Source organism: Urocampus carinirostris, chromosome 15, assembly GCF_059441175.1.
Source record: "Urocampus carinirostris isolate Australia breed hairy pipefish chromosome 15, RoL_Ucar_1.0, whole genome shotgun sequence".
Taxonomy (NCBI): domain Eukaryota; kingdom Metazoa; phylum Chordata; class Actinopteri; order Syngnathiformes; family Syngnathidae; genus Urocampus; species Urocampus carinirostris.
Window position 1 is genome coordinate 27,433,920 of NC_142363.1, and position 144,179 is coordinate 27,578,098.

At 39.1% G+C, this 144,179-nt stretch overlaps 1 protein-coding gene across 5 annotated transcripts; it reads left to right on the forward strand.

Moving 5' to 3' along the window:
- Positions 1-3,484: 3,484 nt before the first annotated feature.
- qkia (QKI, KH domain containing, RNA binding a) lies at positions 3,485-113,188 on the forward strand. Of its 5 annotated transcripts, none has more exons than XM_088353835.1 (8): positions 3,486-3,928; positions 33,952-34,094; positions 50,373-50,489; positions 62,225-62,368; positions 95,660-95,747; positions 99,594-100,016; positions 104,954-105,028; positions 108,911-113,188. In XM_088353835.1, the coding sequence occupies exons 1-8, from the start codon at positions 3,784-3,786 to the stop codon at positions 108,925-108,927; spliced, it is 1,152 nt and encodes a 383-aa protein (XP_088209961.1). In that variant the 5' UTR covers positions 3,486-3,783; the 3' UTR covers positions 108,928-113,188. The 5 variants fall into 5 exon arrangements, with proteins under 5 accessions (XP_088209958.1, XP_088209959.1, XP_088209961.1 ...); XM_088353836.1 differs by having other exon boundaries at positions 99,594-99,896; XM_088353832.1 differs by lacking the exon at positions 108,911-113,188 and having other exon boundaries at positions 3,485-3,928; positions 104,954-105,718.
- Positions 113,189-144,179: the final 30,991 nt, after the last annotated feature.

Genomic DNA, 144,179 nt, shown 5'->3' on the forward strand with positions numbered 1-144,179 from the left:
TAAAGTTGACTTTATTACATTTCTTAGAAGAATTGGAGGCTAAAAATAGCTCAGATAAGATCCTGTTAGCTAACAGTTTTTCCCTTCCTTGTTGCATAGTTAAGTAATTTGTAATCAAATGTTTCTGTGTGAATTTTGCTTTTGACAGGGTCTATCTCGCTAGCTAAAGCTTCATTTAATATATAATGTATTTTTTTCAAACGACTGAATTTATTTGTTTTTTTTTTTAGATAAATTGAAGGTTAAACGATAACACTGGCTAATTGATATTTCCCTGATATGTAACCCACTTAAAGTCATTTTAAATCTAATGTTTCTATATAAAATGTGCCAAGAAACACGTAGTTAGCCAACTAAAGCTCCATTTAAGATAAAAAAAAAACTTTCTTGGAAGAGTTGAAGGCTAAAAGTAGAACGGATAAGATAATGCTAGCTAATTTCCGTTTCCCTAGTGTAAAGCCAACTTCTACTAGTAGTGATTTTTTGTTTACATATGAATTCTTTCTAGCGTCATGTTGCTAGTTTGATAGGTACAGCTTCATTTAAGATATTTTAATGACCTGTTTAGATAGATAGGTAGATAGATAGATAGATAGATAGATAGATAGATAGATAGATAGATAGATAGATAGATAGATAGATAGATAGATAGATAGATAGATAGATAGATAGATAGATAGATAGATAGATAGATAGATAGATAGATAGATAGATAGATAGATAGATGGATGGATGGATGGATGGATGGATGGATGGATGGATGGATGGATGGATGGATGGATGGATGGATAGATAGATAGATAGATAGATAGATAGATAGATAGATAGATAGATAGATAGATAGATAGATAGATAGATAGATAGATAGATAGATAGATAGATAGATAGATAGATAGATAGATGGATGGATGGATGGATGGATGGATGGATGGATGGATGGATGGATGGATGGATGGATGGATGGATGGATGGATGGATGGATGGATGGATGGATAGATAGATAGATAGATAGATAGATAGATAGATAGATAGATAGATAGATAGATAGATAGATAGATAGATAGATAGATAGATAGATAGATAGATAGATAGATAGATAGATAGATAGATAGATAGATGGATGGATGGATGGATGGATGGATGGATGGATGGATGGATGGATGGATGGATGGATGGATGGATGGATGGATGGATGGATGGATGGATAGATAGATAGATAGATAGATAGATAGATAGATAGATAGATAGATAGATAGATAGATAGATAGATAGATAGATAGATAGATAGATAGATAGATAGATAGATAGATAGATAGATAGATAGATAGATAGATAGATAGATAGATAGATACTTTATTCATCCCCGCAGTGAAATTCACATTTCCAGCAGCATCCCTCCGCTGAGAACATTACAATAATAAAGCAAAAAGAATACAATATACAAATACCCAATGTGACGTGCTAATACCCACTGTAGCGTGTTGTATAGAGTATTTTAATAGTGCTACATAGAATACACACTGCAATAAAAATACGGTAATATGCAATGTAGGGGGTGTGGTTTAATGTGGGCCTTTACTCCGCTGGGTGGGGTTAAAGAGCCTCATGGCATGAGGAAGAAAAGATCTCTTCAGTCTGTCCGTGGTACAAGACAGTGACAGCAGTTTATTACATTTCCTCAGAAGATGAATCTGCCATTTAAAAATAGCACAGATAAGATAACGCTAGCTAACAGCTGTTTTCCTGGCGTGTAGCCCACTTAAGTGATAAGAAAAGCCTGATTACAAGAGATCATGAGTGTTTTATACCCAACACTTAGCCATTGTGAAGCCGCAATTGTTTATAATTTAACAATAGATGCTCGCCGGTGCTCAAACTTTGCTAGCAGCAAAGACGAGTGACATGAACATGGCGACGTCAACCTCAGCCGATGAAAAGAAACTTGCAATTTGTCTTCTTTCTTCTGTCGCCGCTTCAAAGTACAAAGAGTCTTTGAAAAGTTGATTTTGTTTGCTTGTAATGATCTTTCGTGTTGTTTTGTCAGGTTTTGGAGATAATGTCAGTGAATTTGTGTATTTTTCTCTCATAATATGCATTGGAAATGTTTTAAAACCTTAATTCTAAACCCTAACTCCATGTCTGGCTCAAAGACACTGTAGCTGTGTTTTTTTCTCTCCTTTACCTTCCTTTTCTTCTTGTTTTCTTTCTCTTTCTACCTCTTTCTCTTTTACATTTCTCTCTTTTTCTCTCACTCTTTCTCTTGTCCCTTCTTCTCTCTTTTCACTATTTTTAAACATGTCTCTCTTTCTCTTTATCTTCTCTCTTGCTTTTTATTTCTGTCTTTTTCCCTTTGTTTCCTCATTCTTCATCTATTTCTTTCTTTCTTTCGTTTTTACTGTCTTTCTCTCTCTCTTTCCCATGTGTCTCTCTCTCTTTTGTGTCTTCTCTCTATTTCTGCCTTTTTTCTCTTTTCTGTCATCTTTTTTTCCTTCTTCATCTTTTTCTTCTCTCTCTTTTTTGCTTTCTTTCTTGTAATGTCTTTATTTTCTCTTTTTCTGCCTTTTCCCCTTTCTTTTTCTCCTTCCATGTCTTTTTTTCTCACATTTTTTTGGTTTATCATTCCTTTCTTAATTTCAGTCATTTCTCATTCTCTCTATTCTTCTCTCTTTCTTCATTTCTTTCTCTTTTTTTCTTTCTCTTTTTTCTGTGTTTCACACTGTGTCTCTTTATATCTATCTTCCTACTTTCTCTTATTAGTTTCTCTTTCTGTTAGTGATTCTTTCTCTTTGTTCCTCTTATTCTGTTTTCTTCTCTCTCTGTGACTCTCTTTTTCTTCCTGTTTTTGCTTTCTCTATTTTTCTCTTTCTTCCTTTTCCTCCATTTGTTTCGCGCTGTCTTTCTTTCTTTCACTTTCTTTTTTCTTTCTTCCCATCATTCTTACAAACTCTTTTTTTCTCTTTCTATCTCTCACTTTCTCCGCATCCATTTTTATCCCTCTTTCTCTTTCTTTTTTTCTCCTTAATCTACTATTCTGGGCCCCATGCAAGTTTTTTTCCCTACCATGTGATCTTTGGGCTCTCATAAATTGGACACCCGGGATCTGCTTTTTTTTTTTTAATTAATTGACAAAAGGACATTTATGAATAAGCCTCTCACGTTATTGACGTGAAACATTGACGAGGTTAGACCTTGCACTCCAGGGTATATATGTAATGAAGACTTTAAAAAGCAAAATAAGATCAAATCCGATTTCACTACTGTTAACATTTATTCCAAATCGAATTTCTCCCTTGTGTTGACACTAGCACGTTGTGCATTCCTGCGCAGCGGGCGCCATTGGCTCTCGTACACGTCAATCTTTCATCTAACCCCGCCTCCGTAGAACCGAGTTCCGAACGCTTATTGGCCGTCCCATTAGGACTGAAAGTACAGCGACCAATCAACGTCGAGGAAGGACTGCCCCGTTTCGACAGAATAGTCCCTCGCGCCTCCAGTGGAGGAATCGAACGTCCCCGAGCGCACACGGTCTCCGCTAGCGAAAGGAAATAAGGCTTTCTTCCTTTTTTTTAATTCCTCCGCCGCCGCTAAGACCACACGAACCGGCAACAATTCGGGACGCGGGCGGGCATACTACTCTATTGTTCTCAAGAGGAGAGGAGGGAAAGCGAAGGATTTGGAGCCTTAAGTTTTTTTTCTTTTCCCCCCTTTTCTCTATTTTTTTCTCCCCCCCAACCGAAGGATCGTGCGTTCGGCGGCGCGTTCCGCTTCCCCCCCGCCGCAAAGATGATGGTCGGAGAGGTCGAAGTGAAGGAGCGACCGAGGCCGAGTCCCGACTATTTGATGCAATTGTTGAACGAGAAGAAGCTCATGACCAGTTTGCCCAATCTCTGCGGCATCTTCACGCATCTCGAGCGGCTCCTCGACGAAGGTGAGCGGGCGTTAAAATCAACGCGACCACCCGCTGGTGGAACTTTTCTGCACCCCCCCTCGTCTCTATCGAATACGTTGCGGGAAGTGTCGCGAGATTAGGAATGTTGACTTGGTGGCGAAACTTTTTTTTTTCTTCAAAATTTTGAAACTCTTTTAAATAGTTTCGGAACACGTTTAAAAGTTCATCCAAGGCGAAGTTTGGGTCGTTAAAGGGGCTTGTGGAATTAATTAAAACCATTGGGGTGTTGGGGGGGTATCCACATGTTCGGTAGCTTAGCTACATTTTCGGCTAGCTAGTCACTCGGGAGAAACTTAGCTAGTTTTATTTTTCTTGACATGTAAAATGTCAAGAAAGGCACAAGAAATGGCATATTATGTATTTATTTTAGGAGTGGGGATTGTCCATTTTTTCTTTCTATTTAACGGCGGTCGTGAGTGCAGTTGCCCAGCGAGCGAGCTCCGACCGCGGAGGAATGTTGCGTGCGTCTCGGCCAAACAATGGCCAGTTGAGGCATGGAGATTCCGAAACTTCCTCCTCGTCTCCGTTCAAAAACACACACTAAAAATATAACTATTTTACTCCATGAAATGAAAATCTAACATATTTTTACTTCTGGTTTAATTTGATCTTGCAGAAGAAAAACATTGTTGTTTTGTGCCACGTGCTGACACACGCAATCTGTCTACTATGGGTACGTTTAATATTATTATATATTATTAATTGTCAATAATGTTTTCCCAAATTTTAAAAAATCATCAATAATCTTAAATAATATGCGTTTATATCATCCAGCTTGGGTCACTAGAGTGCGCCACAATCACCATTGATTGACGTTTGGAATTAAACACATTACATTGCAAATACAGTGCACCCCGCTACAAGACGGTTTATTTTTCGCTGTCTTGTTAGTAAGCATTGTGCATTTTGTTTTAATTGATAAATGGTGCTTGAAACAATATTTTGTTATTATAGTCGTGCGTCATTGTCGCTATTTCCAAATCATGTGTATTTTGGTTATAGGGATTCTGATTTTTCTTCTCAGATTTGCACTTTTTAAATTGTAAATATTCTATGCATCCTAAAAATAAAGTGACAAAATGTGGAGATAAGTCTTTTTAACAAAGGAAGTATTGATTTTCTTGTTTGTTTTACAGTACAGTAGTTATTTGTGAAGAAATGTTTGAGACTACGATTTTATTCTTTCTTTTTTTCTCATTTACTGTAATTGTACAATAATTGTAAAAAAAGATTACAGGTTTCAACTTCATAGATCTGCATGCCACAGTTTTTTTCTAAATGTAAACCCGGCGATTAACAAGGGTTGACTTCACAAAATAATCCCTTTATCTTTCATGCATTTTATTACTTTTCGCCACACGCCAATTCATATTTTTAGTAGTTTCGGTGTTGCGTAGGCGCCCGAGTATGCGGCAGCCTTAACCGGTCGGCACAGATTTTTCTCCTCCCACAAAGACGAATGAGAAAAACAAAAGTTACTCAAGTAGACGTGTCCTCCAATTTGCTGGTGTAACGTGCAATGAAGCAAAATTCAGTCAGGTTTACTTTACTCTCTATTTTTAGATGAGTGAGACCGTTTGTGCACAATATTCACCACTGCTCCACTAAATTACGTCGTTTTTTTTTTTTTAATGCGTGACTTTGTGCAACAGCAGGATTTTTGGTCAGTGCTAGGGGTCAATGATGGGTAACTAATTTAGCTTTGTAAAACACAGAACTGTTATTATAGTTTGTCAGATGCGAGATAATCGATCCGTAAATCAACAACGTTTGAACCTGGTGTGTTATTTTTTCCATATTTTCTTTTTAGGCGTGTAGCAACAAACGTTCCTGAACAAAATTAGTTCAGCGCTTCATTTATTCCTCAGTTCAGTCTTTCCATAGCGGAATTTACTCAGTCCCTATCGGTTTCCTTCCTTTCGACATTTTCCGTTGTTTGTTGGTTGATGTTTAAGTTTGTTGGGAAAAAAACAAAACAAAGTGATGGCACAAAAGAGGCTGGAGGAAATCCACAGAGCAAGTGTGACAAGCTTTCTCTTGTTATTAGACTCTTGAAGTGAAGTGTGTTTTTTGTTTGATTCATATCCTGAAGAATGACTTGACTAAATAGTTTATAAGTTGACAATTTAAAATTTTGTTGGGGAAAACCACCTTTGCTACTGGAACCAAGAACATTAATAGTGATCCTGATTATGGAAGTATAGACTTGAATTGTCTTTTATTGTCATGAACTGTAACCTGGTCTATGTTGTTTACAAGGAGGTATGGCGTTGCGCTATACAAGAAAGAATATTGGGATAAAAAATATTTTCATGATATTGGTTAGGGACTGTCCTTAAATGTATGTAGAGAAAAACATAACTGCCCGTACTCGGCTTTTAAAGCTCCACTTTGTTTCCACTATTGTCTCAAAACCTTTTGCTGTTTCCAGACAGAAGTACCCAAAAAGTACGGGGACATACCCAACCTGTAAGCGCACAGTGGGGGTGTGGACCTCCCACATCCCATTTCCTGAGAAACAGATGTCCAGATGTTCCTTGTCATTTCCTATAGTCTGCCTTTAACCCAGAATCCAAATCCCTGTATTAGCTAGAATGTGTGGATAGCTCTTTTTAGGTCCTGACCTTTTCTGCTTGAGGTATTTATTGTGTTTCTTTTGTGCTGAATCACCTAAGCATTCATTAGAATTTGAATTGTCGGTTTTGTCATTTATTATAACGTAGTGGGCATTGTTTACCAGATTAGATGTAGTGCTCTGGGCAAAACATGTTATTGAGGACTAAAAGGGGGAAAAATATTATTAGAAAGGAGGGGCAATTTTCTTTAAATTATGTACCATAGCACACTGGGGTAAAACACCTCTTTGGTGCATTTGTCTATGAATCAGACATGAAATAAATACAGATCATTATTTTTTACAGATTTTTGATTAAACAGGGGTGCACATTATACATGAAGATGCACAAATAGTTATTATATTTCTCTTCAACATTCTTTAAGAAATGTGACGCCACATTTGAATTGTCTGAAGCCTCAGCCTTCGTCCCCCCTCAAGCCGTGTCGTGGTTTACGAGGGGTTTCCACAGCGCCATGCCAAATATTACCCCAGCGCCAGAAATGGCGTGTGCACGCTATGAAAGTCACCCTTGTGCCGTGGAGGGTCCGCAACGTCTGGAACCCGTTAGGCGCTGTTTGCTTTTCTTGCCCCCGCCGTCCAGGGTTTTGCCGTCCCAGTGTGACTTTGGGAGCTAGGCTTGCAAAGCCAGCGCTCAGATGTCAGTGAGGCCCCCACCTACAATGTTTTTGGCAAAAATGTTACCGTATATTCCGCACTCAAGGGCACACCAAAAATATTTGTAATTTTTTTTTTAACAAATGGGGCGCATGGTATTAAAACTACTGTAACAAGGGTTGCATAAATAATAACTTGCGCTTTATTTTAGTAGGAGCATATCACTGATCTCAATTGCATCCAATGTTATGCAGTTGGATGCAACAAGAATCGAAAGCGGATCACGGCGCGGAGTGCACCACATCCTAGGAATACAGACGACTCATGAAAAGGCATTGGAACTTATCTCATCATTACACTGTTCAGGTCACAGTGCAAAATTGTTGATGTTTTGATTGTTCTGGTAATAAGAATATTGTCGTGCATTAAACTGGTCCGTTGCATTGGCGTCTCGCAAAGTCTTGACAAAATGCATTGGGATTCTGAACTGGATAAGAGAATGGCATTGTGGGAAGTAACTCGTAATTCCTGAAAGATATAAATGTGTGGCCGCATATTTTCAAAAAGTATTCATAACCTACCTGGTACCGTGACTAAAAATAGTGTGATGGTTAGGTCTTAATGCCTTTTTTGTCTGTATCCCCAGTTATATAGTGGATAGGGTCTGGCACTCTCCCTGCCGCAGTCCAGGTTCAATACCTGTTGCGTCCAATGTTTCGCATTTGTGAACAACCACTTGTGTTCCTAGTGGCCTGGTGATTAGGATTCAGTGCTCTTACCACTGCTATGCAGTTCGATCCCCATCGTTGTCATGCAATTGGGTTTAGCAAAACAATTTGTCGACCGGTCAACATTTGCATGAATACGGTAACACATTTCCAATTTTGCCTGGGTATTAATTACACTGGATTGTTTGAATTGGTTCAAATTTCTGAAAAATTTGGGGTTTGCTTTGTAGTCTGGAGAATACGGTAAGCATACATGGGTTAAAGCTGAAACCTAAGAATATTTTCTTTCTGGAAGTGTCGGTATGCGCGGCTGACAGCTGCGTGAATTCCCCTGCCCCGCCTGGCCAATCTTTTTGCGCATGCCTCCACAGCTGCTACCATGGCAAATAAGGAGGGGTTAGGGGACTATGTGGACAGACCCCACCCTCTATTGCTCCAGTGGACGCCTGTCCATGCGCACCCATTTTGTTGCTGACATGTATGTGGCGCCTCAAGGTCATTGTATAAGATTGACAAGCCCCCCTCCTCTTCTGTATTTCCAGTTGTTCATCCCCCGAGGTGACACCTGCTTTGGACTTTTGAATTTATTTTTACAGCCTGCCAGCCAAAACACAGCTTTTTCCACTTGGCAGTAAGTTAGCAGAGCATAAGGCGGAAAATCTTTATTTTTTTATTTTTGTGGCTTTTAACTCTCATTTATAGACTCGTATTGATTCCAAATTGTTTAATCAAACAAAAGCCCTCCCGTGGCGTCTGTTTTGGATGAGCTTGTTTTATAGATTTTACATCCAACTGTCGACTGGCACAGCATGCGGCGACATGCGTGGTGGCGCCTGTTAGCTTATCCATAGCCACTTTTCTGTGTTTTTAAGGGATTCACCGAATTTTCGTCGCCAACGTTTTTGTCTGCCAAAATTACAAAAAGTGATTTTCTATCGGTGTTAGTTAAAAATAAAAATTAATATGAGTTTCAAAATAACGATGTGCTGATGTCATGTACAAGGTGGCGTGAACCCTCCGAAGCTGGCTTTCACTCGCGGGTGGGTGAATGCTCGATGCAACTGCTCATTTTTTATTTTTCTCATGAGAAGGATAGAGATGGATGACACTGCCAAAACGGCGCCGCCAAACTTTTACAGAAATACATTCCGTCAAATGTTTGCGTCCTTCTGCTTTCACGTTTTTTAGCTGCTTTCCAGACTTTGGCAAAGACTACAGAGCAAACTTAATATTGTTGAACCGTTTGATTTTGTGTACATCATTTTACACATGTACTTTGTATGTGACATACAGTCCGTTGGTACCCAATGTCGATTGGCCGGTTTCAAATTTTCATATCAGTATACCCTTGCATTCCCAGGGGCTGCCATCGCTAATTGAAGCATACCCCATACTTGAATCTGTTCCTTAAGGAAAACTTCTTCATTGGGTTTGTTAAACGGGCCAATCTCGTACATCTTCCCAGTTATTTTTCTTTTAGATTTTTTTTTTTGCCTCCTGTTTTTTTTGCTAACCTCTAGCTCCGCCCTTCGTCATTGTTTTCAACATCCCGACGGAGTGAGCAAGTTTTCTTGAGTTAACAGTGTGTATTTGCCACTAGAAGAGACCCGCTCTAACCTCTGACACACAATCAATGGCGTATCTATCAGGATGGAGCACCGTGCTGCTTAGTGCACCAACAGGCTGACAGAACAAGTCAATCCGGGGGCTGCCGTCGCAAGTTGAAACCTGTTTTATCCTCCATCAAAACCTCTTCCTCCCCTCCCTCTTCTGCATCCTTTCCCCAAGCACCACTTTATAAGCTGGGATTTAATTAACGAGCACCATTCTGTGCACCGGTTTACTGAGCCGTAGCTGCCATTGTTGAAGTCGACACAGGCTTTGTGCCGGTCTTGTTCGTATTGCTTGTGTTGCCCTGAGAGAAATATTTTGAAATGGCTTGTAACATCCACAAGAAAACTGAATTGGTTCTTGTGATCCTTGTTTTGGCATTTTGTAACATTCTAGCATACAAGTGCGTTTGTCTGTTGGAAAGCTTTGGGGAGATGTATTTGAGCTAAAGTACTTTTCAGAATTCTTCCGACTAAGTACAATTATACGCAAAAGAATAAAGCCAGTATTTGTTCAAAGGGGGTACATTAAATGATAAATCTGCAAAATGTTTTGAGAACATATTTCAAACAGGTTTTGATGTAATCCTACTAGTTGATTGCCAATTTGTTTAATTGTTTGCAAAAATCAATGCCAGTGTTTGTTTAAAGAAGGGTTTATGAAATGATATGTCTTCGTGTGGTCCTTCTTATTAATTATAAGTTTATTCCAACTTTTGTAAAAAGTAAAGTCCTGAAAACCAATTCAGTTTCAATGTAAAAAGAAAATCGGCACCATCTTTCAGAAAACGTTTAACTTGTTGATTTTTTTTTTCAAATTAGGAATAGGTTGAATTGAACAGTTTATTGCCAAGCCCTTCAGTGACTTCAGCTTTGTTCCCTTTTCAATTCATTTATGCATTTCTGTTTTTTTCTTTTTCGCTTATCAGTGTTTCCCTTTTCAAAGGGTGTGTGCGCAGACAAAAAGTCAATTGTGGCATGAGAATACTTGCTGAAGGACAGAAATGCAGCTGGCTTTTCTTGGGTTATGGACTTTAGTCCTCCCTTTTCGGTCTATTTTGCTTGGAATTTCAGACCAATTTCTTGCTTTGTTGAATTGATAAACCTTTGCATATTTTTAAAACAAAAGCAAAGGTTACTTCACCTGAAACCGTTTAAACTATCAGTCACAGTTGCTACATTGTGTTGTGATAAAACTAACGTGGGTCTTGCGGTAAAATCAAGGCCTCGCTTTGCCTTTGGCGGATAAAGCGCCACCCCATGGCCCGGTTGAGCTTTGGTCCTAAGGTCCCTGGCTCCTTTTGCACCTCTGAGTTTTCGGCATCAGCCCTAGCACCTCCCAGCGGGTTCTGCGAGATAAAGCCATTCGACATCAGCTCCGGGCTCTTATCACGGCCTTCAATCCTATGAGAGCCAGGGCCTCCTTATCGCCACAGTCCCTGCTCGACCGCCTCCTGCCTCCGAGCGTCATTCAGGCTGCCTGGCTTCCTATCTCGCTTTGCCGCTGTCTAAATGCTGTTACGTTTTAAGCCCGACAACAATCAGGCCACCTCTACGTCAGAATTTAAAGGAAATTTGAAGTTGGACTCATCTAGTGAAGTCGTCAAATGAGGTGTTCAGAATTTAGAACTGTGTTGGTCTCTGCTGCCACCTCCTGGCTTGTGTCATCAATGCAGCCTCTGTCAGCTCATTCATGATGCGCCTGCAAGTACATGCATTTCTTAGACATGCTTGAAGAAACTTTTTTTTTTTTTATAGTGGACGCGCATGACGTCACTCTACAGCATTACCCCCGGCATGTATTCCGTGCCAAACAGCACTTCTTAGGACTCAGCTGCCCATTGTTAATCGAGACAGATTAAGATCAGTGGTTGGTGTAATTGTACCCTAGGCAGTCCCTTGAGACATTTTGTGACTAAGGGCTATACTCTTTATGGGCACCTCGGACGACGCACCCCACCTTTAAGTTTTCAGGAAATTTGACCCCAAGGAGAAGTTAGTTTTTTTTCCCGTGTTGGGAGACTGGTAGCTGTGTGACATGACTGCTGTTTTGTAAAACCCCATCTGCTTAGGCAGAACTATCACAACCATTTTGGTTTGAGATTGCATAATTTATCAGGCTGATTGTCTCGGCTTTCGGGTATTGGAGCAATATTTGTTCAAGGGACTATTTGGAGCACCAGACCACATTTGTTTCATATTTATCATTCCCCCCCCCCCCCATTTCCTCTACAGAATGTTTTTTTTTCCAGCATATCCCTCCTACTCTTGCATGTTTTTCCTGTGTTATTTAAGTTACAAAGAGACTGCAGTGTATAACATTCTGGTAAAGCATGAATCACACAATTTGGCATTACTCTGTGTCTCCTCCCTTTTTTTATTCAGAAACAAGGCAGACATGAGGAGGGGTGGGGGATTGAATGCTTTACTCTGTCTTCTTGTTACCCGCCCACCCCTTGTTGCATTAATTTTCCCCGAGTCTTTTCAGTAGAGGACGAGGAAACAGGATTTGGCAAGCAGCTAAAGAATTTCCGCTTAACCTCCTGCATTTTTGTTTGTTTTGCACATCTGCGCTCTCTTCTGTGGCAGGTTTCGCTTTAGATGTCTTGCGTCCAACGAGACGTTGGGCGTCTCATTTCCTCGAATCTGCTGGTAACTCAAAAAGTCTGTTAATGTTTGTCTAAATTTCCCACTTAGCAGATGTTAATCTCACTTCATCCCTTTTGAGAGCCTTCGCGGATTTGGCCTCCCTGCGGCCCGGAAGCCTCTGCTACCGCGTCTTACTCGCTTTCAGCAGGCCGATAAATCAAAGATGAATTATTTACCTGTCCTCCGCCAGTTGTATTGTTTCTGTGAGGCCCCGGCGAGAGAACGCCGGGGCTGAAGTCATTGGCATCTTTGGGGGCCGCCGAGGAAAGCGCGTCAGTTTGAGTCCTCGGTAGCTTGCTGTCAACTCAATGTGAAGCGCCTCACACTCTAACCTTGCTGTCAGACGAGGGTTTCAAATTTGTGAAATTGTGTTTCATGTTTCCCCCCCTCCTGCTTTTTTGCTTGACTTTCATTGGAATTGCTAATACAGTCGGTTCAGTTTTGACATCAATCAAGTTTAGACAAGAGTCAATACTGTTTTTTTCTATCAATGTCTGAGACTGTCTGAGACTTTTGGTCTTTGGTTTAAGGGACCTGTAGTTTGGGCCAGAGGGTGGCAAGTCAGAGAGGTCATGGGAGTGATATAAACATGTTCTTGGCAATGTCCTACAGACTGGATAGAGAGCAGCTGGTGATTTTCTGGCCTGTGTTGATGACCTTCCGTTAGGTTCTCCTGTCTGCTAGCGTGCAACCATTATACCACACTTAGGTGTAATTAAACTAAAATATAGGATCCCTACTGTAATACTGCCTTGCAGACATCTCTAAATGTTCAAATTCCAACTCCACCTCTGTTTTTGTAGGTGTTTTCCACAGACTGCAAACATTTAACAAGATTTAAGTCTACAATAACCCTATTTCGGCATTGTCCGTTTCTATTTCCTTCAGTGTTGCTTTGAATGAAATTAACATAGTGTGAAGTTTTCTGGCGTGACTGCCACCTTGGAAATAGCTTCTCATCAAAGGAGTGAATGACTGACTCCTCGCAGTTCTTACGAAGCCCATTGTTTGAATCTGCGTACCGGATTGCGATGGTTTATTTATTTATTTTTCCTTAACATTTCTTTCAATAATGGGAATTGGACGAGGTTAAACTGGTTCACTTTTGGTATTGCCCATCTTTTATTCGTTGACAATCTAAAGTGTCTGACTTTTTTTAGACTGATTTTGTCGATCAAAATGTTTGTCCATCCTGGTGTAATAATTTCTATAATTGTACGTCTTCATCTTTCCAATCTTGTTTAATCTTAATTGAACAATGTCTGCAGTTGCCCAAATGAAGGAAATCAGGGCAATTAAATCTGCTTACTGGTATGTTTGTGTACCCTATACTCTCCTTTAGGTGTAATGGTTTACTCACCCCCGATGTTTTTGGCCCATGTCAACCTTGGTAACAGTGCAGTACAGCATTCCTTTATAGATTTTTATTGGTGTTACCTACACCGCCACGCTCTGCTTACAGCGGTATCCAGAGAAAATCCCCTGCACATTTCCCCCATCACACACACTTGTTTCATGCAGGTCATTAATCCACTGTCCCACCCCAACACTACTTAGTCAGCAATGTTTCAGCGGGAGCAACAGGGTCTTTGCTTGGTGAAGCAATCACTAAGCACAGACAGTTGTGTTTTACAGCCGAGTCTCTGTTCCTACAGCCTTGTGGTTGAATGCCAAATGCGATATGCAGCAGCAAGTAATAACATTAATTTATGATGTTTTAAAAAAACTAACCATCCTAAGGTATGTTTTGACTTTCATTTACTAAATGAACCGCCAACATGTGCATATCAAAAGCACTTTTTTGCAAAGACTGATTTCCAAAATGGTCATTTTAATCAGCATATCAGAAAACAAAAATGATCCATTTCATTTTTTTCCTCACTAAAATAAGGAGGATATGTTGGGAGAATTAGGAGAAGTGAGTACTGTCAAGAACAGTGAGTGAGATGGGGGAAAGACTTCCTATGTGATGTGAATGAGGTCACTTTGTTAGCTAGGGGGGAAATTATTGACCCCTTGTTCAGCACCTCACGCCTGTGCTGGCCCCCTGCGCCCAAACAAATGTTGGAGACACAAAAGGCTTTTTTGTGCACTATTGGGCCAGACAGGACTGCTGGGTCAGTACAAACAAGTGATTCCTATCTACGAGAGCTTGGCATCCAACCCCGCATCTCAATTGACCGAAGTTCCTGCACAGGGGATGGGTGACCTAGTCCTCGAAGGCCGTATGTCCTGCATGTTTTTGCGTATTTCTCTGCTTTAACACGCGTTGCAAGTAGGCTTTTCGGGAGCTGGTAATTGTAATCGCCTGTACTGAAATGGGTAACGTTGCAGGCTGGACATTCGGCACTCGAGGACAGGGTTTGCCGACCCCTGATCTACACAGTGGTGGACACCTAACGGTTGTCATTTGGTAAATATGTGCAACAATGCTAGAATCAGAGATGCTTAGAATAAAAAAACAGGTCGAAGCACAAGTAGGTCTGGATTTGGAGAACTTAGGTTAACTGATGTTCAGTATCAACTGGCAACTTAAGTCTTGGCGTGTTCTGTGTGTTTACCATGCTCGGTAGGTAGGAGACGTATGAAGGCTTCAGAAAAACAACTGGAGTAAGATTATATCGGCTCCAGACTGTCTGGTGTGAACATTTCCTTGGAGATGCATGTCTGGACATGTTACAGATGGAGAGGTTTTGTCAGAAATGGATATATGTTGACTATTTAGGTAAACTGAAGTACAGTAGACCACCAGGATACAATATTAATCTGTTCTGAAGTTGCGATCGCAAAGGGAAATGCCTCCTATATAATTAAAATACAAAATGTATGTAAAGGAAAAAATAAGTTGATTTTTGGTAAAAAGTCATGTGCTGGTCAAGTGGAAGACCAGGTGGATGCAAAGCCTGGGAGGAGACGATGAGTGATTAAAAATGTTACATATTTTAAAACTCGTCATGCCCTTAGAAGATTTCCTTAGTTTATTCACCTTATGTTTTTCATAATAATCCTGATAGATGGTTGGCTTCTGACATGCGACTTAACGAAAGTAAGGGGTTTATGTGCCTTCCTCTTTTTTGAAGATTCCACTGTCGTATTTTTGCTTCTCTCGTTGACATCACTAAAGGTCTTGACACCAGGGTGAATAGATACTGTATTAAAATACAGTATCGGATTGCCCACTCTTCTTTTAGAACTCAAGATTCTGAACTAAATGATAAACATTGTGGGACCAACCAATAGCATATTAGCATTTTTATGATGCGGTGATGCAAACCAATGACAGACCAGAATTTTATACGACTACGAGCAATAACAGACACGAATCTTCGAGACGTAACCCTAAATACGCTTATAGAAAATAAAATAAAATCAAGAAATGTTTAAGATGGGTGAAATTCTGTAACAAAGGGCCGGAAATGCCACTTACATCGTAACGTGAAGTCATCATAAGATATGGATGCAGAAATCTGGGAATCTGCTGTTTTCTGTAAGTTCACCACTTAAGTCGTCCACTTACTTCGTTTGGGAGAAACTACATGTGGACAGGTAGACATTGACGCTAGCTGCCAGATGCGGTCGACACCTCGAGGTGTTAGTCTTTCCGGAGATGGACTTGTCTCTTAGTCCCGCTGTCACCTCCAATTCGTCTTTCTCACTCATCACCTGCCCCTACATCGTGTTTACCACGTTGTGTTCACCCAACCTCAACGTCTTTACTTTCTCGAAGCCATGCAAGCTTTCCGCCAGCTGGTAGGCAACCATTCTACATCTGACGAGTTTCGTCCTTGTCAACTCGTTTTCCAAAAAAGACAATCAACGTTGCAAAAGACTGACTCATTTTCCTGGCTTTGTTTTACGTTCAACACTCATACGCTGACCGGAAAAAAAGTCATCAGTTTTTCCCCTCATCATCTCTGACTGTCTTTCATTTTGCCCTCTTCCTTCCATATGTTTTCTTTTTGCAGCCCTCTTTCTCCACTTGTGTGGGAAATATTCAGCCCGGAGGCGCCTTGGCCTCGTCCATGTGAAGACCAGTGGTGACGTTAAAGGCCCGCAACGTGGCCTGTCACTTCGCATCAGTTAGAGCGCCTTGCCCGACCGGGCTCGCGCATGCCAGCGACGCGCGTGGCTCTTGACACAATCACTCGCAGGCTTAAATATTGCTCGAGAACAACACACTGTTGGATTTGCAAAGCTCTCGTGCCCAGATGCTCTGCAAAACCTTGAGAGGGGGAAGTGGTTCTTGTGTTTTCTTTGGTAGTGTTGACCTATATCAGAAGAAACTGATGCACCAGACATAGACCACGAAGTTCTGTTAAGGTTTAGCACAAGGGTGCGCAAACATTTTGAATCCGTACAGGTTTTTGAAATCCTTAAATGCTTGAATTTTCACGTTGTGTTTTCATGGATTGAAAAGCGCTTGAACTTTGGGTGAAGTGCTTGTAAATGCCTGAAACGGTTGACATGTGTCTCAACATACTACACAACAACACCTGGGAAGTTTATTTTTTATGGTGAGACTGGGGCGCTTGGGACAAAACTACAATATTTTATCAGTAGTACTTCATAAACAATTATATATAATCTCATTGTATTATTTGCAATTTCCGTCTGAATAAAGAGCCTAAAAAGACACTAACCCAGCCTCAAAACAATGTTAAGCCAGGGGTGGGCAAACTACGGCACACCTTTAAGTTCGAACTGGGGTATTAAACATGCGGACCGTCAACCCGATTAGGCCCGTCGATTAGGCCCGCTCATGAGTCAACGCAAAGAGAGGCACAAGCTTCGTTTTTAAATATATTCACTTGATGTTGCCATAGCCGGGCAACAATCACAGACACTGGACCTGTATTTCTCCTATTTCTTTCATTCTTCTTTCTCTTTTTTTTTTGTTCTTCTCTGTCTCAGTTTATTTTTCTCTTCTCTAATTCTCTTTCTCCATCTCTCCAACTCTCTCTTTAATCTTCTTGACCGGCCCCTGTGAGAATGATTTTACTACCTTGTGGCCCCTGAGCTAAAATGAGTTTGCCATCCCGGGGTTAGAATCTTTGTCAAATTATAGACTAAAATAAAGGAACTGCAGGCTTCAACAAGCCTTGAGTAGGGGGAGGGCGGTGGTAAGCATCTCTAGCCCACACTTATTCTCGTGATGTAACTTGTTTGTCTTCTGTCTCAGGCCAACAAGACGTAAGCAACGAAGCATCCTTACACTTGTCCGTGGGCGGTGCTTGACACGCTATCGAGCTATTCCGCAGCAAACGTCTGTCAACCCTCGCTTCCGAGATGAAGGCGGGACTTTAAAAGAATTACAAAAAGGTGCAGACAACCTCTGCTCGCTTTTTGTCTCCGTTTTCTGGCTTCAAAGCCTTCCTGTAGTAATCGAGTGACCTCATTCCCTCGTAATGAGAGGGGATGAAGGGAATGCGCTCGTTCCTCATTCCGTCACGTTCGCTCACATTCTCTGCACTTTTTGGAAGGGCGGCGGCGGTATTTGTCCGCACTTTAAAATTAAATGTTGTCTGATTGAGAACACAAATGAAAAGGAATTGGGCTTTTAAAGACTGAAATATTTCTGGTCCTTGTGTAGCATTCCTCAGGAAATTGACCAATTTTCTTTTTGGCAAAAAGTATGCTATATTTAAGTATCTTTGCTTTCTTTCCGTGATTAGTTGAATTACTGTCATCTTCATCCAGATGCGCGGATAAAATAAGGCTTGAACTAGCGAATGGACATGTCATTGCCTATTGATTATTCGAATGATTGGTTAATCATTTTTTTACTAATATTAGGATAAAGTTAATTTAATTAATTAGTGAATCATAGATGCAAGAAAACTAAGCACAATAAATAATACGTCTTTTATTGAATATCCTGATGCCAACTAGGCATAGTCCTTGGTCAGTAGAGACATAAATCCATAAAAAAAAATCTAAATTTTTAGGGATCCGGAAATAAATGTTAAATTAAAATCGAGTGAACATGTATCTTTGTAAACCAATAACGGGCTCGTTAGCACCAGAAGAACAGTAAATAAAACAAATATGTGCATTTTTATAGTACATTCAGTGGTCAACTACAAAGTCCGAAACAACAAAAGTACTTACTGATTACTAACAGTTGGAAATCAAACGCTTTAATAACTGCCGTTTGTTATCCGGACTGCATGCATTTCATTTCTTATATGTTCATCATGCACAGTCTGGCATAACGCTCAAGCTCTCCTTAATAGCAAAGTGTACACATACAAAATGTGCTAACCCATATTAGCTTAAATGTTGCTTGAATCTTACCAAGGCTAGTCAGACTTAATTGTTTTCAACTGTCTGACTGTTCTCTCTAAATGTTCACCAAGATACTGACATAATACTTTGCAAGTAGTTTTATTTGCTATATCCAGGCTAAAATCCTCCCAAACTTTAGAAGTTATGATATTCATGTAGAGATGCCTCACTCTATTGCAAAGATGTATTTCGCAACCAAAGTTGACAAAGGAAATCATTGTCTACTATTTCTACTGGCGATTTTTTTACATTGTTGCAACTGTGAGCAAGATTATTTGTTTCTTTCTATTGACCAATTAAATGCTCATAAGGTAGGACAGATAACTCCTTTTGTCAGACAAACATTCTCCTGATTGTACTTTCCTTGTGTTTGTAGTCATCGTTGGGGTGCAGACGGGAAGTTGTTATCTTGGCCACCTGCATCCACATTCTGGGCTTTTCCGTCCTCCCTCCCGTCCCCCCTTCCTTTTCACCTCCTGGAACTTTCCGGCCATTGTTGTTTCAGACGCGGGTGTAACCATCTTGATAGCTGGGACGTTTTTTGTTTTTTTACCTTGGCATTACAATCACACGACATGCCAGACTAAATAGTCCAAGTCGGTTATATGCACAGCCTTTAATCACTGAGGGTTGTTAGTTACAAATTTCAAACTGAAATGAGGACAAGGGGGAAAAAACAGCATGGGGAAAAGGGAGAAAGGGGCCATATATGAGGTAATACCCCTTCCAAGGTTTTTTTATTTCCTCATGCTGATGTTTTTGAGTTTTTTTTTTTTGCCCTCATGTAGGTTTTAGATCAGGGGTGATGTAATAGTCCTTAGTCTGCACAGCCCTTCTTGTGACTTCTTGTGATTAAGGGTTATACATCTAAACATGACTAGTCTTCCAGAACAACCAGGGTGCAATGGATTATGCGTGGGCACCAATAGACAAAAAACGGTCAACATCAACACTCATGATGGCTAAAATTGTGCAGAATAGACTATTCCCTCAATGTTTCCTGTAAATTTGTTTCATTACCACCCGTATCAAGTGATTTTCGGAGAAGTAGGAACTCTGTAACACAAATCGGTTTGCTAAAACACACTTCTCTCATCCTGGATATTTTGATGCTGCAAAACACTGTGGACCTGTTGAACAGAGACAACTTGTATTTTCTGCCACAATGGGGGAAATGCCCCTTTTGTATCCATTAATATATACTGTATATTTATACTCCTGGCAAGCAACGTATGAGCACACCTTGTAAACAGAGTGAATGCAGCAATGGAGCTCAGTTTTGGTGTGAACTAGCATGATATTTAGTTGATTTTGGTGAGCGCCATGACTAAAGTCACCTTTTATTCAATGTTAAATGCGGAAACCGCATCTATTTCCTTGGTCATGTTTTTTGTGGTTTGGGGTTAAACGGGGTTCTTAATTTGTCACCAAGCATGTAAACGATTTAATTTGGATTGTTCTAACCGGGTTCAAAGAAACAAGGCAGTCCTCTGATTGGTTTGAGTGTACTGGCCCTTGTAAAGTGACCCCGTAAATCTGTGTAATATCTATTCATCCGCAGACCCTATCAATACAATAAAATCCAAAAGTCAAACTGTGAATGAGTGAGGGAATATTGGATTCTTGTCAATGTTTTACAGCCCACGAATGGTTTTTCAACCTCTGGCCGAAAGTGTCCATGTACCACGTTTTGCTTCCCTTATCCCATTGTTGTGCATCCTGAACCATCATCCTGTTGTTCTTCCTCTTCTTTATCACACATTGTCACATCCTGTGCTTTATTTAACATAGCCATTGTTATTTGCTTTGGCCGTGGTGGTCTTTCTGCAAAAGAACGCCCAAGGCTGCACGTTTGTTTCCAGTCGCTTGTGCTTTGTGTCTACATCAACAACGGGGCTGACAACCTCTGCTCAGCGCAATTCGTTGGTTCAAATAGGAAAACTGAGTCGCGCTTCTCAACTTTAGCCTCCCTTTTCTTCGCTTTCTCCATTCAACTGGCAGCTACTGTTTGTAAACACGGCGTAGTAGTGACACTACAAAGATGTGATGATTTTACACATGACTGTTTTAGGTTAAATGACGGTCGCCGCGGTTATAAGACGCTACGTACAATTCCCTCTGCAGCCGACTGGCGCCGCAACAAATTATCTGTATGGGATTGATTTATCTATGTATTTTGCAGAATTACGCCTGAGTTAGCAGTTCTGGCGCATTACCGTTTGAGCTGAGCTCCACGTTTTGGCAACTGATAAAGGTGCACCGAGGAGATATGTGCTGCATTCGCTGAACACGTCAGCTCGGAGTGAATATGTTTTTGCACACATTTACTCTATATTTCTTTATAATGAATGGGCTCGGATAATCAAGAAATGTAAAGGTCCGATTGTCTTGAGTAATAAGAATAAATATTAATACATTGGCTAGTATTAAGTCTGTTTGATAAATGCTTTTGCTGTAGACAAGACGGGGAAAAATATATTAAGTCTGTCATCTCAATTATGTTGCCATTTTTGTATTTTTTAAAATTTTTTTCGACTGGCAACGTGGTGGCACTAGTTTGCAGAAGAACTGAGCAAAGGCTTCTTTTTAATTTTTGTAAAAAACAAAACAAATAAATCCGTATTTTTTCATTGTCTAGAATAACTTTGTGTGTTAAGCTTATCCTAAACCAAAAATAGTAAATACAATATTTATGGGCCAAATGCGACCTTTTAATCTGACCCGCTGACCCAAAATTAAAAAAAAAATACTATAAATTTAAAAATTAATGTTTTAGTGCCACCCATATCCCAAGTGGCCCTTGATTGCCCTGTCCTCATTAAAAATATTATTTTAATAAAACGTTAACATTCAAACAATTTAAACATAATATTTGATATAAGTGTTTTAATTGTTCATTTTTCTGTATTTTGTTGCTGTGTGTTTTATTTATGAAATGTAATATAAAACATTTTGTAATGCATATAAATACATTTACTACTCGACGCCCATTGAGAAGGTTGCGCATCATCAAATGTCATGAGTACTAATTTTAGCGTTGTCTATTAAAGGCAAGGCACTTGTATTGCTGCTGAGAACACAGAGAGTGTTCCTGTTTATTCCCGAAAACCTTGAATAAACCAGACACGCACTTATTTCCAATAAAGGCTAATTTGGTGCAGCTTCTTGAGTGCGATGCTTCCTTTTTTCAGTTTCCGCCTCTCTTGAATGTCTTTGTTCAGCCCGGTCTTTGCTGCATTTCACCATGTCGTGTTTCTTTCATCATCTTTGCTTCCCTTCGCACGCTCGGTTTAATCAGCACTGCCGTGCTTTAGCGCATAGTCATTGGCGCCCCAAAAAAACGCTAGTTGCTGTTTCACCTCATCATCACGCGTGGAACTTGCACCGAGACCCACAGAAATTGTGCCTTTACTACAGGTTATGATTAATGACTTAGAAGATTGCTCTTCAAGGCCTGGCCATCACACCCACGCAATAGGCTGCTTTTTGAAGACCAGTCACAGGCCAGTAAATTGTCCATGGCTGATATCTTGACGTTTACAATTACGATTACTATTTATTCCATTTTCCTAGACGTTGATGGATGATGATTTCAACTCTGCTTTGTTTTTAGTTTCTCGTTGGAAATTGTAGCTAACCAAAAAGCTTTCAGTTACTTGGTGGATGATGGAATCAATGGTTGCAGTTAGGGATGCACAGACTTTTCGGCACCCAAAAAAAATCTGTGACCTAAAGTGAAGTTTTTTGTTTTCTCTCTGAGTAAATGCTTCTGAAAAAACGGTGTTGTTGTGTCTAGAGAGGCAACCTGTGTGAAGCTGGCTTTCATCAGGGTGCGAGTTGATGGCACAGCAAAACATCTTAGTTTGTTTTTACACAAAAAAAGAAAGATAACGGTCAAAATAAGAGGTCATATACCTTTCTGCTTGAACGTCTTAGTTTGCCACAGGTACTGTACATGGCAAATGTTTACATGATAACAAAACAGAGCTAACTACAGTTGTGCAGTTAATTCCTGAGAGCATACTTGGTGTGTGAAGAAAAAAATTCAATTCTCAAAGTACAACTAAATTGTTTCTGTTGTTTTGATTTTAGATCTCTCAATAGTTTTACTTCTTCTATGACTTTTTTGTCTGACAGGTCTTTTTTTAATGAGTATTTGATCAAATAAGTACTTAAAATTAGCATCTACTAATATGTTTAGCTAGTATGTGCAAAATAAGTATTTAGTTTATATCCTTTTTTTTCCCCAGGTGTTAATTTTCAGCCATGCTTTTTATATATTCAGTTTTTGATTTTTGCCCCTAATTTAATGGTTTATTTTTCACCGGATTATTTTGGTTTTGAAAATTGTCCGCTTTTTAATTTTTATATGTAAGGAAATAACAGGTTAATTTTTGACAGATACGGATCCCCAGAAAGAGAGGATTACAATTTTGAAAATATTTACATATGTGTATGTGTAGACCAAAATCCAGACTTTGAAATTGACTTGTAACCATGCTTTATGCTCTGTTTTTATCCAATGCATACATGACAAGATTGCGTTTGATTGTGTTTTGTTTCATCACCACCGGTTTTCAGTTTGAGAGAGCTACAATTATGAAGCTGAATGAAGTGTCAGCAGGTCTCTGACGTTCATGACACCAACGTCAATAATGCACACATGCCACCACAGCAACATTTTGTTCTCAGTTGGCCTTGAAAACACATACTAGTGTTAATTCATCAAAGTCTAATTTCTCTGAAGTCTCTGAATGAGGCTAATTTTGGAAATCACACATCTAATTACATGATCGTGGGATACCCTGGCGCTAGGTTCTGTGTAAAAGTCAAAGCCCCCTCTTGTGAGTTTAGCTGGATCGCTGCTATAATAGAAATCAGCTGGCTGTGCTTAATCTGTTTTTTTTTTTTCCTTCAGTTTCCATGTCACCAGACTCACAATGATGCCTGGGTTAGTGAGCTGGAGTAAGAAATGAGGTGTGACTCTATTTCCAGACAGTTTCCTGCAATATTTGTTTTACAGATATTTCTCTTCTGCGCTTTTTTTCATTGGCCTGGTTCTCGAGGGATTCCAGCCTTCAAATGCAACAGCTCATTAGTTGAGATATGTGGGTGTTTTAGTGTTAAGCTGGGTGTTTGCTATTATATATATTACATTTAGTTAAGTTGGAACCAGGGCACAGATTCCAGGGCTGTGCTTGAACTGTAGCTGAACTAAAGTTTTGTTTTTGTGTGTGTGTTTTAAGTCTACTTCGGCCTCATTATTGATGATCACGGAGCCGTTACATTGCTGCTATATGCATGCACACACCTGCTTTGTATACGCTCGATGCAAATAGGCATTATAGAGTCAAATCATCGTGATGTTACGCCTGATTATCATTGACAATAAATGCGTTTTTGTAATCGCCAAACACTGCTTTTTTTCTCAAAAATTTATAGTTCCATGTTTGCGAGTGATGAAGTGTTTGGCAAACCAGAATTGTTACATTTGGGGTTTCGACAAGCCTGCCAATTAGAGGCAAGTTTTAACGGCACTGGCCAATAAACGAGAGGCACAGTTTGCAAGCAGCAGACTTTGCCACACAAAGCTCTCCAAATGAGGTCGCTGTTTTTACGGGTAAAACACTTCAAGGACCATTTTTGTACTTTTTTTATGGAGCTTAAATGGAAATTTGAGTAAAACATTTAATTGTCGAATGTTGGGACAATCTCGGTGTCCTGACATTTAAAGTTAAATAAAATGTAATTCGAAGAGATTTTTCTGGCTTTTTAACACCGTGCCAGGTCATTTGGACCAGAGGTTATGATTAAAGTTCTCACAAAAAACAAATATAGTCGAAAATGGTATAGAACTTGCAATACTGGTCTGAAGACTCGAAATTAGTTTTGTTTGTTTGTTTTTATTGTGCAGTCCTACTAGGTGGTATTTATTCTTTAAACGGAGGGGCAACCCTTCAGTTTCCAATCAACAGTGATATGTCAGAACGGTGAATGACTCTGTTGAGATAATGAATGTAATTGTAGTTGCTTTTAACAGCACACACATTGCTCTTATTTTAAGTAGAATTATGCCGGATCATATCTGAGCTCACTTCTTTCTGATTTAACATGCTCTTTGGTTCATCAATGGTATTCTACAAGGCAGTCAATACGGTCTTTGAGATTTTAGTGTAATCAACTGGCATTGAATGTTGCACTTTGTCTTTTTGTGTTCTGCAGTTGACATTGCAGAATACAAACTACTTCAACACTTTTATGTTACAATCAGAAACATTTGATATATTTTAATTATTATCAATCCATTCATATTTGTTCACGTCTGATTCATTTAAGTATCTAAATTTCCCCCCAAAAAGCATTCATTTCTTACCGCGGAAGGCCAGAAGAGACTGCTTCCTCTTTGTCTTGTTTGCCGCGTGCCCACCCACGTTATTACTTTCTTCACCTTGCTCCCAGAGGAGCGCATCCAGAGACCTTGTTACACGGCTCTTATTTAGTGGCCTATGTACTTAAAGACCTGACGCTGGGGCTTTTCAGCCGATATGCCTTTAGAGGATTCAGGACGCGCTATAAATCTTTCCCTTCGCACGACAACATACTGCTCTGTCATTTCTGTCTAGAGCCTTTTTAGACCTTTCTGACTAAAGCGGGGGTAGCACATTTATCCCCATCACGTCTGGATTCATGAAATTTCTGGATGAGTCACAGCGTAGCAGTCGTTATTTCATACATCCGAATATTTCAAGTCAAAGCAACGTTTAAAAGGGTAAAGCTGTCTGAGGAAATTTGTTTTGGTCAAAATCAATTTTGTTAGACTCCTAATCTTTGAAGTTATTTTTGCTAGGACCCCTAAAATGCTTTAAATACTTCAAGACAGCTGCATAAATTAAGGACTGGGATTGTTAAATGTTTACATATAAGATAACGGATATTAAGTTGAGTTTTCACTCGAAGATAACACACATTTATCTTATGTGTCCAACAAGCTTACTAAGATTATTATTTATTATTATTCGGATGAGTTTTTGCTTGCAGGAACACTGTATAATAGGTTTGCAATGAAGACTGAAACTTTTTTTTATTTCCTGGCACCAGAAAACCTTACGAAGAGAAGCTGAGAGTCAAAAAGCTGCTGTGAATTGATGATAAGCTCCAGAAATGCATACGTTTTCATGGCTCAGTCACCTTTACCAGTGCACAAACTACCACTTCTGCTCTTTGCATTAAATAAAGCAAACTTCTTTCATTCACACGCCCGGCCCGCCAAAAGCCTCCAAAATTGTTCAAGTGGAGTGTTGTCAGGGATAAAGTTGTCTTTGCCGCGAATAACTGCGCCGCACTGCATTAAACATCCCTATCCTCTCGTAGCCGGACTAAGTGAAAAGACTTGTTCTTAGGCGGTGTCTGTGATTGACCAGTATGTTTTTTTTGTTTTTGCTTTTACAATTTTAATGTTTCAAACATTTCCACCTCTGAACAACGCAGACATAGAGTAGTGAGTATTATGGGTTTGATGTAGGGGTGGTGATTTAACGATATTCGATTGTGAATAAGTAAAACAAGGTCGGGTACTCCAAAAATTGCAAGATTTTAAGATTGTCTCAGGGCATTTGGTGGCTAAGTCTGCTTAGCATTATTTCAGGATTTAATGCGAAGTAATTTAGAAGCTAACTGCAGTAGGGTGGAAAATATAAATGTATTGGTGTAAAGTGGATAAAGACGGTTTGTGGATTGTCAATGGGCAATACATCCATTTGGTAGCTAGTTCTGCTTTAGCATCACTTGAGAATCTAATGCCAAATAATCTGGCAACCAATGGCAGTAGGGCGGGCAAAATTATATTAGATCATGAAGTACTTATACAAGATCTGGATTTCCAAACATTTCAAAATTGTCAGATCGTATGGCATCTCTTGAGTGGCTAGCTTTGCTTTCATTTCATAGTCAATGCAAAATATTTTACCAGCTAATAGCAATGGGGTTAGGGATATAATGATATTAGATCATGGGTTACTTGAACAACTTCTGAAAATGTCAAGATTGTTAGATCGTCTCTGGATATAGAATTGCTTTGTTCACGAGCTTTGCCTTTGCTTCACTTGAGAACTTAATGTAAATGTTCTAGCAGCTAATGGCAGTAAGGTAGGCAATATAACAATATGGGATCATGGAGTACTTTAACAAAATCGTGATTTCAGAAAAATGCATGAATGTCTGTGGTCATAGCATTGTGTTGGTGACATTAGCGCTTCAGCATCACTTGTGAAGTAAATGCAAAATAATTTAACTGCTAATGGCTGTACGGTGGGCAGAATAATATTAGATCGTGTAGTTTTTAAACAAGATCTAGATTTCTGAAAATTTCAAGAAGTAATGCGAAATAATTCATTAGCTAATGGCAGCAGTGTGGGGGAATATAACGATATTAAATGAAGTACCTCAACAGCATTGAGATTCTCAAGCAGTGCCAGAGTGTTAGATTTTCTCATGCCTTCGCATCGTTCTGTTGACTGGCTCTATTTTAAAATAACTGAGAGGTTAATGCTAATTATTTAGCAGCTAATGACATTTTCTATCTATCAATGCTAGCTTTATGGGCACGACTGCAGGCATTATTACCCGGCTTTGAACCATGCACGTTTCAATGAAATGAAATTATCTCTGTCCATAGAATGAATACATTTTCTGAAATATCCGTTTTGGTTTGTTTGTTTGTTTTGTGATTTAGCTTTTTCCAATCTCAGCATCTGACCCTCAACTCACCATCAAAGGATGCTGCACGATTTTATTGTGCTTCAACAAATACCTGCCGGTTTTATTGTATTCACTCTCAAAGAATGCCTTTCTTTAAATGCAAATGTAAATGGTCAAATCACGTAGGATTTATTCAAGCGTAATTGATTTAATTTGTTTACCTTAGTCAGGTTCCCCCCAAATGATCACTTGCACATTCGTTGATCCCTGCCGAGTTTATCCTATCGACGTGTTTACTTTCATTAGATCAACCCATTTTCTCGTTATCCACACCACTTTCTTCCATCCCAAATTAAAGCCTATTTATTTTTTCTTCCGGATCGCATTTCTGGCAGAATACACCCAAAATCTTCCTACTCACCGCCAAAAAAATCACCCTACAATAGCATTTAATGATTCGCTTTTGAAAACCCTCCAGGAAAAAAAAAAACGATTTCCACTGCTTTAAAGATCCAATCCGAAAGACTGGCGTGTCCTTTTTGTTACTGCAGATTGGATGCGATAGGGCGGTAATTGAGAGAAACAAAAAGATAAGAATAAAAGGGGCAGTTTTAGCAGGACTTTAAGGGTGACGGCGTAAAGTGTGAATACAGCTGCAGTCCGCTTGCTCAGCAGTTCTTTTCTTCTCCCCTCCAACCAATCTCAAGGGCAATTTTTATTGCTCCCCTCACTCTCCTTTTGTCTAAGGGAAAATGGACAATTAGAATGACTTTGAATGCTCCTTTTTAGCTAAGCAAGAAAGCAATGTGTTTTGTAAATATATGCACAGTCAGCTTGTGGAAGTCATGGTGGCACACTGCTAAGTGGAATAACAGGTCAGTCACATAACAGAAATTCCAAATGACATTGACGGGATTAAGAACTGCATAACGCATATAAATTAGGTCGAAAGAAAAATAGCCAAAGAGAAGGCTTTATTCACTATTTAGTTGAACCAAAATAATGATCATACGGAAAACATATGTCACAATACCGTCAAAAGAATTGCGATCGAAGATTCTTCAAAAGCAATTAGCAATTGACTGATTAGCACATTTCTGTACATTGTTTTCCTTTCCTTTTCTACTAAAAGGAACAAATCTGAAAGAAAACTTACTTTCTGGAAAGTGATTAATTTGAATGGTGCAAATTTTCATGAATAAACTCGAGTTATTAATGCAAAGGGACTAGCATTAGCGGCTAGTTGCTTGTCCCCAATGCTAGCATTTGTGGTCACTGTAATATTTAATGATTTATTGTCACTGTACCGTGTAGTGCAACTGAAAACAAGTGCGACAAAGCACAAGTAAGAAATACAAACCACAGAGACTCAAACTGTGCAGTTTGGCAAGTTTTTCCTATTATTTTTGCTCAGCCTTTCTCGAGGTTTTTGTTTTTTGGGGGTACTTATAGCAGCAAGATGGCAGACAATGATGTCAGCTTCCTATAGGTGAGCCTCATGTTCTGTAAAATAAATAAGCATTTCTTTACCTCAGTGTATTAAGCGTTCCCCGGACTGTTGAAAACAAATATGTGTTTCTACCATGTCCCCAGGCACTGAAATGTGTCATGCCTAATATCATTGGAAAGCGTAAAACATCCCCATCAGTCTGAAACAAAACCTGGAAACTATAAAGCTGGCGTAATTCTCCCAATTTGGTCCCCTGGCAAAAACCTGGCCAAAGGCTGGGCAAAAAAACGAAAGGATAAATGGTGTTTGTTCATATATAGTGTCCGTATTTTGTATACTTGTGATTTTTGAGCATTCGTTTTTGTTTGCACATGACAGAACACACTGAGATCTATTGGTGAAATAAATACACTATCACTTTAATTTTCATATTACGACAGGGGGGTCAAACTATTATTCTGATGGCTGCAATTTCTCCCTGTACTGCAAGTTTGAGAACTCCTGTTTAAGAATATTTTTACACCCTTGTTGGAAAGAGCTGTGACTAATTTTTACCACCAACATTTCAAGAACTCGGGTCAGTCTTTTAATATTCCTTTTGTCTCTTCTCCTCCCAAGAACTTTGGGTCCTCCCCTCCCATGTCTCTCTGGCACAATCAGCCTTTCCCCGCTACGCCGGACAGCTAGACAAATGATTTTGTCACTCCGGTGCAGAGCGGGGTAATTTTTCGGTGAGTGCGGCGCTTCAGAAAAGACTCCCTGCATTGAAATTAGAGGTTGTCAAATGCTACACGTCTCTGCTGATAGCCTAGCACGGCCCCTTATGTTAATGTGGCATTTCAGCAAGAGGAAATAGAAATGGAAGGCGGAGGGAAGGAGGTATTTTTGCACTTTTCGTTCTTTATTAAGAACCATTTTGGGATGCTCCCGTCCGGGGTCAATTTTACCGATTACTTTCTTGCCGCAGTCGGGTTTGCAAATCTTTCGGAGCGGTTTCATTCAGGAAGAAGCAATGCAACGGCAGCGCAGAGTGAACATATGTCCCATCGTGTGCACAGTGGCGATCAATCATAGGGGCCACCGAAAATAGCTTTGTCATTTTCGCCACTCTGCACTCGGCTCTTTTATGGAAAGGCTTGTCGTAAATCTGTTCAACAAGGACGTACATAATATTGCAAATCCTCCTTGGACCGCCATCAAATTGCATACCTTTGCATTGTTTCCTTGTTGTACATTATATACTGTTAAGAGTATAATTGACCCACCGTTTTATCTTAGCATTATTTTGCCATGGCATAGGCCTGCAGACCACTGAAAACGGGCCCACGACCCACTTTTTGGTCCCGACCCACCAGTTGAGAAACTTTGCTCTAAAAATACGTTCATGCAACTAAAAAAAGAAACACGATCCAAATATATGCACTGTATTTTCAGCACTAAAAGGCACACCGGAGCTTAAAATATCGGAGTCTTTAAAAAAAAAACAAGTGGGTCAAAAAACTACATTTCCTGTTGACTACAAAACCTGCCAAGTGATGGCTCCGTGCCACTACATGGTAGAGTTTCTATATAAATGCCAATGATTAAATTTAAGAAATTATCCCCAAAATGTCCAGGATAATTTTGTAATTTTGTTGTGTTTAGTGAAGTCGTAACATTATTTACCTTTGTGAGTAGCTACTTTCTTTTTTCAATGTAACTGTAATTTCTTGTGAACTAAATAACTAATGTGTCCACAACATGAAGAAATGTGCCATTGATTCTTTACGCTCCAAGCCTTTACCGATCAAATATGTTTTGGATCAATTATTTAACACTATCACATTGATTGAGTAGTCAGATAAGAATTGATTAAACAACACTTCCACTTAAAAAAAAAAAAAAAAAAAAACTCACGCCACAGTGACTTTGACTGTGTACGGCTTTAAAGGAGCGTGGCATGCACAATAACTTTTTTACTACCAATACCAATAACCAATTAAATCCATGCATTCATGTACAAACATACAGCTTTGCGACAAAAAATAATCTAGAACATAAAATGTATTCCAATGAGGAATGTAATTCTTGGGTCATATTTTTCTTTTGGCCTGATAACTGTGATGCCGTATTTTCAGGGTTCGCACAGGTGCTTCAAGTCCTTAAAAATGTTTAAATTTTAAATTGCCGTGAGGATTAAAAAAGATCTTGAATTTTGGATGAAGTGCCTGTGAATGCTTGTAATTGTTGCAATGTTTTTCAACAAGTCTGCTTAAACATTATGCCGACACTGCTCTGTGTTCGCTTCGCTTTTCCACTGCATTTTTTCTTCCCGCGTGATTAACTGCAGCTGACCTTAGTTGTATGGCATTGTCCTATAAAGCCTCATCGCCCCCTATTGGTCGTGCCTAAGAGGTACATGCTCCACCTAAACAAGGCAATACGAAATGTGTAGTAGGGCAAGGATTATCTATCAATTATAGACATTTGTTATGGGCCATGCATAAAAATAAGGTGGCGTTTCCTAGTGGAAGTTTGTAATGAGAAAAACCTTCTGCATCTTAATATGCGATCTACGTATTACTGTCACTTTACCCATCACCTATTTGGGGAAAGATTTTATCTCAAAAACAAATATATTTGCGGTTTTACTCAAGTTCTAAAGATCACATGTCTTGATAATTGCACAAGATAACAAGATACACCGATGTAAATTGCAGATATATTTATGGATCTGATTCACACTGGGTTTTCTTTTAATGTACAGGAGAAATCGGAAAATTGGCTTTGAAGGTCTTAAAGTGCTTGAATTTAGACATGGAAAAGGTGTGCAAACCCTGTATTTTGCTTTTATCAGTCATAACTATCAGCCTGTAAACCTAAAAATGAGGCTAGTTAATGTGAATTTTGATTCAAATTGTTTTATAACAAACCCGTGTAATACTTTCGTCCCTGCACAAGAGGAATGAAATTAATCCCTTCCATGTATGACTCAATTACAACTATAAAACTGGAATGAAACTAAACCACTTATCCAGTGATATAACTAATCGCTAGTGCATTTGCGTGCATTATGTGTTCTCTTACATATGAAAAAATTAATCGTTCAAAGCTTAATGGAAAACTTCTTTACTGGCAGTACAATAATACGTATTTTTTGAAATACTTTGAAACAATGTATAAATGATGGTTGAGTAGTGATTTCATACAGGGAGGGGCCCTGTCACAGGAAACAAATACGTCCCTAAGGTTTTGTCTCCTAAAACTCCAAGCCAGATGTTCACGCCCATCAATCGAAGCAGGAATTCCCCATAAAGTAACTCACTGGGTGATTCCATTAGTTTTCAGCGGATATTTAGCTATATCTATCATTCTAATGGCTTTCTAGATCAGTTTTTCTCATTCTTTTTTGATCCAAGGCACGTTTTTTTTCTTACACAAAAACATGAGGCTTAACGTCTGTCGAAAATGTTAAAACATTAATTGCCGGCACCGGTTTCATGTTTTTTTAAAAGACTTAAATGTTCCTGTTTCCCAAGTTGATGGTATAAAGTTTTTTAAATCATTTGTGGTCACCGTGGCTCATGAAGTAATAGAGGATATTCATTTCGGTGAATAGTTTTGCCGTGATTTGACGTTGTACTGTATTTTTTGCCTGTTTTTCTTGTTTTGCAAAATCAATGTTTTTTTTTTTTAAAAAATGAGCAAATTACAGTGTATCCAGGCTGTTCACTTTTGACTGTCTCTGCTTCACTTTTTCCATCGTGCATTGTTTTCTGCATTCCTATAGGCTAAACAGTGAGTCAGCTTCATTTTACATCATCCATCCATTACCTGCACTGCTTATCCTCAGTAGGGTTGCGGGGGTGCTGGAGCCCATCCCAGCCATCCTCTGGCAGTGGGCAGGGGACACCCTGAACTGGTAGCCAGCAAGTCGCAAGGCACACATGGATAGACGATTCGCTCGCTCATTCACATCCAGGGAGAATTTGGACCGGCCAATTAACCTGACATGCATGTTTTTGGAATGTGGGAGGAAACCGGAGTGCCCGGGGGAAACCCAAGCAAGCACGGGGAGAACATGCAAACTCCACACAGGAGGTTCGATTTTATCACCTCAGAACTGTGCCCACACGTGCTAACCACTGCCCCGCCGTGCTGCCCTTGATTTTACATTAATGATTAAAATTTTTATTGGACAATGCCGTATTTGTAAAAGACCTTATTATACAATAATTTTTCGGTCGTATTAGGCAAAGCCATCCAGTGGTCAAATATTACACACTGTTTTATAGGATGAGAGTTTATTTTGACTATGTACTTTCTACATAATTGTTAATATCCGCCAATAATGTTGCTGTTCTTTTATATCCACGATCTTTAAGGCAGATCTTTTGTTATTTACATTTCATAAAAATAAAGTGCTCACGGGGAGGGCTTTTAGGACAGGTTGAAATTTCTTATCTGAGGTTGGTGTGCTCTCCTGTTCTCCTTGCAAGTTCAAAATCTATTATTGTTTCTCTCCTTATTTTGAATTTATACTGTTTATAAACTTTCCAATAGGCAACACATTGTCTTTTCAATTTTGTGTGCTTGTTTAGGAAGGAAATTGCCCTGCAAACTAAACTATTTCTGAGCCCATTAGTTTTTCTTTTAAGGGACCTGTAGCTTTTTCCATAGAACATCAAGTCAAAGAGGTAGTGGATAGGGAGAGAGGAGTCCTCAATAACGCTGCTAGCAATGTCCTCCAGACTAGGATGAGAGCACTGCTGATTTTTGGGCACACTATTTGAAAAACTCAGTTGTAGACAGTCCCCCTGTGCATGGTACAATTAGAAACATCTGACCGACCTGCCTAATGAGTTCCAGGCAAGGTTAAGACCTGGAGGCCACCCTTAGGTACTTTAAGCTCCAGTATCTATCGCCGAGTGTCATGTTCCCCTGCTGGTTTTCTAATATAACCGTCCCAAGGTCATTTCAGTTCAAGTATATGTGAAATCTTCTATGTATGGTTTAGCCCCAAACGACTTCTAGGGTGGCAAAGCAAGCATGTGACCGGAAATGTGGGTCACTCAGTGATGGGTGTCGCCCCTCCACCCCACCTCTCAACCCCGCAGATTACTATTGGACTCCATGGCCTTTTTAGCCTGCCATTACGCAGCAGGCTTGTCTCTTGTGTTCGGCTGCTGCTCTGAATAATTGCAAGTCGTCAAAATCAAGTCAACTCAGGGTATTCCCTTGTCAAACTGTTTTTTTTTTGTTTCAACAAGCTTCACCCTAAGCCCAAAATAAATCCGTAAGACTCGTGAAATGGCTACACATTATTCTCTCACCTGACCAGTATTTTTGTGTGTTTTTCTTCTTCTTTATAGAAATCAACAGAGTGCGCAAGCACATGTACAGCGACACAGTCAATGGCCTTGTGGAAAGACATCCCTTGGAGCTACCCGAGCCAATGGGACCTGTGGTCTACCTGCAGGAAAAACTGTTTGTGCCTGTCAAAGCGTACCCAGACGTGAGTACAGACTTTTTACTTTTTTCGTTACGCGGTTTGTCAATGTAATGTTAAAGGTGGGCAGACATAATTGCAAAAATCTTCCGATTTTTTTAGAAGCAGGAGTCACTTAATGCTTGTCATTGCAGTTTTTTTACTGCAGCTTGAAAATGTTAGAAGTAAGAAAAGGCCTGTTTCAATTACAGTCCGGACGGCAATCCAAACCCTCAAAAATATGAATAAAAGTTTAATCGAGTGCACCTAAGCCATGCACGTTTTCAAAGAATGAACTAACTGAGGCTGAGATCACGACCTGAAGCCAGGGGATGGAGGCAGAGAGTAACAAAATTTCAAATTCCGAACAGTACCTTTAAGACTAGCGTATACTTTTTTCATTTATGATATTTTAAAATTAGAAGTACCTACTACCTACTGTCCAGGTTTTATTTAAAATTGATCAACTAATAAAACAAACTAAACTTGCATGGATTTACATTTGTCATTATTGCAAAGATTCTAAAATAGCGACTGTGTTAAAAAATTTGCCTTAGTATTTACTGTTAATGAAACTGACATTAGCCAGAAAATAATTTAGCAGTAACTTCTCAAGTGGTGAGAAAAGGTAGCAACCATCTAGCACATTTCTTTGTAAACGAGAAACAATTGATGTTAGTTGACTATTTATCGGAAGTCGCAACTGACTTAATTATTTTTCATGGCCACCACGGTCTTGCCTCTTATATTTTTATCTTCATATTTAACTCGGTCAGTTAAGATAAGCTAATCCAGTTGTGGTAATTACCATTATTCGTGAGACGAGAAGTAAACCACTTTTTAATTGAAATGGCTAAGAGTCTATATTCTTGTCAAAATCAACTAGGTACTGTACATATTATCATTAAAATTATAAAAATATGGCACAATGGCAACAAATTGGGAGAAAAAGCATGTAAAAGACTGTTTTGAATATAATTTGATGAAATGAACAGTGTTTTACAACTTTGGGTGGGCAATATCGCTAAAATATTATTTCATGGTTTTTAAAAACCAAACCTTTTGCAACAATGGCATTTCTGACCCTTTTCCTCATGTTGTCCCAAAATAAAAAAAAAAGACATGCTTGAATATATATCTGATTTCTCAACATGGTTTAATTCAATTACTCATCTACATATCTTATCTTTTTAATTCATACTAGTTTAACATTCAGCATTGAAGCAAAGAGGCTGGCATTAGAGGCTTAATGGGCATGCCCACAATGCTGAGATCAGAGTTAGTAGTTGAGGTCAGTGAAACTTGCTGTTAAATTATTTAGCATTAACTGCTAAAGTGATGCTAAAGCTAGCCACCATCAAGGTGCTATTTGCTGTTCAAAAATTATCTAAAGATCTTTCAATGTTTTTCAATTTATTGTCTTCCTTCACAATCTAATTTTGATTTATCGGCCATCCCTATCGGATGAGGACAGTTGGTGGTTTGCACGTCGACTGTCGCTGATCAGGAATCTCCACAGTGCATATCCATCACATTTTGGTTACGGGCACGAAAAGTTGGTGCCAGGCTTTTCTTTGTAATCCGCCAGGAAATGAATAAACGCAGAGGAGGTGCAGAAGGATGATGAGCATTGAGGAGGAAAGTGCATGACCTCAGCCAGGCACGGCAAGCATTCTCCTCCTGAGAGTTGATAAGGGCGTGCATAGCTGAGGATCGGTTGACTTAGCTGAGGTTTAGTCCCGCCCATGAGCCTTTCACAACACGCGCTTAAGAAATTTAAAGGTCGTTCATGCCAGAAGTTATTCCCGCAGGAAACTTTGCAATATTAAAGTTATTTCAAACTCAAGTCCCAGGCAGGAACACATTTCCTGATCTGAAAAATATTACCTCCCAAATCCATGATCCTATTTGAACCGTGACGTTTGATTTGTTCAGAAACTCCAATTTCTTCGCAGCTTGGCTTACTTTAAGTCACAGGTATGTGATTATTTATTTGGGAACCGATCCTTTGTTATTTGATGGAAATCCCACCTGCTCCCAGGCCTAAAAAAATATTCTTTTGGTGCTATTTGAGGACGAAGCAACAATGTGAATGTTAAGGTAGAAGTTTCATTTATTTAGGACTTAAAATAAACACCAAAGCACAAAAAATGTATGATATTTAGATCTTTTACTGAGATTTAAAAAAAATGATTTATTTACAGAATAATCTGTATTGGATAATGTAAAGAAACGGAGCAAAGAAGTTTACCGGTATCTTCAGAATTCGGGAAAAAACCCCATCAAAGCTCGACCACCCCTGCTGTACAATCTTGATACACTAACTAGATCTAAATGAACAAAACATGAAAGTAGGAAGTCACGGGATATAATGGAATACCAAATGAGTCTACCTGATCAAAACACACAAGAGGACTCAGGGAACATGCTCACGCGAGAAACTACATAAAACTACTTAATGTTGTGACACGACCAACTCTAACAGAACAAAACTTGAAAGGAGAGGACATAAGGAGCATCCCCACACGTGCCATAAAATGTATTGCTGGTACACTACCTAGCTTTAACTGGACAAAAACATGAAAACTAATAACGCTGGCTTTGTCAGGACACACTAACCACCTATAATTGAACAAAAGTACGAAAGAAAGACTACGTCGAATTTGTTGGGACGCTAACTAGCTCAAACCAAACAAAACCTGTAATGAATAAAACATTAAATCTATTGGAACACAAACCCTAAATGAACATAACATTAAAGGAATCAAACACAGATTATGTTTAGACGCTAATTAGCCTTGACTTATACAACATAAAAGTAGACACCACTGGACATATACCCAAACTTTGATATAACAATAATGCAAGTGCCATTTTTGGCGAGACCATAAACCAACAAATTTACCAGACGACAGGCAGGATGTCTGAGTATTCAGTGTCATTGTGTCCCTGGGGAAATTCAGTACAGAGAAAAATAATAATTTCCTAAAACACAGAACAGGACAGGAATGGATCAGGAAATTCAAATACGTGTTGATTGTCTTTTCTCTCAGAACAACTATACTTTCTTTCCTTTGCTTTTCTGCACAGCACATTCAGTCAGCGTTGTGTTTACAATCTGCCAGGACAGCTACTAAATTAATTAGCCTCCCCGCCTCCCTCCTAGTGGCTGAGATGATTCAGTGATGACCTTAGCAGACATGCACATTTATTCAAATGGACAGACTACACAGCAGAGACGGCACACGTATCGCTCGGATACTTTGTCGACGTCATTTTTACTTCGCACGTGCACGTCCCCAAGAAAAAATGAAATGCCACAAAGCTAGGTTATAAATGGGCGCGGTGATTGCAACCAGGGGAAATCAGCAGTAATGGAATTATGGGCTCTATTCTTGGAGAATATACCTTCGTGGTCATTTTTTTCAGCCAGCGTCTCTTTTAATCAAGGTGAAACTGAGAGGCAAGAAACAGTGGGGATAATTCCAGAAAATTCTTATCTCAATTCACCATCTGGTGTGTACGTAAGGTAACAAAAATGATGATTGGGGCCTGAAACGGAGAATGTTTTTTTTCCACTTCTCAAATTTCCAGTGGATTCACCAGATTTCCCATCCTCCTGTTTGGGAGGATACACATAAGGGAACGGTGATGCAATTTGATGTTTCTTACTCCTTGTATGTCTGTGGTTTTTCAATCCTCAGGGCGAGAGCCATTTGAGTCCAGCATCTTTTCGTGGTCCATTGCGTATGCAAAAAAAAAAAAAACATGCTCTAAAATGCTAAAGCAAGTGTGTCACTTCCTATATTTAGGTATGATCTTATAACTTCTTCATTTATTTAGTCATGGTTTTATAACTTCTTCATTACAGTAATCCCTCGCTACAATCTGATTTATTTTTTACTATTTCGATACATCACAGATTTGCATTGAGCATTGTATTCTGGCTAAACAGTCTCCCTGCTTAATATTATTTGATGGTGCATTATTTATTTGTTTAAAAACAAAACTTTATATAGTACCGTAAATTCCGGACTATAAGCCGCTACTTTTTTCCCAAACGTTCAACCCTGCGGCTTATTCAGTGATGCGGCCAATTTATGTAATTTCTCTAACGGCCGCCAGCGGCGCTCGAGTACAAAAGGTAAGATTTATACCGCTGGAATATATGCGCCGAGGAAGACTGCAACTTCTTAGCTTGTTCACAAATTAAAATAGCGTAAAAATACCCTCATCATGCAAATAGCAAAAAGAAAGGCACATGACGCAGATTTCAAGCTAAAATAAATCGAGCAATCTGATAAAGAAGGAAACAGAGCTATTGCACGTAAACTTTACTTTGCGAGCGTGTTGCTAGCGTGTTTTGGAATATGTTTGTGTTACTTTTGTGATTGTGTTACATGTTTTAATGTGGGTGCATGCGGCTTATATACTGGTGCGGCTTGTGTAAGTACAAAAGTGGTTATGCTCTTAAAAATGTGGTGGGTGCTGCTTATAATCAGGTGCGCTCTATAGTCCAGGATTTTCGGTAGTTTTAAAACAGAAAGTCGTCTTGAAAGATACAAATAAACGTGTGATTGCTACACCATTGCACTAGGAGTAATAAGAATTCTACTGTATACGACACTTGAAAATTGCCCTCTCCACGCTCACATGATAATATTTGTACATAATTTAAATGACCGAGGATTTCTGTTTGCGTCTAGTCACGTACTTCTCATCTGCCCGGTGTAAAAAGCCACACTGAGCTCGATGGAGCGTTGCCGTGGCGACCGCCTCTTGACTGACAGCCCAGTCACAGGCTATCTGATAGCGTCCACCTTCAATTAAATGCTATCTGCCGCTCGCGAGCGTACACACGGGCTAGCCGGATGACGGATCGCAACGTCATTTGTGTTGACCTTCAGGCATCTGATAGGACGGCCGTCTTGAAATACGCCGACCGTTTATTCCCTTTGTGCGTGTATTAGCTGTCGCTTGGGATCGAGGGCGGATGGCGGCGGGTTCAAAACACTTACGTGCGGAATATGCCGGCATTTGCTCCTCCGAAGATACGGGTCACAATTTAAAAACAAGGCGTTCATCCAAATAGTGAAAACGTATTCCTCGATTGGTTGGCCATATCTTAAGAATGATATCATGCCCCTAAAAGCTTTGAAATATAAGGCCACAAATAGAGTAACGGGGGATTTGTTTTTATAACGATTCGATTTCTTTCTACACGAAAAAGGGTTCTAGTGTCACAATTACAGTGAACATTAGTCCTGCATTTTTGGAGGGAAAATATGCAAAATAAATTACTGAAATTCTTGTTTTAGTGGTAGATAATTTTGCTTATCTATCATTTTTTAAAATGTATATTACATATTTTAAAATGCTGACTTGTTTCGGACTGAAAATTTGAGCTGGAGTATTTACTAAAGTAAGAATAATAATGCATAAAATGAACAAAATTATCTGTGATGACCGGACCGTCCATCATTTTGTTCAATATTATTTTAACTTACGAATAATTTCTGGATTTATAAGAGTATTTAAAATGAGTCCAATGATATGAAATAGAAGACCTTGGATCATTTAGGTAATTTCAAATACTATTTCTTTCTTTCCAATTACTATTTCTTTATTTACAAATATTTTAGATAAATGATAATACCTAAATTGAGCAGAAATATCTCAAATGCCAGACTGTATGTAATTTTGCTCATTTTAAGTATTTTTCCTTATTTACAAATAATTTAAAGTAGAATCGGTGTACCTAAAAAAAGAGCGAAATGATCCTAAAAAGCAGAAAATAGATATATTGCCACATTGAGTGTTCTTACTCAATTAAAAAATGCCTGTAAATTAAGAAAAAATATATTTTAAATGGGCAAAAAGATCTCAAATGGCAGATCATACACCACCACCAGTTTTGGTGGGTAAAAAGAGTAAAATGATCTGACATGGCAGAATGTAGTAACATTTTGTCCATTTTGAGTATTTAATAAATTAGGAAAATTAATACTTGAAATTAGCAAAACGATATTAAATGAGACTCTTATTCTTTTGCATCAATTTAAGTATTGCGTTTCTAAAATTCTGAATATTTATTTGTTAACCTGAAATAGGAACATTTTTTTCGAAATGAGAGAATTGAGATATTTTTGGTTGTATTTATGTAATCATAATTGCAAAAAAAGCAGCGTTATTTTAAGAAGACTGGATATTTCATTGCAGCTGCAAAATTACTTGGCCCCATCCCAGTTAAGAGAAAGTCATTAAGCCTGCTCCCATGGGGGGTGTCATCACTTATCAAACTGGCTCCTGGTATCCTTTTGACCTCCCTTAAGTTATTACCAGGCCTCCAAATGTGCTCTCCCTTTTACCTGCTGCAGAATTTCCATCGTTGGCTCTTGGCAGTTGTGCAGCAGTGAGAGAAGATAACAATCCCGATAAATTAAGTCACACTATGATCAGGGGAGGGTTTTATTTGTTGTTGGTCTGTAATCACCTAAACGAGATCAGTGGAATTAATAATATAACTTGAACACGTATGTGTAACTGTTATGTTGAGGTTTGAAAAAATTGGGAGTTTTGATTGAATCATGTTTTTAGTGTTAGCTTATCTTAAAGCATCCAGGCTGTTATTTACCCCTAATAGTATAAAAAATAAATCATTCATTTCAATAAATTACTGTTGATTCAAAAAAATGAGCAACAACAAATTTACTGTTTCATTTTAGGTTCAGCAATTTGTAATTGTAATGCACAACTCAGGACACGGTTTGAAGACGCTGACATGTTTGGACGCCATTTTACTCATACGAAACACCGAATGACCATTAGGTTACTTGTCCCTGTGATTCTTTTAGCACTTAACAGCCACTTCCCTACAAAAGCAATAGTCATAGTTGCTGTCAGTTTGTCATCTTGCACTTTTTTCCCACAGTTTTCTTTTCTAGCCACTCATGTTGGCCACTTGCCTGTAGGCAATGACTTGCAGCTAGCCGTCATTGTTAGCTGCTCTGTTCTGATAAAGCTTGTTTTTGTACGGTGTCACGCTAGCTGCTAAGGGTAGCCTCTTACACCAGCTCTGACGTACTCAAGCTATTGGCCCTTTCAGTCAATCCGGGACTATACAGTTCACCCAGTCTTTTGTTGTTGCTATCGAGGATTAATAGCAGCTCTTTTGTCTTGTTGATGGTTTAATGCATCCTTGCTCATGCAAGAAAAAAATAAAAATGGGCTTTCGGGCTTCCATAGTGTGTCCTTTTAAGCTGCATCCCTCGGCTTCATTTTAGGCTACAAGCAGCTTCTTGTGGGGGATTTTTAAACACTCACTTTTAAAGGTGAACAGCTGATGAGCTAAAGAATATTTGACTTACAAGAAAGGGTTCAACATTCGTTCTTTAGCTTGATTTCATTTGTTTTTTTTCACTCATAAATTAAATATTAGTTTGGCAAATTCTGCAAATTTTATTTCCTCCCCAACTTGACCTGATGTCAATCTTAAACACTTTTGATTCCTTCCTTCCTTAGTTTTTACTATGCCTGCAACCTTGCAATAAATCCAAACAGAATTATCAAAGGAGGCCACGGATTAGGTGCTAAATGCTGGATGTGCTAAAAAGAGAGCTTTGAAGTCTACAGAGCTTTCAGGCAGAAATGCCACCGCTGGAATGGAAGCGGAATTCACCTTCAGCCTTCGGTGCTGCAGTTTTTTTTTTTTTTTTCCTTGTCTTGTGAATGGTCCTCGCTGACTTGTTACAATGTGAATAAAAGATCAATGTGCGAGTGGTGTCGGACAGCCAGCAGGTGGCGTTTGAGCTTCTGTGCTGGGAGTGACCGGGTGACTCCAGGTACTGATCCTCACTTGCTGCAGGCAAGAATAGAATAGGGAAGAGAAAAGGGAGAAACGTACTGAGAAGAGATTCTTTTGAATTATTGGTCATCGGTTTGAAGTTAAAAATGGCTAGAAAGTGGTAATATAGTTTGTTTAATGAACTACTCTGAAGGATATTAGTTGGCCTTGTAAAATGTCTACAAAATAATTTAGCTATTTTTTTTTCTACCAATTGCTGGTAATCTCCTTTACTTTGAGATCAATACAGATATCAGTTAGCTTTTTTTTTTGTTTGAACTAAAAGCTATATTTGATTTTATTTTTAATTCATAAACGGAAACAAAATCCAATTATGCGTCTTTATATTTGTGTACAACATTGATGTCAAACTCTGTTTGGCTCTAGGTCCGGATCTAGCTTTCTGTTCTCAGGTGGGGTGTGTCAGTAAGGAAATGTCAACTCCAAAATTTTAGCTTTGATTTTAAGTATTAAGCTTTGTCATTCAGCCTCCATTACTAACTTACACTACATACAGGGAGTGCAGAATTATTAGGCAAGTTGTATTTTTGAGGATTAATTTTATTATTGAACAACAACCATGTTCTTAATGAACCCAAAAGTCTCATTAATATCAAAGCTGAATATTTTGGAAGTTGGAGTGGGGCTTTTTTAGTTTTAGCTATTTTAGGAGGATATCTGTGTGTGCAGGTGACTATTACTGTGCATAATTATTAGGCAACTTAACAAAAAACAAATGTATACCCATTTCAATTATTTATTTTCATCAGGGAAGCCAATATAACAGCTCAACATTCACAAATATACATTTCTGACATTCAAAAACAAAACAAAAACAAATCAGTGACCAATATAGCCACCTTTCTTTGCAAGGACACTCAAAAGCCTGCCATCCATGGATTCTGTCAGTGCTTTGATCTGTTCACGATCAACATTGCGTGCAGCAGCAACCACAGCCTCCCAGACACTGTTCAGAGAGGTGTACTGTTTTCCCTCCTTGTAAATCTCACATTTGATGAGGGACCACAGGTTCTCTATGGGGTTCAGATCAGGTGAACAAGGAGGCCATGTCATTAGTTTTTCTTCTTTTAGACCCTTTCTTGCCAGCCACGCTGTGGAGTACTTGGATGCGTGTGATGGAGCGTTGTCCTGCATGAAAATCATGTTTTTCTTGAAGGATGCGGACTTCTTCCTGTACCACTGCTTGAAGAAGGTGTCTTCCAGAAACTGGCAGTAGGACTGGGAGTTGAGCTTGAGTCCATCCTCAACCCGAAAAGGCCCCACAAGCTCATCTTTGATGATACCAGCCCATACCAGTACCCCACCTCCACCTTGCTGGCGTCTGAGGCGGACTGGAGCTCTCTGCCCTTTACCGATCCAGCCACGGGCCCATCCATCTGGCCCATCAAGACTCACTCTCATTTCATCAGTCCATAAAACCTTAGAAAAATCCGTCTTGAGATTTTTCTTGGCCCAGTCTTGACGTTTCAGCTTGTGTGTCTTGTTCAGTGGTGGTCGTTTTTCAGCCTTTCTTACCTTGGCCATGTCTCTGAGTATTGCACACCTTGTGCTTTTGGGCACTCCAGTGATGTTGCAGCTCTGAAATATGGCAAAACTGGTGGCAAGTGGCATCTTGGCAGCTGTACGCTTGACTTTTCTCAGTTCACGGGCAGTTATTTTGCGCCTTGGTTTTTCTACACGCTTCTTGCGACCCTGTTGACTATTTTGAATGTAACGCTTGATTGTTCGATGATCACGCTTCAGAAGCTTGGCAATTTTAAGAGTGCTGCATCCCTCTGCAAGATATCTCACTATTTTTGACTTTTCAGAGCCTGTCAAGTCCCTCTTCTGACCCATTTTGCCAAAGGAAAGGAAGTTGCCTAATAATTATGCACACCTGATATAGGGTGTTGATGTCATTAGACCACACCCCTTCTCATTACAGAGATGCACATCACCTGATATGCTTAATTGGTAGTAGGCTTTCGAGCCTATACAGCTTGGAGTAAGACAACATGCATAAAGAGGATGATGTGGTCAAAATACTCATTTGCCTAATAATTCTGCACTCCCTGTATAGTCACGGATGGCGAGGTATCTTTTCTAAACACAACATTAACATACCTGCCAACAACACCACTTAACGTGTTTAAAAATACCTAAACGTTTTTTTTTTGTTTTTTTTTTTTAAATCTACCAATTTTTAAAACGTAAACAACAAAATTTTGACCTGAGACTAGTATTATAGTCTATGGCTGCTTTATTTTAAAGCAAGACTAAGTCCTTATTCATCCAACGATAATTGAAGATTTGTTTTGGTAAATGTTTGCCGCTTCCAGATTAAATAAGCACAGGTTATTTATTGATTGATTTTTTTGAATATTATGGAGAAGGATTGTTTCGCACGCAAAAATAGAATGCACAATAAAATATACCGCTTTTTAATTACAAAAAGCTGGTATGAACGCATTTATTTACAAAAAATGGGGACAAGATGTTTGGCATTGAATGCGTGAACTGCTTTAATTTAACAAATGAGTGAATACAGTTTTACACCTGAACAAACTCACCACACCATTCAAACTCAACACTGCCTTCAGGAGGTCGGAGAGAGCATTTGGTTTGCATTTATTTATTGAGAAAAAAAAAACGACTTTTGAAAGAAATTACCTAGAGACTAGCGAACCATATGTTTGGCATGCCTGGTTTACAATAGCAGTTCAGAGGAACTAGCGCTTAACTAGATCAATTGATCAGTATGTTATTAGTTCCTCAGTAATAACTATGATGAAATATAACTGTATTAGCACCATAACACCGACATATAGATATTGTAGAAAGTGCATATGCGTATGGGTGTATTAGTAATGATAAAATGTGTCACTTCTAAACATTATGCAAGTGCTCCAGTACTGAATGTCACACATGCCCTGACTAAAAAATACTCTTTCTCATCAAGTGGCATTATCTTAGGTGTACACATTAGTAGGTACAATAAATCACAAGAAATATACAAATGCTGATTCAGTGACATCAGGCAGACGTTTGGCCAATTACAGCTGTTGAGGTTACTTATAGCAGCACATGAGAGAAATTGAAATGTAAACACTATGCTTTGTTTATGTATAGTACAGAAATGTAATTATTTTTTAATTAAGTCACTTGCAAAAATGGCCACCCGAGCAATGCTATTAACAATCCAGAGACTATCTGACCGAGAATCTTTCATTTCTTTGGATTACGATTTTAGTTAATCTCTTCAGGTTCAAATACCGCCCAACCCTAATCACAACAGAATTAATTAAAACGATTAGCATTTTTACTCCCTTTGCAAGTTAGAATGGAGGTGTAGACTATTTTTTTACTCTCATTGTCATTTTCGCACCCGTTTTGTAGAGCCATATATCCACTCAAATATTCTAAAAACAATGAAAATGGTGGTATAGATATCCAATTGATTGATGGCATAATCGGTAGAATACCTCACTGTAAAACAAAGCCTAATTCAGACATCAGACGGACAGGAAGCGAGACGGCATTGTCTGGACTAAGTGTCGATTCCACCTTGCTCTGATCCATTGACGAAGCCTCCCTCATTTCCATAAGCTCACAAGACCCGCTAATATGTCATTGGTATTCTCTGTGCAACCCCTTTAAGCCCTCCGCCTGATCTCATTTCCTGTCCCCACAGCGCTACAAACAAACGCAACAATTGTCCCGCTTCGTCGTTTGTGGAAGCACTATTGTTTCACGGCACGCCGGCGTGACAATCGGCTCGGGGTGCCTGCAAGAGTTCAAGCCGCATTGTGGTTTCATATACAAACACACCGAGGCTCCTGTATAGATATGCACACAACATAACCCGCCTGTGGTGTCGCGATAACCGGGTTCCCCCCCTCCTTCCAAAAAGTCCCTTTAATGTCATTGTAAGCCCTCGTCCTGAAGGGGGCTTTGTATGCTGCGGTTTGTTTGTTTGACACACTCAAAAATACACACTATATCCAGCGGGGCACTTTTTGCATGTTTGCATGTTTTGGAAAACCAGCAAAAACTTTCAAGTTGTGAAAGCGAGAATAGGGGCAGCTTTAGTCCGATAAGATCCAAGTACTGAAACCTGAAAATTATACTACTAAGTTCATGCATTTTAAAAATGTCAGCAGTTCTTTAAAAATATTTTAATGTGTATTAAACATACTTTCTTATTGTTTTTATTACAAAAGTTGACTGCATGTGACTATTGGTAAAAACAATTTTCTTGTCTGAAAATAATATCCATTCTGAAATATGATTTTCAATATTTGGCATCTCTGGGTTGGTTTAAAAAATCTAAGTAAATTGACATAAATCAAGAACATTTCTTCCCCGGACGTAGCCTGCTAAAAGGAAGGAAGGGAGACGACTCAAAGTACAAAGCCCAAATAAATTAACTACTTATCTAAATCACAAGCCACAATATGGACATATGACGTGTTTATAATACTATAAACTGGAAACACTCCGAGAGATTCATGTTCCAAACCTCGCCGTAACAGCCAAAGAGCAATTTAATATTTTATTACGGCGGCTCCTCTGACAGTCTCCATTCTATGAGGACAAGGATATGTTGACGACAATTGTACTTGACGGAAAGCCCGTCGCTCACATTAACATATTCATCACAAATTAAAGCCCAGACAAATAGAGTGAAAAGGTTAAGTAGTGGACAGCGTGCAAGCACAAGGGTAAAAAAAAAACACTAATACGTATCTCGGTACGTCACAACCTGTTACAAAAAAGACTGAAACACAAAGGACAAATCCTCTTCTGAATCGATTTTGTTTGACCAGACGGGCGTTGTTTTTTTTCTTAATAGAAAGTGGCCAGACTGATAAATGGACAAACCCCTTAAATGACAAGTCGAGACGTCTGACTACAAATTTAAGCATACTCTGCATCAATCCTTGTCACGGACTAAATCGTAATGCTTTTTCCATAAATTATGACTCTTCGACTAAAAGCATTTATCCTTTGCATTTAAAAGGGTGCTTTTTACTTCGAAGCAATCAATAGACACTGGAGCGATCATTGCCACACATTCTACACGCTCCCTCTTGTAGAAATATAATGGGCACAGCTGTTTGATTCATACTTATTTCGACATAAATCAGGGTCTTCTTGTACAGCGATACTTTGTTACTCCATCACAATGCGCTCGGAATGGGTTTTCTACAGCGAATTATTCAAGTAGTAATATCATCCCCCATACAAAATAATTGTAAGGTACTCCACCGTAATCTTTTTGGGATGTTTGAACACCAAATTTTTTCAGTCTTGAAACGTTTTTCCCATTGGAAGTAGTGTTGATACATATCCACAATTTGAATATGCTTATTTAGGGTGGTGATGGCCCTGGGGTATGAGCCTGTTCAATTTTCCAATGAATTTTGATTAAGAAAATGTGCAATGGCATGGCTATCAAAGTCAAATCTTTGAATTATTAGCTAGTCTTCTACTGCTTTGTTTTAAAAGCAGTGGTCAGCAACCACTGGGCGATGGCAGCATTGCCTTATAATTATTATCACTATTACTTGCTTAAACTGTATTTAGTAGTTCATACACCATATTTTCTACCCCACGAAATGTGCATGTGTTGTACCGAGAGTTTGGGGGAGTATATCTCCATACTTGAGCAATGATTGATAAGTCGAAAAGTATCGCTGACCACGTTAGCTAAGTATTGGATACAACTGGAATTGATCCCGGATTTTGGTGGTGAGAATGCCAACTACGAACTACTAGACCACACATATTGTAGATGAAATGGGAAAAGGCATTTAGTGCGATCTCATCACACCCTTTTTACTCACAGTGCCACGCTGTACAAGGTTGTACTTGAGAGTTATGGGAAATATTTCAGTCAAAGCAACTTTGTATTTGAGTAAAATAGTGTGAATGCCTTTCCCATGTCATCTAGATCCCTAATAGGATAATGATTTCACTGTGGGTTTAGCCTTATTATTATTATTGTTGTTGTTGTTATTAATATTATTGTTATTACTAATACTAAAGTGCTGGCCTGTGAAAATGTAGTCCAGGAGTCTGCAACGTGATGCCCGGACCTGTTCTGTCCTGGTCTTTGTGATTTTTCTCGTAAAAAAGTTTTTTTAGAGGTTGACTGAGTCTAACCCTTACTTTTAATAATTAACCTGGTAATAACATACTAAAGTGTTATTTTAGATATGCATGTCAAACTGGGTGCCCTTTGCGTTAATTAAAAACAAAAAGTAGCTCTTAGCTTGAAATGGACCTCTGTTTTAGTCAGACATTAAACCGGTTTGTGGTACAGAAAAGGTTGCGGATCACAGTTTGAAGGGACTTGTAGCATTTGCCAGAGAGCAGCAAGTGGTGGCCGGGCCAAAAGGAGTCCTTAATCATGCCGCTATAGCGCTAGGTGGCACAGTTGGTTACTTTCTGGGCTGTGTTGAAGAGACTCTGTCAGGTTTACCTGTCTGCAGCCCTGCACCCAGAATACCACATCATGATGCCACATCCCCAGTACAACAAAGTCACATTTGCATTCGTAATTTTGCATTTGTGTGTCGGTCATGGTAAGATCACCTCTCGGGATTGTTCCTTGCACCACGGCAGGGTGTGTCATCTCTCGAAGTTCCCGACTGTCCCCTGTCCTTGTGTTTGTTTACACGGCGCTTTAAATGTGTAATCCCCGTGTAATTAAACGTGACTACATTGATGGCCCACTCGTACTCCGTAGAGGCGCCTGTGCAGCCGAGTGAGTAAGCGCATGCGACTTGTGTTTTACGAATTTAATGCGCCCGTGTCAAGGCTCATCGCGGTAGCTCGAGAGACGAACGGCGTCGTCTTTGTCGCCATTGTGCGCACACCAAAAGCAATATTGTCATGTGTGTATCACAACGGCGAGTTTTAATCTTATCTCGACGCTCGGCTGCCTGCGCTCTCCGCTTCTTTCTTTTGCGTTTTAATTTTGGGAACCAACCCAGTTGGATTATTGCACCACGTTTTCCTTTTATCCCATCGGAAGGCCGTTCCAAGTGGAGGGGATTACCTCCGTTTATCCCTTTTCCTTTTAGTACAAAGTCACAAAGCAATTCAAAAAACAAAAGGAGCTCTCGATAAGACATTTTATTTGCACGCAGGCTCACCTAACCTCCGAACCTGTCTTCTGAAGCTACAATCCCAGCGCTGTCTTTTTGTCAAATGCTCTCTTAGAAAATGTCAGCTTTTACACCCAGTTCAATCGGAATGGGGGCAATGTAGCTGTTGAATGTTGGCTGAGCTAGGGGAATTCTATGATGCCTGTACCTACCCCACATTCGTTGGTCGATATTTTTTAGTCCTCGGTTCCCGGCTGGAATCCGTTTCTACAGAAATTGTTACACAAATTTGAGTGGTGAACACTCGCTAAGTCTGAATATTTTATATAATTCTAATATTCATTTATATGAAATCAGTTAAACTTTTGCACACTTGTTGCATTACATATTATTATTCATATTTCCCAAGGATAAATACATACTTTTCAGAATTACAGCCTCCCATTACCAGACTTTACATTCAAACCAATCATAACTGTGTTCTGTTTTCTGGGCGCCGATTGTAAGAAGCGGAATAAATCGTTTTAAAAACGAGTGACAAATGATTGTATGCCGTATATTCACGAATATAGGGCGCACCGTGTGAAAAGGTGCAGTCTCCGTAGCTGGTTCTATTTCAGAATTCAACACTACTGTAGGCACACCCGCATGATAAGACATTCCCCCCGCTCATACAAGATGCAAATGCTCAGTGTTTTACTGTTCCCCCAAAAATCAGATAAGACGTTTTGAGTAACAATTGCGCTGCAAGGGGGAACATTTTCATGCAAGATGGGGGTTGGTTCATTTTTCGTCACAACACACCCAAGCATACAAGTGTGTGGATTTTAAAATACAGCGGTAGTGGTTTATTTAACTATTGATTACAAAGTAAAACACACGGATTTTCAGCTTTCTCCAACTTGCGAACTGTCGATTTATTAACCGTCAATTCTTTTGCGGTGGCTGCTTGGTTTTCATGTTCGTCAGCGTAGCGTAGGAATCCACACACAACAGCCGCCGAAAACACAAAGCATTCAATGGAGCGAATGTAAGGTTTTGTAAATAACTCTCTTCAACTTATGGTGCCACAATACCTTTCAAATTTTTGGATACGCTACGGCGTTAGCATCCGTTACCTCCGCTAACAATGCATTGCATGTGACTTCACGCAGCTTTTTCCGTGATGGCAATCAAAAGTCACAGTAGGAAATGTGTTTTATTTATTTATCCATGATTGTATCGATCTATTATTACTCAACACTAGTTGTTTTAATATATAGCTAGATTTACCTCAAGTGTCTCAATATCCTACTCTTTAGTCAAATCATTTTGCTTATTTTGTTTTCTCTGTCTCTCTTTTGTTCCCAGTATAACTTTGTGGGTAGGATCCTTGGCCCGCGGGGACTCACGGCCAAACAGTTGGAAGCAGAAACGGGATGTAAAATCATGGTGCGAGGCAAGAGCTCCATGAGGGACAAAAAGAAGGTAAGCACGTACGGTGTACTTTACCCCTCATCATTTTTTCATGGCATCTGAAACGACAGAAGAGGGAGAAGATAAAGTTTTGATCTTGCATTAATTATTGTGCCGCGCGGGCCTTTGAGGTCAGGATTCCGTGAGGTATGACGCAATGGTTTCATGGTCGCACTCTCTCACGAAAGCATCCCGGTTGCCGGCCGGAAACTCGGAACCCGGATGCCCGATGGCTTTATGCCGACGTGGAATGTTTGCGAAAAGGAGAGGCAAGTAGTAGTAAAGAAAGAAAGCAAGCGAGCAGACGGCCAAAGCCAGGGGCGGCCTCTATTTCTGGAGCCACTGAACTGAGGTTAGGCATAAAAGGCTCGTGCCATGTGTGTTTGTGCTCTGACATTGCAGAGCTGGACATGATGCTTGTTTTGGGTTTGATGATCTACAATGTGGCCATGCAAGATGTCGCATTTATGCATTGTTTTAGTCACTACCATATAGAATTGCATGTTCCCTGATGATAACTGATATATTTCGGCTTATGGAGACCGATACCAATAAATGATAGATTTTATTATTTTTTAACTGCACAATATACTTAAAAATTAGTGTTGTAGACTATAATGTTTGACGTGATCCATTGCTCGATCGATCGATCGATTAATACCTACTTTGTTTTTCAGCGATAACTGATGAGAAGATTGTTATGAGCGCCACAACATTAACATCGATATTGCAGAAAGAGTTCATTATGTGAAAATACGTCACTTCTAAACGATTTACAAGTTTTCCATTACTGAAAGGTGGGATGCATTGCTCGGGGGCTCTCTAAAAAGTTGAAAGCAGATATTTTATTTCAAGCATGTGTTAACAATTCCCAATTGAGTTCAAAGAGCTCTTATGCTTTTTTTCCCACAGTGCCCATCTGCTTTTAACTTACTTTTAGCACAGCTGTTAGGGGTGTAACCCATTAGGTAGGATAAAATGCTGGAGAGTGATGTCATGCCCCCGCATTTTTTTTTGTTAGTGTAGCATGAAAATTGTGAAAGTAAGAAAAAGCCTGTTTTAAGTACAGTCCAAACACCAACCCAAACCCCAAGTAAGATGTAAAAAGTTTCTTTTTTTAGTTGTGCACAAGAGTATCAATAATAAATACAAATAAATGCACACATGCTAATACTTAGATAGCGAAACTACATACGGGAACGTGTATCGTTTGTCCAATTACAGCTATAGTGGTCTCTCATTGCGGCAGTCGTGAAACAAATATATGACTGCGATCATTGGCTTAAGTGGAAAAAAAAAACAGCCTTCGCTTTGTTTATGTCTAGTACCAAAAGTTATACATTGTGTGGCATTGAGACAATTGTCCAATTGTCTGTCCACCAATGGAATGCTAAATGCTATTCAGACAATCTAACAATCCTTTTGATCATTGGTGTTTTGGTTCTGAGAATATATCAATTAGATAAGGGCTCCACTACTGAATGGGATACATGCCTTGGCTAAGAAAAATAGACAACTCATTCCTATAAAATAGCAAACAGCTGTCTATCTTGATTAAAACCGAATTTACGCCTGATAGAAACTGGGAAAATAAACACTTTAAAAAAACCTTAATTTAATCACAAACGTTCAGATGCCTGTAAAATCACAACATCCCAAGTCATGCATTTGATAAAGACTGAGCTCTGTTTCCTTGAGCACATTATGTAGGGGTAGAGAAAAGACACGTCCAAGATGTGGTACTACTTTTATTGAAAATCAATATATGTTGTAATAAAGAACATACATGCGTAGAATCGTTTTAATCAGAGGTTCGATTCCCGGCTCCTCCGTGTTATATGTGAAGTGTCCTTGGGCAAGACACTGAATCCCTAATGCCCCCAATAAGCAGGTAGGCGCCTTGCATGGCCGACTTCCTATTGGTGTGTGTGTGAGTGTGTGTGTGAACGGGTAGGTCTTCATTGACTTGAAAAGCGCTATAATAATGCAGACCATTTATCATTTTACCATTTACTATCGGGTCTTTTATTTCTGACATCATATTTGGCTGATGTTGGTTCTCTAACTGTTGGCCTGATTATTATGTTGCATTCCCACAAATAAACACAAATAGGATGAGCTTGCCAACTTAAAAATCTGCCAAATATTTAGTTTTTGGGGGGTTTGAAAAGCACCCTCCTAATTCAGTCATTTATTTGCCACAATTGAATGCTCTAACAATACCTTACTGAAAATACTGTAGAGTCAACATCCATTCATTTGGTTATTTGTGATGAGAAATCTCTCCTCGGGGATTAGTAAACGGCCTGCTCCGATCCTAGACTTCTCTACCATCTTATCTGTCTTTGTTCAAGTCACTAGCTGTCAGCTAAGGATGCTTTATTGTATTACATTTACATAAGCAACTGTATTTTATCCCTTTTTATCGTGGGAATGCAACGTATCCGCACATACAAAGTCCACGGCTCTTCCTGAGACAAACATTTCATGCTTGGAGACGACGAGCACATTTCAGGCTGAGTCATAATATTCTAAGCTTGCGGCAAACCTTTTTTTTTTTTTGGTTCGTTCCCCTGTTCTTTTTTTTTTATGGAAACCCCCCTATTCTTATTTTAATTTGGCTCTGTGCTCATTTCCCTCAGAGTGTGTTCATTAGAGGAGGAGACAATAAGGGCACTCTGCTCTCTCGTCACAATTAGATCCACAAGTAGTTGAGAGCTGCAAACGCGTACACAATTCCCATTGCACGCCACATTCCTGGATTCGGATATAATTACACAAAATTCTCATTGCCCTTTGCCATCTTAGTTTACGCTGTAACTGTTCAGATTTTAGAGGAAAATTAATGTAGATCAAGAATACTACCCCAAAAATAACTGCACAATTTTCTGCTCCGTTTTCACACTGTAAAAGCCATAAGAGTTAGTGTGTTTAATGTTTGATTTGGTCTCATTTAATTTATGATATATATACTGTATACACGGTGCCAACAAAGACTGCAACTCTTAAGATTGCTACGTCAGTTCATAGCAATTTACGGAATACAGTATAATTTTTCTATGGAAAATACGAAAATCGAGAGAGGAAAAATTGAGCATTGCTCATTTTTTACAATGTCGATTGTTTTTTCGTTATTTATGGTACATTACTGCCATTGGCTGGACATTTGCAGTATTAGCAGGTTTGCTGTTTCGTTTCTTTTTATCTAAGAACCGCTTTCGATTTAAAGATGGAGCTCTTAAATTCTTCTATAAAAAATTGTAAATCTGAAAAGTCTAATTCTACATTCTGAAATATGATTTTCAATGTCTGGCATTTGTATTATTAGCTTATTGGCGTAATTATTTGTAAAAAACATATAGTATTGTCAAGTATATGTTGTCTTCCAGTGCTCAGCAGAGGAGAAATACCAATATTATTAATGCATATCGTAAAAACGAAATTTACTTGAAAACTAATTTTTGCTCAAAAATTATTTTTAAACAATATTGGCTACCAAAAATAATGCACAATTTCTAGAAACTGATGACAACCATATACAGGGATCAGAATTTTCCGCGGATCCGCGGATTTCCGCTGTTTTTGAACCCCAAAGGCATTCCGACTTTTTCACTTTTTCTCTTGCGTAGCAAACAAATTCAAAATCCGACTGTCTCACTCTTTCCTTTATTGCTCTGGCGCACCCTGGCGGCCGTTAGAAAAATTGGCCGCATTGTTGCTCAAGCTGCAGGGACTGAACTGCATTTGAACTTATCTTGCAGTATTTACAAAAAAATCAGTTATGTGGGCAAATTATTTTAATCTTCTAAAAATGTTACTTAAATGATAAATATAAGCATGGTTTTGGACAAGTAAATTGCCTAAAACCCAGGAGCTTGGGGGGGGGGGGGGGGGGGTAATTATTAAATTAAACTGACATCAACTGCACCGTTATCTTTTGCATTGCTTTTTGTAATTGTTTTATCATTATATAATCACGTTCGTATTGTTAGATCCCATTGTAGCTGTGCTGTGTAGAATTACTAATTACGAGGTAGTGCTTTTTTCTTGCCATGTCACCAACCAGGCATGGTGTACTAGCTTGAAAAGTGGTGGTAGAATATTGCCAGAACAAGCTGTGATTAGTCAAAAACTTGCTGTTCTCCATTTGTATTTACTAAAACTTTTTCATTTAAATCTCAAACACTGTATTGAATGACTGAATTAATGAACGGTATTTATTTGGATTATAAAATAGTACTGTAAAACGAAATTGGAGTACTCCTCCTTTCAGTACAAGAAGCGATGTAGAGAGCAGCCCCGTGATAAGTAAAATACAACAGTCGCAGATGTAGCGTTTTCCCAAGTACTTGTAGCTCCATGTCAATCTTTCCATGGGTAATGGATGTGGCGTTGGTGAGATGCAGTCTGGGCAGGTGGCTTGTGTAAGTTGTTACGTTAGAGCCCCGCTTTTGCGTCCTCTCCCGATGCCACCTCATCTTACTCGGACCTGATAACAATCCACAGAGCACCCAGTGTTGATCAGCATTTTTTCCGCTCTTTTGATTTTCGTCAGAGTCCAATTTAAGTAATGAATTTATTTTCAATGTAACTAGCCACTAAAATATAAACCGTCGCCGTGCTTTGCAGTTTGTTTTCTAGGTGGACACATTGACTTGTGAGCCCCCCTACTGCAGAACTTAATCCACAATGGTTATTGTGAAAAGTAAACCGTGACAAACAGCGAGGGGGGTATTTTAGTCTGAACATCATAATGCAAATGATCAATTATCGTTTATAGTCTGTATCTCACTTTTAGGCTAAACCATTTTTAATCTGGTGCCTTACAACCCAAAACGGACAGATATATTGTTCCCAAGGTTTCCCCGAAGAGTTTGGTCGGTAAAACCACAAGAGTCTTTGAAGGCGTTGCTTAATCAAAGCTCAGTCTGGGATGAAACAGCGACCCGCGGTCACCTCGTATATCCGCCACCCTCCCGTATTGTTCCCCTTCATGCCCGGTGGCAGCCCAGGAAGCCGCGGCAGCAGCTTTAGCCGGCGTGTTTATTCAGGATCCATTAGCGGCAGCATTTTTATGCTCTCAATAATTCAGCCGCTTGCTCCTGGGCTGCGACGGCTGACGGCAGGCGAGTTCACTGAAGCAGTTCTGCCACAAAAAGAGCTTGAGTGAATCACGGGCCGATGGAGAACAATGGCGGGAGGGGGGGGGGCAAGTGCAGCTTGTCTAGAAAATGGGGATGAAGGTGAAGGGCGGAATGTGTACCAAGTATGCAGGGATTGCCTTTTTCCGTTTTTTTCTCCCTCGTTTTTTCTCCCTCGTTTTTCTTTGGGTTGAGAATGGAAGTCATTAAATGGGATCGAACTTTCATCACTTTATTTCTCAGACAAACAAGTGTTGATATATTACACCTCTCCCAGATTTTATGTTAAAGGTGGGGTGCATCGTTTGAGGTTTCCTTAAAAGTTGAAGGTTTATTTTCCATTGCTTTATTTTCCATTGTTTCTGTGTGCTTCTATCTTTTTTATTTGAGCAGAGCTGTTCAGGCTCAAACTCATTAGGTTCCAGGAATGGGGGCTTGGGGGAGTGCTGGAGAGTGAATTCATGGCACCCCCCATTTTTTTAAATTTGTTAATGTAGCATGTGTTTTGTGTTTTGATGCCCTTTCACTATCCATTGCAGCCTGGTCATCCTGGAAGGAGGATTACCTCATGTGTGGTCCCTTCTCAAGGTTTCTTCATTTTCCTCTTGCTGAGGTTTTGAGTTTTTCCTTGCGCTCAGGTTTTAGATCAGGGGATAGTTTTATAATAGTCTAGTCTGTATAAGTCTGCGGTCCGTGCAGGTTTCTGAGACTTCTTGTGATTAGCGGCATAAACATGACTTGACATGAAAATGCAGTCTAAACACCAACCCAAACTCCAAAAGGATGAAATAAAGGAGAGTTTATTCGAGTTTGTTTAAGAAATGCACGTACAGTGGTTTCTCTATCTTCAACCATAATGCGTTCCTGGTTGTTGGTTAAGTACCGATTTGGTTGAGTACCGATTTTTTTTTATTCCCATAGGAAACAATGGTAAGTGTTTTATTCTGTTCCTCCCATAAAAAAATATCTAAAATATTAAGAAAACGTGTATCAAAACAACCGTTTAGAAATTGTCGACTTTGCAATGCCAAATTGCAAGGTGAGATCTGACACTCGAAAACCATTTTCATACTTTGCGATTAATTCCTTTTTCAGTCCAATAGTTTGCCTCACTGTTTTCCTCTTATCCTTCCCTTTATATTTTGTTCTTGGGACCCATGTTCAAAAGCAACGCAAAAGCACAAACTAGGAAAAAAATAACTTTGAAAATGACGCACCCCTTCACTCATTGACGGTCCGGATAGAAGTGGTGCTGAAGCTAGGCTAACTGGCGCCGCCGAGTGCATCTCTGCTCCACTTGGCTCCACTCGTTACACACCAAATCTCATTCGATTTGACTATTTTCGACTATTTCCGACCATTTTGATTTCTGCCCTTTTCGGTTGGGCACCGAATACCGTGTCGAGCATCCGAACATTTTTTGCGCACACATTTTTTGGTCGAACACCGATTTGGTTGAGCATTGAGGCGGCTGAGGACCGGGGTACCATGGTTCTTGCCCGCGCATCATAAATGAGCTGACTGAGGCTGCAAATGTGACATGAGCCAGGAGATGGTGGCAGAGAGTAACAAAGTTCCAAAATTCTGTACTGTCCTTTAAGCTATGCCGTTGGGTTTCCAAATCATCCCTTCCAAATGAAAATAAATCAATCAATAAGTGTAAAAATGTAAACGGATACGAAATATTTAGAATTTAAATGGAAATAAAAATAATATATAAATATTGAAAAAAATCTTTATTAAAATACTGATATTTATATGTAAATGTCATATTTTGTCTAAGAAACACATTCAACCTTAAACAAGCACTCTTAAATGTTACCAGGGTTTTTTTTTCTAAATCTGAAAATTTTCTATCTATTCTGAAAGACTATTTTTGATATCAACTGAAAACTTCCGGTGGACCGCAGTCGAAGGGCATTATACGGCATCCATTCCGGAGGCAGTGTGCACTGGCCTGTGAACAATAATGCTTTCTAATTGTCGCGGCGTCTATACGGATGCAACTACTTGGCCTCAAAAAAGTACCAAAGGATCAACCAAGGCATTTATTTAGTGCCACGGTGTTTGGAATCCACTGAGGGACTAACCTTCGCTCTTCACACAAGTACTTGTCTGCAAAGTCTGGTGTGTTTACATCACAAGGATTACCAATTCAAATCAGACCCAAAGACACGTCAAGTGTGAAGCATTTTCCTCCGGGAAGACAAAACTGTGCCTTGAACTGACCACCGTTGTATTTGTTTTGTTCTGTCAGAAGTACGCAGTGACTTCACCTTGGTTGATACGAAGTTAAAAAAACCTGTAAAAACACTCAAGATCTTTCTTTACTTTTGCATGTAAAGAAGAGTAGTTACCGTACGTACGTTCATGCGTGTTTATATCTTTTTAACCACGTCCTGTTGTGCATATTCAGACTTTCTTTTAAGTTTGTGTCCGTTAATGGCCCATAAACCAAACAACCCTGGTGGAATAATGGCCAGGCTTAGTAATTGGGTCCCTCCCCCCTTGAGGGAAAAGGAAAAACGAGAGTCCAATATTGAACACACATGCTTAAAGATATTCCCAAATTCATAAATGTGTAAAATATTCATCGGTATATTCCACTAATTTTCCGAGGGGATACATTTTGAAGACGGCATGAGTTGTTGTCATCTAAGCTTTGATATCATCAAAGGGTCCCCATCACCCTATCAAGTCAGTTGCCAAATTTGTTTTACGTGTCAGTTAGTCCAAGAGGGTACGAGTTTTTTAAGCAAAATTGTGGAGAATGCCTCGGTGTTGCAACGCAGGTGTTTGCAGTAATGGTACAATAAAGGGCGAGCAGACAAACTAACAAAAAGACAAAAAATGGAGAGATACCAAGCGGCCGTAGCCTATGCGAGGATCAAAGACTATTGCAAACTATTACGGGCTATTAACCTGCACGAGGGCAAATGATACACATATTTTCAACATAAAGTATAGGTTGTTCATATGCTATAGAGTAGAAGTGTGTTTTAAGCTTAGATTTAAACATTTGCACTGAGGTTGCAGATCGAATCTCAGGGGGAAGAGCATTCCACAGCACCGGGGCCCGAATGGAGAACACTCTCCAACCTGCAGATCGCTTCTTGGCTCCTGGGATCACTAGTAGACCAGAGCGAAGGCTCTGGACCAGAACATAGGGGGAAATTAAATCTGAAAGATATGAGGGAGCAAGTCCATGTTTGATTTTGTATAATACCAAGAGAACCTTAAAATCACATCTTAAGCTAACAGGGAGCCAATGCAGGTTAGCTAAAATAGGGGTAATGTGATCAAACTTTCTTGTCTTAGTTAAAAGCCTCGCTGCAGCATTTTGTACTAGCTGAAGGCTCTTGATTTTGGACTTCGGGAGACCGGAGAGTAGTGCATTACAGTACTCGAGACTGGAAGTAAGAAACGCGTGAATTATAATCCCCGCATCTGACTGAGACGGCATAGGACGAATTTTAGCAATGTTGCGAAGATGGAAGAAAGCTGTTCTCGTAATATTCTTCACGTGTGTTTGAAAGGACAACAGAACAGTAAAGCCCTCGGCAACCCAAACGCTAATAGTGAGCTAGCTGGACAAAATTACACAAACCGCGACACATTCATATTCGCACATCCCTTAACCACCTCAGTCGGAGGGGCACCACCTTCCGTTGTGTGTGTTGGGCAGGTACAGCCTCATGATGCCCATCCCTCTACGGGCCATTTTTGGGGTAAGGGTTTGCACATGAAAGGGCGAGTACTGGTTTCAATGGTTACCAGTTGCAGGAAAATCCTAAACTGACAAGACTGCAACTTGATCAATTGGTTGGTGTCATTTTTGTTGTTGTAAAGCTTTAGATTTCTGTAGAAGCATATTTGTAATATTACTGTAGTTTTATTTTTCATATTTTTATTGTAATATTTCTGTATTGTAGTAGTATTTTGTATGATTTATGTAGTAGTATTTCTGTAGTCATCCTGTTGTAATATTCCTGTAATAGTATTTTAGTAGTTAAGTCACATTTATTTATATAGCCCTTAATCACAAAAATGTCTCAAAGGACTGCAGAGGATTAAAATTACACAATTACCTAATCTTCAACCAACATAGTTTGTTATTACTGTAGTATTGTGTGGTCGTTCCTGTAGGACTATTTTAGAAGTATTTCCATAGTATTTCTGTAGTATATCCATAGTAGTATTTCTGTTATATTACTTTGGTAGTATCTTTGTAGTATTTCTGTCATAATATTTATGTTCTATTATTTTTGTAGTATTTCTATTGTAACATTTCTGCAGTAGTATGTTTGTATTATTGTTTTTGTATTTTTATGGATTTTTTGGGCCATATTTTTTGTGTGTATTTTTTAGGTTATTAGCAGTAGAATTTGTGTAGTATTGATGTAGAAATTTTGTACTACTTTCTATTTTGTTGCCTTGGAGAGGGGTGGTCAGCACCTGGTACTTGCTCAAGACACCCCACAGGAAATGGTGCCCCTACAAACCCGTGCGGTTAAGGGATTCAACCAACCAACATTTGTTGTATTATTGAAGTATTATCTTTTCGTTTTTTCCGAGGTAAATGAAAAAGCCTAAATGGCGGCATGTTGCCCGCGGGCCGTAGTTTCCCCACCCACGCCTTTAATGGTCCATCCCTGGTGGGATAATGGCCCGGCCGCAGTACTTAGGCGCCTCCCCCCTTGTGGAAAAAGGCTAAACGAGAGTGGAATATTGAACTTTTCTGAACGCACGTGTTAAAGATCAGCACCATGGCAACAGCCCTCCGGAGTCCAATGCAGGTGGCACTCGGCGCAGAGCATCTCCCCAATTGACAGGGTGCCTCTCACCCATTGCATTGTGGGACGCACAATGGTGCAAAATGGCTGTGATCGCCGCATGATTGATCGGGGCGATAATTGTGACAATTAGAGGCTGAGTGGGGGGAGATGTGCCTATTCTTGACAGTGCAAAGAATTTACACAGGCGCTCGGTAACCCCATGTGTTGTGCTTCACAGTTTCTATAGTTACGTTATCGCAGATAGTTATCCTTTTTTTTTTTTGTCGATTTGGCACATTTCCCTATGTTGAATCTGTGATTACTGGCAACGGAGGTACGCACCAGACTATTAAATTAAATAGAGTAAGCGTCACTTTTAACTTCAATTAAAAAAAAAGTTTTCAATAATTCTGCTTTTAAAGAACTGTTTGTATGTAAGAATTTTCTACCAAATTTTCTGTAATTTCACACCAGTGACCTTTTTATCCCCCCTGGATTTTTTTTTTCATTCAAAATTTTGTTCCCCTCGTTTGGAAAAGTAACTTTATAGTTTATTAGAGCAGTACAGAATGTTTTTACTTTTAGAAAAGCTCTTTGTGACGCCAATCCAATCTAAGAGTACAATGATAAAAACAAAATATGTTTTTTAAAATGATTTAAAAAAAAAATAGAATAATATAATAAACTTCGGGGATTTTTTTGGTGCCGTTATCTGTTGTTATATTGTAAGGCTTGCTTCTTCTCACACTGATCCAATCTAATAATACAATGATTAAAATAGTTTTAAATATAATTACATATTAAATGAAACAATTAAAATAAATTGGATATTATAACATAAAATGGTTTAATAAGATGAGACTTTAAGGTATCAGAACCACATATGCTATAGGATTATTCTAAATATCTGAACTGACTTTTAAGGCTTTTTTTAACAATCAAATTCAGTAGCACAGTGATTTGTTTTCTAGTTAATAAAGAATGAAATTAATAAAACTGTATGATAGTCATCTTTGAAAATATTACATATACTAAAGGTTTTTTTAATCATTATTCGATCATTCTTGAATGTTATTCCCATGTTTTTTCTAACACCTATGCAAGCCTATGATACAATTATAAAAAATGTTTTTAACGCTACAAGAAAATGATATATACACACATATAAAAATGGTTTAATATGATATTACAAATACTATAGGATTTTTATTTTTCAATCTGATTATTATATCAAACCATAATTTAAGATTGTTTTGCCATTTCTTAAGACACTTTCTGAAATCAATTTAACAGTGCAAAGATTAATATATGTGTATTTAATAAAATAAATACATTGAATTTAAATTAAATAATACAATAAACGATTAAAATAGAAATGGTATAAAATACTTCTATAGATCTGACGTCAAGAATTCATGAGGTGTTGATGGGTCTGATAACTGTAACAGTATTATACTATCCACAAGGCCAACAAAATAGTAAATTGTTATTTGCCGGATATCGTAGTCTGCAACACCATATTACACAACTTTCCATAAATAATGGCTGCATCCTCAACTTGTTACTTCAAAATCAAGGTTTCACCTGTCTTCCACACTTATACCTGTTCGTGTTTCACGGTTAATAATTGCTTCAGGCCACGGCTTTATTTTTTCCCCGTTAAGTGAGTGTTCTACTAAAGAAGGGTGTCACTTGAAAGCAAACGCTTAATGGCTGACTAAAGGAGCTCTCCTGTCATCTCGCCTCTTCGTGGTCCTGTGATGCGTTCGTGGCGCTCCAGCACACCCGAGTTGTCACATCCACTCACCCGAGCGTCTATGTCTCTTTCCAGGAAGAGCAGAACAGAGGAAAGCCAAACTGGGAGCACCTCAACGAAGAACTTCATGTCCTGATCACAGTGGAAGACACGCAGACCAGAGCAGAGATCAAGATGAAGAGAGCCGTGGAGGAGGTGAAGAAGCTCCTCGTACCAGCTGTAAGTACTCGTGAATTTTTTGGGCCTGTCGGGTTCAGTAAAGAGGGCGACACGATGCCAAGTTTTTTTCTGGATAATAAAAGTAGAAACAGTGGAAAGACTCTGTATTAGAACAAACTGGAATTGGACCCAAAAATGTCTGCATTGGTATTTACACAAAAATCTACAACTCTGAACCCAGCTCAGGGTTCTTATGGGTGCTTGAAAACCTCAAAAATGCTTGAATTATAATGTTATGTTTTCATGGATTGAAAAGTGCTTGAATCTTGGGTAAAGTACTTATAAATATTTGAAATTTTGGTCATGTTTCTCAAATCTGCTTAAACATTGCACTATGGTGGCTTCGCCTTGCCATTGCATTTTTCCCCTCTTAAGTTTTAACAAGGTGCTGTAAGACAGAACCAGAGTGGATGATGGTTTACTTTCCAGAGTTTGAATTTTCTTTGTCATTCATGAGAACATTTTGTACATTGTTCACAATGAGATTTGATGTGGTACCCCAAAAACATCCAGTAAAAGAAAAAAAATAGAACATTACTAGTAGTGCTTGTGGACTCGACCGGGTTGTAAATGCAAAATAGTGAAAATACTGAAATGACATTTAGCAGCAACGTTTGTTTTAAATGGAACCGTAGTGTCTACCAGAGGGCAGCTGGTCAAAGAAGTGGTGGCCTGGGTGAGAAAGTCCTTAATAATGCTTCGGTAGCATTAGCCGGCAATGTCTTCCAGTTTGGGAAGAGACCAATTGATGATTTTCTGGGCAGTGTTGATGACCTTCTATAAGGTTCTGCTGCCTTGCAGCGTATGGTCCACCGCTCACTGTTTGCATCCTGTTTACAAGCACATATTGACCACGGGAACAGCTCGGCCAAGCGCTGCCTAGCGAGATTCGCCCACTGTGACTGCCACGTTCCATCTCCGCTTCCCCCCCGATCGCATTCTGGCGAGTGGCGAGTTTTCCGTGGCGAGTGTGGCGAACAGGTGGACAGAACAGCTGAAAGACCGGATTTCTCAAAAGGTGGCCGTATATAGGGGGCTTGGTGGTCTTTAGGCAAAGAAGTGTTGGGATTATTTGGTCAATGTGGCCAAACAATTTTGGTTTGTGGGAGTTTATATTTTTTATAAAGGCAAAGGCATTACATTTTTACCCTATTAACGACTAAAGCGCACAGGATATCTTTTTGGACTCACCCACCAAAACCATGAATTGGAAATTGAACTATATCGTCAACACTCAATCATTGTTATCTCAGCCACTGAAGCGCAGAAAACTATCGGATTTTGTGAAAGCCAATTTTATTATGCCAAACCCACCATATTTTTATATTTAGATTCAAGTGTTTCCGTAGTGCAGTGGTTGGCACATTTGCCTAACACACGAAAGGTCCCCAGTTCAAAAAACATTTGTTGGCCTGGTCGGGTGCCATTAGGCTGTACTTGCCCAAGAGACACCACAGGAAATGGTGCCCCTACGACCTTAGTGGATAAGTGATCTAGCTATCATCCAGCTTCCAGATTCAACAATTCAAACACAAGGAAAACAAATAATACCAAATATCCTGCGAACAATTGACTCAAAATGTATTTTTCATATTATCGTAAATGCTTTTTACTTGTTAATTTCTGTAAAGTTTAATTGCATAAGAGCTATGTAATATATAAAATATCTCTGTAGAATTTAAAATTAATTATTGTAACTATTTCGAAATCTAAATTTATATGTTATCCCTTATATATTAACAGAATGATCACATTACATTATTGAATATTCTTGTACTTCCTTCTATGAAGTTTGGCAAATTAATATGTATTTATATATTTCTTGCATTTATTTTGTTTATACATTTTAGGGATGTATAGTTCAATTGACTATATGCATATTTTTTCCTTCTGCGAAGTTTCACAATAGAATAAAATGTATAGTTACGCGTGCCCCAGCTATGGGCCCCTTCAATCAGTATCAATTGTGGTTTCGAAGCTAAATTTGTCGGTAAAATGTGATATAATACTGCAACTAAGTCAAATACACATGCATTATCTTCAGCTACGACCCTCATCCTTGTATTTGAAATACAATTTTACAAATCACTCCTTGCTCTTTAAAAGTTTGCAATGACTTTGTTGATTTATTTTCATATCTCACGCCTAAATAAGCTAATGTCAGAAATGTGTCCAATATATACATACAGCGATCCTCCGCTATAATGCACTTTACTTTTCTCTCTCTCGCTACTCGGCAGTTTTGTATCATACAATGTGGTCTGCATTCTGATTGGCTAAACCATCTGCCCACTTATTATTTGACAGTAGTCAAGTCATGTTTATTTGTATAGCCCCTAATCACAAAGAGTCTCAAAGGGCTGCACAGACGGATTATTGCAAACCACAGACTGTTATGACACCATCCCCTGATCTAAAACCTACGCGAGGGCAACGAAAAACTCAAAAACCTCAACACAGTACAATAGTCATTTGTTAAAAAAAGTTATATAAGGTACTTTAATTGAGCCTGTAAAAGAGGTTTTCCTTCGGTTTCAGTGTACAATAAAGTATTTAATCGTTGTAAAAAAGTTTTTACCCCCATAAATTTTTGCTTATCACGGCGGGTTCTTTTCCCACTTAGCAGAGATTCACTTAATACGGGTGGTTATGGAACGGAATAACCACAGAGTTCACGGGAATACCTAATACATTAAATCATTTTTTAGAATAATAAATAATAAGAAAACGGACCAACCTGCAAATAAATAATGTAAACTATTGTCACACCACATTCTGATGACCCTCAGCGTTCTCGAGCTGTCATCGACGTACGGGGTCATGAGTGTGCGCTGTGCAGTCTGTGTGTGTTTGCAGTGACTCATACAGTAGTCAACTGTCAGCACCAAGGACGGCTTCATTCACGCAAGCACGTATTTTGATAGTGTGCGCGCACGACAATGTTCAACTGTGTCAACATCTTGTGCCAGCACACACGCCGAGGAAACAAAACAAGTGCCTAAAGAAATAAGTGGCGGATGGGATGCAGACAAGGAGTGTTTCACAAGGGAAAGCACACGAGGTGACTTCCCTGCTGTCAGGGCGGAGGCGAGGGGGATAAACTGACATTGTGTACAGGAAGCTGCACCGGGTGGATTTATTGTTTGTAAACGGTGATGATTAATTGCAGTGGTCTCTGCTAAATAAAGGTTTCATCATTTTTTTTTCTTTCTTTCATAATATAGGTAACATGGAGGTTTTGGCGTTTTAATAATTTACATCCACGTCTACTATAGTTTACTCTCTTAAAAAACTTCTTTTGTGGAAATGTTTAAATCTAAGCTTAAAACACACTTCTACTTTATAGCATATGAATAAACTATATTTTTTGTTTACAATATCTGTGTATTATTTGTTATTCCAACATCCATTGCAGCCTGGTCATCCTGGAAGGGGGATTACCACATGTGCGGTACCTTCTCAAGGTTTCTTCATTTTTCTCATGTTGAGGTTTTTGAGTTTTTCCTTGCCCTCATGTAGGTTTTAGATCAGGGGATGGTGTAATAATAGTCTGTGGTTTGCAATAACCTTTGCAGCCCTTTGAGACTCTTTGTGATTAAGGTCTATACAAATAAAAATGACTTGAGTTGACTTGTGTTTGGGTTGATTCCTCTGAACTTTCAGTTTTTTTGTAATGCCACAGTTGAATTCATCCATAAATAGTGTAAGTCTAGGCTTCTGGCGAGCCACAAACACATCTTTTAAGTCATGCTTTTTTGTGACGCCCTTTATCACAAGGAGTCTCAAAAGACTGCACAGGCCACAGATTATTGCAAACCACAGACTATTACACCATCCCCTGATCTAGAACCTACATAAGGGCATTAGAACTCAAAAACCTCAGCATGAAGAAAATGAGGAAACCATGGGACGATGGGATGCAGCAATGAACCACACATTTAAGGCAAACAAGCACAGAGTGACATGAATATTGAACTGTACCGAATTTTGAACTTTTGTACTCGCAGCCGCCAGTTCCTGGCTTTTGTCATCATTGCAGCCTCCATCAGCTCGTTCATGATGCGCATGCAAGTATGGGCTTTTCTTACACGATTGGGTTGGCGTTTGGACTCTATTTTAACAGGTCTTTACTTGCTTTCACAATTTTCATGGTACCCAAAAACATTGGAATCAGCCTGAAGTAACTCCCTACCCCGCAATTCCCCCCATTTCTCCTACCTAATGTGTTCCTCCCCGACCAGCTTTGCTCAAAGTAAGATATAAGCATATACAGTAGGTGTGGTGGAAAATGAAGCATATAAGGGCTCTGTGAACTCGGTTGTTAGTCATCGTTGGCACATACTTAAAATGTTTCAATTTAAACTTTTTTAAGGACACCCCGGAACGCATGTCAAAAGTTAAATGCAGAAACGTCTATTTTGCATATTAAAGTCCCTTGGGTTTGTTATGTTTTGTAATTTGTAATGTAATTTAGCGTATATATACCCATAACCGATTGGTAGGATATAAATCAGTGATTCACTAAGGACAGAACCGTGAAATGGCGAGGGAATACTTAACAACTATTGATTTAATATGTAATTCCATTGCATGCTTGTATTCTGTGACTAATGCATTCATATCAATGTTCAATGATCGGCTTTTAATACCGCTAACCACATATGACATTCTGTCAATTGCTCCTTTATTAAACAAGAATAAGCATCAACCGTTAGTGTGTAACGGCTCTCCATGTCCGCCTGGCATGTTTTATCTTTGCCGGAAACCCCCAGGGGCTGAGCGCATTTTTGTCGTGTCAGTTCACACCCATCACGAGTGGGTGGGTGGGCTGTCGTGCTGGCTGGCACCGAACTGTGAATGGGATTTAAGTGCACGGGTATTGTACTAATGAAGGGCATCTTCCCCACATCTGGCAGTGCAAAGATCCCCTTTAGGAAAATCGCACAGGAAACATAATGAGGTCGTGCTTTTATTCCCTTTCAGTGAACAAGGCTTGAGGGAACAACAAAAATTATACCCGTCTCCTGTTTGGTTTACTTTTCGAGTTGCTGCTTCAGCCATAAATTAAAATTAAATTAAAACTACTGCTAATAGTTGTATACTTTTATGGGAGGGACGGCAACGGGGTGTTGGTTGTGTCGTGCTTCTCATGGCTGCTTTTCAAATCGGAGGACCATTCCTGCCATTTGAAGAAACGTATGTCACAAAGAATGCCTATGATGCAGTGGAAAATCTTGTTTAAATGTCAAACTGGCTGAGCTTTTTACCTATTTGTTGAACAACTAGTGGACCAATCAGCTTGAATGATTTTTACCATAAATAGTTGAAAGGTTCAGCCAGCCTCACCCGCACTCTCATTTGAATTTCATATGGTTGTGACAAAAACATGAAAATAAGTGACAAAATACACGCCAAAGTTAATGACGAAATACGTGACGAGATGAATGACTTGCAAGACACACAAGATAAACAACCAAATGCACAAAACTCATGACACAACTCACGACACAACGGGATGACAAAATGCTTAAATATTTGAACAAATTGCAATTTTGTCATTTACTTAGGCGTTCCATTATCTATTTGTGCTCATTTATTGGTATATCTTTGTTGGTATGTATTTATTTATACTTTTATTTTTTACAAATGAAAGGATTTTAAAAGTCATGCACACTCAATTTGGCAACTGTACCTTCAAGACAAACAAAAGACTACCCAAATTGCATTACTGGCATACTTGAATGAATGAATGAAAAGTTTTATTTCGAACATTAAAATAAAAACAGGACAAAAACAATGAGTCAACAACAAAATAATGTCACAACATGTTCGAAAAGGGGTAGCCAGAAGCAGATGCTTATTTTCCCTACCCCTTTATCTTCCCTATTAAATACATTTTACAAATCCTCCTTTCCTCTTATGTCTAATACAACAAAATCTCATGGATATACTTATTACATAGGTCAGATATCAATAATTATAATAATTACAATAATCACATATTTTATACACTAATCTTCGTAATACCCATCCCTCAACCTCATAATGCGCCTAGTTATCAAATGTCACTGCGGCACCAATGATAATAACAACAATAGCAATAAACATAATATTTATAATAACAGTTCTGGTATAAAAATAGCAACAATAACAACAAGTTAACCATAGTTTTAAATGCAGTATTTCTAATCCCCCTCATATCCCATTTTCTTCATCCCTGTATTTCGCCAGTAATGCTTAAGACTGTCTACAGGTTGTGAGGGCCTCCGGTTTGCCCCTCATCAAACTCGTCAATCATGTAAACTTTTGAACCTCATCCCGAGTTAGGATAACGTCTACAGGATGAGAGACTCTGAGGGGGGCAGTCAGAGATGCCTGGGAGAGCCTGATAGGGCTTCTCTTTCAAGTGTGGATTTCTTCTGTTGATCCTGCCTTCACACACGGACAAGCTCACACATACTTGGCTTTTCCTATCCTAGTTGAGACATTATGACATCATGCATTTCATAGCGCAGAGGTGTGCAAAGTACGGCCCGTAGGCCACATACAGCTTTATTAATCAGGGTCGCCAAGTGCAAATTGTGAAAATGATAATATATTACCAGCTAAGTAATAAAGTACTACTAAAAAAGTTAGTTCATTTTGCTGTCGGTCTTGTCCCCAGTTTCCCTTCATGAGTTTCCCACCCCCTATGAAAAATATATTCTTCATCAAGCATTAATGTGTACTGCGCTCAAACAAATGACTTCACTTTTCTGTACTTGCTATTTGTTTAGTCTTCCTTTCATTTTCTTTATCTAGATATTTATCAAATTTCATGCAAGAAAAAATGTATTTTAATCTAAAGTATACATTTTAGTGCTTAAAGGGGCAACATGTATGATTTGACCACTAGATGTTGCTGTATGGAGCAGTGAAACCGACAATGAGTGCTACAAAGCACAAGGAAGAATAAAAACGACAAACTCAAAATGACCAAACCGTACCATTTTTCTTTTATCCCAGCCTTTATCAAGGTTTTTGGTTTTGGGGGGGGTACTTGTATCAGTAAATCACCTTTTTTATTTTTATTTTTAATTTATTTTATTTTTTTATGAATCAAGTGTTTCGCCAAAAATAGGTCTAACACTCCAAATACTAAGAATCTTTCATAGTTTACTACTCCAGTTTATACCAAATTACTAAACGTGCATTTTCTATTTAAGCAATACTACAAAAATCTGAGGAGCAATCAAGCAAAAAAAAAATCAAGAAAAGTTCATTTTTGTATTAAAAAATTGTTATTTATTATGAATATTAAATCTGTAGAGTTTAGTTATTAAATATGGCTAATTTGTTGTGTACAGATTATCAAGTGATGACATGGTCTTAGAAGCACTTTCAACTTGAAAGCGGCACTCTTAAATGTGATTTCCAAATCTGAACATTATCCATTCTGAAAAGTAATTTTCAATATTTGGCAGCTATATAGATGCACAGTAGATATTTCTAAATGTATTTATAAATGCATTATCTACTTTCTTCAGATTTTGCAGAGGTATTGGGTGTGATTGACAGATACCAAAAAATCAAATCAACAGTTTTTTCCTCCTGGCCTTGTTCTTCCTGCCAACTGTTTAACCCAGTGAAGCCCAGAACTGATAGAAATGTGCCCTACTCTGTCCGAACCCCAAGTCCAAGTGAAACGTCATCTCTAAGACTAAGTCCTAACCTTAAAAATGGGGTCTCAACACTTTAAATTGTCTTAATACGATTTGCCACAATGATGGAAAAACCTAAAATTGTCAGAAATATGACTCACCACTCAGGTTTCCTGTTGATGTCCTCAAGCCGAGCAGAGGCTCACTGCACTTTGAGTAACCTCCGTTCACATACGTTATAAAACAACAGGACAGCCTCTGAGTCTATAAAGTGAAGCAGCACACCTAAATTTGATGTAATGGTAGCCTGAGGCCGCCTGTGGACTCGTAGTGTGTCTCACAGTTCTGATTTGGGCAATTTAACCTTGGCCACTCAGTTGTGAGTTATTCCGTGTGGATTTTTTTGGTTTGCCATCCTTTCACTGTTGTCGTTAACAATCATGGAGGTGTAATTGTCGTATGGATTCCGAACCCCTGATACCAAGATAAAAACATTAGAATAACAAAATGGTGTATTGTTGGTACCACAAATACTTAATATACCTTTATATAATAAATGGCATTATACATAAATATTCAGTAATTGTAACGTTTGGTTACAGGCATAATCCTTAACGGGTGGAAAAAAAAATTGCTGCTAAATTATTATTGCACTTCTTCCCATTGCATTATTGCTATGATTCACTATTCTCATTCACAAATGTTGCACTACTATTATAACTTAGGCCAGTCTCTAAGCACGGCGTTGTAAATATTTCTTTCTGCCTTTTATCGTGATAGTCTTTTTATCTGTTTTTCTCTTTGAAATCCTTATTACATGTTTACCTTGGGGCACAATGTCCGATCAAGTTGCATACAATGTTTCACAATGTTGATATCAATGATTATAAAGACAATTCAATGTACCCTTTTCATATCACAATTTTCGTTTCCATGGTTATAATTTTTTTGCTTTATTGCAAGTTATGGGACCCATAGCTAACAAATTCAAGTTTCTTACACGAGATTCTAAACTGAACTAAAACAGAAAAAAGGAACATTGTGGGACAGAGTTCTGCTAATAGCATATGGGCTTCTTCATGACGCTGTGACACAAACCAATAGTAGAGCAGAATCTTATATGACCTCAACCAATAGCAGACAGGCATCCTACAGCTGAACGTAATTGTTAATTCTGATATTTTGGTGAAATATGATGTTTTTGTGAGATCGTTAAAATTTCCAACTAAATGCAACTTGTATTTAACTCCATCTCCTGTGTAAACGCCACAACTATTCTGCATGCGCAGAAGCGGATATGTGAGGTCAAACGCAATGCACTCATGTTTGCGAAAGTACTCATGGATGTTAACAGCGGAGCATTGTAATCTCTAATTATTAATTAAATTTAAACTTTGCTTTACCCCCATTGAATGATGTCCCTGTGGTGTGATTTAAATGCAAGTATTATTGACTATCTCTAGAGAATACTAGCGCTTTATCAATGAGCGCGACTGTTCACACCAGTAATGTCAAGCAACAGGTTTGGGAGTCTTCCCTGAATCATGACACCCGGTGTTTTCATGTCGTTATTGAGTTCTCATTTCAAAAGATCATTAATGTATCAGATTTAGGACTACATTTGAAAGCGGCCTGGGTCTGGTGTGAAAAGATATTTTTCGTTTAGACGGACATTAACAGATCTGATACAGGTCGTGTCAGTTTTTAAAAAAATCTGATTTCCCTGCAGTGTGAACCTAGCCTTAGAGACATAACTCAGTTATATGTATGAACACCGTAAAGATTTGATCTGTTGGCATGTGAAATAATTTGTTGTAGGTGTTGAATGGTGGGGTAAATTCTGTAACAAGAGAATGAAAAATCTAAATCTTCATAATCGTAACATGGAAACATCACTAGCAAGGGGATGCTGTAGTTCATATTTTTATGCTAACATCCCAGTTTTGGACTCGTTATCAGTCCCTTGTCATTTTGAGAGGAGGTTGTATGGATTTATTTTAAAAGGATTGTAATTTATGTATTTAATCATTTTATTTTAATCATTTAAAACTTCTGTATTTTCAAAACGACAATAGAACCGAATTCTTCCTCTAGGTTGCATGGGGGGAAAAAATGTATCGAAACCCAGTGCCATTCATCTGTATCTTTAAAATGACAATAGAACAGTGTTTTTCTCGTTTGCATGAAAAGATAATGTATTGAAACCCAGTGGCACTCACAAACTTGTTAAGCATATCCCAATACTCCAAAATATACAACACGGGCCATTGGCGCTTGCATTATGTTCTCGTCTAATGTCGATACGATGAATCAAGCATATCATTTGCTTTGTAGGAGGAACAGAGAATAAATCCCCAAATGTAAATATAAACACACGCTGCCCCGGAGACGATTTCACAGCATGGCGTATTTTGCTCACTGACAGATTAAATTGTTACGCTGTGGGGATAAATCGTTCTCGTTCACAATTTTCAAGTGTTCCAATACACGGCGTTGTCTCAGTTTAAAGCGTAGATGTGCTTCTGTATGTCCACGTCATCATTGGCATCACAGACACAGTTCTGGCGAATGAATAAGGCAGAAGTCGGCGCTGAATATTTCTCCAGAAATCACGTGTTTGGTTTTTATTCTGTTTCAACTCTTATGCTCTCCTCCCCCTGTCAGCGGTGTATGACAAATGAGTACAAAACACCATCTGGCTGCATCCATCCATGCGCGCCTCCCCCAGTTAATGAGGTTTATTTTCTAAGGTCCAAGCCATCACTGTCATTCCCCTTTATTTACTTTTAATGTATCCCATGCGTGCTATTCATTCGGCATCATCCGCAAGTAGAAGCCACCAGCTCCCGTCGAAAGCTGCAGGATTTTCTTCTCCTCCCTCAATTTCGAAGATGCTGTTTTGAACGCGGCAGTGTAATTGATCTACCGTCAACATTTATGCTTGTTTGATGATAAATGATGATGGGGAAATCCTCAGGAAAGGCTCTCTGGCTCGTTACCCGAAGGGGATGCAATTTGACAAAAGCTGGGCTGTATACATTCGACTGTGCGTTTCTACAGATGCAAGCAAAAGGCAGCAAAGCATTGTTAACCTTGAAGGATCATCATCCATCAAATTGAAGATGAATTTCTTCTGGTTGATGGACCTGCACATATCATTACATTACAATGGACTTCATAAGGCTGTCTTGGATTTAACCGTCTGTGACAAATGAATGCATTAACCCCTTAACGTTCTGACTGCTATTTCTGTGTGTTCAACCCTAATTAATCAATGTTAGTAGCACTTGTAGTAATTATTAGTATTAAGTAAGTATTTCAGTTTAGGACAAAACTTTAGAGCGTTACCATTCAAAAGAGACCAAAACAGTCTACATTCTCCAAACAGTTTAAGAACAGCATTCCATTTACTTTGGGTAAGTCTTTGATTGGGATTTTACAGGAACTTTGTGGGGTTAAATGTCTGTAAATTGACAATAAATCAGCAAATCACCAGAAGATTTTGTCTCAGATAAGTACAATCCTCTAAAAAAATCTGTTTTCTATAACCTATATAGCCCAGGGATATGACATCAATCTGTTCTGAGGTGAAATTGATGTATTGCAAGGGATAGAAACCTATGCTTATTAGCTTATGCCGCTGGACCCTCGTTACCACAGGTAAAAACATTAAAATTGTAAGTACATATAAAACGTTAGTGACAAGATTGTATGTAGTAAGTACTACTTGTATTAAATATGTGTTTATTAATGAATAATAAATATGGATGTGAAGTACAAAGGCCATTTTTATTAACGTTTGCAGTGATGTGGCTCGAGCTGGTACAGTGGAGTATGCAGGTGAATGCAGAGGAGGGAGGATATGTTGGATTTAAATTAAAACGGATATTAAAATGACCACTTGCGAGAATTGTCACTTTGTTGCGTTAATCACCTCCTAAGTCTTAATAATCGTCTACAGCCATATTTGTTAGAGGTGGTAACAATTTGTGTCTTTGTAGTTCTTGATAATCGCAGTCTTCTATTCCCTGATTAACATGTTCTTGCTTCTCTCTATACCATTACTGCATATTTTTGGACCCATTTCTAATGGATGCAGTACCAAAAGGTCTGCCTATCCGACTGTGTCTTTCCAAAGCACACAAGATTTTGAACTGAACAGAGAGAGAGGCATTTTGGGTGAGAGTTGACTATTACTATCGTTAACTTCATGACGCCGCAACGCAAACCAATAGCAGACCAGCATCTTATTTGACGTCGGCCAATAGCAGACTGACATCTTAAAGACGCCTAAGGCATGTAACTCATGCAGTCTTACACACTAACATTGCCAAGTTTGAGCTTTTGTTGTGGAAAATAATTTGTCCTTGATGTGTATGGTGGGGAAAATGCTGTAACGAGGGGCCCGCAAAACGGTGTTATTCCACATCTTCACGTGAAAACATTGTAATGTAGGCTCGCTATTACTCAGGATTGTATATTAGTTTTCAGGTCAGGACTGGAAAAAGTACGTCCGGTTTAGTGAGCCTGACCACAGCCGTGATGTCAGAGGACATCATGTGTGAGGGCTGAAATCTTTCCAAGGTATGAACTAAAAGGACAACTCCCCATTTTAATTGCAGTAATATAGAACATATTACATTCCATTTTAATATCCGCTTTTAACGACTTAAAACGTAGAGTATGGCTGTGGTCCGATGTTTTTCTGCCAAGCTGGCAGCGAGCACGTTTCCCCCCAGACTGTTATTACCTTCATAAGGCTAATAAAAGAGTTGTGCGGGATCATATTAACCTAAGGTGATTTGCACCTCCCAGGATAGCAACCGCAAAGGTGCATCGCATTACAGCACAAGCACACGTGTGTTAATCATGTTTTAATTTGCACTCACGACTTTGTGACATCTCCACGAGATGCAAATTTCCTTTGTTCCTTCTCGCCCAGGCGTAGTCCTGATGACCTCATAGTGTGTAATCGTTTTAGTGGAAGTCCATTTTTTGCAGTCACATTAGATGAGAATTATCTTCAAGTACGCTACGCCGATTGAAACGGATCATTCGATAACGCAAAGTTGGCCGCGAATGTTGCACTGGGATTGTCAGGTTATTTACGACAAATGGACGCGTGGTAATTTCTTCCAGGCTCGAGCTGTCACTATTGTTCAACTTGACTGCAATGGTTTTGAGACACTCCGAGAAGTTTATGGAGCAGTTAACCACTTTGTGATCAAATTTATGTGGAGCACCCGACCACAAATACATGTATTCGACTTAGAATATTGAGATTAGGGTCTTTATTGTCTGTGATGCAATTAAAAAACAAATGTTCTACATTCTGGATCCATTGTAATTCCACTGAAATATTACAAAACCTTTAATGTTTTAATATCCCTGATTATATTTTTTACAGTCTGCTAGTATACTTTCAGAGTGGATATTTGAGTTTTTGCCATTATCATTACAGAAAATAAGGATCTTTGTCATGATAATCTAATTTCCTCTAAAACAGTCCTGTATCTAATACCCATTTTACAATAAGACTATTCCCATTGCCTTTGCACACATCAACCTCTTCTTCGGCACATTGTTTTCTTATATTTTTCCCTCCTTAAGCGTGTGCTCAAAATCACAATTGGATATTGGATTAATATTATGTAAACATTCCGTCAATAATCCATAAGCCATTGTACAACCATTTAAAGGAGTCCCCAAACTTTTTCCTGTGAGGGCCACATAACTTTTCCCTTCTCTGATGAGGGGCCGAGGTCAGTTTGTAACAGAAAAAGTGGGACGATTGCAGGAGTGCCTAAATGTAAAAATGTATTGTACATCTCACCTGCAAAATAGATGGTAAATGTCAGTCTCACACGGCACCATTTACTTGTTGACATTAAGAGTGATTTATTGAACAAGTCTCATTAAATCACGTGAGATCCCGTGAGACTTGCCCCAAACACCCTTCTCTGACCTGTGAGACTATGTCATCTAGTGGTGATATACTGGTACTTCACTTTTTCTGCTTTACAAAACGACATCAAAATCCCAAAATATAACATTTTAACTAGTCAGCAACCCTTGTTGCACCGTATAAAATAGTTACTAACTAATAGTTAATAATGAAAATAGTTCATAACTAAGGAACATTTTATTGCAAAAGTCCAACTTTATTATCAAATACAAATACACATATATAAAAAAAATGCTTTCTGGTATTGTTCAGGGGGCCGGACCAAATGTGAAGGCGGGCCACATCCAGCCCGCGGGCCGTAGTTTGGAGACCACTGATTTAAATGATCAGCACCAGCTTTGAGTGAATCAAATCCAGATTTCAAATTCCTCTTCTCAATGTCATGATAAAGCAAATATTACAAACTTTTAAAATGCTCAATTGATTAACGAGTTCAATCTATCATTGTTTGCATATGTGAATGAAACGTGATGGTCCTTATTCACATTTTTACTGTAATGTGTGGTTATGCAGTTTTAAAAGATCTCTTATCTTGTGTTGCAAAAACAATTCAGTGTTTTTGGTGTCATCTTGTTAAGGCGCTGATAACTTATGACTAAATGTTTTTGTGAAAACAAACTAAGCTTGTCATGGCAGAAGTTCAGATACAGGACATGACCTAGATCCAGGTACAATGGAAGTAGTAATCTGATTGGAAACTGAATATTTTCAGTATTCCGATTGTGTATAGCTATGTAAATGCGCACAATAATCCGATGAAGGTTTCATTCTGACTGCAAGTTTCCCGATATCAATGGTTGGAGTAATAATGTTCATATTCTGATTACTCTTGCATGTATACAGATTTGGTGTATTCTAATTGCTTGTGCACACCTAAATAGTTTAAATCTGTGATCTGAAGCGTTCTTTATCTTAAGTCAAAAATAGTTGGTGGATACCTGAGGCGGCCAAATTTAGTTTGCTGAAACATCCACAAGGTGGGGCACATCTGTTTTAGGGTTAGGGACAATAAAACTCCAGGGACACTACTCTACCTTGTGAACACATGGGACTCAGCATTGAATCTCACTTTTGGGGCAAACAAGCACAAACCATGTTAAATTTAGTGAGTGAAATATTTATATATTTATTTAACGCCTATTTGCGTAATGACGTAGCTCATGCTTCACCCTTGTAATTGGAATACTCAGACGCCATGTACAAATATAATGGGTTATTAATTTGTCTCTAGGAATTTAAACAATTCCTTCGGATTGCTCCAGAAATGCAATACTCTGTTTCGTATGGGTTTATCGCCTGCATGTTGTTTCAGTTTGGATTAATTAAAGAAGAATGTCAAGTAAAATAAAACCTGAAACTCCACGTTACGGTGGCCAACAGGAGAATGGCGTTCCTCGTCTTTTTGCAACAAACTTAGGATTTTTGCTGGAGCAGTATGACGTTCTGCAGACTTGAGGTCACCCGATGCTAAGCTTTCCGCAATCCCATTTCCTTGCGTGAGCGCCGGTAAACATGGTCACTAGGAGGGGTGCAGAGATCAAAGCGTGTCATCGCAGATGTTCGAACCTTCGGACAGGCAATTGGAGTGCAGAGATGCCTATTGAGGTGTCTTTCATCATGCGGGGTCCTAATTAGCATTCCCATACAATGGCGCCAAAGCCGCAGGCATTTATCTATGCGTGCGCACAAAAACAGACTTCAGCATTTCGTTGACTCTAAAAAGGATTAGGAGGCGCTTCAAAGTGAAGCAGCGAAATTGGCCAGAGGGCGCTCAAAGGGTTCCCTCTCATGACCACTGGAGGAACACGGCAGATTAAAACAGCCATGTTTTGCTACCGGCTTCCTATAACTGACAATTGGATTGGGCCTCTGAAGGACAACTAGGTGATGTGAATTAAGAACTTGGTGGTCTGGGGCTCTGAAATAGACTACGTGGTCTAGAAAGTCTGAGTGTAAGTAATGAAAGAAGAGGCACAACTTTTCCACTGAGACCTGACAGGGAAGATCAATTTGCTATCTGGTGATTGCTCAAGGAAAAACAATGAGACCATGGGATTTCTGATTTGCAGTTGTTGTTTATAGGGTTCGTACAAGTGATTGAAAGCCTTAAAGTTGTGTTTTCAGGGATTGAAAAGTGCTTGGATCTTTTTGGCAAGTGCTTGTAAAAATGCTTGAAAGTTTTGCCATATATCTCAACACTTCTGCTTAAAAATCGTGGTTTTGCTTTGCGTTTCTTCTTCCCCCGTGATTAACTGCAGCTAATATTGCTTTGTACGGCATTGCCCTGTGAAGCCTTATCGTCCCCTTGGTCGCACCCAAGACTACATGTTTATGCCACACCTAAACAGGGCACTCCGAAATGTCTATTAGTGCAAGGGTAACTTGTGAGGAATGGACATTTATTTGGACCATGCAAAAAAATTGTGTTTCCCAGTGGAAAATTGTAACTGAAAGAAAATCTTGCAACAAAAAATGAAAGCGACATATGACTCTCATTTTTACCTAACACCTATTTGGGGAGATCTTTGTCTCAAAAATATATATACACTGTTTTTATATTCGCAATTTCCTCAAGATCTTTAAATCATGTCTAGATAAATGCACAATTAATAATTCTCATCTCATTAGCTACACCGCTTATCCTCAGTAGGGTAGCGGGGGTGCTGGAGCCCATCCCAGCAATCATCGGGCAGTGGGCAGGGGACACCCTGAACTGGTTGCCAGCCAATCGCAGGGCACACGGGGACAGACAACTCACTCGGTCATTCACACCTTGGGACAATTTGGACCGGCCAATTCACCTGAAATGCATGTTTTTGGAATGTGGGAGGAAACCGGAGTACCCGGAGGAAACCCACGCAAGCACGGGGAGAACATACAAACTCCGCACAGGAATCAATTAATAATTGCACATTTAAATTACAGATACTGGAGGATCATTTCCACTGTACTGCAGGGTGCTGTTAATAATATTTTAGCCCTGGGCAGCCCTATGTTGTGCCACAATTTGTTTTTTGAATGTCCCCAGAGCGTTCCTTCCCATGGTTTCATTGAGTTCCAGTGACCAGTGACAGAATTCATCACAAATTTAACATACCCGACACCTAGTAAGAGTAACAAGTCACGTGGTATTTTGTAGGGAAGATGACAGGCAGTGCTGTTTGGATACTAATGGGTGTAGTGTATTTGAGGGTGTACCATAAGAATGGCACTATAAGGCTCACCTGATAAGTCACACTCAGTACATTTTTAAAGGAAAAACATTTTGTAAACACACAAGCTGCAACCGATTATTAGCCGCACGTGCCCACATTGAAACAGATATTTACAAAGAAAAACAGTACACAGAATTTTTTTTAATAATATACGGTATCTTACGTCCCGCCGGACTTTTGATAAACAAATATGTGAGAGATCCAATCAACCAACCATATAAGCTTCACACCGACTTCTTTTCATTGTGTCAAAGCGTTGTTTCTTCAGTTTTGTTCTATTATCCATTATGATGAAATCACTGAAAAATGTGAGAGGTGTAGTCACTTGACATACTGTATATCCACACCAGACTTCTTTTAATGGTACTGGAGAAATTGTAAAATTGCCTTAGAAAGTCTTTAAAAAGTGCTTGAATTTTGCTGTGAAAATAATGTATGAACCCTGTGTTCATCTCTAGGCACGGTTCATTTTCCTACAAATAGTTTGGCTACTAGTCAGGAATGAAGTATTTGGCACATTAAAACGTGATGTACCTAAAGTCAGTGTAGATGTTCAATTCAAGATGTGGTCGAATGTGCTCATATTTCAATTGGAAAGGTGGTCAGGGTCATCTCCGCAGGGTAGTGTTCATTCAGGTTTGGCGCCACCTGTCTGCCCCCCAGGTGGCCATTAAAGCTCGGTACAAGCAGGGACGGGCAGATGGAGCGCGTGGTTGGAAGGAAAAAGCAGCGAGATTTCTTCAGCCAAGACCAGAGCAAGTCCCTCCTGTCGAATGCAGGCTGGCAACTAGCGATTTGGTTTTTGTGCAAATAATGACCTCATTAAAACGATAAAGTTGTTTGTATCATCCTGGTGGCTTGTTTCGAGACCTTTACAAATAAATAATTGGATTTAGAGATTACGGGAATGATGTTAATAGTTCAAAGACCTAATATTATGAGTGAGTTTTTTTGTCAAAACTGGACTTATCCTGAATATTTTTGGGTGTTTAAATTGGATGTATAGTATCCAAATACAATTTTAAGTCTGATAAGCAATGCAATGACAGCCTGTTGGATTTTTTAAAGGTTTTTTTGGGGGGGGGATTGAAAGTCACACTTTTGTTTTTTTGTTTTTTTATGTATGCCTAATTGCTCAGATGTGTGCTGATATTTTAAAATACAGCATATAATCGATCCTATCTTTTTGTGTGATAGGTGCGCCTACTCAAAAAAATGGGTATTTATACCTTATTCATGGACTTCTTTTGGAATGTGTTGCTGCTAAATATTATTACACTATTTTTCATTGCAGTATTGGTAAGCTGCACTGCTTTTCATTTCACTATTGTTACTATGCACTTACAACTTAGCCCAGTCTTCAAGCACTACGTTGTAAATTATTTTCCATTTGTCGTGTCATTTGTTTCATCTTAGTTTTTTCCTTAGAATTTTTAATTACATGTTTATCTATTTGCGCCATGTCTAATCTTGTTGTAAACAATGTTTACGATACGGTGTTATCAATGGCAATAAAATGCTTTTCTAATTTTGATGTCACAAAGCAATGTGTGGGACTTGTAGTACAGAGACAAATGATTCATGCAAAACCAGGGATTTTTTTTTTTTTGCACCAAATGAAAAAAATCCACATGAGTATTGTTTCTATTATCATCGGGACATTTCAGTTTTATTATCTGCCCTCACAACAAAAGCCTTATATATTGTAGGTCAATGATTCAGGAAAGCCGCATACGAGCACAACGGACTGGACTCAAAACTGGAGCTCACTTTTGGAGCAAACAAGTATGGTACTCGGGGAATTTTTGAGTGACATGACTTGAATCATCCTTAGTTTTTGTCAGGACCAAAACGGAGACGGGACCTACTTGCGTTGCGTTTTATTGGAAGAAAGAGAAAGGGTTGCGCCCACGATCCATTGATTGCTGGATGCGTGAAGCAGGTCTCCCTGATACTCTGATTTGGATCTTCCGTGGCGAGCGGTGTCGGGGAGGGAAAAACGGGTCAGTAGGACAGGAGAGCAAAAACGTGGTCGAGGTCTGAAGCGAGTCGTAAGCCGGAATCTGAGAGAAGACCTCGTCGGGGACAAAAAAGAGGTCGAAAGCCGGGACGGGAAAATAGATGTGGTCAGGATCAAAAAACGGGTCCAAGCCGGGGAACAGACGGGAGCAAAAATCGGGACAAATGGGAGTCAGGGTCGAAAAAGGCTTGCCTAGTGTTAACTGAGGTTTGCAGACAGACTGACAAAGGGGGATAGGCAGGACCGGGTACAAGTACTGATCGGCAGCCAATCAGGAACCGCGGCAGTTGGCGCCAAAGGAGCGGGCACGGCTGAGTCACATCAGTAGTCATGACAGTTTCTGTTGAGTTAAATGCAGAGAACTCTTATTTGCGTAACGTCGCTTGTTCTTTTACATGTATGTGTGGTGTTTCATTTGTCACTTCTCATGCAAACGTTTACAATATATCGCATGTGAATTGACGCTGTAATTCCACGAAGTACATCTTTATCCATGGAAAATAAGTAGATCTGTTTGAATGGTTACTTCGGCTAATCACTAAAGATTTACCAATTGGTTAGCTAATTTAAATTCATTGCATCCCTGCATCCACCCGTTTCATGTAGAGCTCGTCGTTCTACCGGTTTCAGGTAACTGCAGCTCGTCCTCATAAAAGAGAACGACAGGTGGCTGCTCACCCTTCTTGTATTGGATTCTCACTCCTCGCCAGGGGTACTTTTCATTTCTGTCCTCCGCCAAAGCCGCGGTGATCATCTCTTAGTCAGGATCTCGGAATCTGATGCAAATCCCTCCGCCAGTATTTAAAGCTCTCCCCCCCACCCAAATCATCCCTAGCCAAATCCCCTCAAGATATTCCCCGCTCGATTGGAGGGCATTAAAGGATCGCGAGTGACAGAACAATACACCGTCTGGCAGCCCGGTCGGGATAAATGCGAAAGAGGAGCAAAAGAATCCGAGAGGATGAGGGTAGAAATTCGATGTCGGGGGCCGGAAAGGGGGTCAACTGGGAACAAGAGACGATGGACAGATGCTCGCTGGTTGGCTCAGTCCGCTGCAGCATCGGTCCGAACTGATGTTGTTGCTCCAAAAAAAGGCATAATCGTGTTGTTAAATCTGTGGGTTTTTCAACTTTATTTATGTGGACTTTAATCCACTCCTAATGCTGTTATGTTACATGAAATGCAAGCCCTCTTTGAGAATAAACATCACTCAGAATTTGTGCTTTACCGCTTTTTAGTGCTTTAGAATTTTTTTTTGACCGGAGACACTTGTCAGTTTTTGCACATAATAAAACCCCAGGAGACAATATACTCAATCTTTTTCTTTTGTAAATAATTTAAGTCCAAGTTATGTTGGGTTTTAATCAATTGATTGATTTACCGACTCATAAAGATAGAACTATGTTCAGTGTGTTTCCGACTCGAGGAGTTTCAACCTCAAATTTGACTGTGTAACAGTATACTAACGTTAACTTTGATCATTTAGTTACATTTGAGGTGCTGGCTAAATGTTGTATTCAAGAAACTAAAGGGTTTAGCGACCGCAATATTTGCACCTAAGATTACTTTAAAAATTGGCGAAAATAAATGTATATATACATCACGGATCTCTTAACCGCATGGGTTGTCAGGGTGTCAATGAGGACGCAACTCTGGACAACTTTCTCCATCGTTGACCGTCCCTGGCCTTTTTCTTAGGTCGTGACAATGTTGGCATCAGTCCATATATATATTTATTTATTCTGGGTGGAAACCTATGTTGACCTGGAGAGAAATGGGCGCCACCAGGCTGTTCTTGCCCTATACACACCACATGAAATTGTGTCCCTACGACCCTGGTGGTTAAGGGATCCAAACAAACATATAAAGTATATTTACACACACACACACGTATTACAATTTGAAATACGCAAGATACTTCCATTTTTTAGTAATGGAAAAAGTCAATATACAGGTACAAATACAATTAAAATTTAAAAAATGAAGTAAAACAATTTATCAGAAATCTAAATCATACAATAAAATTAAAATAAATATTTGGAGAAATATGAATTTAAAATGTATGTATTAAAATAAGACACTTTCATTTTTATGATTAAAATACTGAAAAATAAGAGTTTCATTTTCATGCTCGCGGTTTTCAAAAAGAAGTGGTGAGAAATAGAATGAGCGGTAGGCCCAAATATGGTTGGATGGATGAGGTGAAACGTGCTCTGGATATGAGGTTGGTTAATTTAATGGATGCAAGATTGATAGGGATGGATGTGAATGGCGCAGGATAGTTAAGAATCACTGATATCGACGCATATGATCGGGAGGGGGTCAACCAGTAAATGCTGTCAGGCCTCTCTGCTGATGAAGGGTTGCATAGCACTGCAACTCACCCCTTGTTGTGCTGTGGGCTTAATGTTCGGTGTCAGGTTGGGAAGAGTGAAGGGGAATGAATGTTTGTTGAATGTGAGTGTGTTATTTACTCTCGCCACCTCCCACTATGGGAAATTGCTTCGGTATCTAGATAAATAGCTTGTGGTTATCTGCTAGTGTAGGATGAAAATGGTGAAAAAAGAAAAAGTCTGTTTCTGATACAGTCCAAATTCCAACCCAGATCCCCACAAAGATGGAATAAAAGCTTAGTCGAGCGAGTCCTAGAAATGCACAAACTTTCATGTGCCACACGAGCAGCTCGGAAGAGGCTGAAACAATGATTTAAGCCAGAAGATTGCGTCAGCAAGCGAAACATTCAATTTCTAGACAGCACCTTAAAAAATAATGAAGTCTATTTAACCCCGGAGAACCTACGGGTCATAATCTTCCAAAGAAGGATTCTGCAGGGTTGAATATATTTTTTTTTTTAAATCCTAAAAACATATATTGATCAAAATGTATTTCTCCGAAAACCCTTTGACCTGAAAAGATTCTTGGCATCCCAGGAAGTGAAGTATAAGCTAACTCCCAATTTTCAACAGCATTTGACTAATCCGTTTGATTGAGCGTAATGGGGAGGAGCAGCTGCAAAGTGTTTGTAATAATCTGACTGGTGTCGGGTTCGTGTCTATGCTAATGAGCTAAGGTGTTGGCGGCTTTAGCATGACTAATGGCGCCCGTCGCTAACAGAGATGTCTCGGACTCAGAAAACCAGCAAACGGTGAAAAGGGACAATAAAGACACTTTATTTCTAAAAACAGACAGAGGTGGCATGGCGGGAAATTATTATTCCATCAGATTTTACTGCAGATTCACTCACCGGTTTTTAGTCTGACACAAACACGTGTTGGTGTCACGAGATGATGCCTGTTGTCTGCTAATCTGTGTGTTAATTGCGTGTCGAAATGTCCTTGAACAAGAAGGTAATCCCCCAGATGGAGGGAGCGAGCCAGCCATCAGACAGTCATGTGTGGTGGGAATTATTAAAACGAGGGTAATGTATAGTAAAGCATTTGTTGTCGACGTCAGCGAATAATCGGTTAAGAACTTTTTGGGGTCAAAATGAGCTGCTTTTTGAAGAGACTGAGTCACTTTGATGTGGGCGGTAAATGTCATTGCAAATTTTATTTTTTTTCATCCAAATTTTCTCTAGAAGATTCCATTACCTACTTTTATACTTTGGGAATGTGAGGGAGTCGTAGGGTAAGCAAGTGTCTTATAAAATATCTATTGCAAGAACAAGACTTCAGAGCAGCAAATGTAGGTTGCACTTAAAATTTTCAATTTTCACCCCACATTGGCATGAAAATACATTAGAATAAGTAAAATTGTCTGAGATTATGGGTCTCCAATCTTTTTCAAGCTGAGAGCTATTTTTTGTTAAATTACCGCAAGGGGTACCCATTTTGATATGCATTTTTAGAATATTTTTTTATGTTATTACCAAGTTAATTATTGAAAGTATAATTTAACTATAATAATGAGTTTACTAGAAAATCACAATTGCCCAGTACTGGTGAGTTATTTTTAGAACAGGTCAGTGGGCATTTCAGCTGACATTAGGGGGCCCTGGATAATGGTATGATTTTAACTAATTTCCCATATACTTCATCTTAATTTAAGATATGCATTCATTTTATTAGATAAATAACATGAAACTTTCCTTAAAATTAGCAAATTGTTTAGCTGATATGGTATGGTAGATAATTTAAAAAAATAATATTTTCCTAATTTAAGACCTTTTCTTTTTTCTCTGCTTAAAAAAAATAATCCTAAAAAAGGAAAATTATCCTGATGATGTTAGATCTCTTTTGCTTATTTTAGTAATATATGTATGTGTATATATAACAGTACATACAAAGTAAGAAAGACAGATCATTTAGCTGATGGTAGATAATTGTAAGAAATATTTTTCCTCGCGTTGGTAAAAAATCTTAAAAGAATATAACACATCTTACAATAATCAACATTTTATTTGGTACCTTTTGGGTATGGATGGTGAGTGGATCCTTTAACCAGTAGGGTCATAAGAGCACCATTTCCTGTGGTGTGTCTTGGGCAAGTAAAGCCTGGTGGGGCCCATCTCTTTCCTGGCCGACAAATGTTTCCACCCAATCTCGAACAAGGCACACATTCTTTTATTAATTGTATTCTAAGAATCACTTTTCACCTCATTAGTATAAGTTAAAAACTTAAAATATCCATAATAATTTACCTGTTGTACTTTGGTCCCAGTGCGACTTTAATTCCAAATATTTCTTTTTTTGGTTAGACTCTTTGTTTTTGTTTCAGAACCGAGGTCCCCGTGCTGCCATTCAGGAATGTATACCCTTCCCCTCAAGCTTTGAGTTTAAATTTCGTTTAATAAAAAGGATTGAGGATGTCATGTGGGTTTCAGGGCTAGGGTTGATCACATCTCTTGTGAGTTGAAAATGATCTCTCCGGGTCTCATTGTGTATTTTATTCTAGAAGTTGGGTGATAGACCTTAATCCACTTTTGGAGTTTGGTTCCACTGCAACTTTAATTTTAAATAATTTTTTTTTTTTTCTATGTTTGACACTTTTCGTTTTTGTTCCTTCCCCGAGACATCCCACAGGTTCTCCCCAAATCAATTTGCCTCACCGTTTTGTTTATTTTGGTGTCGAGACGTTTTGAGGCTCATTACAAGCGCTTATTCCTTCCTCCCCCTTTTTCTGCACGCCACTTTTCCTGCCGAGTGAGGAATTGTTGATTAGTCATCCTGGCTGTGCGGTGGGAGTAATCGTTTTCCACCAGATGTTAGTTTGGGAAGAAACCAACAAAAAAGAGAGGGGCTGGGCTAGTTCAAGAAGAACAGCTGCTGTCTCTACCGCAGAAGCACATGAAGTCGTCCACTAATCCTTCCCGCAGGTACGGCTGCAATGATTAGTCGACGTTGTCGACAAAAATCGCTAATAGAAAAAATCTGCAACGACTTCCATTGTCGACACGTTTCTTCCAACAGAGGCGCATCTCTACTGGAGTATAATCTCTGCGAAGAGTCGCTCATGCGCAATAGTCTTTGTCTCAAGCCGTAACTTATACAAAAATGGCGGCATCAACATCATGTATGCGTCTTAATATTTTAGGAGAATTCTCGCCTTGATACGGCGAATACAAAGACTAATTGCAAAGTTATAAAGATGACTTTGAATATCATGGCGTTAGCTCAGTGACGCACAAACGTTTAAAGAGCACGTCAGACAGTTGTACGAAATGGAGTCTGACTTGCCTCAGTAAGATTTAAGTAAAATTCAAGCCAATACAGTTTTGATGACAATCATTGTATTTCATGTGCATATACTTTCCTGTAAAAGGAAGCTTGAGCATTATGCCAGACAGTCCCTGACAAACGTGTTTGAAATTAAATGCATGCATTCCGAAAAACAAACATCAGTTGTTATAGCTATTTGATTTTAAACTGTTGAGAATTGTTCAGTAGTTTTTTTTTGACTTGCAGTTGATCACTTAATGTTCTTCACAAAATGCACATTTGTTGTATTTACTGTTCTTCTGGTGATAATGAGCCTGTTCTTGGTTTGCAAAGATTCATGTTTACTTCATTTTAATTTATTATTTGCCGGTCCCTGAAAATTAAACAAAGGTTTTATTTATAGATTCATGTCTACTGACCAAGCACTGTCAACTATAAGTCACACCTAAATTTCAAAGTGCACCTTATGACCTGATGTGCCTTATATACTGTTGTTGGAAATACTCGTTCCCAAGAAAAAATGTGGGGGGAAAAAAAATTCTGAAAGGATTCATTTCGAGTAGAACTTTCACTTTGGTGCTTCCTTTTTCGATTTGTAATACCTCACATATCTAAACAATTCTTTATTTAAACAACACAAGGACACTTTGCTTGCAAAATACCTTTATTTTATTTTTTTCCAAACATACTGTACGTATGCATGATTTTCGCAAGAACTTTTCAGCACCTGATGTTTCCTATGACGTGATCACACGATTTCGGTTACAAGGGCTATCTTGTTCTTGCGGGCGTGCACGAAAAGCCATCCCTCTCTGCCTCGCTAATGAAGAAGGGACTTCATCATCTGTTTAAGCGTTATCCATATATTTGCTTTTCTTACCACACTGCTTCACTACATACTCTCAATCGCTGGACACAGGAAGCAAAAGTAGGAAGCGGTGGCTTCCTTGTTGTGTTGGCAAAGATCTGATTAAAAACACTCCTGCAATCTATAGGTGATTTCTTTTTTTAATATACTGCAATAATTCCCAGAGCATTGATACTTACCGAAGAGCTGTGCCAAACCCATTCTAATGTTTTTATTTATGGCACTCTCATACAATGTTTCTGAAAACTTTGTTTTAGTTCTGGTCATGAACGAGTTAAAACAGTTGTTAGTTGAAGCCCTACTTGCAGTCGTTCATCCCCTACTCGTTCCAATAGTCCACATTGCTCTGAATCCCAAGAGTCACTCGGGGCAGCCTGTATTTACCTGTGAGGTAATTGGCCCCGTTTGAAGGGGCCGACCCTGTCCGTGCTGTAGCCCCAGATTACGTGCTTGGGGTCAAGTGTGTGTGCATTTGTAGTGACTGGCAGTGACTGAGAGCGAGTCCGCGCCCGCGAGACAAATTGCTTTTCTGCTACTCTCTCCGGGTAGCCCTCCTCTTTCATTGTCTTCTCCATCATTTAAACTTTTTTTTTCCCCCGCTCACCCGTTATTTAATCTCTCCAAGCTGTGCCGAAGTAGAAGACGTCTGTTTCGGTTTTGCGAGAAAACACGCCCCCCTGGCTTCCTTGCAGAAAGAGATGCCGATTCTAGAAACACTCAGAAGACAGGCACCCATCTGTTGCATTTTCTTGCCGAGATGCTGAGTGCTACTGTATGTAGGCTAAATTTGGATGCGCGTGAGTGGTTGGGAGAAGAAAAAAATGTTTTTAGCATGGAATGCAAATGCGTCTACAGTTTTATGTGTGACACATGTATTGTAATATTAAAATATATCAATGCTCGTGTTAAGCCATGATTAGAACTTCATATTAAGCCGTGTTATATTACTTTCATTCAGATATTACTCTATTACTTATGTCTATGTGCCTTGTGTTTTGATCATATCAAACCTGTTTGAATCAAAGGAAATTGTCATTGATATCAACATGGTGAAACATTGTATGCAATAACATTACACATGGCATTCCAAGGTAAACATGTAATAGGGACTTAAAAGAGAAACATTAGACTGTCAGGATGAATTAACAAAAATATTTACAAGAGACTAACCGAAGTTATGACATTGCAATGAAAGAGAAGTGCATCATAACAATAGTTCAATGAAAAGTAATGGAATAACATAAAGCAGCAACAAAAATTCCCAAAGAAGTTACATATAAGTAGGGTAAAAGATACATGTATTCAGTGTTTGTGCGCTTGTTTAGGGTGGTGATGGCCCTGGCGAAGAAGCTGTCTTTGAGCCTGTTTGTCCTTGTTTAAAGGGAACTGTAGCGCCTATCGGGGAAACCGGTCAAAGATGGTGGCCAGGGAGGAAAGAATACTTTACAATGTCGATGGCTTTGCTGCGATATTGCAAGGCAGCAATGTCCCTTTTAGTAAAAGAGTGATTGTCAGCCGTCTTCTGAATTTCTACACCATGTCTGTCGTTCATTTGTGCACAGAATTTCCTGTGAATAAAATGGTCATCAATGCTTAATCTTTTTATATATTTACTTTTTTGAGTATAATTTATATTTTATGTATTTTAATTTATGTATTTGATTTATTTTTAACAACTTTTTATTTGTATATTGTTTTGTTGTTGTTTTTATTATAATTTTATTTTATTTATTTGAACTAAAAATGTAATTTTATTGCTTTTATTGCAAACAAATGACCTGAAAAAGAGTCACATTAGTCATTCTCCAACTGGCTTCTAATTTTCGGGTCGGATTGTATCCTTCCCATTCCCTCGTCTCTTATAGGCTCGGCAGGCCACCATACTTTAGTTTTGTTCATTAGCTTCGCTATTCTTGTTAAATATACCTGATCATTGATTGGTTATGGCCATACACCCTGGCAGGAGCAACATTTCATGTGTCTTTTTCATATTTGATAGTCTCAAGATTTGTTTCCATGATTATTTTGATTTTGTTTTTCCCTTGGCTTGGGACCTTAGCTAATAAATATAGTACAAAACGAACATCGTTACGAAGGACACAGGATTCTGAACTAGAAGGAAGATGCAGAAAGGCATTATGGGAAGTAGTTCATCCAATAACATATTGGCATTTTCAGAACGTTGGGACGCAAACTAATGGACAGGCATCCTAGACCCGTAGAAGGCACGTGACTTGAACAGTCATACGCACAAACACCGCATTGATGTTGTATGATGGGGGAAATGCTGTAACAAGAGGTTGAAAAACATTGTATTTCACATCGTAACGTGATAAAAAATTACGTTAGGGACGGCGTATCCCAAAGGTCTTGTTTAATAGGAGCCATCATTTGTTCCCCAACATTTTGGCGGTTTCTTCAGGTGCCACCACGGCATTTTAGCATTCAAGGTGTGACCTCGTTGCAAGGTTGTCAGGAAGGCAGCGAGACATGGCTAACCTACTTTATCTCATCACGCCGCTGTCTACCTTCAGTTCCCTCCCTCCTCCCTGATAGCTTTTACCGCTCCGCTGATCGCACAAATAGGCCTCATTGATTGAATCTGATTCCCGCGGATAGAGCGCCTTTATTGAGTGACAGCTTTTTTTCACCCCGCCCGCCAATGACGGACGGAAGAGGGTTGTTCGGACACGCGACTACGTCAGGAATACGAAACCATCCCTTCCTCACCTAATCCGGCCGTCTCGGAGGCGCTCAGATCATCAAAGACACGCTCTCCGATTTTGCCTGAATGTTTAATGGCGGGGAGTCTCTTAATTGTGGCGAGATTAAAGTGTTAAACTGCGCTCCCCAGTGACATTCATCAAACATTGATTCCAGCTCCGTCTGTGGTCGGGAGGTGTTTCGCAACACTACATGATTTAAAACGATCCCGCTCGGTTCCCAACGGTCCCGGTCGGTATTATCTCCGCGCACACCTCCCTTTTCTGAAACAGACACATCTTAGAGTCGATGTCTGCAGACATTGCCGAGCTGTCATCTTTCGCTGTCTCCTGCAAACTGGAGCAGTTACACTGGCAGGTGTACTCACGGAGCTTTCATGGAATGACAACCTGGAGGTGGGGGGAGAAATACGGGAAATGTGCAGTCTAATAAGCTTCTGTGGGGGAAGAAAAAAAATTTATATCCATGGTGGTTAAAGGATTCTCTGAACACTCTTCAGTTGTACCATTCCAAGCTAGGGGAGGGCGATTCAATCCAAGTAACCACGGGGTAGTATTGATGGATACCGATCCAATACCGATATTTTTTGCGTGGAATTCTCACGATCATTGAATAATTTCACCCATCCTCTATTGAGTTAGTACATGAATGAATAAAAATAGCTTAAAAGGGTCTATTTTTTAGATAACTTGAAAATCTCACCTTAAGGAGAAATTCACTGTTTTGAAGTCATAAACAAAAACACAGTGCCAGAAAACATCCAAAAATTATTCATTCGGAAAGAGGGAAATTATAACTTAAGGGGATGTAGTAAATTCATTATCCCAAAAGTGAGAACAACCAGGAAAAGCATGTGTGTGTCTGTGTGTGGAGTCTTTGTTTGATCTCGTCTTGTAAATCGTTCCAATGTCCAACTATTCATTCATAAAGTGGGATCTACGCAAATTGTGTAGATCCGAGGAGAAAATGTTTAATGGTGATTTAGGGTGAATAACCATAGTGTGATGAGGCTCGTGAGGCATTGACAAATAGGCAAAGACAATGCTTAATTATACTGGTCAGAGAGAAATCGCTCCCCTTCCACGCCCAATGCATCATTCATGCATCAGTTCCGTGTTTTAGCTACCAAATTTTATGTCGCAAGCAAAGTGCCCGTCTGTTGTGTATTGAAAGCATTGTTTGGATATTTTCAAGTATCAAAAATGCAAAAAAAAAAAAAAGTGGCGGGTGACACAGGACAATTTCAGAACATATGAAGACGGACATAAAAATAATTGGATTCTGACTGTTTTGTTTTTAGCAGGATTTATCGGTATTTGTCAGGGTGGGAAGTTATTATGCATCCCTGCTCCAAATATCCTGCAACAACATTTGTAAACGTACATTCAAATTAAAAGCGGCACCTGTTCCGTCGTAATGAAATTCAACTTGTGTATTCCTGTAATTGAATTGCTTTTGCCATCTTTGGCGTCATCCCTAAAGGGAAACGCGTCGCAGGCCGCAGCTCGTAAAAAAAAGAGGAAAAAAAGGGCCCTCAGGGAACGAGACGGCCGAGGAGCGAGAAGCCGTCGAACTTTCTTGTCTTGTTAATTGGAAGTGCCGCTCCACTAAACAGGGCAAAGAACCGCTTCTATTTAGTCAAGAGAGACCAACCTGTCATTTTTTTTCTTCATCGCTTTTAACCTTGCGCCCACTCACTATCTTGCATTCTCTATTGCCGCATACAAGAGCGATTTAAGCCAGAGTGTTTATTATATAGCAACCCCTATTGGTGAAAAGACCTAATTCATTTCAATAACACAATATCGATTTTGATTTAAAAGCAGAAATGCACAAAAACATTTACAAAAAAAAATGTTATGACTTGTAGGATTTAGAAAGTGTTTCGTAGTGCAGCGGTCAGCACGTTCGCCTGACACGCGAAAGGTCCCCGGTACGAGACCGAGTGTAAATATATTTTGGCCTGGAGAGGGATGGGCGCCACCAGGCTGTACTTGCCCAAGACACACCACAGGGAATGGTGCCTTTACGACTTTAGTGGTTAAGGGATCCAACGAACCAACCAACAAGGTTAAGAACAGTGTCATTTCCTCTAAGGGGACCAGTAAAATAAATCAAAAAATTATTTTACACAACTTAAAGAGCCCTTTGAAGAAGCTGAAATGTGTGACGGCCATCTTACTTTTACATTTCACAATTTTGCAAAGTTAGTTATTTCGCGCAGCACGGCACAGTGGTTAGCGGCACAGTCCTGAGGTCATGAGAGCGAACCTTCCTGTGTGGAGTTTGCATGTTTTCCCTGTGCTTGTTTGTCCCCTGCCCACTGCCCGAAGATAGCTGGGATGGGCTCCAGCACCCCCGCAACCCTACTGAGGATAAGCAATGCAGACAGACAATGGATGGATAAATAGTTGGTCATGTGGTGCTTTACGGACGAAAAGACCATTTACCGCACATTGCTGAGCCCTGTACATGATGGTTATTGAGTCCCCCGATTCAGGACTCTTCAACTTTTTCTTCCCCACTGTTTCTTTCTTGAGCCACTCATCTTAGCCTCTTGGTTGCCAGCTATGACCACTAGCCACTATTGTGATTGATAGCTGCTCAGGCTTGGCCCCTACAGTTTCACTCACCTTTCACAGTGGGTCATTAAAGTGCATGTCACACAGTTCCACGATTAGGCATCTTCCTCCGTTTTCCACTGTTTCCTTCTCTGACCACCTTACTATAGCTCGCCTTCAGCCACTATTGTTATTGTTAGCCACTTGGCGGAAATAAAGCGGTGTCACTCACATTCCACAGCTGAGCCCTGCATGTGTTGGTCGCCATCACATTCATTCTTTTCACTGTTTTCTTCTCTAGGCACTCGTGTAAGCCACCGTGGCTTACTGCCAGACGCTATCGTTATTGATAGCTGCTCCGTATAAATAAAGCATTTTCGTCTTGTTTGTGTCACTCACCTTCCACAGCTAAATATCGCCCATGATCCCTGGCTGCAGGCTATGGCTGATTACTAGCCAATATTGTTTAGGTTAGCTGCTCTGTGCAGATATCTTTTTCATACTTCAGTGGCACTCACCTTCTGTCAGCAAATGTCCAAATTGTTGCCTCTTTAAATGTTTCCTTCTCTAGCCACACATTAGCCATTTGGTTGCAGGCTCTGACTAGCTGCTATTGTTATTGTTAGCTTTCTTTCTATATTAAACTAAAGAAATACTTTGAATCATTAATACTCCACTGCAACCGTATGTGGAACTAGACTGCATTGGATCGCTACTGATTGGTTGGCTCTCGTTCTTCCAACCAATCAGGTACTTCTATGGGTGGGGCTGACACAGGCTTTGTTTCACCTGAGACTGATTTACAGTGTTTCACATGGATCGCTTATCAGTGGTCAAGTTTTATATATATATATATATATATATATATATATATATATATAAACTCAATATCTGCAAGTGTGTTGAAAATCTAACCTGATCATTGGCCACAAAGCCAATTATCGGTCCATCTCTAAACTCAAACTCCACTTTGACAAGTAATTTACCTCAACCCCAGACAAACTTTGTATGGCAAAACTGTTGCTGGGTTCTCAGCAGCTGGAGAAAACAGCAAGCCTGTGTATTTTCAGGATAAGAGTGGGTGCTATCTTAATTGCTTTTCCGCGAATAATTTGCGTCCCCTAATATAGCCGTAATGAAAGTGGCTGCTGCTTTTTCTATTTATTTATCCCAAAATGAATTGACGGGGGGGTGACGTTTGCCGGGCTGGTTATTGCGCACCAGGGAGTCTAGAAAATGAGTGTAATTATCCTTCTGATATGTTGTATGAATATGCATTCATACCATTTTTTGTGCAGCATATCTTTACGTGTGTTTGCGAAATTTTGAAAAAGAGCTGACTTTATGTACCGCCGCCCACTCATGCAATTTTGTAAAGTGGTTGCCATGGTTTTGCGTTGCCTGTCATGAGAGTGCTGCTGGAATTGACGTGCTTTTTGAAATTGTTTTATGAGACTCTTTTGGAGATTGAGATGCAACTGCTCAACTTTAATCCAAGATGATCAAAATCGAAAAGTTGGAGCCAAACAGTGCCCATATCCGCTTTTTTTCACAAAAAATACAAAATAACAATTTCCTTGTTTGTTCTTTTTTAACTTTTATTCGTTCAGGGCAAACTTTTGGAGCAGCAGGCTGCATAAAGTTAAAAATGTTGGCACAAAAGCCGGACCAGGAGGAAAAGATATAAGATTTTTAAATTGTTTTAAATTTTTTATCTTACCACCTGCTGATGCAGTCTCGACCGACAATACATTAGAAAAAAAGGCTTCCTATTTTTCTAATATTTATTCATGAATACATTTACATGTGGCCATTTATTATACTGTTGTATTTATTAAACATGTTATCATTATATATATATATATATATATTGCCCACTGTTGTTTTGTTTTTTTTAACTTTTTAGCGCGTATGCTCTGTTTGCATCATTGTCACTATTGGCGAATCATGTTGCTGTTCTTTGATCAACGCACCCTTTATGGTTTATCACATTTTTGTGAGCTGGAAGGATGTATTTAAAGAGGGCTTGGGGGAGGAACTTTAGAAAAAATTAGATTCCTTTAATGTTTCAAGTTTTGTTCAGTCCAGGGCAGTGGGCAGGGGACACCCTGAACTGGTTGCCAGACAGTCGCAGGGCACACAGAGACAGACAACTCACTCACTCATTCAGACCTAGGGACAATTTGAACTGGCCAATTAACCTGGAATGCATGGGGGGTTTTTTTGGAATGTGGGAGGAAACCGGAGTGCCCGGAGGAAACCCATAGAAGCACAGGGAGACCATGCAAACTCCACACAGGAAGGTTCAATCTCATGACCTCAGAACTGTGCCGCTGTGCTTCCCCACAATAATACCATTAAATATATATGTACATATGTTATGGAGGAGGGGATCACTCAGTGACAAAAGGCGGCTCTGAAACTTTTTTTTTTTTGGGTTGTACTTTAAAAAGATATATGTATTGTTATTCAAGCCTGGCAGACAGTGGTCTGTGTGCCACTGTTTGCCCACACTTAAATACTCCGAATTCCTGTTTCTCCACTGATAGCAACCAACACATGTGGCAATAAATCATCCATTTGTTACTAGCGTCTGGCAGCTGACAATATTTTTTTTGTGTGTGTGTGTGATTTTCCACAGGCGGAAGGTGAAGACAATTTGAAGAAGATCCAGCTGATGGAGTTGGCCATTCTCAACGGGACATATCGAGACAACAACATCAAAGCGCGTAAGTGAACTACGATTATCGCCACTTTGGTTCATTCTAAGGACACATATCCACTCTGGAGCGTTTACTCAATTGATTTTTTTTTGTTAATTAATCGGTCGCATCTGCGTTAAGTCAGAGTACATGTGTGCTGACCAAACACTTTGTGTTTTGCGACTAAATCCTTAAACGTTGAAGGAGGTGCATTTAGTCCTCTGTGTTGCTTTCTCATCCACCCATCCATCTTTTCTCCATCCATCCCTTTTTTTCTTTGCTCTTAGTCACTCGGGAGCCGCTCACTTTGTTTTGAGCTCTGCATGTCGCCATCTAGTTGTGCTGACTGGAGTAGCATCCACGCTAGCATCTGGCAACCTAGGCGAAAATCTGCTTGAATGTGGTCAATGTCGGTGTGATGGCAAGCTTTATAGGAATAATAGAACATCTTTTGATTATTTACAAATATTAGTTTTATGGGATGAAATGTTAAGTGTTTGGCTAGGTTCAAATCGCAGGAAAATTAAGATTTTGAAGACAAAATGAGCTAGGGGAGGGCAATATAACCATAGTAAATTGTGCATAATGAACTCTTTTTTTTTTACTTAAAAGGAAATCAAAGTGTCTGTTTGCGTTATGCATGAGGTTTTACCCTATTTGTGCAAAGATTGATCAGTCGAAAAATATGTTTGATCACAATTGCAAAGCATGGGATGCAGCAGGAATCAAACCTGGGTCACAGCTAGTACAAAAATAAGTCAGTGGACCAGCACTAATACAGATGACTTACGAAAAAGGTATTCGGTTTTATCTCGTTATTTCATTTAGTCACAGTATCAGATAAGAACGTAAGAGAATTAAGAAAACAGAAAGTAAATACAGAAACCACAATGTGAAACGACTTAGACTTGACTAGTAATTGTAACATCTGACATGCACAAAATTAGCATTTGATTTTGGTACTGTGAGGAAAAAAGTGATGATTAAATAAAATCAAATGCCCTTTTCCATGTCATCTATACTACTGGTGGTCCAGTGGTTAGGATTCGGCGCTCACCGCTGCCACCCGAGTTCGATTTCCATTGTATCTCACTGAAAAGTTTGAGATGAGAAAAAGTGAAAAAAAAATTTAATGAAAAATTATGGATGCACTATACATGAATGAACATATAGAACACAATTGTGATATTAAAAGAAATGGAAAGATCGTTTGATCATGTCTGAGGCTTAATTTATTCCTGTTAGGTTAGCTTTTTTTTTTTTTTTTTTTTTTTTTGCTAATGCAGCTGTGTTTAGCATCACTTAAGCTGGATAGCTGCTAGTATCACTTTGAATGTTAATGCTAATAAATTTAGCAGCCAGTGTCACTGACCTTGGCATTGTGGAAACAGCAGCTAACTGCTTATGCTAGTGCTTTTCCAATAATTAATGAAATTTGTATTAAAAATGTGCAGTATTTAAACTTGATTTCTGACCGAAAAGTAAATACAATCCCTCAAATTTCTGATTTTTTTTCCTTTGAGTGAAACACAAAGGGAAAAGAGAAATGTGCTCATTATGTCTTTTAAGATCAAAAAGCCCAACTTTTTTCCCTAAAATATTATGTATTACTTCTTTAAACATTTGCAATTATATTAAAAAAATAAACTTATCAAAAGTGAATGGGCAGTATATTGTGGTTTACTTCAGTTTTTGTTCCTGAAAACAAAATATGACACACCAAAAAAATTGTTTACCCCGAAAATTGAGCATCAAGACTTCAGGTTTTCTCATCTGTCTTTGTAGCCCAGTTAAAGAAAACTCGGTCAATCAATTCTCAATTAGCAGACAATTTCACACAATCACCAGTTAGTTGTTTTTATCTTTCCCCGAGAATGATTGTCCCCATTCCTTAACAGTACCAAAGATCGTATCTGAAGTATTTGATTGACTGTTATTCTAACGCAACGCAGCACACCACACGCCAACTTAAGAAATTCGCTAATTGCTAGCTAGCTATCTGCAGCCAAGTTTGAAATACAAATTTTGTATCTCAAACGTTCACATTTGCATCCTGTGTCTGTGTCAATCTGGAGTCACGGGGGCAACCAGGAAGACGAACTATGTTTGTGTTCTCCTTGTTCATATTTGAAATTGTGTTTGTGTGTTATTGTGTACTGTTTATGTCGCTCCTCATGCAAACATTTGCCCAGGTGTTTTTTTTTTTTTTTCTGCGCTTTGCATCGGGATGCAGCAAGCTTGTTTTGGTGTGAAGTAGGGCTGGGCGATGTGTGGGAGGAGAAATTGATCACAATTTTTGGAAAATGAAATTCCGATCTTGACGATTAAAGGAGGCATTTTGAAGGGGGATTAATTAGCATGTTTCTGGCTATTTGTTTTTCGAAAATCCGGACAGGGTTTTGTTCAATTGGGCCTTTTTTTTCTATTTAAAATTTACAGGAATCAACGCAACGACAATAGCATTATTGGGTAGCTAGCCACCGTGTCAACAATAGTGGCATTGGTATTTAAGATCATGAAGCTAGCATTAGCTGCTAAATTAGATAGCCTTAGCTGCCAGTTTGATGCAAGTGGCTAAAACGAAACTAGCATCAAAATTGATGCTATTCATTGATACAGCTCGCTACCCTGTCCACAATGTTATCTTTACTAGTTAGGGTCATTAAACTGGCATTGGCTAATAACTTATCCTGCATTAACTGCTAAAGTGATGTTGTTCACCAAAGTGACTAGTAAGGCAACCTGTCCAATAGCCACAAAATTAATGCTATTCATTAATGTTGCTAGCTAGACACCCTGTCCACATTGTTAGCGTTAGTATTGAAGGAAATGAAACTGGTATTGGCTGCTAAATACTTTAGCATTATCTGCTAAAGCATTCTAGCAGCAAAAGTAAAGCCAGCGATTAAAAATAACACGATTCACTAATGTGACTAGTTAGCCAGCCTGTCTACAATGTTGGCGTTAAAAGTTAAGTTCATGAACTGGCATTGGCAGATTCGGTATTCAGTTTAAACTGCTAAAATGTTAGTGAAAAATGGGAAACTACCCAAAAGGGTGATGCTATTCACTCATGCAGCTAGCTAGCCACCCTTATTTAGCATTAACTTTTAAAAGTTTGTAGAGGCTAAAGCAATGCTAGCCACAAAAGTAATGCATTCACTCGTGCAGCCAGCCAGCAACCCTGCTCATAATAGTTAAGGTCACAATGCTAGGGTTAATTTGAAAGCGGCATCGGTTGATTATTCAGGATTAATTCCTAGATTTATGCTAACAGCTACGGCCAAATTAGCCATTAATTTGCTAATGCAGCTAATTGGCAACCCTGCTAGTGATGGTAGTTAATGTCAGTGTCCTTAGTTTAGCTCACAAAACCTGAATTAGCTGCAAAGTGATTCAGTAGTAACTACTTAAGAAAACCTGTTCACTAATGCTATTAGCTAGCCACCCTGTCCACAATTGGCATTAGTAGTCACGGTTGTGAAACTGGCATTAGCTGCTTAAAACGTTAGCATATACTGCTAAAGTGATGAGGCTAGCAGCCGCGTTAGCACTACATCCAGGCCAGAGACTGCTTACTCAGAGTATAGATGATCTAAAGATCTTTAATTGTTCTGAGATTATGATCATTGTTTAAGTCCTATCGCCCATCCCTAGCGCAAGGGGTTATTTTGTTTTGCTTTGTGGTCCACAACCATGATCATTGCATGCATGGACTAATTTTACCTTTTGCTCCCCCTCCCTCCTCTTCCCCTCCCCTTCTCCCTGCCAACTCTCTTCTTTTTTTCCCTCCTTTTATATTTCACCCTTCCATCTGCGGTAACCGTCCGCCTTCCCCCACTTCCTGTCCTCCGCTCTCTTCGCTTATGGCAGCCACCCTTGCGTTCTCTCTTGCAGCGGCGGCAGCGGCGGCGGCTCAGGGACCCCGCCTCATTGCGACCCCAGGGGGTCAGGTGCTGCCGCCCGGGGCTCTGCGGCCCCAGACCCCCGCCGGGGCCCCCATCATGAACCTCATCCGGCCCACTCAGATGGCTGCCATGCTGCCCAACGGCACCCCCACCCTGGTGCCGCCCACGCCCGACGGCGGGCTCATCTACACCACGCCGTACGATTACCCCTACGCCCTGGCGCCCACCTCCCTGCTGGAGTACCCCATCGAGCACAGTGGGGTTCTAGGTAAGCGGACCTGGGGGAGCGTCAGCGCCGCCCACTTTAGCCAGCCCATGCAAGAGGGCGGCTTGTTTTACCCTGCCATGGGGGTACTGGACGTTAGCCACAGTCAGGACTTTTTGAAAGGTAAATATGTGGTGTCCACTTGAGAGGCACCGGCAGGGTGGATGAAGGCGGGTCAAGCTGCGCGGCTGATTTCCATTGGAGGTCAATTGATAGCCTTCGCGTGACTTCAAGCGTATCCCTGAATATAAAAAGTCGGCCATATTGGATGAGTCCACTAGACGCGGTATGATGTTGTCTCGGGTCTGGACTTATTTCGTTGGATGCTCAAATGAAAGAGGAATTTGTTAGGCGTTGTTTTTTGTGACTGTACCGCTTATTTCTAAGTACTATCATCTGGTGAGTGGAGGCCAGACCGAGAACCTCTCTCTCAATGCGCCCTTCGGGGACGGTGGGTGGGTGCCTAAACCCTAGGCCAGTCATGTCAAACTTCGGGCTTGTGGGCCGTATCTAGCGCGTTGAATGATTTAATACGACCCACCATAAATTTCAAAAAAGCAAGTCTCTAAGTAATTGCATCGGAAGTTATGATTTTTAGATGAATGCAAACCAAATCAGCAATGCCCCAGTGTGTAATTTATGACCACTAGATGGTACTTTTGTCTCGAGCGAACAAAAACCAGTGCTGTAGCAAGACGTCAGACAAACATGGTGGCAGCCATAGGTACGGATTTCAGTATGTAAAAGAAATACATTTCTTGGCCTATGATTTTTTTTTAATAAAAATTAACATTGGTATGATTATTTCAGCCTCGTATTCAAATATATTTTTTTCACCTTTTTTACTGATTTTTTTTTGTACCACTTAGTGGCACTAAATATTACATACTGACTTTTTAAAAATGTTTATTTTTTTTTATGCATGGGAGGTAGGAAGACATTCTGTTATTCATATTAACTTTTTAAATTGGAATCATGAATATTCTAAATTTCATAATTTAACTGTTGGCATGTGATAATAACTTTAACTACTTACATAGCTAGTATGCAATTATGTCCGTACTATAAGGCTATTGCATGAGAAATCTGTAAAGCGTAAGGCCACTATCGCATGTAAAAATGTGTTCTTTTTTTCTCCGCTAATTAGCAATTGTTTCGACAAACTCGTTATGTGGTACCAATACAAATTAATTGGGGATTTAAAAAAGAAAACAAGAATAATTGAAACTATTGTTGGCAAAATGTAACAGTTTTTAACCTTTTTTGAAAAAAACAACAACAATTATTGTCAATAATGCTATCCAACAAAATGCTCTCTTCGTCCGCTAGAGGGCATACTTGAGTTTTTAGACCTTGGTGAGTTGCTTCAGGTGTAAGACTGCATGGCCCTGCATGCTCAAACTCCTTGCCCATAATAGTGCGCCGTTTGCCGGCTGAAACGAAACCCCGGATATCGTCTTATTCGAACCCAAACCCCTACACCAAACGCTTGTCGATCGCGCGTCTGGGTTCTTGTTTGTACACAAGTGAACATTTGTTGTGATTTAGCCTGGAACGTTTAACGATAGCCAAACTAGAGCTTTGATTGCCATATTTCAAATGTCAATCATAAAAATAAAGAGGTAAACTTAAACCCATCCAGTATGGCCGCCAGTACTCTGGTTTCCCGGATGTTGTCCATGTGATGAGGAAATATCTATTGTGGGGGGAGGGGAAAGCAATGAGCCTCTTAAATGTCTCGCCGCAAGGTTTACTCGGGGTCACTCTGCAACGGAAACAACCCGGCAGATACGAGCCTTTCTTGCACTGGCCTGGAGGCATATTTCGTCTGGCAGGAGATCCCTTCGGATTCCTGCCGCTTCTGAAATGATTCTTCTCTTTTTCTTGATGCCTGCAGATAGTCCCCCTGTCACTCCCACTGGGGGTGTTCATTAAATTCCTCCAGTCGTCCTGTATTTTCTCCGCTTCCTTTGTTGTTTCGGTTTCACCTGTGGTCATTGTTGGGCGCGTTACCGAAAAAAAGTTCCTAGTTACTTCATTTAAAAAGGGATTGTGTTACCCCCCCAGATTACTGACATCCTAAAATAGCACAATATCTACAATAAATTGCCGATTCCCTAAAACTGCTAACACATAGTCACATAATCAAAGAAACAGAAGAATACATGTAAACTAACCGTGTTGAGACGATGAACCCTTCATAATTCTTTGCTCGTGCAATCTTGAGAGACAGCTGAGACATAACATCCATTTTGTCGACCTTGCGACATGTAAAGCCTATTGTAAGTTAAACAAGACTTCATAAACATTGACATCTTTAATATTTCTGTGTCTGCGGAGGTTACATTAACAGACAATTTGACATCATTGGCGGATTTTGTCTTTTTTTCTCAAAAAAAAAAGTTTACGGGGAAATGTTAAGGCCATCCATCATTTTGAAAGGGTGAAAATTGGAAAATATTCTCGCCCCCAGCAGCAGGTCCCTGAGACTCGCAGCACAGAGGGAGGTTGAGAGACAAAAAGGGACAATGACAGGTGGATAATTTTTAAAAAGTCATAGAGAAAGAAACCCGGCCTGAGCCGAAAGTAATGATTGGCATTATATATAGAGATAGATAGATACTTTATTCATTTTCGTAGGGAAATTCACACTTCCAGCATTATCCTTGTGTTGAAAAATAAAATAATAAAATAAAGATATAGAATACAAAAATACCCAATATAACGTTTTGCTGTAGAGTATTTAAATAATGCTACGGAAAATACACACTGTAATAAAAATAGGGTAATATGCAAATGTGGGGTGGGGTTAAATGTGAGCTTTTACTCCCCCGGGTGGAGTTAAAGAGCCTCATGGCATGAGGAAGAAATGATTCCCTCAGAGACTGTGACAGCAGTCTGTTGCTGAAGCTGCTCTTATAGGCCCGACCTGCAATTCAGCTCGTACTATAAACAGTATTAATAACGCGTTACAATACTCGTTACCGAGAAAAGTAATTGGATTCCTTTGTAACGCGCCCCCGACATTGCCTGTGGTGAACCTGAGCCTAATTCCCGAGCTTCCCGTCCGGTTCACATACGTTTGCCGGGGAGAAAAAAAAGTGACGAGCATCTGGCCTGCCAAATGTTAACTAAAACATGACAAATCCACAAAGCCTTCTTTTTTCCCCCCCCTCGCTTTAATTTGACACACGTGCAATGTTTGCATGTTGCCTCCGGGAGTCATGTGCAGCATCTTCCTCTTGAACTTGCAGCGGCTTAGCGCGTTTTATTTACTCGCCGCATCGATCGGTGCCTTCAGCAACGCCTTTTCGCGCACGCCCCCCCGCCACTACTTGATCTCGCCGCCATTGGTTTCGCGGACAGCAGGGAAATGTTAGGCCATCTGCCGCTTCGGAGTCGTGTAGGTGGCGGGTAGTATATCGATGCCAAGACTCGCCATGCTGAATTCCTTTTCTTTAAATCATTCCACGCTGGGGTTATATTTCGTAATACAGTGGAACCTCGAGACTTTGAATTCAATTCGTTCCGGGGTGCTGGTTGACTGTTTTCACTTTTATACAACTACAAATAAAAACAAGTTAGGAATGCATTATTAGTCGAATTCTTGTTTTTTCTGTGAAAAATTAAGAAAATTCTTTGTTTAATTTATTAAACGGAAAATAAACAATTTGGAGATTATTAGTATTTTCAACCTCCTGAAAATAACAATTTTAAATAATATTTAAAATTGCATTAACTTTGCAGTTGTTAAAATGAAAGTGATAATCCTGGATCAAAATAGTTGCTCATTGCTCACAGCCTCAGTGTGTATTATCCAGTGACACTTAGTGGCGTAAAAATACCTCATTTGTTCATATTAAATACCTCATTTGTTCTAATAAAAACATTGCAAATATATTAGGACAACTTAAATAAGCTGAGATGTTAGGCTGCCATCTTCTTACTCTGGAAGCCCAAATTACCATTTTCCAAAGGCAGCTTGGCCAAGTGGTTTGTTTAGCCACTTGTTGCACTCAACTGAGATCTGCATTTGATGGTTGCTGTGAGTCAGGCATATTCCACTTTTTCCTCAGTTTCTTTCTCTAGCCACTCACGATAGGCACTTGGCTGCAGGCGATGGCTCGTATTGTTAGCTGCGCTTTGTAAATGAATTGAATTCATGAAAATCTGGTATTAGGCTCCCCTTTTTGCCGAGTGTACTTTTTTTAAGTGTTCTTTTCTTCTGACGCACATGTCAAATTCATTTAAAGCAGCAATGACCTCTAGTAGTGAATTTCTACACACTGTCTCTTTAATATTTAGGGTTTTTTTTTACAATTTATTTTTAACCTTACATGGCCTTTCTAGTATTCCCCAAAATTTCTAAAATAAGACACGTGAATTTTAGAAGCTTATTGAGTATATTTGTGAAAAAAAATATTTGCCCAGAGAAAATACAAAAAGAAAATTGAAATAAACATCGCTAAACAGGACAATATTTTATATTGATCCCAATGATTTTTTACAATCGGGCATTTTGGTTTTTTTTCCTTTGATTTTTGGTCACCTAATGAATCAGCATTTAGTCATTTAAAGAAGTAAATAAGCAATGAAAAATCACAAAAGTGAGTCCCAAGGCTTGCATTTAAAAAAAAAAGGGGGGGGGGTACATTTCAAGGTTCCACTGTATTCGAACACACAATAGACAGACCTGTCTGCACGTGGCGTCGGGCGATATTCAATTAGCTTCCGAGAATACAAAATTGTCCAAATCCCCTCTCAGGACCCCATGGAAAAACTCCTTTTTATTTTTCTCGGACAGCCCAGCAGCCATTACCTTCACCCACCCCTGTTGTATTTTGTCCCTGAAAACTCTGAGCACTGTGGAATTTCCTGACTTAACTTATGCATATTTGAATACTCTTCCCCCCAAAAAATGGATGTATTTTTTGTCGTACTGTATTTTCTATCCAAGCTATGTGACGTATTGTCCAGTGTGTTGTTTGTAATGGCGAAAAGCAAAAAGAAAATGTGAATGTTGAAACGGTTTCTAACCTTGTGGACCTGTTACGATCTAGGTGCAATGGCTACTAAAGTGAGACGGCATGACACGCGGGTCCATCCTTACCAAAGGATTGTGACCGCTGACAGAGGTCAGTTTAGCTCTCAATTGATGCATTTCACTGATGTTGATGATGACCAAGTCGGGATTCTCGACTGTTTTGTGTGTACTGTTGTTTGTGTTTGTGTGTCAGCCCCCCCTTTACCCCCACACACACACACACACGCCGCCCCAACCCAGTCTATCTTCAAACACCAGCTATATGGTGCGTTGTGGCGTGCAAATTTTGTTTACATTCGATCCGGAGTGGGAAAAGGGGTTCGTTTGCACACCAAAAAAAAGGAACAGGAGGCATTTTCAACAGGGCTGAATTCGAGATGGGTGTCCTTGTATTAGGTTGTTCTCGTTTTAGTGCAATATAGCCTTCTATGTTTTGCATGGCTAATGTTAATACACCATGTTGTTTATCGTGTATGAAGCGCATTTATTTTAACTTAAAGGTTTGAGTGGGTGTCATACATTAGGGTTCTTTCGCTCACTTTTTTACAACCTTCTCTCCTTCGATCTCTTTTGCTTTATCTCCCTGTATCTCTCTCCCCCGCTTCGTCCCTTTCTTCTCTCTCATCCATTGCATACGTTTCTCTCTCTTGCCCTCTCTCACTTACCCGCTCTCTTTCGCCCTCTTCCTCGCACCCACACCCTCGCTTCTCTCACTTTTTCCATAACTCATGCTCTCTTCTGGCCCTCTCTACACTTCCACTATCATTCTATCTCCTCACCCTCTCCATAACATTCTCCTCACACTCTCATATGCCCTATATCGCCTAACCCTCTACAACATTCTCTCTAGCCTCTCTGTCCCTTGCTCTCCGTCTCACCCTCTTTCGTTCCATCTTTCTTTTTTACCCTCTTGCTCTATCTCTTGTCATCACTCTCTTTAACCTACCCCCTCTATAATTCTCCCCTTTTCACCCTTTATGCCCTCTCACCTCACCCTCTACAACACTCTCTCTAGCCTCTCTGTCCCTTGCTCTCTTTCTTGCCATCTCTATTGCTCTCTGTCTCGCCCTCTTTCATCCCATCTTTCTTTCTTACCCTCTCCTTCTTGCTCTCTTTTGCCATCCCTCTTTTATCTTACCCCCTCGATAATTTTCCCCTTCTCACCCTCTCTTGCATTCATTATTGCCCTCTCCTACGATCTCTTGCCCTCTGTTGCTTGCCCTCTGTCTCTCGCGCTGTTTTTCTCGCACTTTCTTCCCCCCCTCGCTTCTCTCACTTAGTCCATAACTCCTGCTTTCTTCTGGCCCTACACTTCCACTATCATTCTATCTCCTCCCCTCTTTCTCACCCGCTCCATAACATTCTCCTCACACTCTCGTATGCCCTTTCTCACCTCACCCTCTACAACACTCTCTAGCCTTCTGTCCTTCAGCCTCTCTGTCCCTTGCTCTCTTTCTTCCCATCTCTATTGCTCTCTGTCTCGCCCTCTTTTATTCCATCATTCTTTCTCACCTTCTCTCTTGCTCTATCTCTTGTCATCCCTCTCTTTTATCTTACCCCCTCTATAATTTTCCCCTTTTCACTTTCTTACATTTATTATTGCACTCTCCTACGATCTCTTGCCCTCTGTCGCTTACCCTCTGTCTCTCGCGCTGTTTTTCTCTCGCTTTATATCTGCTATCATCCCCGTCAAGTGAAAATGCTTTAAAAGAAGAGAACATTACTGTGTATACATGGATATATTGATTTATTGTAATGCATGATATTATAATTATAAATGCATATACTTATATTTATTACATTTGGAGTTAAATATGCTTCGGGTACCATATGGTGATGTAAAATGTTCTATCTTATGTTGAGTGCATTTAATATTTCCAAAGGTCTCTCTCCCACTAAGCGGTTTAACCGTTGTCAGTGCCTTTTTTTGACTTCTCAGGATGTCTGCTACCTACGTCGCCTTCGTAACACTTTCGAGGTCAATTTATACCCATGGATATTTTGTTTATTATCTTGGCTTCAAACCAAAAAAACAAGTCTGAGGAAACGATGGATCAGCCCTGTTGAAAATGCTGTATTCGTGTAAACGAGCCCCTCGGATATGTGTACACTGTGTATATTTCCAAGCTCAGGCAAAAAAAAAAGTGATGCTAGCAGCTTGCTGGTTGGTGCAGCTGTGAAGCCAGTACACGTCGTGCTTTTGCAAGCGTTAATAAAAGACATTCCTTTTCATTGCTGATTGGCGCCTAAAACTCATTCCCCCAGCAAAAAGAAACGTAGCCATTTTGGGGGGGAGAAATGTTATTTTTCTACCAAGTTCAAATTAGCCTCCCTACAGCTTGCATTCCCGCCAGTGTACTGCGAGATGTGTAAAGTTAATATTTAACCTGTACACCAGGTACTGTCATTTTATATCGGAGCTTTTTTATATATATATCGAAATGTATTTATGGTTCTTGTGTATATTTATATTATATCAGAGTATAACTGCTAAATAAAGAGAAAAAGAACAAACGGGGAAGGAGGTTGATTGAATTTTCATTTCACTGGGTGTTGTAGCGCTCGTTTTTATGACACTAATCACACAAAACAAACCCCCCCAAAAAGACACTGAGGCCATGTTTACATGTCATGAAAGCATTTGGATTAATATCGCGCTTTTGGGATTTTATTTTAGTTAAAAACTTCATTTGTAGTTGTCCAGATTAGGCAACCGCCATTTAGCCACATGCCATCCATTTAGAATGACACAAAGTTTCCAAAAAAGTCCAAAAACAGGTATTTTGTTTTCTGTGGACTTTGCCTGACAAAATGGCCGCCTCTGAGCTGGATAAAAACAAATGAATTGTTCTAATTAATTTCCAATACAAATTTTATTGGACTTCCTAATTAGGACGAGGAGAGCTGCTATCAGAGTTATAGAAAATACAAATTGAAGTGCCGATTTTGTGAACAACACAGGCCTTTATTTTTTTTGTAGCTAAATTACGCTGCATTTCCAAGAGAACAAAAGGAAATATTTGTGTGTAATTGTAACAAAATTAGCATTTTTAAGTAAGATTGTGAACTCCAAAGATTCTAATCTGGCCTGAATTTAGCTAACACGGCAAGTGAATGGCATTGCTTTGGTGCCTCGCTTCACATCACGTAAGCGGTTAATGTAAATAATTGAGCAGCTAATCTCAGTTTCAATGACCTCAACTACCAATGCTAATGCTGGCTTAGTGGACTCGGCCACTTATATCTTCGCATTAACGCATATTTTGTTTTCGAAGAAAAAAACCCAGCTATACATCTCCCAATTTTATTTTGTTTCTATTCCGTTCCGGCAGTCCACCCTGCTCGGACTTTGCACAGATTTTCGCTAACACAGCTGCAAGTCGCATTAGCGATTAGCATGACTTTTGTGCCTAACTTCAATTTAGCCGCGAGTTTTATTTTGGCATTTTTAATGTAAATAAAGCATCCCCTGTTTTACGTACCAAACTACTAATGCTAGCATTGTGTTAATGCTTAAACTGTCCAATTTTGATTTAAAAGAAAACGTTTCAGATTTCTAATAAAACTATTTAGACTTTTTTTGTTCTCAAAATGTTTAATATTTTAATATTTTTCTACAACGCCGGCCCCCATTTCCTGCCTCACTAGATGCTATGTTCTGTTTCGTTTGTTTTCTAAATCGCACGTGGAAGAAAAAAATGTGTGTGGACATGGCCTCATTTGCAAGTTGTTCATTTTCTGTTTGTCCGCCATCTTTTTTTGCTTCAATTTTTATGTTTTTTGCAAGACATTTGGCCGCTTAATCCAACTAGAGTGGGCGGGGTTAGGGTGGGGTTCTAATTCCCTCACGATTGCATTCATTTTTGTTGTTCAAAATGATGTCATTCCAGTCTCTTCCTTGCTGACACTAATCCCCTTCTATCTTTGTTTTTTCTGTTTGTTTTTGTTTTTGTTTGTTCCTAACCACCTGTAGCCGCCACCGGCAACTAACACCAACCTTCTGACCTCTGAACTCTTCACCCAATGACGAGCCGCCCCCCCAAGCCTGCCTGCTGATCAGTTAACTGGTAATTTTGCCTTTTTGTCGCTAGCCTGGCTCTCTTCTCTCTCTCTCCCCGGGGTGACTAGAGAGAGAGAGAAAGAAAGAAAAAAAAACCCGAGGGGAGGCGCCGACCCTTAACGACGACGAAAACAACAAAAATTGTGTCCCACTCATTGTTTTTCCTTGAGTTGGTTGAGTTCCGTTCCCATTCTTTCTCTTTCTTTTTCTTCACCAGTCACCGCGCCGCGGGTGGGGATTTGTTTGTGGTGTTAATCATACTCGTGCACTGACGTTATTGAATAGCAATAAGATGCCAAAACCAGAGAACCCACCCGCCCTCGAACCCACAGTTTGGACAAACCCCCTCAAATATTCGACTTTAGAACAACGGCCCCAGAGATCAAAACGTTGAAAAAGAAACAGAAGGAAAGAGAACACGGACTTTGTGGGAATTGTCACTTGTACTTCTGACACATTCTGGGTGTGCCCCCCCACCACCTTGCTCCCCCCCTCCAAAAAAATGCTTTTCTGTCTTGATTTGTTCTCAAATTGCATGGCTGTAACGATTGCAAACAAAAGCTTTTGTTGTGTTCATATTATCTTGGGTTGAGGTTTTTTTCCTGTTTGATTGCAATTGGACACAAATGACGCAGGCTGCTTAATACGGGAGCCCGAAAGTGACAAAAAGCAGTTCAAATCATAAGAATAGCAGGCGATTATGTAATATGGCTGTTCATGTTCGATGTCAGGAAACACGTACTTCGTATCCTTTCGGATCTATGAATTAAACAATGTTATTATGAATATTTCTATGTTTTTATATTTAAGAGCATTGTACAAACATCACTGTTTATAAACAAAGCCCGATTTAATTTCAAAACTATTCTTCAAACTATTAAACTACGTTAATGTTTCTAATTGATAGATTTTAAAGAACCTCGTAGGAACATCGTGGTCACGTTTTTTATAAAAAGTTTTCCATTATCAAAACATGTGTGTACTATTCTTTGAAATCTAGTTATAAAAAACAATTATAAATATGAAAATTGAAATATTTGAGTCGTATGAACATGGTCATTAAAGTATTTTTCGCAAAGCCCATTTAATTTCCAAATGTCCCATACTCAAATTCGACATCTATAACTGTGATGACATTTTTAATGAATTGATTTCAACGAACATTGTACAGACATTGTAATAAAACAGTTTTCTTAGTTTTCTAATAAAGCCCATTTTTGTTTTGAAAGGTCTTAATCCATTAGTGAATTTCCCTACGGGGATGAATAAAGTATCTATCTATCATTATCACGATGTCGTTATAGCATTTTTTACAAAATCCATTTTGTTTTAAAGTGCCTCATTTTCCACTACTATTGAATTTGTTTATGCTATTCTTTGAAATATATGATAACAAATATCACGATTAAATACGTAAAGATTCCTCTATTGAAGAACATTGTACGAATATTGTGGTGATACGTTAAAAAAAAAACAAAAAAACGTACTATTACTAATTACTATTGAATATGTTCATACGAATCTTAAAAATCTATTAATTAAAAATGCTACAATAATTAAATACTTTTTTATTCCATTTAAGAACATCGTACACGTATCAAGGTTAAAATGTCTGTTTATAGTTTTTAACAAAGCCCGTTTTTGTTTTCAAACTTCCTTTTCCCAATGTAGCGTTTTACTATTTAAAATACAGTTTTAAAATAACCCAATGCTGTCAATCAAACCAACGGGGGCGGGGCTACTGGACAGACATGACTAAATGGTGTCCAGGAAAACCAATCGATTGAGAATCAAACTGATGTTTTTTTTTTATGTTTTTAATAAAACCACAGGAATTAAAATAAAGACGTTTTTTAAAAAATACTGTATGATATTCCTAAATTACGGAGTGTTTAGTTATTGTTAAAAATGTATACGATAGTACATCCCATTTTTAGAAACGAATAGCCATGTTGCATAAATGTCCGCTGTTTAGCTTTTGGTACTTCAAGGCTCCTGTTACATAACCTCAAACGGGGGTTGGGGCCTAACTTGGGATGAAGGGTTTACGTAAACGCGTGTGCTTTTATTTTGAAATTTCCTTTTTTTTTTTGTCAAAAGTGGGGTGTTCAGGGGGCGTGGCCATCCACACGACATCCGCGTTACAGTGCCTGATACATTTAGATCAAACTAGAAGTTCAACGTGAGTTTGCCGAGCTGTGATAAAAAAAAAATAATCAAGTGTTACGTGTGCATACTTAGCCAAAGGTTTTTATTTTGAAATCATTGTTGATGAGAACTGTACTAGCAACAGCGAGTTTCCATTTAGATGTTTTTATTTTTGAATCGCAGAAAGGTAGAGGTTTGGAAGAAAAAAAAACACTAAAAAGTCTTGCCCGCCTTTTTGCCTTTTTTTCCCGCCAAAAGTCGGCCATTTTGTTTCTGCCAAGCGCATCCACAATGTGTCACGTTTTTTGTACCTTCCGATCTCGTTTTTTGATCTCAAGAACAAAAAAAATAGGATGTGAAAGCCATGCCTGCCTGTTCAAAATTGCTTTATACATACGTCTTATATAAATATCTATAAATATATATAGAAAAGAAATATGTACATAACATCATTGCATATAAACATACGCAGAAGTCAACAAAAAAAACAATTGATCATTTTACAGTACAGGGTGCTGGAGTAGAGGTATAAAAACAAATCTATTTTTGCCAATTTTAGCTTTTGATACTTTGCAGATACAAAAATCCGTGGGGAAAAAAAAGCTAAAAAAAAAAAAAAAACAAACGGGTGGGGAAGAGTTGTCGGCCTGGACTTGACTGGAAAGAGTTTATACTAAAATACATAAACTGGGAAGGAATCACGTCAAAAAAGTGCCTTACGTTGTGAGTTTTTGCGAGAGAGAGGAAAAAAAATACATACGCAAAGCCAGCACCCGGCCCGTGTTAACCCTATGCAACCCAAATTAGCTGACTCAGCTAAATATGTGCCATGTTTTTTCGTTTTTTTTTATTTTGTCTTCCTGGAATTTCGTTGAGCTTATTTTCTATTTTATGATCTACTCGACAGCCCTTTACGCTGCTGCGCCAGCGGGCTTTTTTTTCTTCGGAGAATCGTATAAACCGCTTTTATTTTTCGATAATTTTTGCGACACCGTTCCGGCAGGGCGAACACGTAGCAATGCAGTGGGAAAAATACATTTAGGTTTTTTTTTTGCGGCATTTATCAGATTAAACAAACGTCGGGGAAGAAAATTCGGACGACAAATAACAAACGATAAAATAATTACGTACGAATATAACACGTCAGAAAAAAACGTACACGCTAAAATCGCCATTAAAGGGACAGTGTGTGAAAGTGTGACAACAAATACAATAAATTAAATTAAATGCAATTTCCTTTAACAGAAGACGATTTTAGCAGGAAAGTTTGTTCTTAGAACAGGAAAATAAAATTTAAATTAGATTTTAAATGGTTTTTTTCCTATAAGGGACAGTGTGTATTATTTGATCACTACATGTTGCTGAAACACAAACGAAATAAGGAAAATAAGTGCTTATATGATGATGAAATGTTTTTGTATCGGCAGGAGCGCTGAATAATACACACTGTCCCTTTAATGCAACCACGAAAAAGTTGCAAAGAGGTCAATCAAGCGTTTGTTTTCAGTGTTACTCTTATTCTCCTTTCTCTTTACGATTATTATTTTTTTGGACAATTTGAAAAATGCAATATGGCTGTACGGCATTTGACAGTATTATGAGAAACCGGTGTTACTTTTGACATCCAATCGGTGGAAAAAGGTTGGGAAAAAAGACAGAAAACATGAAAAAAAAAACGTATTCTCTCTGGCCTGCCTACTATACATGTATGATAATGTAATTAACAGCCATTGTTACAGGTTTATAATGTATTTTTCTAATCTCATTTTTCTATGTATATCAATCATGAGTGCTTTTTTATGACCCCGCCCTCTTTTCCTAAGCCCCTCCCCCTTTACCCCTTTTCACCTCACACACGGGGAAGTGTTATATTTTGATTTTTTTTTTTTTTTTCCCCGCCAGGCTCGTTTTACTTTTATTAGTTTCTCTTGTATTTTTACATGCTTGCTATTTAGTTTGACACATTGTATGCTGTTATTTTGTTTTTCTCCTTATTAACCTCTCGGCATTTATTTTAATAAAACATTCTTAGTAAGAATTTTACTAATGCGCTGTGTTCTTTTGTCTTGTGTTTTTAATGAATGTGTTTAACATGGGATTTAGCAACAGGTGATACATGTGGCTCTTTGGCGCTCCCTAGTGGCCTCCTAGCGCTTTAAAAAAAAAGTTTGATAATGGGAAAATATATGGTTTGTGTGGGAGGGAAGAAATTACACATTTTTAACGATTTCCTATATATACAGTCTCTCTTTCTCTCCCTTTTTCTTTCTCGCTCTTATTTATATTATATATATATATATATATATATATATATAATATAAATATCAGTTATACGTGTGTATATTTTTGTCTAAAACACTACCAAAATCAAACTTAGGACACTGGCCAAAACGATTGTTCATTTTAAATATATTTTGTCTTGTTTTACGATAAAAGAAAATACTCGATAGGCTAAATGGATTTAAAAAATAAACGGAAATTTTTACTGCTTAAAAAAATCTGCAGATTGCTGCTATCTAGTGAAGAGCACCATGGGAAATATTTTGGGATCAAAATAACCATTTGGTTCCTTCTGATGTGTATATATATATATTTTTTTTTAAATACTTTTATTTCAGTGACACTTCATATTGGCAGTAAATGTTTTCAGTTTTAGGTATGTATTGTTACTTTTGACAAGATTTCTTATCTTATTTCTTTGATATGAATGAGAATAAAATACTTAAAGAAAAATAGTTTTAATTAGAAAATATTTAGCTATTTCTAAAGATACATTTTACCATAATTAGAAAGTGCAAAAAATTAGACATTAAGTGTTCTCAATTGACCAGAACTAGAAACTAACACTTGAGCATTGTTCATTTTCTTTTTCTTTTTTGCAGTGAAGCTGTGCAACCAAAAATAGTTTTCTACTTCATTGTCTAAAGCTGTCCCTAATTTTCTATTTTATTTTATTTTTTTCAAGTATTTATTAAAAAAATCATTTCCAATATATATATATGATTTAGTTTAGTTCAAAGAGCTGCTAGACTCTACCAGTGTTCCTTTCTTTGATCTCCCCCCCATGCACACACACACACACACACACACAGTTTCCTTCTCTAGTCACCCACCTTAGTTACAGTCGATGGCCACCATCGATTTGAACTTGAGCGCCACAAAATCGTATGAAATCGAATCAAATGGATTAAATTGTTTCACCGCCTTTTAGAAGATGCAAAAACGACTACCAAAATTTAATTCTAATTTTTTAAAGTATACAAACCGTAAAGTTCCGCAGGTTGCCGCCAGCTCATGAACAGCACCATGGGAAATAGTTTGGCATCAAAAAATTAAACATTTCCTTTCCTCTATTAAAAAAATCCAAAGTTGGATTCCAGCTGTTTTTTTTGTTGTTGTTGTCGTTCTTCCGCCTCCTTTTCCATTCTTCCTCCTCCACACTGGCGAGAAAAGATGAACTGCTGCATTAATAATCCTTATTATTATTGGCAGGGACGCTCTTTCTTACCTCTTTTTTTGGGGTTAAATCCCTACGACCAAAAAGAAAGAAATCATAATAAAAACTTGATGGCTCTGTTTGTCCTCTTTAAGCGCACAACGGGGATTAAATGTGTGTAACGTCAGCGTTAGCATCTTCTCAAAAGAAATGAAGTGAATTATTAATAACTCCTGTCAAAACTGGATTAGTCGCGGGGAAAAATAGAAGAAACAGAAATGCTTGCTGTTGTTTTTAGCGGATTTACTTCCTCCAATGGTTGCTTTAATAAAGAGATGAATATATTATTATACTATATTATAACACTAGCTTGGGGGTAGGGTACCCGCCCAGAGACTGGGAGGTTGCCGGTTCGAGTCTCGGCTGGGTCATACCTAAGCGCTCGGCAAGGGTTGGAATTGAAATTTGGTCACCTAATGACTCCCACATCAGTTGGGTTGAACGAGGGGGCTGGGAATCCCCTCCTGTATTAATCTCACAGAAAGAGTAAAAATGTGAATGTGTTTTTGACTCCAGCCACCTTCCACTAGGGGGATATGGCTCTGGTGTACATATATATATATATACAGATACTACCTGAACTACAAACGAGTTAGGTTCTGGCCAATCATTCGTAAGTTGAATTTGTTTGTATGTTACTTCAGTGCTATATTTTGTATGTTTAAGGTTTATAGAAGTAACCTGTATTGTTTTGTACTAAAAATTAACATTTCATAAAATCATATGCTCTATAAAGATAAATAAAGCAAGGTTTGACTTACTTTTGGGACTCGCGCGTCAAGAGGTCCTCCTCCATGGTAAAAAGTGGCCGAAAAAAGTGTTCCGACCATTTTTCTCAACCGCATCAAGCTTTCTTATTCCACTTTCTTTTGAAAAAAAAAAAAAAAAAAGGCTCGCCTCTTCCTTACAATTTACACCAAGCATATTGAATGGATGCTCAAGATATTAAACAATAAAAATGTCAAAGTTACAGTATAGTATGTTTACACACCAACTAGGGAGCAGTTTTCTTCTTTGGAGTGGATGCTGGGTGACCGGACATTTTTCGACATCCCGAAAAAAATTATGGTATCTACCGTTTTGCCTATTATATAATAAACAGTATACTTGTTTTCAAGACTATAAAGATAGCTCTAGTAAAACGTCAACATTATTTCAAAATTGGTATCAGAAGCATCAGTTGGTACCGAATAATATAACAAAATAAAAGCCTTAAAATTTGGGACAATCAGTCCATGTACTTTTATAGTAATTTACACATGAAGAATTATTAAAAAATAAATTGCATTTGAAATGGAAAGATTAAAAAAAACACTGCTTTAAATGTTTAAAAACACTAAAGCCATATCTATTATTTTTTTCATGTGTTTTGCAGCATAAAAGTTCAAAATTATTTTGACATTCAAGTTCCTTTTTTGTATTCAAGGGAATAAATGTGTTTTGATAAAGATGTGTGAATTTAATTGGACCGCTCTGTTGCTCTTTTTCGTTCTTTACACAAACATGTAATATATATATAAAAAAATCATAATTATAAAGAACGTTTTTGAATAAACAATTTACTTAAATATATTATGAAATTATTTCTTTTGATATAACTGTGTGTGTGTGTGTGTGTGTGTGTGTGTGTGTGTGTGTGTGTGTGTGTGTGTGTGTGCGTGCATGTGTATATACCATATATAGAATTAAAGTTTATATAAAGTTTTTATGTAATATATAATATATATGCATATGTAAGACTGCATTCACAACATGAGCTACTTGGGAAGATTCCTGAGCTGGAAGAAAAATATTTTCATCATCTGTTCATCAGCAAGACGTCACTTGGGGGAGGAACAAGTAAGTCATTTTTATTGTACAGTATTGAGAAGATTTTTCTGTGAAATGCACTTTTTTGACTGCCCAACAGGTGCATCATCTCGTATTCTTAGAAAATATTTCCTAGTTTTCTAAACTCACCTAGGAGAGGAACAAGTAAATCACGTTACAGATCGAGTCGGCTTTCTACGTAATTTACACGTTTAAAACGAGTCGGCGGGTTTTCCCTTTTCGGTCTTAGAAGAAACCCCGTCACATTTGATGCCTTCCGCCAATCGAGCGGGCGCGGAAGTAGGCGTCTTTGCCCGCCAGGAAGGAGCATCAAAGGCGCCAATTGTCACCCGAGCCAGCTGGGAGCAAGAGTCTTCTTTTGCATCAGCGGCCACAGATGCACAAGCTTCCTGTGGAATCAATGAGGGCATTTATCCGGGCGCAGCTGCCATTTGCATGCCAGCTAGTGAAACATTTATTTCAGTCAGCATCTTTTATCTCTTTTGAATAGTAGGCCCAAGCCTTCATTGAACCCTAAGCGAAATTTATATTTTGGGGCTCACTCAGTGTTCTACTGTAGGGGTAGAAGTAAGTTTGGCCTCAGAAATCCAGCCCCTGGCCTGGAAGTTACAAAAGTGAGTACATCCCTCACATTTCTGCAGAGATTTGATTACCGTATTTTCCGCACTATAAGGCGCACCCCGAAAAAATAGTTTTTGGTCCTATTTTTTACATACATAAGACGCACCGGATTATAAGGCGCTACAATGGGAACGTGGACAAAACAGTCAGATAGTTCAGTCCAACTTATTACCCCCTTAATATTCCCAAAGCTTGCAAAGACGCAAATACGTGTCGAGAACACGTGCGGATGCGGCGTCCGTACGATGTCACTCAAATGCATCGTTTCATCATTCGGAAGGTTAAAGTCTTGGGATTCAAGAAATGCCAACCATTCCTTAGTTTCTATTTTCTTTTTCGCTCGCAACTTTACTGTGCATATGACAATAAACACTTGGAATTGAGTTGAATTTAAAAATAGACACTCCATTCCATCCATCATCTGCACCGCTTATCACAGAAACATCGAGTTCAGTCTGAAACTAGATATATAGCCGGAGTAGCTCACCGAAGTCGTTGTGTTCATAATAATGTGCAGCCGTGGTCCTCTTATATCCGTGAGTGTAGTAAATCCAGGAGAATAAAATATTTACAAATACAGTATAGTAAAAAATGCTTTCTGTATGCCGTAAGCCACGTGCTATACACATTCATCTTTTTTGGCCAATTGCAGGCTTTGTTTTGCCGTTTAAGCCAATGCCAGCCTGTAAATGATAAAAAGGATCCGCCTCTTGACCTCCGACTAACTTTAGCGATTCAAATGATGATTGACACATTGGTTAGGAAATGAAACGCCGGTATATAAATCCCAGCATACACCGCGGACTACTTGGCGTTCGGGGGAAAATCTAGTTGGCGACTGCTTGCCTTAGTTGCAAGACTTTGCGAATTAATATTGATCCATAAATAAGGCGCATGTTCAGCTTTTGAAAAAAAGAAAGGCTTTTAGGTGCGCCTTATAGTGCGGAAAATACGGTATGTTTAATTGAACAACACTGAAGAAACATTGCTTCTACACGATGAAAGGTAGTATATCAGTAGGTTGTATATCATCTTGTAAATGTATTGTATGTTCCTCTCAGAAAATTAAAATATAGCCATTAGTAGCTGAACCCCTGGTAACAAAAGTGAGTACACCCTTAGGTTAAAGTTCCTGAAGTTCAATATCGCAGCCAGGTATGCTACAATTAGGGTTTGTAATCTGCAATGGTACAGAATTCAACTCCAAGAGCAGGTTAGGGTTGATTTACACTAAATATTCAAAGTAATATGGTACCAAGTGGGATACTGAAAGTCATCCATTCCAGGGAGCTCCAACCTTTTTCAAGCCGAGAGCTACTTTTTGTTACTAATTAGCGCGAAGGGCACCCACTTTCGTATGCATTTCTGAAATAGCAACTTAGCTAGATGGCTTGCTAAATAGCTATAAAGGTAGCTTGATAGTTAACTAGAAAAGTTAACAATAAAAAAACTAGATAGCTAGCTAAAAGAAAAAAAAATCCGTCCAAATAGAAAGCTAAAACCAAAGCTATTTAGCTAGAAAGGAGGCTTAAATTTAGCTTAATGACTAGCTCAAACAAAGAAAAATAGTAAGACGGCATGCAACAAATGTAAAAGGTAAGCTAGATCGCTAGCTAAATAGCTTAAAATGTAGGAAGATAGCTAGCAGGTGTGCATAGATCTGCCACTCCCCCCAGTGGAAGGTGGCCTGCCAACTTAAAAAGGCCTCCATAGGATCAATGAAGTATGGACTTTCAGCGCAAGGTGAGGCGAGCCAGGTGAAACTGGCTTTTAGATGGGGGGAGATTCAGCGCACAAAAAGGAGAATGATGAAATATACCGACAAGTTTTTATCAACAAGACATTTCCTCATATGTGTGTGTCACCCTGCTTCCATGTATTTGTTAGCTGCTAGCCAGAATTTTTAATAGGCTTATTTTCAGAATGAACCAAATTTTTAGGATTGAAAATATTTCTGCCCAATTGGACCAAAAATGCCTTTTCAGTTTCAACCAAATGAAAAAAAACAAGGTGGAAAAGAAGGCTTCCGAAAGAACAATGATATGACTTCAAGTCTAAGGTGAGGCGGGCCAGGTGAAGCTGGCTTTTAGTTGGGGGCAAATCTGTGCACAATGTTTTTGCTCACAAAAAAGGTGATCCAGTAGGCCATCAAAACACTAACCTTTCCAAATGTTTACCATCTTCAAAGGTTCGTGCTTTCCTACGTTTGTAAAAACCTTTTTTTTTTTTTCAAACAAACTTTCAAGCTTTTATGCTAGTATTTTCAACTTGCTAACGCATCACTAGCAAACGGCCATTAGCGGCGTCTCGTTTCCGATCTCGGCTTCCCAAACCTTCTCCATCCATTCGTCAATAGGGCTGGGTAGGGTTACTTTAACTGGATTACTTTCAATTACTTTTGAATTACTCCAATACCAAATGTGCTAACAAAAGAAACCACCGTACTAAAGAGCGCACCTAATTAAAAGCCGCACCCACTATATTTCAGGTGATTTGCCACTTTAGTACTTACACAAGCTGCACCCATGCATAAGCCGCATCCGTTTTATAACTCGTGGTACAACCACAAGTTCAACCCAAACTGGACTGTATGGTCCATGATTGTATTTATAATCCTAAAATCACAGTCCGCATCATGAAAGGAAAATGATACCCGTAATTAACGTATGATGCAGACTTGTAAAGTCCGGGTCCCGTTGAAAGTAATCCAAGGAAACAAAATGTATATTTCTTAACTTAAGGGTGGGAAAAAATATATATATCCACTATTGCCCGCTGCGACAACAGACAAATCTACCGGTAACTCAGCTTTACCCCATTTCCCATCAGCCCGCGTTTGCTCCGCCCCTTCTTTTTGATTCGTCCGTAGAACACATAACAGAATAAATCTCTAAAATAAATACATTACAAAAATATACAGTTCCAAATACATATTATACATGGTTACACATATTTACGAAGAAAGACGGTACACCGAGAGAGTGTTTAATAATAATGATATAACTTTCATCCCAAACCATGCCTTTGAAAGGTACCAACACGCTAGTTCGGATCACGCTCGCAATTTATTGAGCGTGCCTGTCAAAAAAAAGAATCCCTTAATTGTGAAATTCGCGGTAGAGCGTTCTCATCTTCCTCCTCAAAACTATTGCCATCAAAGGCGTTTTCCTCATTATCGGGAAGAACTTCTATCGTACGGACAATTTAAACGTAACCTAAGAGGATGCAGTCTTTCTCGTCGCACACATTCTACTGATCTTAATCTTTCCTTTTATACTCCAGCGCCTCTGGTGGCCGTTAGAAAAATTCCATAAATTGGCCGCTTCACTGAATAAGCCGCAGGGCTGAACATTTGGGTAAAAAGTAGCGGCTTATAGTCCGGAATTTACGGTAAATATGAATAAAATGATGACTCACAACACGTGGTAAGGTTTTTCTCCTGGCTTTGACCTCTTTGATCTCAGGCAAAACTAACACAAACAAAATGAAAATCAATCCAAACAGCTTGCCGACATCATTTTTGCCGTTCCATGTATTCCGTTACTCCCCAAGCCTGCTCAAAATTGAGTCATTTTATTCATATTTAGTTTCTTTTCTCTTTTATTAGCATATTTGGTATTGGAGTAATCCAAAAGTCATTGAAAGTAATCTAGTTAAAGTAACCCTACCCGAAACTGTTCGTCAAGACGAGCGTTGGGCGCCTAAAAACAACAAGCGAGCCATCATGCAGGCGGCGGTACGCGGATGAAAGCGCTAAATAGCAGCGGCGCTAAATAGCAGCAATCAGCCTCCAGATGTGCCTCCGCCTCCTTTCCCGACGCCGCGCTGCAATTATTCCGGCGTCAACCCTCCTCGACAAGCTCCTCGTAATATCGCCCCAATTTCTCTGGCGGGCCTTTGAAAGGGGCCCGTAATTTCCATCCCTTTAGCTTTATGCTAATGAAAGACACGCGGCTTTGTGCTAGCGCAAAAGCAAATTCGTGTACGAGCTCGTTGACGTTGGGGAAATCGGCGACTTTTTTTGTTACATTTTAAAAACAAACACGTTTAGCGTTTGGGGCTAGCTAAATGCTAACTCGCCTTATTAGCAACTTCATTTATTCCTGATTTTGATCAAAACTAGCGTCAAATCAACCAAAAAGCTACGTAGCAGTTGCTCTAGAATGCTCCAATACAGCTGAAAACTTTACATGCCAAATACTTCAACAATATTTAGTAATTTCACACCTATCCATTTAAATCAGGGGTGTCGAACTCATTTTAACTCGGGGGGGCCACACGATAGAACAAGCATTCTGTCGGGGGCCGGACTAGTAGATTAAAGAGAATGAAAAAGAGCGAAAAAGAAACAAGAGAAAGAGGGAGGGAAAAGGAGAGAGGGCGGGACAAAGAAAGAAAAAGAGAGAGGGAGAGAGCGGGAGAAACAAAAGATAAAAAGTCGTGAGAGAGGGAGAAAAGAAAGGGAGAGGAAGAAAGAAATCCAAAGAGAAATAGAAAGACAGAAGGAGAGAGAAAAGAAAAGAAAGCGAGAAGGGTATGAAGAGAGAAAGAAAAGAGAGAAGAGGAAAAAAGGAATTTAGAGCAAAAGAGGTTAAGACACAGAGAGAAAGAGACAAAGAGCAACAAAGGAAGGGAAAAAGAGAGACACAGAGTGAAAGAGAGAGTGGGAGAAAAGGGGTGGAAAAGAAAGAGAGAGAGAGACATATTTCAACCTGCAGCTTGTTTTTATCTTGCGCTTCTCTGAGTGTTGTCTCGCGGGCCGGATTCAATCCCTCGGCGGGCCTGACCCGGCCCGCGGTCTGCCTGTTTGACACCTGTGAATTAAATGTTAATTTATGTTCTTCTATTAAAACCATTGTATTAAATTATGTATATGTGTATTTTTGATAGAACCATGTATTTTGGGTTAGGGTTAAATCATTTCTTTCTTTTTGTAGGAGCCCATTCATTTTTTTTCTCCATTTAGTTATTTTTCGTCGAATACGGAATTAATTTGAATATAGACACAAAAATACCGTATTTTACACACTAAAAGCCTTTATTTTTTTCAAAAACTGACCAGGCGCCTTATATTACAGTGCGCCTTATATATGGATCAATATTAAGTCTTGCAACTAAGGCAAGCAGCCGCCGACTCGATTTTCCCCCGAAGGCGAAGTCTTCCGCGGTGTATGCTGGGATTTATTTACCGGCGTTTCATTGGCTAACCAATGTGTCAATCATCATTTGAATCGATCACTATTGGCTAAAGTTATTCGGAGGTAAAGGGGGCGGATCCTTTTTATCATTTACAGGCTGGCATAGGCTAAAGGGGCAAAACAAAGCCTGCAATTGGCTGAAAAAGATGAATGTGAATAGCATGTTTGGTTGTCTACGGCATAGATAAAACATGTTTTACCATTCTGTATTTGTAAATATTTGACTCTCCTGGATTTACTACACTCACGGATATAAGAGGACATTGCCTGCACATTATTATGAACACAACGACTTCGGTGAGCTACTCCGGCTATATATTTTCCCAGTATCTTGTTTCAGAGTGATATTGATGTTTCTGTGATGGGTCTTTTTTTAAATTAAACTCAATTCCAAGTGTTTATTGTCATATGCACAGTAAAGTTGCGAGCGAAAAAGAAAATAGAAACTAAGGAATGGTTGGCATTTCTTGAATCCCAAGACTTTAACCTTCCAAATGATATTTGGAATGATGCTTTTTAATGGTTGGTGACATCGTACAGACACTGTTTCCGTATATGTCTAAGACACGTATTTGCTTCTTTGCAAGCTTTGAGAATGTTAAGGGGGTAATAAGTTGAACTGAACTATCAGACTGTGGACCAAAAACTATTTTTTGGGGGTGCGCCCTATAACCCGGTGCGCCCTATAGTGCTGAAAATACGGTACATAAAAATGCAAAGTTCTTTCAGGGAAAAATACCCTTTGAGGCCTTTAAAGCAAAAGCAAACGACGTTATGTCAACAAAAATATAAAAGCCAAAAATGATTTATTGTGATACTATTTGATACTCATTTTGTCGGAACACAATCATTTCTCCCCAGTATCGGTATTGCCTTTCGATGCTGGGAGCCGTACACTGGAAAACAACGGCGACCAGATGTTGAAGGTCCTGCATCTGAGTCCGATCATGCTGGTAACTGGAATCCAGTACTATCTGTTTCTCGCGGGAGAGAAAAGCTATGCCTGAAGAAGGATGGGCGCCGCCAGACTGTCTTTGCCCAAGACACATCTCAGGAACTGGTGCACCGACAACTCTAGTGGTTAAAGTCATCTCTGAAACGCGATTGTTTGGTTTCTCAATTATTATCTGTCAAGCCGCTCCTCGGAAGAAGAAATCCTCTTGCACTTTATTCTAGGAAAGTTAAAAAAAAAAAAAGTTACCCGAAGTCAAGCGGGCCATAAAGGGGGCCTGCCCCACTATTTGAGAACCACTGTTTTAGACCTACAAGTATATTTGTGATTTACTCAAAATCAAAATTTCACACTGCTTGATAAATGCAAATGCTAAATCAGGGATGTTAAACTCATTTAGACTAAGTGTCCACATGATGGAGAAAAGAAACTCACAGGAGCTGGAATACTGGACAGTAGTAGATTAAAAGAGCAATAAAGAGAAAGAGATGGAGAAAGAGGAGAAAATGCCAGAAAGAGAGGAAATGGAGAGAGGGTGAGGGAGAAAAAGAGGGAAAAGAGAGATACAGAAAAGAAAAAGGGCAAGAGAAAATTTGAGAAAAGAGAATTGAAAAAAGTGAGTGAATAGAGAGAGAGAGAGAGAGAGAGAGAGAGAGAGAGGGTGGGAGGAAGAAAAATAGTGATACATATAGAGAGAGAAAGAGTGAAGGAAAAAAATAGAGCGTGAGAGAGAAGGTAAGAGTGAAGGATAATAAAGTGAGAGAGAGAGAGAGAGAGAAGGAAAGACCGAGAAAGAGGAGAAAATGCCGGATGGAGAGAAGAAATGAAGAGACATTGAGAGAATGAGAAAAAGAGGCAGAGAGGAAGATAAAGAAAGAGCAAGAGAAAATTTTAAAAAGAATAAGTAGAGAGGGAGAGAGAAAGAGAATAGAGAGATTAGAGGTAGGGAGAAAGAGAAGAAATAGTGAAACAAAGAGGGGGAAAAAGTGTGAAGGACAAAAGATAGAGGGTGAGCGAGAGAAGAAATTTAGAGACAGTTGGAGAAAAAGTAAGAGTGAAAGATATCAAAGTGAGATGGAAATAGATAGAGAAAAAAGAAAAGGCCAGAAAAACAGAAGAAATTGAGAACGTGAGAAAAAAAGACAGAAAAAATAAAAAGCGAGAGAAAAATTAAGAAAAGAGAATTGAAAAAGGAGAGAGAAGAAATAGAGAGAGAGAGGGAGCTCCAGTGGCTTTGTTAGTGTTGCATGGCTTTGGCAGCATCCAGTGGACATATTTGAAACTGCATGTCATATTTCTCTTGTACTTCTCTCAGTGTATTCTCTTTCGCTGGATTAAACCCCTTGGCGGGCCTAATCTAGCCGGCGCGCCGCATGTTTCACACCTAAACCCAAGATAAATCCTAGCATACGTAAAATGAATCTGCAAAAGACACCACTCACCCCGAATTGACTTGGAAAGTCCTTGAAAAAGGTGCTTGAATTTGGCCATGAAATTGGTGCCAAGTGGCATTGTCCTTATATGGTCATGGTAACAATGTTGTTGCCCGGTGAATTCTAAAAATGGCGCTCGTGTGCCAATGCTTTTGAACTCTAGAGCGTAAAAGGGGGAGATTAGATATAGAAGGATAGTATACCGGGATCACCCCCTTAAGCCCCCCCCCCCATTAGACGAAAGGGCCGATTGCATTAAACGTAAGCGGCTTTACTTGATATGCTTCTATCCAGCTTTAATTACTGCAAAGCCGAGAGAAAGGACCGCCTTTGGGGCGGGGCAGGGGGCGTGGTCTCAGGACGTTTTATTGATCCTTCCCGCGAATCGATGCGAGCGATCCAAAATGGATGCCTGTGGGGTCTAAATCGACCTCTTTATGTTGCGGGAGAGATATTTACAAGCTGCTGACGCTAGAAAAGATACACCAAGCATTCGACTTTTTTACAACTGGCAGTTGGAGAGAGGGAGGGGCCAGAAGAGGAGGAGACTCATGTCCATCTCCTTGGTCGCGCTCCTAACTCTGGGGGCCCTTCCCCCCTCGAACTGTGTTTTATGGAACCGCGGTGTACCTGTTCTTGTAAACCAACAAGCTGACTTTGTGGGAGTGCCGTTGACCGATTGAAGTTAGCATCCGTTCCGATAACTTGACTTACGCCGCCAGTAGACTGAGCGCTGAGGATCGCACCAACTTCTTCTGATGTCACCAAACCATTGGTGCCGTGACCTGTGACTAACGTGTAGCCACCCGGAGCTACCCGGAGCGATCCGGCTTCAGCGCCGCTATACAGAGACACGAAAGCCTACGGGAATAGGAGAGGAGACGGACTCGCTAACACGAGGCGGTGTATCCCTGGACACAAAGAAAAAGATTTCCATCTGCCGCAGGGATGTCGAACTTTTGGACTGGCGTGTGACGTCATCCACTCCGCTACAAGCACCCCTAGGGCATCATGTTCATCTGTTAATAAACAACGGGGTAGACTGCTGGAAGTGTGAATTTCCCTACGGGGATGAATAAAGTATCTATCTATCTATCTATCTATCTATCCGTCGATGGATCTATCCATCTATCTATCTATCCGTTGATGGATCTATCCATCTATCTATCTATCCGTCGATGGATCTATCCATCTATCTATCTATCCGTCGATGGATCTATCCATCTATCTATCTATCTATCTATCTATCTATCTATCATTTTATCCATCTAATTTTCTATCTATCTATCATTTCATCCATCTAATTTTCTATCTATCTATCTATCATTTCATCCATCTAATTTTCTATCTATCTCTATCTATCTATCTATTTATCTCTCTATCTCTCTCTCTATCTCTCTCTATCTCTCTATCTCTCTCTCTCTCTCTATCTATGTATCATTTTATCCATCTAATTTTCTATCTATCTATTCATCTATCTATCTATCTATCTATCTATCTATCTATCATTTTATCCATCGAATTTTCTATCTATCTATCTATCTATCTATCTATCCGTCGATGGATCTATCTATCTATCAATCTATCTATCTATCTATCTATCTATCTATCTATCTATCTATCTATCTATCTATCATTTTATCCATCTAATTTTCTATCTATCTATCTATCATTTCATCCATCTAATTTTCTATCTATCTATCTATCTATCTATCTATCTATCTATCTATGTATTTATCTCTCTATCTCTATCTCTCTCTCTATCTCTCTCTCTCTCTATCTATCTATCTATCTATCATTTTATCCATCTAATTTTCTATCTATCTATCCATCTATCTATCTATCTATCTATCTATCTATCTATCTATCTATCTATCTATCTATCTTTTATATATTCTGCTCCCTAAGAGACACTAAGAGAAGCAATGAAAAAAAAACATACCATTTAAAAAAAGTACCAATTTCGCTATTAAGTATTATTTTTCTTACTTTGGCTCCCGTTCATCTAAAAATTGAATTTTTAGCATCTCTTTTAGGTCGTAACACATTCTAATTGTGGGTTGTGAAGGTGCTTTGTGCGAAATATTTGAACGTGGATCTGAGTTACTGTAAGGTTTCTTCAGTTTCCACATGTTGAGGTTTTTGAGTTTTTCCTTGCCCTCATGTAGGTTTTAGATCAGGGGATGGTCTGTAGCAGTGTTCCCTCTAAGCTCGCACATTCTCAGCGCGCAAGAAAATCTAGCCGGCGCACAAAAATCAGGGCTCGAAATTACTAATTAAGAAGCGACTTAAGTCAAAGTTACAGTGCATGAAGATAGAAATACACGGATTCCCCCGACGTTGTGTCCTAAATGCGGTATTTTGAAGTCGAGTCGAAGTGGGACGAAGTTGAGTAAAGTTAGTAGAGTTTTTCGTGATCCGGCTTCTTTGGCTCGGCTCACTAAAAGGAACCGGCTCTTTTGGGTCCTAAACGGCTCTTCGGGTTGTTTTTGCTTCTTTAATCTCAACATGACCAAATATTATGTAAAATTATGCACAACATGACTTAAAGGAAGTGGTGGGGGGTAGAACAAAAAAGAAAAAAAATACCAAAATGAAAAAGTAGCAAAAAGCTAAGAAAAAAAAACAAAGGGAAGAGAAAAAAAGAGGGAAAAATTTAGAAAAAACGCCAGAAAAAAAGAAAAGAAAGAAATGTAGGAAAAAAGTAAATAGAGAACAAAAAGAAAAAAGTAACAAAAAAGTAGAAAAAAACACGGCAAAAAGAAGAAAAACTTTGTGTTGCATTCAAATAATTTCTAATTATATCAAGTGAATCTTGTTGCCAACATTGTATTTCCACTAAAATTGATTAAGTACAGTTCTGTATCTTACAACCGACTAAATAAGCCCCCCAAAATGTTAATATTATGCGACAAAATATATCAGGAAATAAAAAGAAATGGATATCTTGTGAAAGAAATAGTACATGAGTGAATTCATTCAAAAGTGAAAAATCATTTTGCATTGCCGGAAACTCAGCAAAATGTAACTTGATGTCAAGTTTTGGACATGTTTGATAATGTCTTAGTTGCCACAATTGGGATTGCTGTTGCTCACTGTTGTTTCAAGCGTTGCTCACCGACTTTGTGTGAACGCTCAGACCCGTAAGGAAAATGACAGGGAACATTGGTCTGTAGTCTGTATAGCCCTTTGAGACTCCTTGTGATTAAGGGTGTCACAGATAAACCTAACTTGACTTGGAGAGGGATGGGCGCCACCAGGCTGTACTTGCCCAAGACACACCACAGGAAATGGTGGGATAAGATCCTAATTGAGAAAATCCATTGACAATTATGCATTTCCTAGCTTCGTGAGGGGCAAACTAGCCCGCAGGCCACATTTTGGTTTCACTGCCTCGTCAGCCCGGGGTTGCTTTGTCTCTTCAGTGCCTGGACCACCCGGACCTGTCCAGTAATCAGGCTGACATTTTGGTTTTTTTCCTCCAGTGTATTTACAGCCACTTTATCCAAACTTTGGGACTTTTGGTGATCAACTTTTTGCGAGGTCGGCTCGGGAAACTTTCGCGTTCACGTCACCGCGGCAACATCTGTTTCGAATTCACCTACAGGTCCAGAGAGGGATTGTCCTCGGGGGTTGGATAACAGATGTGTTTTATGCTACATTGAGTCAATGCTGTTGACACATTTAGTACTTTTATTCCCGTAATGGTTATTGGATTTTTTTTTTTATTTTTTTTTACGAAGGAGGCGGGGCTTACTTCATCCAGAAATTAAGGTGAAAAACCGTATGTTTAATACATACCCCAATATCAGCCCTTAAAAATCCTTAATATTTGTAGAAAGTAAGAGTTATTATCTGCGCGTATTCTTTATCCTCACGATGGATGAAAGGAATAAATACAGAGTAATAATGTTCCAATTATTCTTTAAGGTTCAAAACTTGAACATTTTCCCATGGTACTTTTGTAAAGTCTTAATAAAATGTATGTAAATTGTCATTTGTATTCCTTTACTGCACTGTGTTTTCACAAATTTTGGCATTTGTTCCTTTTCTCAATGTGTAGGAATTTGTACTTTAATGTTTTGTACAGTTAGCGGTGGTTAGTGTCCAACATACTCACTTTTCATATTTTGTTCATCTTTAGGACGTTGGTGTGATCTTTAATGGTTTGGTAATTTAAAGCTAGACCATACAGGGCTTATATTGGAACACTAACATTCAGGTTTTGTTCAGTTAGCGTTGGATAGTGTTTTTTGTTTTTTTTAGAGTTGTGCTATATGTCCTGCTTCATCCTGTTTTCATGTTTGGTTTAATCAAGGCCGATTAACGTCCCGACATATTCAGCTTTGTTCTTCGCGTTTTTGTTCCTTTAGAGTTGGTTAGTGTTTCAATATATGACCTGCATAAGCTTCATTTTCATGTATTGTTCAGTTAGAGCTAGTTAGTGTCCCAACATACTCTGCATCGTCTCTCTTTCATGTTTTTGTTCAGTTGTAGGTAGTTGGTGTCCCAACATATTCCGCACTGTCTCTTTCATGTTTTGTTTTTTTAGTGTTCTAAAATAGCCCATTTCGCCTTTCATGTTTTTGTTTCTTTGGAGTCACTACTGATAAATCTTCTTCGTTCTCCTGTCATGTGTTGCTCAGTTAAAGTTAGCTATCGTCCCAAAATATTCAGCATTTTTATTCGTTTGCTTTTGTCAGTTATCGGTTCCAACATATTTTTCACTGTCTCACTCATGTTTCGTTCTGTTATAGTTAGTGTTCCGACATATCCTGTCTTTCATGTTTTTGTTCATTTAGGAACTGTATCAATAATTCTCTTGTGTTTCCTTACATGTTTTGTTCAGTTGGAGTTAGCTTTTGTTCTAACATATTGAAATTTTCATCCGTTGGTTTTGTTCAGTTATCGGTTCCAACATATTTTTCACTGTCTCACTCATGTTTCGTTCTGTTATAGTTAGTGTTCCGACATATCCTGTCTTTCATGTTTTTGTTCATTTAGGAACTATATCAATAATTCTCTTGTGTTTCCTTTCATGTTTTGTTCAGTGAGAGTTAGCTATTGTCCCAACATATTCAGCTTTTTCATTTGTTGGTTTTGTTCAGTTATCCGTCCCAACATATTTTTCACTGTCTCACTCATGTTTCGTTCTGTTATAGTTAGTGTTTCAACATATCCTGTGTTATCTCTTTCATGTTTTTGTTCATTTAAGAACTATCAATAAATCTCCTGTTTCCTTTCATGTTTTGCTTAGTTAGAGTTAGCTATTGTCCCAACATATTCAGCATTTTCATTCGTTGGTTTTGTTCAATTATCGGTTCCAACATATTTTTCACTGTCTCACTCATGTTTCGTTCTGTTATAGTTAGTGTTCCGACATATCCTATCTTTCATGTTTTTGTTCATTTAGGAACTATATCAATAATTCTCTTGTGTTTCCTTTCATGTTTTGTTCAGTTAGAGTTAGCTATTGTCCCAACATATTCAGCTTTTTCATTTGTTGGTTTTGTTCAGTTATCCGTCCCAACATATTTTTCACTGTCTCACTCATGTTTCGTTCTGTTATAGTTAGTGTTTCAACATATCCTGTGTTATCTCTTTCATGTTTTTGTTCATTTAAGAACTATCAATAAATCTCCTGTTTTCTTTCATGTTTTGCTTAGTTAGAGTTAGCTATTGTCCCAACATTGTCAGCATTTTCATTCGTTGGTTTTGTTCAATTATCGGTTCCAACATATTTTTCACTGTCTCACTCGTGTTTCGTTCTGTTATAGTTAGTGTTCCGACGTATCCTGCGTTGTCCCTTTCATGTTTTTGTTCATTTAAGAACTGTATTAATAAATATCCTGTGTTTCCTTTCATGTTTTGTTCAGTTAGTTAGCTATTGTTCTAACATATTGAGAATTTTCATTTGTTGGTTTTGTTCAGTTATCCGTCCCAACATATTTTTCACTGTCTCACTCATGTTTCGTTCTGTTATAGTTAGTGTTTCAACATATCCTGTGTTGTCTCTTTCATGTTTTTGTTCATTTAGGAACTGTATCAATAATTCTCTTGTGTTTCCTTTCATGTTTTGTTCAGTTAGAGTTAGCTATTGTTCCAACATATTCAGCGTTTTCATTTGTTTGTTTTTGTTCAGTTATCCGTTTCAACATATTTTTCACTGTCTCACTCGTGTTTCGTTCTGTTATAGTTAGTGTTCCGACGTATCCTGCGTTGTCCCTTTCATGTTTTTGTTAATTTAGGAACTGTATCAATAAATATCTTGTTTCCTTTCATTTTTTGCTCAGTTAGAGTTAGCTATTGTCCCAACATATTCAGCATTTTCATTCATTGGTTTTGTTCAGTTATCCGTTCTAACATATTTTTCACTGTCTCACTCGTGTTTTTCTTCTCTGACAGTTAGTGTTCTGACATGTCCTGTGTGGTCTCTTTCATGTTCTTGTTTGTTTAGGAACTGTACCGATAAATTTCCTGTGTTTTCCTTTCATGTTTTGTTCAGGTAGCGCTACGTAGACTATTTGTGGGATTTCTCAAATATTCAGCATTGCCTTCAATCATGTTTTTATACGGTGTAGGTAAATTTTCCCATCATATTCTGCGTTTCCTTCCTTTTATGTTTTGTTATGTTACTATTTGTTTGTATCCCACCATATTTTGCATCTTTCTTGTTTTGGTCATTTAGGTCTAGTTAGTGTTTCAAAATGATGAAGCAGGAATGTGTATGTCTTTGAATAATTTTGTTTCTGATACCGACTCCTCTCAGTCAATAAATCATTTTACAAAAATCGCTTTACGTCCATTTGAAAACAATCCTCGCTTTTGAAACCCAGTCACGGCAATTTCGGCACGCAACGGGCCGCATTATAATCCTCGAAATCAGAAACGCGGAAAAGAAAAAACGGGAAGCTGTCATGAACACGAGAACATCTTGTTCAGAAGAGACGCGACACACTGACCGAGACGGAGAACACAAACCGAGAGATTAGTCATTTTTCAGCCGAGGGAGGGCAGGATCCATGTTTCGATCGATAAAAATGTCACCGGGGACAAACTATTTCCCTCAGTCCGGTCGTAGATAAATAACGTCCAATCGGCCTCTGTCACTCCGACCACACAAACGAAGCTCCGATTCCATCAGAAACAAAACACGGAAGGTCGACACAGCCGCTCGGAGCAATTTTGTTGTTGTTGTCAGATATGGATTTGTCAAGTTTTGATGAATGATGCCGTCTCAAATAATAACCACGATCAATCTTACACGTCGGCTTTTTGGACCTGAACCCTCCCACCTAAAAATGGAAAAACGTTAAATTAATCTCACAGACCTGCAGTAGAGGTCAAATGACATTTTTGGCCTTCCAATTAAAGTTTAATTGCCGGATTTTATGAAAAAAAAAAAAGTGCTCAGATTGGAAAAGATGCCAAAAAAGTTGACATTTTAAATGGAACGGATAGCACCAAAACATTGGATTAGCGGTATGCTAACAAAGTGCACATTTCACCCCACGTTTTTGCAATCTTTCTTATTATGTTAATACTCTTTAATTTGGTTTCATTTTTTATGAAATCGGACCTACTAGTCAAGTCATGCTTGTTTGTATAGCCCTTAATCACAAGGAGTCTCAAAGGGCTGCACAGACCACAGATTATTGCAAACCACAGACTATTATGACACCATCCCCTGATCTAAAACCTACAAGAGGGCAAGGTAAATTTCAAAAACCTTAGCATGAGGAAAATGAAGAATTCTTAAGAAAGGACTGCACATGAGGTAATCCCCCTTTTAGGCTGCAATGGATGTTGCATAAACAAACAATAAAATTATAAACACAATATAAAATGATTAAAGTATAATATAAAATAACAAATATAATATATATGATATATACATCTTGGTATCCATCTATCCTGCTGGCTTGCTATTCATCTTGCTATCCATCAAACTTGCCAACTAACGAGTATACAAGTTAAATGTAATCACTTAAAATATAACTCTGACTCATATAATTTTTAATGAGGAGGAAAACAAATCAATTTTTAGACTATCCCTTGTGAAGGCGGCCATTTTTTCTGACTGAAAGCAAGTTGCGATTAATTGTTACCTATGCTGCATTCAAGGATGGTCAGAAGTGGGACTTATTAAACTTGGATTGTCCCATAGCAATATGACCAAACCAAAATGTCTGACTCTAATACATTTTTGCCTTGGTCATGACTCATGCAGCAGATGGATTAAAAATTAAATTTCATCTATTAAGTTTATTTTGGAATTAAATAATTTATAATACGGTGGGGGTGGGGGCGGTCTAATTTTTATCTTTAGGCCGCCATTTTGCTGTGAATGTTTGTTCCATATGTTGCATTCAGGTGCAGTTGGAAGTTGGACGAGTCAGAATGAAATGCATTTCTAATTTGAATTGATCAAGATAAGAAATTAAAATCAGATTTCGAGATTCATCCATCTCAGGGAGGTTAATTGGTTGTTACATATTCCTCAGATGATCAGGGATTTATCACAATAAAAATGTTTTGAATTAAAATAAATGATAAAAAGAAAGAAAAAACCCATTTTCTGATTTATCTATTTTTGAAGCGGCCATTTTGCTGACTGAGAACAAGCAGTGATTTGTTGTTTCCTATGCTGCATTCTATGACAGTCAGAATTTGGGTACATAGTAATAAAACACATGTGTAATTGAAATCATTTATCATAAGGCAGGAAAAAAAATGAATTTTCAGATTTGGGCCGGGCTTTTTGCTGACTGAAAACGAGTCACAATTGGGTTTTACCTATGTTGCATTCAAATATAAATTGTAATGATCAGAATAAAATTACATTCTAATTGGAATAATTAATAATAAGGGGGGAAAACTAAATTTTCCGATTCATCGATATCGCAGAGACTATTTTACTTACTGAAAACAAGCCATGATTGGTCGTTACCGATGCTGCAGTTAAGGACAATAGAAAGTGGGAATTGTCAATTTTGAAACGTCCCAAGGCCAATTAACCTGGAACAAATTCCTAATTCTGATGAATTAATGACTGCATTTTTGTTAACACACTCATACAAATTAATAGTTTGTCATTTCAAACTTTTAATGACAGATAGATACCCAATGTGAATCAACCATTGAGGAGAAATAAATACCTGCTCAAGAGCATGAATACACGTATTTTTTTAATTCAAATATGTAAGCACACAGACGATTGAAATGGTTCAAAAATAGTGTGTTTAATCATGTTTCTTTTTGAAAATGTCTTATAAAAATAAAAATGTCCAACCAATCAGACACCTGAAAGTCATGGTCACGCGAGTCTTCCTACGTCACGCGTGACGTCAGACACGGAGGTAAATACGTGGATAGACTCATAATGTCATTGTAAGATTAAAGTCCAAATTTGTATTTTATAAAAAAATATATCAAGTCCTGTTATAAAGTCCATGTAAAATACTTCAATACGGCGTTATAATTCACCAACAAATAAACGAGCCGTTGACGGCATGGATTCAACCAGGAAGTAGCTAGGCTAATATAGCTAGCACCAAGAAGAACTGGACCAAGACTCAACCTTAAACTCATTCACAACCAAGGTAAGACGAAAAATTTACATATGTGTAATACTATTTATATTGTCTCATAATTGTCAAATATTACAAAAGTAATACACAGTTGTGGTTATGGACAAGAAGGCATTTCTGACATGAGAAACACATAAGCGCCCCCTTGTGTCCGTTTGGCATTAAGAGGACTTTTTACATGTTCCTCTCAAAATGACGTCACGTATAAAAGTTGTTATCAAATACGTTTCAATTTTAAGGTGGGGTTCATCGTACATCTTTAAAAAGTTTTTAATATTTTCTCTACTCTGGTTCGAGAACGGGTGGAAACATGTTGGCCTGGAGAGGTATGGGCGCCACCAGGCTGTACTTGCCCAGGACACACCACCGGAAATGGTGTTCCTACGACCTTAGTGGTTAAGGCAACCAACCAACCAATCATGTATGCGTTAACAATGCCAAACTTCATCCAGTGGAAAATAAAGCATTTCTTTTCAAATGAAAGTGTAATTTGGAAGCTTGATGCGGTTGAGAAAATGGTGGGCTTTTTTTCTGCCACTTTTTACCACAAAGGAGGAAGTCGCCTAACTCTTGAAGCTCATCTTCCAAAAGTAAGTTGAACTTACCTTTATTTATCTTTATAGAACACAATATTTTCTGAAATGTTTATATTTAATACAAAACAATACAGGTTATTTATACAAGCCTTAAACATACCTATATGAACCTTAAACATACAAAATGTAGCACTGAAGCAACTTACGAACGACCGTCCGGAACCTAACTCTTTCGTAAGTCAGGCAAGTGTCTGTACTTTTGATAAAAACGTTCTCAGGGCTCCCTCTGCCAGACCAAAGTGGTACTACAACCAATGTTCCCTGTAATTTTCCACGGGTCTGAGCGCTCACACAAAGTTTGTGAGCAATGCTTGAAACAACAGTGAGCAACCATAATCCCAAGTGTGGCAAGATAATTCATTATCAAACATGTCCAAAACTTGACTTCAAGTTACATTTTGCTGAGTTTCCGGCAATGCAAAATTATTTTTCTCTTTTGAATGAATTGACTCATGTACTATTTCTTTCACAAGATATCCATTTCTTTTTATATCCTGATATATTTTGTCGCATAATATTGACATTTTTGGGGGCTTATTTAGTCGGTTGTAAGATACAGAACTGTACTTAATCACATTTTTGAGTGGAAGTATAATGTTGGCAACAAGATTTTTTTCTACTTTTTTTTAAATTCCTTTAAAAAAATCTCATTGTGTTTATTTTTTCCGAGCTGTTACTTTTTTCTTTTTGTTCTCTATTACCTTTTTTCCTACATTTCTTTCTTTTCTTTTTTTCTGGCTTTTTTCTAAATTTTTCCTTCTTTTTTTCTCTTCCTTTTGTTTCTTTTTTCCTCAGCTTTTCACTCCTTTTTCATTTTGGTATTTTTTTCTTTTTTGTTCTATTCCCCCCTTCCTTTAAGTCATTTTGTGCATAATTTTGCTTAATATTTGGTCATGTTGGGATCAAAGAAGGAAAAAAAACCTGAAGAGCCGTTTAGGACCTGAAAGAGCCGGTTCCTTTTTAGTGAGCCGAGCCGAAGAAGCCGGTTCTCGACATACTCTTCTAACTTTACTCAACTTCCTTCGACTTCAAAATACCGCATTTAGGACACAACGTCAGGTGAACCTGTGTATTTTTACCTTCATGCACTGTAACTTTGACTTAAGTCGCTTTTTAATAAGTAATTTTGAGCCCTCATTTTTGTGCGCTGGCTAAATTTTCTTGTGCGCCGAGAATGTGTGATCAGTGCGCAATTGCGCACGCGCCCAGCTTAGAGGGAACACTGACTACAACCATCAACGTCACAATGGAATTACCGTATTTTCCGCACTATAAGGCGCACCTAAAAGTCTTAATTTTTTTCAAAAGCTGACCATGCGCCTTATAACACAGTGCGCCTTATATATGGCTCAATATTAAATTCGCAAGGTCTCGCAACTTACTCAACAGCCGCCGACTCGATTTTACCCGGAACGTGGAGTAGAACGCGGTGTATGCTGGGATTTATATACCGGCGTTTCATTGGCTAACCAATGTGTCAATCATCATTTGAATCAATCACTATTGGCTGAAGTTATTCGGAGCCTCGGATTGGCTAGATGGCCTAAACAAACCCTGCAATCGGCCGAGTTTAGCAATGGCGTAGCAAGTCCGCGGTGTATGCTGGGATTCATATACCGGCGTTTCATTGGCTAACCAATGTGTCAATCATCATTTGAATCGATCACTATTGGCTGAAGTTATTCGGAGCCTCGGATTGGCTAGATGGCCAAAACAAACCCTGCAATCGGCCGAGTTTAGCAATGGCGTAGCAAGTCCGCGGTGTATGCTGGGATTTATATACCGGCGTTTCATTGGCTAACCAATGTGTCAATCATCATTTGAATCGATCACTATTGGCTGAAGTTATTCGGAGCCTCGGATTGGCTAGATGGCCAAAACAAACCCTGCAATCGGCCGAGTTTAGCAATGGCGTAACAAGTCCGCGGTGTATGCTGGGATTTATATACCGGCGTTTCATTGGCTAACCAATGTGTCAATCATCCGTTAAATCGATCGCTATTGGCTGAAGTTATTCGGAGTCTCGGATTTGGCTAGATTGCCAAAACAAACCCTGCAATCGGCCGAGTTTAGCAATGGCGTAGCAAGCTTGCTTAAGTACGCCATAAAGAAACATGTTTCATTAGTCTGTATTTGTAAATATTCTACTCCCCTGGATTTACTTCACTCACGGTTGTAAGAAGACCCTGATTGCGTGTCATTATTGAACGTGAGAACTTAGGTGAGTTATGCGGCTTTATATTTTCCCGGTATCTTGTTTTAGAACGATCTTGATGTTGCTGTGATGAGTTGAGTGAATTAAACTCAATTCCAAGTGTTTACTGTCATATGCACAGTAAAGTTGTGAGCGAAAAAGAAAATAGAAACATAGAAATGTTTGGCATTTCTTGAATCCCAAGACTTCAACCTTCCGAATGATATTTGAAATGACGCATTTGAGTGACATCGTACGGACACCGCATCCGCACGTGTCTACGACACGTATTTGCTTCTTTGCAAGCTTTGGGAATGTTAAGGGGGTAATCAGTTGGACTGAATCATCTGACTGTTTTGTCGACGTTCCCATTGTAGCGCCTTATAATCTAGTGCGTCTTATGTATGTCAAAAATAGGACCAAAAACTGTTTTTTCGGGGTGCGCCCTATAACCCGGTGCGCCCTATAGTGCGGAAAATACGGTATATGGACTATTATTTGCATTTATTTTTACGTCGTAAGTGGCTCTTAAATAGCTTAACACAACAAATTGATGATAAAAATTAGTTTGCAACGCGTTTAATAATCAAGTTCTTTGATTTGTTGTTGCGGCCCTAACACAATAAAACTTGATTTGCGAAAGTTGAATGAAAATGAAATTCAGCGTACGCTACAGGAATTCTTTTGTGCTCACCCCCTGCGTCTGATCAGCACTTTCCCCCCCACTTTCCTTTATTTAGGCAGTTAGCAGCATCATTAGCAGGCTTCTTGGACAGCGCCTGACCTTTTCCACCCGGCGCCGGTTTCGAGACCACTCTCAAATTTGGTCACGTCCCTGGCGGTATCGCTTTAAGTTCATTAGCTGAAGGTGATGCGACAGCACATTAAATGCCAGGACGGACGGAAACGCGGCTCATCCGTTTCGTCGCATCAGCAGATTTGTTTGTATTATAATTGCGCTCCATTACCGCGTTGTTTAGCGTTATTCGCCGAAGAAGCGCCGGCTGGGGGATTAACAAGTCGGAATTTCTCTTCCCCTTTTCTGACACCTACTACTTCAACGTTTCAGCAATCGTTTGTTACTTATTAAGGGTCTTAATCGTATTTTTTTTCACGTTCTCGTTACCATGGAAACCTGCCACTTGTGTTAGCATATTTGCAAAAACCTGTATAAATAATAACTGATTGGAGTCCTGATTGCTTCGGAGGCAATTGAGCTATCGTACATAAAATCTCATTCATTACTTACAGTTTACTGTAGACTCCTCGGTTGTGGAATCACTAGCTCATGATATTTTGGCGGTTGTTCAGTTTAAATTTTAGTAGACACTCAAAATAAGGCGAGAAGACATCAATTGGTTTTTGAACTTGCCAGAGGACCCAGAAAGGGCCTCTCAGATAAGAGAAATCCATCCCTTTCTGAAGCCCTCCTCCAAGCCCCCTTTTTTATTACATCTTCAAGGTTAAAAATGGCGGATTAGCCTGAAAGGGTGTGGGCATCAAAGAATAGCAACGTGATTGGCCGATTGCGATGATGCAAAACAACGAACAACAGTCAAAATAAGAAACTAGCATCCTAAGAAATCTCATTTGTCCTTGTCCAATAGTAAAAACCGAACCTACTTGTCAGCGGTACAGTGTAAAAACAGGTGAGGTTCTCGTGTTCTTTGTGAAGACAAGTTGCTGATACAATTTAGTACTTTTTGTACATTGTTTATTTGCTATGGTTCCAAAGGCTTGCTTTGATGCTAAAAAGAGAGGCAAAAACACGATAACAATGGAAACGGAGCTTGAAGATGACCAAGAAATAATCTAAAGCTGCATGGCTGTACGCATTTGACATTTGCGACCGTTATTAGGGCATGACGAAGTCAAAGTCGACTCTTTGTATCCACCTACTAACTCCACTGTACCAACTCAAATCACACCAAAGGTAAATCTAGTGTATTTTTACTTCACATGTAGATATTTTTTATACTGTCATTTGTTTGTATAAACACACAAGTAGGACTTCTTTGTACTTTTTTAAAACAAGGACAAACGGGCTCTAAAACAGTTTCTTCCCCAGGGCCATCACTACCCTAAACAAGTGCACAAAACTGTAAACATATATATCTTGTGACTTATTTGGGAAATTGTCAGGTTCAACCCAACACTTGTAACAAAAACCTGCATACAAAAAGACAAAAATGGTTTTACTTGAAAGGGAAGTGAACGTAAAACTCTGCTTGCCTTTTATTTAGAAAAGGAACGCCCTAGTTACAATGTGGTTTCGACTGCTAAGGGGAAAGGGGTGCGGTTGAAGGTTAAATGTTCCAGTTCAAACCAGTTCTTGCACAACAATTTGTTATTTGAAATGTGACTGATTAACTCTCTTCACGCTATCTTCAGGAAAAGATCCTTGGCCTGCGGTCAAATCTGTAACTGATTCATACCGTTAGTTCTTGCCAGGGTGCTTTTAGTGTGAGAACATTCTTATTTTGTAAGCACAATATTTCAAGCAAACATATAACACACATAGATTATGGTAAAGTTGAATAACTTATGTACATTATTCCAACAGAAATTTTGTTGCTGCTAATGTTATTGCACTACTTTTCATTGCACTAACTAATGAGTCTCTATGCGCTACATTGTTAATATGTTTGTTTATTATTTTTATTTTTCTCTTCAAGTCTTAATTTTGTGTTTACCCTGGAGTGCCGAGTCTCATTGCATACAATGGTTCACCATGTTGATATCAATGACAATAAAATACTATTTTATTGTATTTTGGTATTAGCCACATGTTACCACAGGTTTCTTTCCCCCACTATACAGCAATTACACTTGGCGTTTCCATGTTGTACCCCAGAGTCTACTGTATTTAAAACTGTCCTTTTATTTTTCTTTTTTTTTATGGCGTCCTAGCTAATTCCCCCCCGCATTGAAGGCGTCCGGCACTTTTTTCGTGGCTCCGCTCGTCGATGAAGAAGCAAATCGATGGATGCATTGTCAGCATTTAACACTCGGCACGATCCGAACATGATCCATTGATCCGGGAGGGGTGTCGCGCATCGGGTGGAACCGTGCCCGCCGCCCTCCAGGAGGATTCCGACAGATGCCGATAAGCCAATCGCCTATGAGATTTTCATTTGTTTGTATCCCCGATACGTTCGCAGTTTCACACAGATACACATTTCAAGGTTTCTGTGTCTTTGTTTGACTTTGACACTCACTTAGAGAAGATTTGTGTTTTTTGACCCAATATGATCGCCATGCTTTAACATTGCATCTTTTGCATCAACGAATGAAAACGTCATCCCATTTCAAACACAATTGCAGTTCCATCTTCAACTATGGATGCTCCCCTATGTACGACCATTTGACTGAGGAAAAACGGTAGATACGAAAAAAAAATTCGGGATGTCGAAAAATATCCGGACATTGCTGTAATTTCGATTTTGTAATGTGTACACCTTTTTCCGAGTAGAGGACATTACTGTCGTGGTTCTTTTTGCCGCGTGGCGCTGTGAGAGGTCGCCCAGCATCCACCCGAATAAGAAATCCGGCTTCCGCTTCCTAGTTTGTGTGTAAACATTTTATACTGCATCTCCAGCGCGCTAAGAACTTTGACATTTTCATTATTTAATATCTCGTGTATCCATTCAATATGGTTGGTGTAAAGTGTAGAGAAGAGGCGAGCGGTTTCTTTTGAAATGAAAGTGGAATAAGAAAGCTTGATGCGGTTGAGTAAATGGTTAGATCGCTCTTTTTTCTCGTTCCCTTTTTACCAGAGAGGAGGGAGTCGCCTAACTCTTGAAGCCCATCTTCCCAAAGTAAGTTTAACATAACTTTATTTATCTTTATAGATCATATTATTGTATGAAACATTTATTTTTTAGTAAAATACAATATAGATTACTTATACAAGCCTTAAACAAACCTTAAACATACAAAATATAGCACTGAAGCAACTTACGAACAAATTCAAATTACGAACGATCATCCGTAAGTAGGGCAGGGTCTGTATTTCAAGAATTCTGTTGCCTCACAATCACACGTAAGCATATGCTTCTTCCTACTCTTCGGACATTTTAAATTAATGTTAGTTTTGTTTTTGACTTCTTGTTTTTTTTTTTTTTTTTTTCTTCCTTTTATCATGTTCGAAATAAACAATTTTCCTTCATTCGTTCACTTATGCAAATAACCCATGACAAGAATTCTATTCGGCAGCACGGCGGCGCAGTGGTTAGCGCGTGTGCGTCACAGTTTTGAGATCATGAGATCGACGGTCCTGTACAGAGTTTGCATGTTCTCCCCGGCCTTGTGTTGGTTTCCCCTGGGCACTCAGGTTTCTTCTCACATTCCAAAAACATGCATCTCAGGTCAATTGGCCCGTCCAAATTGTCCCTAGGTGTGAATGGGCGAGTGAGTTGTCCGTCTCGGTGTGCCCTGCGACTGGCTGGAAACAGGTTCTGGGTGTCCCCTGCTCACTGCCTGAGGATGGCTGGGATGGGCTCCAGCACCCCCGCAACCCTACCGGTGCAGATAATGGATGGATGGAAGAATTGTAGTCGGCGAGTGGATATTGAAGGAATCTCTGCTCAGCTTTTGGGCCAACTACTCACAGATTCTGGCCAAAAGAGGGCAACACTCTATATTTTATTAAATGAGCCCTTGATCAAAGGCGTGTCTGTTCTTGTGGCAGATAGTAAAGAGACAGTTTGTAATATTAAGTGCCCCCAAGTGGTACAAAATAATTTTCATCCACTAAAAAACAACAACATTGATTTGAATGCTAGGCAAAACTACATGAACTATTATACCAATGTTAATTTTTATTACCCAAAAAAAAAAAAAAACCCATCATGGGTCGAGAAATTTTTATTTCTTTTTCACCGTGGAATCCTTGCTTAGATCAGCGCCATGTACAATTGCCGTTTGTTCTTCAACGGGACCTGCAATTGTGATAGTCTTTGTTTTCATCTGGTGACGTCAAGGAGACATTCCGCTGATGAAAGTGCCACTGCCCCCTAATGTAGAAGAGGTGCAATTGCACTGTATTTTAGAACAGCGCGCCCCACCGTTTGGGAAACATTGATTTAAGAGAACATTTTAAAAGATATGAAGTCGAACCGTCGCTAAACCAGTCCAGGCATAACTGGAGGTGCTTCATTTCGAAAGTAAATAATGAAACAGACCGGTATTCGCCTTCTGGTTTCGGAAAGATAGGAAAAAAAGCGACGAGAAGAGGAAAGGTTTCCTAATCTCCGCCTGGCGCCTCGGAGCATGCTGACTTTTTAATGAACAAATGTAAAGCAATCACCGACGGCAACGCGTCGGGCGCGACAACTGACCTTTTGCATTTAAACTAAATTAAAATGACTTTGCTTTAACCACTTTCCTTCCCCATTTGTGCATTTTCATAAACGTCGCTTGATGTGATTTTGATGTGCCATTTGCAATTAGAATCGGGACGGCCTGCGTTTTCCCGCGTTCACCTGCGCGGAGAATTGAAACGGGCTTGTTGATGTGTCGGAGGTTGTCACGGCTGAGTAGCTTCTCATTCCGAAGGCTCGAAGGTTTGAAGGTGAAGAGTGTCATGGTGGCCACGGCGTCCTCCAACATCTTGTTCAAACCCTGCTTCACTTCAATCTTATTTCAGTGCTCAGGGTTCTTGTTAACGCTTGAATTTAAATCTTGCATTTTACTGGATTGAAAATTAATCTGATTTTGGGTGAAGTGCTTGTAAATGCTCGAGATTGTTGCCATAATACTCAACAAGTCTGCTTAAAAGTGGAGCCGACACTGCTCTCTGGTGGCTTTGCTGTGCCATTGCGTATTTTCTTTTCTCGTTTTTAACGACACCTGGCATTAGTTTGTATGGCATTGTCCTACAGGTCATGCCGGAGAGATCAGGTGCCTGCAAGCCTTAGCAGTGCACTGAAATGTGTATTGATGCAAGGATTACGTATCAATTATGGACACTAATTTTAGGCCATGCAAATAAGAAAGGTAGCATTTCCCTGTGGTAAATTGTAATGGGAAGAACTTCCTGCATCTGAAAATATAATTATGGGTAAATGGACATAGATAGATAGATACTTTATTTATCTCCGTAGGGAAATTCACACTTTCAGCAGTATCCTTGGGTTGAAAAATAAAATAATAAAATAAAGATATAGAATATAAAAATGCCCACTATAACGTGTTGATATAGAGTATTTAAATAGTGCTACAGAAAATACTCACTGTAATAAAAATAGGGCAATATGCAAATCTGGTGGTGGGGTTTAATGTGGGATTTTACTCCCCCAGGTGGAGTTAAAGAGCCTCATGACATGAGGAAGAAATTATCCCTCAAAAATGTTTACAAAAGAATTGTTCAGATCCACTAATATACTGTATTCACGATTTACTCGAGATCTAAAAATCATGTTTTAAATAAAAATAGCATTATGTAAATCACATATATATTTGTCTCATCTCATCTCATCTGCAAAATACCTGATTCACGCCATTTCTTTGATTAATGGTACTAGAGACATTGTACATTCGGATTTGAAAGTCCTTAAAACGTGTTTGAATTTGGCCATGAAAAGCTGGCCAAAACCTGAGTGCTGTAAAAATACGTAATTCATGACCCATCTTGAAACTTTGATAAGAAGACATGGGAGGGGATTTTCTCCAGTTCAGAGGATTATGTAAGAAGCTAGAATTAAATGTATCCAATATAAAAAAAATCAATAGATATTATTTTACACCGTCAAAACATTTAGGAAAGGGACTGCTTAAAGATGATTTTTTTGTTGTTGGAAATGTAGCAATGATAAAGGTACACTGATTCTTGCTTTCTAGGAATGATCTAAAACAACACCTTTAAGGGAAATTGTTATCGAATGTATGAAAAAATGGTTGTAATGTACCAAAATCACAAAAGAACTGTTCTTTCGACTGTCAGTCTTTGGGTTTGTTTTGTGTGGGTTTTTCATCTCATCTCATTAGCTACACCGCTTATCCTCAGTAGGGTCGCGGGGATGCTGGAGCCCATCCCAGCAATCATCGGGCAATGGGCAGGGGACACCCTGAACTGGTTGCCAGCCAATCGCTTGGCACACAGGGACAGACAACTCACTCGCTCA

Excerpts from the sequence above, each read along its gene's own strand:
- qkia (XM_088353832.1), top strand. The coding sequence starts at position 3,784 with ATGATGGTCGGAGAGGTCGAAGTGAAGGAGCGACCGAGGCCGAGTCCC. Across the intron at positions 3,929-33,951 it reads CGAGCGGCTCCTCGACGAAG|AAATCAACAGAGTGCGCAAG; the intron begins GTGAGCGGGCGT and ends TCTTCTTTATAG. Across the intron at positions 95,748-99,593 it reads AGACAACAACATCAAAGCGC|CCACCCTTGCGTTCTCTCTT; the intron begins GTAAGTGAACTA and ends CGCTTATGGCAG.